The 142,252-nt window shown below is 44.1% G+C and overlaps 6 protein-coding genes across 8 annotated transcripts; 3 read left to right on the top strand and 3 right to left on the bottom strand.

Annotated features, from left to right (window-relative positions):
* Nucleotides 1-28,755: 28,755 nt before the first annotated feature.
* B3GALT6 (beta-1,3-galactosyltransferase 6) lies at nt 28,756-32,263 on the bottom strand. Its single transcript, XM_077837400.1, has 2 exons — nt 32,179-32,263; nt 28,756-31,140 (listed from the first exon to the last, which is right to left on the bottom strand). Exon 2 carries the CDS (start codon nt 30,639-30,641, stop codon nt 29,601-29,603), a length of 1,041 nt encoding a protein of 346 aa, XP_077693526.1. The 5' UTR covers nt 30,642-31,140; nt 32,179-32,263; the 3' UTR covers nt 28,756-29,600.
* A 1,603-nt stretch (nt 32,264-33,866) lies between these two features.
* Nucleotides 33,867-69,381, top strand: SDF4 (stromal cell derived factor 4). 2 transcript variants are annotated; one of them, XM_077837462.1, is made up of 8 exons: nt 33,872-34,019; nt 36,771-36,845; nt 37,990-38,358; nt 48,318-48,454; nt 49,962-50,075; nt 59,359-59,517; nt 63,708-63,883; nt 67,337-69,381. In XM_077837462.1, the coding sequence occupies exons 3-8, from the start codon at nt 38,051-38,053 to the stop codon at nt 67,511-67,513; spliced, it is 1,071 nt and encodes a 356-aa protein (XP_077693588.1). In that variant the 5' UTR covers nt 33,872-34,019; nt 36,771-36,845; nt 37,990-38,050; the 3' UTR covers nt 67,514-69,381. The 2 variants fall into 2 exon arrangements, with proteins under 2 accessions (XP_077693587.1, XP_077693588.1); XM_077837461.1 differs by lacking the exon at nt 36,771-36,845 and having other exon boundaries at nt 33,867-34,019.
* A 137-nt stretch (nt 69,382-69,518) lies between these two features.
* Nucleotides 69,519-85,512, top strand: TNFRSF4 (TNF receptor superfamily member 4). Of its 2 annotated transcripts, XM_077837463.1 has the most exons (7): nt 69,519-72,491; nt 77,040-77,162; nt 77,632-77,748; nt 78,166-78,232; nt 79,142-79,356; nt 80,380-80,505; nt 82,225-85,512. In XM_077837463.1, exons 1-7 carry the CDS (start codon nt 72,341-72,343, stop codon nt 82,293-82,295), a joined length of 870 nt encoding a protein of 289 aa, XP_077693589.1. In that variant the 5' UTR covers nt 69,519-72,340; the 3' UTR covers nt 82,296-85,512. The 2 variants fall into 2 exon arrangements, with proteins under 2 accessions (XP_077693589.1, XP_077693590.1); XM_077837464.1 differs by lacking the exon at nt 80,380-80,505.
* A 20,174-nt stretch (nt 85,513-105,686) lies between these two features.
* TNFRSF18 (TNF receptor superfamily member 18) lies at nt 105,687-118,713 on the top strand. Its single transcript, XM_077837210.1, has 6 exons — nt 105,687-105,908; nt 108,773-108,916; nt 112,415-112,502; nt 112,956-113,053; nt 114,116-114,241; nt 115,854-118,713. Exons 1-6 carry the CDS (start codon nt 105,743-105,745, stop codon nt 115,994-115,996), a joined length of 765 nt encoding a protein of 254 aa, XP_077693336.1. The 5' UTR covers nt 105,687-105,742; the 3' UTR covers nt 115,997-118,713.
* A 1,898-nt stretch (nt 118,714-120,611) lies between these two features.
* LOC144276981 (rho guanine nucleotide exchange factor 7-like) lies at nt 120,612-133,355 on the bottom strand. Its single transcript, XM_077837457.1, has 6 exons — nt 133,233-133,355; nt 131,141-131,287; nt 128,778-128,864; nt 127,749-127,824; nt 127,049-127,125; nt 120,612-126,394 (listed from the first exon to the last, which is right to left on the bottom strand). Exons 1-6 carry the CDS (start codon nt 133,281-133,283, stop codon nt 126,323-126,325), a joined length of 510 nt encoding a protein of 169 aa, XP_077693583.1. The 5' UTR covers nt 133,284-133,355; the 3' UTR covers nt 120,612-126,322.
* Nucleotides 133,356-133,950: 595 nt separating this feature from the next.
* LOC144277065 (rho guanine nucleotide exchange factor 6-like) lies at nt 133,951-138,685 on the bottom strand. Its single transcript, XM_077837588.1, has 6 exons — nt 138,437-138,685; nt 138,084-138,162; nt 137,764-137,823; nt 137,273-137,419; nt 134,907-134,993; nt 133,951-134,040 (listed from the first exon to the last, which is right to left on the bottom strand). The coding sequence occupies exons 1-6, from the start codon at nt 138,523-138,525 to the stop codon at nt 133,951-133,953; spliced, it is 552 nt and encodes a 183-aa protein (XP_077693714.1). The 5' UTR covers nt 138,526-138,685.
* Nucleotides 138,686-142,252: the final 3,567 nt, after the last annotated feature.

Raw genomic sequence — 142,252 nt, 5'->3', positions numbered from 1 at the left:
CCACACCAGAGGACTAAGCAGACCTTGGACAAGCAGGTTGTGTGTTTGCAGAGCTTAGGGGTTATCCCAGTGCCCCCCCTGCAGCATTGCTTCACCCCATGCCTCCCGGGGACAACGCAGCCCTCCGCTCCCGCTCCTGCATCCCCTCTCTCCTCCCCACAAGCTCACGGAGATTTGCTTTGGAATGGCCGGGTGGGTCTAATCCCATCCCCCTTTGAGTAAAGCCCTTGCAAAAAAAATCAAGAGAATCCATTTATTTTTTTGTGGGATCTTATCAGACTAATCCCTTGCGGCAGAGTTATTCCTTTCATTCGCTGGGAGCCTGTGTGTGTGCACAGAGCGTGCTACTGCAGAGCCTGGGACTCGAAACCACATATGAAAGTAGGAAATGAATGTATAAATCAGAGTATTACCATGGCGCCCGCGAGCACTGCCATACCAGAGAGACGCTGCATCTCGTTGTCTCTCCGGTAAACGCCCTACTTTTAGGGGTTTCGGATACAGCTATAGGAATCCATACTCTTTTCCTGTCCCACCCCCTCATTGCTGGGATCAGGTTGGCCAGGGCGAAGTTCCAGAATGTAAAAGGAAGGAAAGTTAGCGGTTTGGAGATTGAAGGGCCCTGGGTTGTTGTTTTTTAAAAACTCCTGTGACTGCGGAGAAAAACAAAATTCTATGGGTTTCATTTATTGCACTGGCAATAAATGCACTAGTCAGCCTGCAGAGTGAATCTACGGCATCTGCCGCTCAGCGGAGGAAAAACGAAATCAAATTTTGATTTATTCCCACGGCCCTGGAGCCCGCTTTGTTAACAGATTATTTCTCCATCAAGGATTTCCCAACCCCCATTCCCACCCCTAGGATTTTGCCTTAGTGGGTCAGTTCTGTGCTGTGTGTGTGGTAACAAAAAATCCTCTTGCTGTGGTCATCATTCCCAAATGAAGCCCTTTTCCAAGGGGATTGTGGCCAAATGCACTATAGCCCCACATGTAGGCTGCGGAGATCAGCATAGGAAACAGGAGCATAAAGAGAGAACTAGTATTTATTCAATCAAAAGCCCCGGGGGTGCCAATGGACTATGGAGCCTTCTGCCTCTAGGTTCAAATCCTGCCTAGGTTGGTCCTCTGACCGAATGTTGCTAGCATCTGATGGCCATTGGGCAGCCAGCATGAAAGGAGCTAGCTGTCCTAGTCAGCTGACAGATGTCCACATCAAAACAAACCATCGTCACAACTGGAACATCACTCCCTGGGCATTAGCAGCCTAAGCAGAGAGACCCACTATGGAATGGGCATTGAAGGGTAGACAGCCTGCCTTCTCGTCTTCACAGGGGTCCCATCCATGGGCGATGGGACTGGGAGGGCCTTTTGGCAGAGCAGAGCTTGTGGGAAGCTGGCAGACCTGCTGCCCAAGCTATACCTGTTCTGTGGGACCTTACACCAGCATTATGTTGACTCATAATTCTTGGATTCTAGGGGTAGGGAAAAGAGGCGGGAAATGGGAATTATCTCCTCTTCCCACACCAGGATAGGGGGGACTATAGGAACCTGCTCACACCCTTGTGAGTGGAGCTGTCCAGGATCTGAGTGGAGACATAAGAAGCCTCCTGTGTCCCTTACCCAGGCAAAGAACCTTTGAGAGCAAAGATGACAGGTGAACTTCTCAGTGCTCTTTGGCCCCTGCCAACCCATCCCACTGGGCCTAGCACGCAGGGGCATCTCTTGTATACCATGGACCCAACTCTGCCAAGTGCTGAGCACCACCTGTGAGCACCCTCAACTTCCACTGAAGTCCATGGGAGTTGGGATCACTCAGCCTCGCAGAATTAGACCCTGTAGGAACGGAACCATCTAGGCAGAAGAGGGCAGGTGAAGGATGGGATTCCAGTGCATCCCTGGCCTTTTGAGAGCTGCACTCAGACTCTGCGCATTGCTTTAATCTAGTATTTGTTGGTTTAATTTTCTAATAACGTATTCCACAGAGCAGTGCAGCCAGACAGGAGCCATAACCCAGAACAGCTGCTGGCATGAAAAACGCTACTGTATCTCTGACACTAGAGTCTTTTATAGCCAAGTTACGATGGTTTCAGCACTGGTGCACTCACAGCTGGTATTAAATATCTGAATTAGTGCACCCCGTCCACAGCTCGTCTTGACAGCCCCGGTTTCTTTCCAACATTCCCCAAGGAGAAGCAAATGGTCTGCAGGCAGCACCTTGAGCTGAAGGCTCAGGGCGGCCAATTGTCAAGGTGACACTGAGCTTTTTAACCTGTCGGTCTCTGGGTGAGCGTTGGAGCCGGTCAGTGGTAATATAGTGCTGGAATCTCATTAAGTGGCCAGGGAGGATGGTCTCAGCCCATTCCTAGCGAGCAAGGTGTCCACATCAACAGAACCATTCGAGCAACTGGCACTCATTGGCCCCCTGCCGGCAGGCAGCTGGAGCCAGTGGCTGAATGGGCCATGAAGCCTGAATTCGACTATGTTTCCCAGGCGGTACTTGCCCTATATTTATCTTAGACGCCTGTCTGTTCCTCCTGCTTATTCCCAAGCTTCCAAGGCAGGCCTTTACCTTAGGCCTATCCAAATCCCCCGGTCAATTCTACATGCTGGCAGCTCCCACTGACTTCAGGCATGCTCATCTCAGAAAACAGAGCTTCAAACAGTATGCCATAGTCTGCGTTTCCCATCTACTAAAACCCCACTGAGGAGAGCTGCTAAAAAAATTGTGCAAAATGGAAACTTTAACAGGAAAATTTCAGTCTCTTGCAACAATTTTTTTGGGGCGGGGGGGGGCGACCAAAAAGAAAACCTCCCAGCCTCCCTAAATTTTTCAGTTTCCAAAAATTGAAAAAATTCCCTGGGAAAACTTAGACAACAACCAAAGCAAAAAAAAAAAAAAAAAGGTTTTCTTTGAAAAATGTCACAAGAAATATATTTTCCCTGAGCAGCTCTGCCATCTGTGTGCAACTCCGCAGCTGTGTTCCCTCCTCCTGCATTGCAACGGTGGATGAAAATGACCCTTGTACTTACCCTCTGTGGTGCATGTCACTATGATGCTCGTTTGTCGGTTTGGTTCCTGAACTGTCCATTGATATGTCTAAGCAGCCCATCTCTCTGCAGAGGCACGGTGTCTGGCAATATACACTCTCACACTCATGGGCCCTGTAAATTCACTACCCAAATTTTGTTTAAAAAAGGGGAAAAAATCCCTAAAGGTGCCCTTTTACCCTCATCCATCATTGTTTATTTAGCTTCTCTAGGCGATAAGGTGCTGGTCTTGCAAACACTTGAGCAGGTGCTTAATTTTAAGCAAATGTAGCCCTGGTGAAGTTGAAGGCACATGCATTAGAGTTGGCAGGATCAAGACCTACATCAAAGTGGATTCTGAGTGACAGCCGCACCTTGATTTCACTTTCTTTTCCTTTTTCCTTCTCTCTTCCCCTCCTTCATTTTCTTTCAGCAGAAGCAGAGTAAGCAACAAATCTGAAAAAGATGCCGGCTTTCCAGAATCATGAATGATAGTTTAAAAAAAAAGCGCAAATCAGAACTTCTCTTCAAATAAACACGGACGTTTCTGATCTAGTTGTTTATGACTCTCTGTTACAGCCCATTTAGCTGACAAAAGCAAAGCGAAATCAGCATTTGATGGCTGTGAAGAAATGAAAAGCCATCGGCCCCACATGAAAGGGAAGGCAGTGGAATAAACAAACTCTGATTACATGGAAGGAGTTGTGTGTTTGCTTAGAAAGAGATCAGTGAATCACAACCGGTTGTTTGCCCTGGAGGAGGAGGAGAAGGGAAAGAGCACATCCTGAATAATTCGCGCAGTGGGAACATTTACACCAGGGGTAATCAGTTATTTTTTGTCAAGCTCCACATTTCTCGGTCAAGGTTCAGACTCCAGCGAAAACAATATAAAAATAATAACAATAAGGATGATCATAAGTCAATAAAAAGATGTTGGAAAGTGTCTGGCGGTCTGGATTTGGCCCGTGGTCCGCCTGCCCCTGATTTACACACATCACACGCATAATTCTTCTGCTCAGGGCTGTAAGATAGGAAGTCTGTCTCAGTGGTTAGTGCGCTAACCTGGGACTCGGGTGATCTCGGAGTCTGGCTGTGCCTTGGTTCCCCTCTAGAAAATGGGCGTAATGGCACTGCCCTACCTCACAGGGGTATTGGGAGGATACATACATTAAAGACGGTGAGGGACTCAGATGCTGTGGGAATGGGGGCCGTGTAAGTACCTAAGATCAATAAGTGTCTCCAAAGAGTTACTCACTGCCTCAGTGTGTCACCGGTTGGGGCTTTGCGATGGCATTGGGTGGCTTTGATATAGCTTAAATCTTAAAATCATTTAAAAAATATTATCAACACCGTTCTGTTCACTGTGGTCATCAACATCTTTTATTCTGGGTCTCTCACCCTGAGATTAGCTGGCTTCCATCCAGAGAGAAAGGCTGGTCTAGCCTGGACTCAGGAGGGCTGGGTTCAAACCCTGCCACTGCCATAGCCGCCCTGAATTACACCATTACTGTGGACTGCGTGTGACTGTTCTGGCTGCAAAATGTGGGTGGGAAAGCAGAACTATCAGCATTGTACAGCAAATTGAGACACAGGGACTGAGTGACTTGGCATGAGGTCACACAGCAGGTCAATGGCAGAGCCAGGGATAGAAGTGAGGTCTGGTGATGCCCTGCCCCAGGACTTAGTCACTGGACCAAGCTGCTTGTAGAAATGCTCTTACGAGCTCACTGTCCCCGATCATTTCATAGAGAGAAGGATGCTCCATTGCATCGGGCTCTAGCCTCGGGAGCAGCAGACATAGGGGCAGCTCCAGGCTCTGCCAAAGGCTTCTTGTATGGCCTTGGGCAAGTCACTCCACCTCTTTGTTCCCTAGCTGTAAAAAGAGGGTGTCTCTTTGGGGGCGCATGACCACCCAAAATGAAATGGTGCCCATGATCCCATGGTTTTCGTAGAAGAATTTTCCCACCACTACTAGTTCTAATGCCTCCAGAAAAGGGCCACAAGATCTTCTGCCCAGCAGACTCTGAGCCCATCATTTTAATTTGGTTTTGAACGGTCACACTCCCACATATTTCCCAAAGAATCCATGTAAACCTGCAGCCACGTCACCTGCGTGTACACCTTCCCCACTGCCGGCCACAGCGCCTCCCATGCCAGGACGCTGTTAATTATCTAGCTGGTTTTACTGGATGGATTTCCAGCACCCAGAGGAACCGCCCGGGTCTATGCAAAGGTTGACTGGAGGAAGGAAAATCAGTGGGTGGAAAGGAATATAAATCCAGGGTCTTTGATCTTTTACATCATCTGCAAGACATTCAAAAGCTAAATGCAACATAATAAACAAGCTGTCAGGGGTAGGGAGTGAAGGGATCCACATGCATTGGGTGGGGTGCTCTCCACACGGGGCAGAACGCAACGGGAGGTGAGACAAGTGACGGGATGCCGCCCAAATGTTCCGCCGCCCCTACTTATGCCATCTCCCATTTGTCATCGGCTTTGCTTGCTTCTGATCTTTCAGCACGAGCATGGTCTGCGGAGGCAGCCTCATGCTTCATGCCGCACCGCCACTTTCATTTGGGAAACGGCAGGTGGAGAAGTGCCCATCACGCTTCCTTCATGTTCTGTCAATTCTGTGTGTGTCTGTCTTCTGCAGATGGCTTGGGAGCCCTTCGGGGGCCCTGGATTCATTTAAAGAACAATGGCCAACATAAGGCAAATCCAAATGGAGTGCAAGGATCTAAAGCGATGAAGCTTGAAGCCAGCACAGCTGCTTGGATGAATCTCAAAAAAGTTGGAGGATTACTTTGGTTCCAGTAAAGCACCCAGAAATTTAGAGGCTTGTGTAATACAGTAGATGCGTGTCTGGTATCATGTCACCCTCTCGTGGCTGTCCTTAGTGACTATAACAGATTACTCCTTCCTTTCACCTAGAGGAGGTGCTCATTAAGCCCAGATGGTAAAGGTTTGCGTTTCTGCTGCTGAAATTCCCGAGTTTGACTTCTGTTGCTAACCGTGGTGTCTGTACATATGTGGCACAATTTTATTATGCTTTCTTAGATTTTCTGAACTTCTTGGGACTGCAGAGGTAAGCCTGATTTCTCAGAGGAATAGGTTTGCACATGGTATTTTGGATTTTCTGCTCTTCACTGTAAGGCCACAGTAAATATACCATACAAATATTTTAGATAGAGAGAATTTATATATATATATATATATATATATGCAGTCAATTTATATATATATATATATATATATATATAAAATTTACTGCACATATCTATATACATATATAAAACCTTTACTGCAGATATATACAAATTGTCTGTCATTAAGGATCATATCTGCAAAGGTCAGAAGCCTGGGGCCATAGGCACGACTGCACAATTAGTCCACATATTTTCTGCAATGGCCACAATGGGCTGGTGAGACTCCTCTGGGACCTTTGGCAGATGCAAATACCCTGGTTGCCTGCATTCATAAAAACTGCATTTGCCAGTTCATTGCACACGTTTAAGCACACAACGAAACAACCAATGACCTCCTCCCCACCACCCAAAAACCCTCTGGAAGTCACAGTGTGGGCACCTACCATCAGCCGGTTCACGCTGTTTGGATGTTGTATCCTTGCCTCTCCCCCCCCCTTCCCTCCCCCCCGCCGAATCCATTGGTTGTTTGGCCATGAGCATGTTTGGAAGACACCTACAGGAACACATTGTGGCTACTACCTCATCATAAACAGCAAGGGTTACTATTCACACAGCACTGTCCACTTGGAATATATGCCTTGGGCCAGCGCCTTAGCTGGTTGAAACCAACTTCACTGCCGTCAATGCCCCTTTGCACCAGCTGAGGATCTGGCCTTAAAGTGGGCTAAGCAATACTCTGATTCTTTTGCTCCTGTGCCAGGCTCTGTTCCTATCAGCAAACAGAGCTCCCAATTGCAGGAGAGCTCAGGCTCTATTGCATTGTTATGTGGATAAAGTCCCTTTTCTTACGGAAGAGACATGTTGGGAATAAAACAGAGGTCATTTCACCCTTTGCCTGTGTTCCGGATTCCCCCTGAGACTGGCGTCTCTCTGTCTTCTCCAGTGACCTCAGCATTCGGGATGGGAGCCTGCCTGGTAGCTGGTTCCACCCTGTTGCAATATTCATTTACTTCTTGCTCTTGTGCTCGCTCTCTGGGACCCTTCAGCTTCCTGACCACTGCACTTAATTTGTCTCAGGTTTTAGAATTTATTTCGGTGTCTCCAGTCCTAGTGTCTGGGACTAGCTGAAAATAGTAACCCAGGCTGATCTTATCTGCAGCTATTATAGACTTCAATTATATCCTCCCCGGACTATCTATTACTTCTAAGAAATTAGATCTTGGTTGTTGTTTTCTTACCCCTTTGCTTGTCCTCATAAACCTTGCAGGCTCGGGATCTGCCTTCAGTGCAGCGTTTCAGGAGCCAGACTGGGTTTTTATAACAATAATGTAATAACGCTTTGCACTTCCATAGCCCCTTCCATGGAAGACTTCCAACTGCCTTTTGTGAATTAAGCCTCGCCACAGCCTTGCACGAGGCATTGTCATCCTCATTCTACTGATGGGGAAACTGAGGCATGGAGGGGCTACGGCCTAATTTTGAGAGGTGCTTTCAGTGGCTTCTCTTGGAGTTGTGGGTGCTCAGCACCTCTGAACATCGGGTCCTCGGTGACTTGCTTGAGGCCACGTGGTGGGTCAGTGTCAAAGCCAGGAGTGGACCCCCAAGAGTCCTGATTCCCAGTCCCTTGCTATAACCTCTGGGCAGTGCCCTCCCTTGTTAAAGACCAGGCAGTTAGCCATGCAGCAAATGGCTGCCAGTGTAGGACACTGATGTTTTCCAGATGCAGCATTCGGGAGCAGCCTTGGCATGGGGAGGAGATCCTAGAATTAACCAAATATCCTGGAATCGTACTAAAAAAACTGGCTACAATGGGCTGTTAAGACTGAAGCCAGAGCAGGATGTTCCCCAGGCTCATGCCAAATTCCAGGGGCCCTCTCCTCTTTCCCCACCCCCAGCTCACATGTGCCCCGGCAGCCCTCTGCACTTCATTTCCCTCTCATAACTGCAGCGTGGGGCACCCACCTCTTTACCGCATCATCCCCATTAGAGTCCACCTCAATGGCTCCCCACTAACATGCTAGAAAAGCTGGCGAGAGACCCGTCGTTCCTTTCCTCAGAACTTTGCTGCTGGGGTTCCCATCAAATCAGGTAGGTGGCTTATTAGATTAAGGAACTTCTTGCTCCTAGAGCAAAGGCAGGTCAGAGGGAGATGCAGGAAGACCCTTTAGGTACCATAACTGTCCCTGCAGAAGGGAGTATAGCGGGAATGACAAGGAGCGCCAGATGGAGAGGTTGTTGCCCAACTAACTCACTGTAATCAGCACCACACTGCAGCCAAAATATCCCACTGCCAGCCAAGGTCTTACCCCTGCAATTCTCTCCATTCAAATGCAGAGGGATCATATTCATATTAAGAACACAGTGTAGCCTACATGGAATGGTTATTACTCCTGTGCTACCAGGCGTAGATACAGACAGCTGAGCGAGTTGTTCACCTGGACTCGCTGCCAGGTAAGGGCTCCTTGCTACTGAAGATAAAGAAATTGATCTACGCTTAGGATGAAATCCTGATCCCCTTGAAGTCAATGGCAAAACTCCCATCGCCATCGGTGGAGCTAGGACTTCACCCTGGAAGTTGAGCAAAGAGTGATTTTTTTAGCTGGTTTCCCGGAGCAAAGGACGTTCTTTGTCTTGGGGTCATAGGATGAAAGGAGGGCCAGAGTGACCAGGCAGACCGACAGACCAAAACCAAAACGACAGTTCTGCACGCCCCCAAACTTCGGTGAGTTTGGAATCTAGGTCTGATAGCTACAGCGGCAGTCCAATATTTTCAGCTTAGGGAAGGGACTGTCTTTTAATAAGTGTTTGTAAAGTGCCTAGCGCAGTGAGGTCTCAACCCCGATTGGAGCCCTTAAACACTCTGCCAAATAACCACATTCATAAATAATAATAATTCCTGTGCTTAAAATGGTTGGGTTATTTTTTTACTTCCACCTATCTCCCCTCTATTGTTTACATATGGTCCTGTCAGTTCTTGAAATGGTTTCTTGGCTTGTGCTATAATCAATCATTCTTGAATTTTATGCTGGAATGAATATGCTGCTTGAAAAATAAATAGATCCAGCAGGATATTTAGATAAATAAATAAATAGATAGATCCTGCATAATCCTCAGCTCTTGTGTGGCAAACAGAAGGAGGGAAACACACTGAGCTGCCACAAGGGGCCTGTGGCTTCATTAACCCTCCTGTGGTGACATCTCGGGTGCAATATGCTGTTCCATATCAGGAGATGGCGTTCAGGTGGTGGCTTGCAGAATTCAGGGCTGGAGTGATAAGCAAATAGGAGGCAGATGGGATAATTGTGGCCTTTTGAATTTTCATAAAACCTCTAAATATTTTCTAAGTTTCTCCATATTTTCCCCCAAAATCAACAGCAAGGAATGAGGAAGAGGGAGAGGGAGAGAGAACATAAAGAAAATGTGAATGAAAATGATAATATTTTAGCTGCTGTACATTTGCTCGTGCAGAGTCTATAATCCATCTGTAAATGTACACGGCTGCCAGAGATCATTAAGTCAGATAACAGGGCTGGACCTAAACCAGGACCAGATAATTGCATAGCCACTGGACAACATTTGCATCCTTATTATTATGAATAGCTGTGACCCCAGTCCTGCAATCTGAACTGCATGGGCAGAACACCACAGAGACTTTAACTGGATTCTCTGCTAACACATTAGTCCCAGCATGCTGGTCAGATGGCAGGACCGGGGCCCACTGACATAGTGGCATGAAGACATACCGCACATTTAGCGATAATGAGGAAGACTTTGTCCCTCCCTGGAGCACCTACACCAACACTGTGCAACCTGCTGTGATATAAGTGTAACCAACCCTGATTCTCCAGGCTGTAAACTAATCTTTGCAGTGTTCAGGAAGGAGTTTCTCCCCCATGTATTGTATTGCACAATTGGCCGGTGCACCTGATTCGATAAGCATCAGAGTCAAGGGGAATCAGGCCCTTTGCAATCCAGAACTTTTTCTTGTTTTCCTCTGAAACATCAGGTAGTCAGCAGGCCTGATTAAAAGGACCAATTGTCTGATCTCGTACAGGGTTCCCAGGCTTGGTAACTGACATGTGGAGACCTGATTTCACAAGAAAAATGCTTTGTGTTGGGCAAGAGTGAAGGATGCTCCTGTCAGCCCTGGGAATGTGCAGTGGCCAAAGGGAATTCCACCCACTGCTGAGCATTTTTGCCAGCTGACCTGTGGGTGTCTCAAGACTTAGGAGGAAAAGCACCAAAGAAACCCCTACCAGCTATTTACATGTGATCAGGTTCTCTGCTGTACCAGAATATATGGAAATATATTGCGGTCAATTCTGTCCTCAGATAAGTTGGTGCAACACCTGCTGCTTTCAGTGGGAGCTGGACCTGCAAACCTGAGGGTGGGGATTGAGCACATTGTGCCATGGCATCGTATGCTTTAGCACCAGGGCATTAACAGGGGCCTGTTTGGCCACGTTTTATACAATCTCACATCTCTTCTGACTCTCCAAGCGAAGGTGTAAGTACTTGTGCAGAGAAGGCCTGATTCGGTGAGCTTTCTCAGAGGGAGTGGTATTTACTCATGAGAGTGGCGTCATTGATCACGAAGGCCCAGTGCGTGGGAAAGGATTCCTCAAAATTAGTGAGGATCACACAGAATCGGGCTCAGCATAAATAGAAGTGTTGCCCTAACAACGGTAACGTCACCCCCACACACCCTGCTTTAAAAAAAAATCCTTCATTCCACCCCTCCCTCCCCGAATGCCAGCATTGCAATGCCAAATGGATTTTTTTCTTCCAGGTGACTGAGTTGAGTGCACAGTGATTATTTACTCTCTCTCAGAGAGACTCCTGGAGTAGCTCAGCACATCGATATTAATTTAAAAAATCCATCAGTCACGTTCCCGCTTGCTAATTAACTAAACAAAACCGGCAAAAAAGAGCCACACACACAACTGGTCAGGACATGTTTTTTTCCTTTGAAAATTTTGCAGGCTTTGTTGAAACACTTTTTTATTTTTACAAAAACCCAGAAAATTTTGACTGAAATGGAAAATATTTTTTGCAGAAATGTCCAGTTCTTTTAAAATGTTATTTCCTGTCAAAAAATACTTTGATGGAAATTTTCCCACCAGCTCTAACCACACACATATGCACTCACGCACGCACACGATCCTCCAAAGGCTTTGACCGGCACTGGGTTTCATTTCTCAAACAGGGCAAAACTCGATAGTCTCCTGTAACCTTTTAGCCCCGGTATGTCACTGGATTCTGTGAGTACTTCAATAGTGTAAAACCCAGGCACTTGGGCCTCAGATGGGGACCAGTCAAACATTGATCTCATTTCCAGCTTCGCCATGTGGCCTCCATGAAATATTCTTCATGCTGGACTTTGAGACATTAAGAGCATATTTTATGTTCTCTCTGTATATCTGGAAGCTCCATTGGTTTAAGCAGGGGGTTATCTGGATGGGGATGGAACCTGGCTGAGATGAGAGCAAGGTCCTATTATCTACCCTCAATTCCATGGAGGAATACACCTGGGAGTTAATAATGCTGGCTCAATCCCCATTGATTCCTGTGGGCTCCCTGCTGGCAACCCTCCCCCCCGCCTCCAGGAGTCTATCTTAAAAGGCAGCATTTATTAAGAAACATAACAATTCTAGCCACCAAACATGATTCCACGCAGCTTGGGTTTCAGCTTTGTTTCCTTTGCTAACCAGAGACCAAGTCCTGTCCGCAACTCTATAAACACACAGTGACATCTAGTGGCTGAATGATATACTGCAGGTAAATATATCATACAGCCGGTTGAAAAATCCAATTTGATTTCCATTAAAAATTTCGAATGAACCAATTTCATTCTTAAAGCGCTACAGAAAATTTTAGTTTTTCTAATGGCCGAAAAGAAAAATTTCATTTCATTTTGAAGTGAAATTTTTGTTTTGCTTTTCAAAAACCGACTGAAAATTTCAATTTGAAACTAAAGAGAAAGTTTCATTTTTGTTTCAAATTTTTTTCATCTACAAGTTTAAAAAATGTCATTGACATCAAAATGTTACACCAAATGTTCACAGTACTTCAACAAAAAAGGCATTTTTCAAAGAAAAAACCTTTCAGCTAGTCTTACACAGGCCAGAGAAAGCAGGTAGTCACAGGGCAGTTTCACAGGGTAGCTGGCCCATTACGGGAACTGAGTTTAGCCCCCATCTGTAATTCATCGGCTGCCTCCCAGCGGAGGAGGTGTGGCCAGTGATCATGTGATAGCTTGAAGATCACCTGGTCCTCATAAAAACCAGCAGAGGCAGGCAAGCAAACTTAGTTTACAGGTGACTTCTAGGCAAACGGCCTGCAGAGTGTTATCCTGCAGGGAGCAGGTTATGGAAGAGATGGGAGTTTGCTGGGACTCCCAAGCAGGTGGCCTGGGGAGTATAATTCTGTAGGGTGCAGATAGGTCCCTACAGACCCAAGGGGAAGAAGGAACTTGACTGAGGCATTTAGCTTGTGTTATTTTGAAGAAATAACAGGGAAGCCCTGAAGAAAAGGTGACTGGAATCCTGTAGCTGGAGCGTGCTCTTTGGTGCAGGGACCAGTGAGTTAGCCCCCTTGGCTTGCTTGAGGATATCTAGAACTACTCTCCCAGAGGAGATGGAGGGTCCCTGGCAGCAATGCAGAATGACCAGCCCTGACCAAGTCAGCTGGCACAGGCCAGCTATGGTTTTTAATTGCAGTTTAGACATACTGTAAGAATCATCAAGGCTTGGACATAGGAGTTGGCAATTTGGAGAGCGCCTCAGACCTTTTACTATTTTGCAAACTTGCAAAGCAAGTTCCCAGTTTGTACAACCATTTCCCCCACCTCCTAGCAGTGAAGGCTGGGTTTGGTTTCAAGGCAGATTCAATTAACAACGTATTTGCCTACCAAGGGAATCCTGTGCTATGTAGACAATGAAGAACCATGGAAGGCTATGCTTGCTCTCCTCGCCAGGCCAGAGAGAGAGTGCCCGTGCCCAGAGCAGTGACAGGTGCTCAGATACCAGGATGATATACAAGTAATACAAGGGTACAAGTAGTACAACAGAGAGATTGCAAACCCCACACTTTAAAATTCGACTAGTGATTTGTACCTAAACTGAGACACCTTAAAGGGACCTGATACTCAGAGGACGAGTGCTCAACACTTTCTGAAAATGAGACCCCCGAGCAGGTGTCTGAGTTGGAGCCCCTAAAATCACCAGCTACCTTTGAAAATGTATTGCCTTAAGTATAGGCTAGCTTCTGGCTTAACTTGATCTATTAGCTAATACAAACAAGACGTGGGGGTGTGTTTACAGATCAAACATGAACATTGGTGTTCTGTGATTTGTTTAGAAGTCCAATTGAAAGACCTTTCTATTCACATATCCTCCTACAATCTTGTGAAAGCAAAACACATTATAGCTGAGGTTTTGCATGAGAATTGGAAAGCAAAATTCACTATAAATAAAAATGAAACTGAACAGACTAGTCGCAAATGGTGAAATGCAAAATTTAAACAAATAGCAAAAATACTGGGGTTAAATGTTCTTGCCATTAATAGTAAGAGAGGTAAAGGACTTATTTTAAATCGTGATTTGTTATGTTGATAGTGTCTTAAAATCAGTCTCTCTGTCAGATAATGTCAGTCTTGCTCTTAATTTTGTTGCGAGGATGGTTTGGACTGGGACCACAGAGACTGGGTTCATCTGCTGGCTCTGCCACAGGCACCTAAAAATGGGGACAATAATATTTCCTTTGTACGTCTTGTCTATTTAGACTGTAAACTTCTGGGGGCAGAAACTGTCTCTTACTATGTGTACAGACAGTGCTTAGCACAAAGGGGCTCATTCTCAGTTTGGGGCTTTTACGTGCTACTCTAATACAAATAACTACATAATTATCTTTAGCTTGTAATAAGCCCACTGAAATATGCGCCAGTTGTTCATGGCCAGACCAGCCTGTTATGAATGAAAGTTTTGTTGTTGCTGTTGTTACTTGATTATCTCTATTCATTCTTCCCTCTTCTTACCCCTTTTTGCTTTGATATATCAACCTGCATTCATGTATGCCAGGAGGATAGCAAGGAACCTTTCCGAGTTTAGGCTCAGTGCTTTATGGCTGCGACTGCTTATTTCTATTTGATTGCATGGGCTTGGAATAATTTCTGAAGTGATCGAAACTCAGTCATCCAAGTCCATGGAAACCAGAGCCGATCCAGCAATGAAGACGTGGCGTGTCCCAAAGAGACAATAAATTAAAGATGTAACATAGCCAGGGCCTACATAAAGCATAACTCATGCATAATTCACAATGCCTCCCAGCAAACTATGCAAAAGCCATACACCATCCAAGCCCTTTGCTCTCAGTTTCCTCAGGAACCATTGAGATTAAAACGATGAAGATGTGAGAGTGTGCCTCTCATTCCCCCCACCCTTACTCTAACAACCATAAGGTTGCCTGGAGCGCTCAAGGAGAGAGGGGGAAAGCTGAGACCTTTAATCTGTAGCCAGATGCTGAGCAGGGGTGAAAGGCCGCACGTCTCCTGCGCCGGGTCTGGGATAATGAAGATGGGTTGCAGAAATGGTGGTGGTTTGAAGCTCTTATCCTGAGTGTTCTGGAGTCTGGTACATTTGCAACTCTGTGCAATGGCAAAGCAGGGCTCTCGGGGATGAGCTGGGCTATCGTTTATTGCCAGGGACTTTGCCTCTCCAGTGACTGGAAAAGCAATCTTGGGTTTAGAACTCACCCCTATGCGGAACCCCTCTTCGTCCCCTCAATACCCAAGTTTCCTCGCCTCCCCTGAGTACCGAAGCACCAACCAGCACAGAGGAGCCACTCAAGTTTCCTCTTCTTGGTAAGGATGCGTTAGCCTTCTCTCTCGCTATCAAGTAATCCAGGCTTTGCTGATCCTGCCCCTCTCTATGGTGTTTAGCTGTCAGCTAAGGAGCTCACAGGAATTCACACCCCTTTATACCCTGTTTGTCATTAGCCCCCTCTTAGTGATGGATAAGCCAAGGCACCAAAATCAGGCGCTGATCCACATTTGGGTGAAAAGCAATATAGACGTGACTGTACGTCTCATGGTGAGCTAGGGCAAGGAACAAGGATTCAGCTCTCTCTGTTTTGTACGCCATAGATGGAACTTGGACACAATGGTGGTGGGGCTTTAGAAATGCTATTGGCAGTGGGTTAGACTGGTATAGAAAAGGGCCCTCTCACTGCGTGGGCTAAAGAAGAGAGGGGGGCTGTAGCAGAGCACTGCTGTAATCCAGACCAGGGAGAGGAGGGGGAACTCTCCCGGACTGCGATTTTAGCAGAGGAGAGGGAGCAGGACTTGCCTTTACAGCCCCTTTTGAGTGAGCCAGATATCCAGTTCACTCTGTGACCAACACACCCACCTGGAATTCTACTCCAGTGACCTTGGCTGAATTTGAACATTGAAGGCCTCACAAAAATCTCTTGCCAGTCTCCTGAGCCACTTATGGCCAGATTTTTAAAGCTATTTAGGCACCGAGTAGGATTTTCAAAAGCGCCTAGGCACCTAACTCCTATTGGGCCCCTAAGCACTTTTGAAAAAAGAAAAGGAGTACTAGTGGCACCTTAGAGATTAACCAATTTATTTGAGCATAAGCTTTCGTGAGCTACAGCTCACTTCATCGGATGCATTATGCATCGAAAGCTTATGCTCAAATAAATTGGTTAGTCTCTAAGGTGCTACTAGTAATCCTTTTTCTTTTTGCGAATATATACTAACACAGCTGCTACTCTGAAACCTAAGCACTTTTGAAAATCTCACCAGGCACCTATCTACATCTTTAGGAGTATAAATACCTTTAAAAATCTGTCCCTCACTCTCAGTGCTTGCCTAGCAACTGTGATGCACAAAGAGGTACTCGGGAACTCTCCCCATGGAGCCGATAACCTGCCCAGTGTTCATTTTTGTTCCCAGGAATAAAATTTTTGAGATTGATTTAATCTTTTCAATTTAATTTTGGTGCTTTGCTTTTATTATTTGCTTTCATTCCAGGCAATAATCTATCTGCAAATGATGTCAAATTTTAAACCGCGGTCAGAGTGAACATTTGCTGAGGGAAAATTATTAGCAAGGCTCTCTGTCAGAAGAAGAGGTACAGGCAGTGTAAATAAGTTAAATTAATTAATCTTGCTAATTCAATTTGCCCTTAGAAATTAAAACTAACCCAGGAAATCCTATTTGTTTGTATATGTCCCCTTTGAAGAGCATTAATACCTCATGCCACTGAGGTCATATGTCAATTGTGAGACCATGAAGCAAATCTAGGGCAAAATTACTAGAAAAGAGTATAATTGTTTGTATTATTGTAATACCTAGAGGACCCAATGGAGCTATATGCATGGACAGTAAGACACACTCCCAGGCCTGAAGAGTTTACAATCTAGCAAGGCAAGACAGACAACGTGTAGGTGAATGGAAATACTGTCATCTCCATTGCACAGAAGGGGCTCAGAGATACAGAAAGATTAAATGACTTATCTGAGATCACAAAAGGAATCTCTGGCAGAGACATAAATTCAGCTCAATGAACCCACATAACTTCCAACGTGAAGCTGAATAATGGGAGTAAAGGCTGATGCCTGCATTGAGCGGAGAAGGTCAGTTGAGCAGGGAAATGTGTTTGGTTTGACAAATGCAACAGGAATTCCTTCCCTTCATTTGAGGCAAGATTTTATTGTGTGAACAACAAAAGGTTCTGAGGATTGAATTGGATGAACCCTCCAAAATCTGAGTATCAGTCTGGACTATGCAAACCTCTTGGGCCTGCATATTGAAATGCAACTTTTGCAAAACCAGCCTGTTTTCAAGACACTTCTACTTCTATTCCTGGTCAGAACTAGCAAACCCCTGATCCAACTCCCATTTAAGTCAAAGGACCATTTCCATTTCCAGGAATTAGAAAGGGTCCTAAAACAAAGACTCCAGGCTTCAAGATGAAAAATAACATGGAGAAAATTCACTGGGCTTTTGCAGATCTCAAAAACAGATTCAGTTCAGGGTTGCTTCTAATTTTAGGTGAGTTTGGGTCAATTCTTCTGCTGCAGTCAGGATCCCTGTCTATAATTTTCAAAGTTCATTAGAGTTCGGAACATGTTGCATTTTAGGTTCAAAATCATTTTTCCAAGCCATATAATATACAAATGCTTATGATCCTTGGACAAACTATTACTAACATTCTGCTCTTTTATGTCTTTGAACTTGCAACATGCCAAGCTACATGAAAGTAACCAATTGAAACGAATAATTGGAGAGTTTTCCAGCACATAATTGCTGCCCTGGATAAAAATAATAATGGATTTCTTGATTTATTTTTCTTCATTCCCCACTCTGCATAACATAATCTAGGGGTGTTAATGAGAATGGGTGAGCAATCAGGTTAAATGTGTTATTAAAGTTTAAATACTCCACTGTATTTATAGCTAACAAATGAGAGATTATTTGACTTCATGCTAGTGAAATAATAGATTGTGTTCATAATCTGATAATTGCAAAGTGCTTTACAAATATAAATTAAGCTCAACACTACTCCTCAGTGATAAGTTTTATGATACCCATTTTACAAAGAGAGAATCAAACACAGAAAGGTAAGGCCTAATTTTTGTAGAATGCCCACTAATTTTGAGTGCCCAAATTGACACTTTGGGCTTGATTTGCAGAGATTCTGAGCATCTGCAGCTCCTATTGACTTAAATTGGGGTCAGCAGCACCATGCAATGCCAGAGCCAGGGTGTCTCAAATTGGGCACTCAAAAAATGAGTCCCCCAAAATTGAAAATTTAAACCTAAATGATCTTCTCAAGGCCACAGAGCAAAGGCACATGCATAATCAAGAACAGGAGCCAGGAGTCATCTACACCTGTGCTCTAACTGTCCTCTCTGGCAGGATAGCTTTATTCTACCAAACATCCAATAACCCACAATGTTCCTTTGTGACTAGTTGACTATGTAGTATTGCTACTTGATATTAAACAGGTCAATTTATATACTGATAGAGTTGTTCCCTGGGAACCAGGGATTAATATTTTAACTGAGATTCTTATAAAAGGAGTATTTGTGGCACCTTAGAGACTAATTTTAAATTTGTTAGTCTCTTAGGTGCCACAAGTACTCCTTTTCTTTTTGCGGATACAGACTAACACGGCTGCTACTCTGAAACTTATAAAAGGAGATTACCTCCATGCTGTTTGACCATCTCTGTTCCAGGACTGGTTTGTATAGTGTAAATAAACAAGTTGAATTAAGAATATACCCAGACTCCCCATCACTAATTTCTCCTCTAATTGAAAGCCAGCCAGCAATGCCCCAACGTCTGCTACTGCTTTCATTCACCAAAGAATAATCTTTCCTCTTATTATGAAATGCATTTTGAATGCAAGGTCTTTTTAACTGCAGTACAGCCCTACAATCAATTGCTCCAGAGACATGAAGGGAAATCATTACCTAAGTGCACATCACTTGCATTATGGCTCTAAAGCTAGTATATATATTGCCACCTGCCACACTGTGGGTATGTTGCATGCCATAAAGAGAGAGTGCACCACAGGATACATCTTCCCATAACCACTTTCCTGTGCAATGCAACAGCAAGATGCATAAAAGCATACATCCCCTCCCCTCCACATTTTATTTTCTTGTTCAGGCTACTTTACACAACATTAGCAGTGATCTTCCATCACTTATAGCTGTTGTCTGTTGAGCAGAATTTTTCATGGAAGTTTACTTTCTTCCTGGCTTTGCAGCATTCCCTGTGGTCATTTGAGTTTTGCACAAATTGCAGTAGAGAACAACTCTTGCTTGTCTGTGATTTGTTGTGGACAGAGAACAAGGCATGGGCTGTAGAGATAGGGTGCCAAACATTTAGCCCTTGGGCCAGATCTGATGTATTGGCATGACCATGTGTTCCGCACTACAGTAGCCACAGAACAAAGCTATAGTTTTGAAAAGGGCTGGAAGCAATTAGGCACACAATTCCCACTGAAAGTCTATAGAAACCAGGTGTTCAGTTCCCACAGATAAGTATTTCTCAATGAACGGTCCACGGACCGGTGCTGGTCCCTGAGATCTCCCTGACACAGTTTAGGAAGGTAGCAAGCCGGTCCCTGGTATCAAAAAGATTGAGAAACAATGAGATAGATGCCTTTGAAAAGCCCAGCCCTAATTAATTTTCATGTACTCGCATTAACAATTCATCCAACACTTATAAGGCCAAATGCAAACAAACACCTCTTTGCCTATTCACAAATACAGGGCTCAATTCAGGCTGCAGGCAAGTCTCCCCTAAAGCAAATGCACATTAATGCAGTGAAAGCAGGTTTAGTGATGGCCTTTTACTAGATGCCCTCAGCTCCAAGCACAGCCAGTAGGCAAAACATACAGATTTATGTTATCAGTACAAAATTCAATAGCTTGTTGTAGGCGCCCATGGCATAATATAGTACAAATATTTAAACAGCTCCCTTATTACAACTCCGGCATTCCCATCCAACAGTTAACCAGCAAAGCCAGGCAATACAAACCGAAAGTCTCCCTGTCTCCCACCACAATCAAAGTTGTCCTCACTCTCTAAAAGCTGGAGAAAAGAGATGGGTTTTGCAGCATGTGCTTAAGGGCAACACATTCAAGCTACTTCAGTTCATGAAAACACAACGGACAGAGCGTTGGTTTATATGACAGTAAGGCCTGATCCAGCAACTCGCTCTCCATGGATGAGCCCTGGTTGTCAGAGTCTCAGTAGAGCCAATGGGGCTCCACTTTGGTGCAAGAGACCCAGCTTGACAGGATCAGATTGCAGGATTGGGGTCATAGTTATGATCACGTAATGCAGGGCCACCTTAAATTGGTGCAGGCTTTTTCGGTTCCTTTTACATGCCTAGCACACATATTGTGGGGTTCTGTATGGTCATGATGGCATTCAAGAGATCTGAAGGAGAAACTTTTTACAAGTGGGCAGCCTATCCTACTGGAAATGGGCATTTCCCAGAGGAATTATCATAAACGTTTGCCATTAATTATTTACTGGCACTATTGCTTTCAACCATTCTCTACAATGAGCTGCCACATTTGAGAGATTAAAGACAAACCAAGACCATTAAGCACATGGCTTGACTTTGTATTATCAGGATCCCAAAACTGCAATCCCACTTCACAGTTCAGTTTGGTGCCAGCTATTTTCCTTGATGTAATGCAGAATTGAATGTTTAATGGATTTCTTTCCCCTGAAGATTTTTTCCCCACTAGTTGGAGAAAGATAAATACAAGTGTGAATATGAGGTAAAAACTGGCAGGCATTCCAGACCAAAAAAATAAATAAAAATTGCATTTCAATTGTGACAAGTTAGTTATGGCCTGACTATCCGAATTCCTTAGCATCTGGAATTCCCATTAAAGGCAATGGCAGACCTCCCATTGACTAATGGTAGAGGATCAAACCCCCAAAGGTATTATATTTAATATACTACAAATTACAGGATAGATGCAGAGGGCCAGATGCTAATCACAGCCCCATGTGGTGTGCATCACTGCACATCGATAACTGCACTTTAATGAAGTGCACCACTGAAACACTATTGCCGTAGGTCAGGATGTACAACAACTGTGTTAACATGCCTTAGGGCATTACTAATACACCTGTTTTTTCTTGTATATTTATCCTAAAATAATCTAATCTAATTACCATCTTGACAGATCTGACATTTCCGAAATCAGAATTTAGAGCAGGAAAAAAAATTGCAAGCCAGCCCTGAGAATTTAACTGACTGGTAAGGCAACTGATGGAGTAGCTGAACTACAAGGACATGAGAACAAACATGTAGATTTGCTAAGTTAAGATGAACAAGCCAAAGATGCTCAAAACAAGTTATGGTAGGTGTCCTTAAGCAAAGTCTGCTTCCGCTTCTTCTGGTGTTTAAGAAAAAACCCCACCAAAATACAACTTAAGTGTTGAAAGTCTGCCCTGCTTTCCACTGCATTGAATGTAGCTCGCATGCTACATACAAGCAGGTGTGACAAGAGTGTTACTAGTATTTAAACTGGTCCTCAGTTTAAGACCACCCCAGAAAACTGAGCAGGTAGCAACCTTTAAATTCTTAAAGAACATCACAACACATCATTCAAAGAATCCTCCTTCCCAAGCAACAGAGCTACATCCTCCTCCTCAGGTCTGGAGAAGCCTCTGTTGACCTAGTGCCCCGATTCCATGGGATAGGGAGCCAGATGGCCAGTGAAACCTCTATTCCAGTCTAAATTTGCTCTTGCAGATATTTGTTAAACAAAATGTAAAGTCCTACATTAATATAATATTAAATCTGCAAATTTAGGCCCTGATCCAGCAAAGCACTTAAGCACCTGAGTAATCTCAATGAAGTCAAAGGGACTACTTATGTGTCTAAATTTAAACATGCTTAAATGCTTTTCTGGCTCAAAGCCTTAAGCACAAAAGTTACATAATGAACATGTTAAGGTTTGTATAGCAAGATTGATTGGCTCACATTGTGTCATCACACAATTTTGTCATTTTTTAACAACTTGCATAACCATTTTTCTTGCACTTTAGCCACAGAGGATATTGTCATTTTAGAGTTCAGTTGATTTCTTAACTTACATAAAAAGGGGCTGAAACTATATACTGAAATAAGGCATGAGTAACAGCAGTGTGTTATAAGGGATGTCACACTGCAATCTTAACTTTAGCTTTGGCTGTCATTAAAGTGGTAACACAGGTTTGTCAGATCCCAAGCACAGAAGTAATTATAAATGATTAATGTACGCATTTCAGAAGCAAGTATCAGAAGGGTAGCCGTGTTTGCCGCTTTTACAGATCCAGACTAAGAGTCCTGTGGCACCTTATAGACTAACAGACGTATTGGAGCATAAGCTTTCGTGGGGGAATACCCTGTATCCGACGACGTGGGCATTCACCCGCGAAAGCTTATGCTCGAATATGTCTGTTAGTCTGTAAGGTGCCACAGGACTCTTTGCCGCTATTTCAGAAGCACAGTCTTTATCTATCAAATCATTACTTCCCCAGGATTGTACATCAGCAAATGCAATAATATACTTAATACAGGTGTCACACTGTGCTGAGTATCTGAGTCATCTCTTCTAATTAGGTCAGAGCTATTCATAGTTAGGTCAGAGCTGTTCTTTTTATACCACACTAGAAATCAACCAATATGGCTAGTGATGCCTTAAATTTGCTAAACCTTTCCAAATGCTGTATACCAGGAATAACTGCATTGTTTTTATAGGAAGATTAAAATAGTAAAGAGGAGACATTAAGTATTGGTACTCCAGGTAGCATGTGTGAAAGTTTTTCCTTGACAGGAAAGAACAAACGGGTGACCACAGAGCTGCCAATGAAAACCAGTAGCCTTTCACAACCAAAATATAAAATTTGTATATAGTTGGAAGGAATAACCGGTTCTAACTCAAATTCGTTTTGGACCTGTAACTAATTCATTTGTAAAATGTCGAACACATAGGATTATTCTAATAAAGACAAGACTCTGTCAGTGCTAGTTTTCTGATCTGTTTCTTTCAATGCCAATTTAGCAGTAAGAGAGAAGATGGGTAAGAATAGACACTTTTCCAGTAGGAGCAGAACTCAGCAAACAGGAAAGATGTTTTGAAAATGTGCTTTCAGTTGAACAAATTATTCTACTGACATCTGAAAATCACCTGCAGATATTAAAGTGAAGTGTCTTATGTTTTGCCAGAATTTTTAAAACCCACTGTCTATAGGATTTGTATATCAGATTAGACATGGAATGGTTTTTGAGAAGTTAGGGTAGGACCCCAAGCCCATTTAAATCAATGGGAGTCGTTCTACTTACTTCATTGTACTGGGATCAAACCCTTTCATACCTGCTAACAATTAGAAATGAAGGTAAATATGTGCGGCATTTGCCCAAATACCAGTTTCTGTGTATTCTGTACATTATTTATTGTATAAATGTGTCCATATCATTGGACCTGATCTTGCAGAGCTAAGGCAGAAAAAAGAGACAACCTAGGAAGAATGTTGATGTAAGCGCTGAGCCATGTTTTGGAATTGTTTGCATTGTGTTTAATAAATGGAGCCTGCATGCTGATTTGGGATTCTGGGCATGATGGGAACATTACATAATTTATGGAAATGTTGCACATGCAAGGACTGCATGATTGGGCCAACTGCCTATACCGCTACTTCGCAACAGTATAGAAAAAAATTAAATGTAACCAAAGTTCATAGTGAAGTTGACTTTTTTCCATACTCTACAAGAAGTGACCATGACAGCAACAGTAATTTTAATAAAAGTTCTAGCACAGAGACATTTTTTGGCCAATAAAGGCATAAAACTAAGGAGATGGATAGCTATACCATGCAGTATACAAGATGCTTCTTATCACGAGTACTTTTAGTTTCTTACCATTCTTCTCTATACAAAGGCTGAAAGAATAGACAACTGTGACCTCCAACTGGCAATGCTGCATAGCTGAAAATGGGCGACTATACTGGGCACAAAACCTCAACTATTGTATTGTTTCTAAAGGCACACTTTATAACCAGCAACTTCCAGCTTCAAGAAGGTCCAGTAAGTAAATTAATACACTCCCACAGCTGACTAGATATTGGATAAAAATGGAGGGTGGTCTGTATTAGAAGATAAGAATTAACTAGCAAAGTAGCATACCAGGAATGAAATAGTTTTAAGATATTTCACAGAGGTATATGAAGGAACACCTGCCGGAATACTCTAGATAGCACATCCAAAATAACCATTTCTGTACATGCTCTATTGTCAGTTTATGTCAAGTATACAGCGACATTAAATTCTACTTCAGCTATGATTCTGGAGTTGATCAGAAATTCATAGAAGAGCAAAGCATAACCACCTTCCAATACCCCTAATGTTTTTCTTAATAATTTCTTTTTCCTGGCATTAAGGCTAACGCAGCTGTGGCATGAAATAGTTCCTACAGTAGTTCAAAGGCCAAAATTAACTGATGTAAGTATATAAAATGTAATATTGCCACAAATAGCACATTTTAATGCTGAACTTCTGCATTCTTTATATGGACAAGATTAGACAGCAGGGAAGTTTGTTTTTCCTGGTAGCGGTTTCTTGCAACTCCAAGAAGAGTATTTAGTTTAGGTAAATAGGTAACTGACTTCTAGATGCAGGCCCTTACTGAAAGGGCAATATGTTTTTTAAAATAGCAAAACTATTTTTAATTGATTTGTTAAATTTTTAATATAAGACTCAGCTAGCTCACTTTTACACATTAAACAAGATCACGAATCATTCTGCATGCCATTTTAAAAATCACCCAAAGGAAAGCAAAATTTCTGTTTTTCTATTTGAATTTACATCAGAGTGACCATTTTAAGAGGAATTCAATAGGTGCACCAAAATCTTTCGGTCTTGTACTTGAAACACTATCGTGGTAATAGGATTTTATAAAGGACCTAATTTAAGGCATGCAACTTCTAACATGGATGACAGACAATTCTATATGTACAATTTGAAAACTATTAAACTATTAAAGAAATCATCCAGTGAATAACAAAAAAAAAAAGTTAAAAATGCTTTTAATGTTCTGTCAATCAGCATAGTTTTACTATAGCCCTGCAAAGAACACAAGTGTAATATTAATATAATATTTCAAATAAACAGTGACTTGCAGCCCACATCAACTGATATTTAGAAAACTGTTTAGGTCAACTGAGGTGAGCCATCTTCCTCTTGTCTTCCAAGGAAGAGTCCTGTGGACGTTTTCTGCAACACCATAATAGTAACAAGTATAAATGGCTGACTTTTTTTTTTTTTTTTTAAAAATGAGGAATTCCCTTAGAAGTCAACTGAAATGCTATTTAATAAAAGTTTGATTCCATATAATTAATTTAACACAGACATGAAAAATTACAAATGAATATATTTTGGGCCTGATCTTGCTTCTACTGAAATCAGTGGCAAAACTCCCACTAACTTCAATACAAGGATCTTTAAGGAAAGGCCAAAATACTTTTTACTTGTTAGGAGCAGAAGTTAGGCACTCTGGGTGAAATCCTGGCCCCCATGAAGACAATGGACTTTCCCATTAGCTTCAACAGGGTCAGGTTTTCACTTTGTTTTTCAAACAGCAGTACAGGACGTCTAATCACCTAAACCATGAAATCCTTATACTGCATTAAATTTTTCTGATGTCAACATCCCTTGTAAAAGAAATACAGAACTCAGTCAGAAGGTCAGAAAAACGATTTTCAGCTCTTTGGTTTTAAAATATATTTGTCGTTTAACCCTATATTTTATATACGTGTGTGTGTGTGTGCGCACGCACATGCATGTGCTGTTCCGGATCTGGGATCTTAAATGCAATTTTTAAACTATAGGTTCATAATTAAATGCAAACAAAACATTTTAGTGCAACAGTTAGGGTTGAAATATCAAGCACTTGAAAGTCAAGCAATATAAAACATTGCCTGTGTAAAGGTTTCAGAGTAACAGCCGTGTTAGTCTGTATTCGCAAAAAGAAAAGGAGTCCTTGTGGCACCTTAGAGACTAACCAATTTATTTGAGCATGAGCTTTCGTGAGCTACAGCTCACTTCATCGGATGCATACCGTGGAAACTGCAGCAGACTTTATATATACACAGAGAATATGAAACAATACCTCCTCCCACCCCACTGTCCTGCTGGTAATAGCTTATCTAAAGTAATCGTCAGGTTAGGCCATTTCCAGCACAAATCCAGGTTTTCTCACCCTCCACCCCCCCCCACAAATTCACTCTCCTGCTGGTGATAGCCCATCCAAAGTGACAACTCTTTACACAATGTGCATGATAATCAAGTTAGGCCATTTCCTGCACAAATCCAGGTTCTCTCACTCCCTCACCCCCCTCCAAAAACCCACCCCCATACACACACAAACTCACTCTCCTGCTGGTAATAGCTCATCCAAACTGACCACTCTCCAAGTTTAAATCCAAGTTTAAATCCAAGCCTGTGTAAAGTTACTTGATATTTAACCTTAACACTGCATTAACAATAGGTTTTTTACATGTGACTTTCTAATTAAAGAAATACAACTCTTGAGTTATTTGGCTTGTGAAGCTGATAATGATCCTGGATTTATAATAATGACTTCTGGGTCACCAGTTCTCTTTGCTGATTAACTCAGCAGACTCTCTGCCCCACTGACTAACAGAACCAACCTTAAAAGACTTTTTAAACTCACTGAACTGCAATTTATTTGGCTTGCAAATCTTGCAAACTTTGCCAGTTCGACTGAGCATCCAACATGCAAAATAGCAGTCATTAAAAATTCAACTTTGGAATTTTTAAAGTGTCAATCAGATCTACGAAGTCAGACAGGTTTGAATTTCTTTTGTCTTGAGGCACTTGAGAGTTTTTCAAGCATAAATATTCTGATCAGAACATGTGGGAAAATGTTTTTTCTATATTCCAGAAACATAAAAAATGGATCAACTTACATAAGTCATACCTTCCAAAACAATTAATTTTTGAACTGAGAGGGAAAACATAGGTAATTCTAGACCAGAAGGACTTTGTTACTCAAATTTGTTGTTAGATTTCAAATAGAACTATATTTACCACAATAATTTATGGACTTAATTCTTCAAGGTGCTGGGCACTCTGGTCTTGATTTTAATTTAAGTATGGGAATAGTCCCAATGAAATCAAGAGGACTACTCATATGTTTAAGTAAGTACTTTGTAGGATGAAGCTCAATATTCTTGGAACTCAGGGGCACAGCAAGAACTCAGCATTCTACAAAAAATTTAACCATCAGTGTGTGTGTGCGCGCATTTGTATGTTTTCTTCCATCCAGATGCCACTTGGGATGTGACAAATAATTTTCCATTCTTCTGAACCTCAAATTCTCATCCTCACATGAAAGCTCTGAAAAGAGAACCTTTCAAAAAAAACAAAAACAAAAACAAAACAAAACGACAAAGAAGCGACAATGCCCGTGACTTACATAAATATTGATATTTAGATAAATGGGTGATTAGTACATTCTTACCAGGTTAAGAGAGTCATGCAGCAGATTTTTGGATCTACAACTCAGACCCTATTTAAATTAGGAACTGTACATCAATAAATTAAAGCATTTCACAAATAATACTTGTGAAACTTAACACACTTTCTTAAATAATTATAAAATAAGATGATACTTAGCTATCTTAAACTTTTAACAATACATAGTACATTTACAATATTTATAAATAAATTATCACAATTACAAACACTGAACTATGTGTGTACAATACTAATTTAGCCCAAAGACCAAAGAGACATACAGACTTTAAAAGGATTACTGAAACCAATTTAATGTCTTGCAACCGGGTGAAGTCTTAAACTTTTTGTTCTGCAGGAATATATTCCACTGAAGGGCACATCTGCAGTAAGCATCACTATGTCAAAGTACAAAAGACTGGATGCATCAGATTAAATAAGTTACTTTTTCGATGTCTTCATTAGCTAATTTTGTTTTTAGAAGGAAAGTTACAGAATGTATTGTTGAAATACTTAATGTAAATAAGGAGTTGTTTTCCTTTCCAAAAAGAGTTTTTTTCCACTTAATCCTCTCAAGAAATTGTTTAAAACTAGATAGAAGAAGTGGATTTTAATGACGAGAAAATAAATACACTTGATTCCTTTGGAATAAATTACTAAATTGGGTCTGAAAAGCAAAAATGTTATGATGTCAGCACCAAATCTTATTATTTGAAGTTGAAGTCTCCCTCCACAGGTAAGAGAAAGGTGTACCGTCCAGTGAGAGAAAGAAATAATAATAGTATGAAAGTGCACTGTGCAACAAACTGTAAGAAAGACTGAAGAATGTGAACATGCCCTTTAGGCATCAAATTTAAAGCTGATGTGTCTTTACTAGAAAAGAGATCTGTTACTGACAAGGGTTTTCAGAAGGGAGTCCCCCTGGACCAGTGTGGACAAAGGTGTAACTGTGTGCACAGATGGAACCATTTTCAACACCATTACAGGATATCAGGATTATTCAGTCACACAACTAAAAGTCTGCACAGAAAATGTGTTAGAATTATTTGAAAGTGTAATGCATTCTGTCACTGTGCTAAAAGTGGCCCATTTATACTCTCAGTTACACACCAAACATGCCCAACAATCCTTGTCAGCAATGGATTCATTTGTAGTGTAGACAGGACTACAGAGAAGTGAAAAAATAAACCCCAGTCATTTACATACCATATTAGCAACTAAAATAGCCAATTCTTCAGATTTATTTTTTTTAAACAGATCTATTGCTTTATTTTGAAAATCTAGTCCAGATAACTTGATAAAGTTTTGTACTTCCAATTTGAGACGTTATAGGTCTAATCCTGCTAACTCTTACTCACATAGGTTATCCTTACTGATGTAAGTAGTCCTATTGTTTGCATAATTAGATCATATACTTCTTAGTGGGATCATTTTTTGTAAAAATTAGGAAGTTAAGATTTCTTTGTACACAATGCACTTGGAGAATACAAGAGCAGTTTCTAATCCCAATAACCGAGTGCTAGGTTTGTAGCATAAATGTTTACTTCCAAATCAAGATAGTTGAGAACCTACCCTAATACTGCAATATGGCATAACACATACACTTTTCCAAATACAGACCTATTTAGTAGCTGCCAGATCATCCAGATTACACAGTACATCATAAACTATTTTAAAAAAAAGGATTGAAGATTTAAATTCAGGGATATTACCCAAGACCTATTATAATTAAATCAGAACTCTTTCCAAAGACTGGACACACCACCCTCCCCCTCATTGAGAGTATAAAGTAACCAGTGCAAATATCTCAACAACACTTCCCTTCATTTAGATGCCAGGCCAGTGGTTCTAGCCAGCCACCTGCTTCCACTGGCACTAGCAACTGATTTGCTATCTCTTTATTACAGTCTTAAAAACTTGCCAAAATGGTTGGCCAAAATGACATTTTTTCCCTGAAAAAATTAAACAGTAGACATTATTTTCACAATCTTGGGGATGGTGTGAAGGCATGACACGTTCTCAACAAACAAACTTTGGAATCTGGGACACATCTTCCAACCTGCTCTGCATCCAAGTTATTTAAAAAAAAGTTTTCTTTTTTCCCCCCTTTGCACTAAATTCCATCATATAACCTTTCCCTCACTTCCCCCTTTATTCCTGTATTTTGTGTATCTGTAGACAAATCACAGCACTTCAGTGGCTTTTATGAATTATGGTGCTATGTTGGTCCTGCACACAGTCTTGACGTATGAATCATGTAAAATCTCAGAATAATTTTTAAGCCTTACATACACGGGTGTCCCCATATGACACTGATCCAGCCCAGAGAGTTATCCTTTGACACTTTGCCCTTCCTTTTTCCAAAACTTTCAGGGGATGCCATCTTTCCTTTGGCAACACTGTGAAGGAGGCACTCCCCAGTCATACATGTAGGATAGCCTGAGCTTAACCTCCTCCTTGCAGAGCTTCCCTTCTTTGGCCAAAGTCTGATGCTTCTCTAACATGTCCTCAATGCTCTGCTTGTGAGTGACAATATACTTATTGTTGCAGCCCCGTGACTTGTACTCAGTGTCAAAACGTGGGTCATGCACCCTCTTCACATCAACAGGAGCCAGCCAAGCCCCCAGCGAGACATCTTCACTCTGCCACATGTTGAAATAGTCTTGGCTGAGTCGCAGGTAATGCACCAGGTCTGCAGACAGCACATAGCCACCACCCAGGGCGTAAGGCAGGTAGTAGTCGCATAGGAGCCAAGTGCTCTCTTTCCATTTGCCACCCGACTTCACTCGACCACGGCCAGAAAAGAAGCCCCAGTAGAGACGACGTGGCTCCTTGGCCCTCAGCTCTTCCACGAGTACGTCCAGGCGTACAAAGGTGTCATCATCAGCCTTGAGGACAAAGCGGAAGTCCAAGTGCAGATCAAGCCAGACATACATGGCCAGGACCTTGGTAGTCAGGTTCTCATAGGAATCACGAAGCTCAGGCAGCAACAGCAGGTCTCGGTGACGGCTCTGCTCCAACTCTAAGCTGTGAAGCTCCTCCCCAGCCAGGCTGCCTGTGCCAATCACGAAACGACACCAGATGTCGTCCTGAGGGGGCCGGCCAGCCATCGAGAGCCAGGTGCTGCGGATGATGCTGCGGCGCTCTGTATACTTGGGGCCGCTGGCGATGAGGACAGCCAGGAAAGCCGTCTCCTCAGGGGGCAGCGGGGCTGCCAGTAGGGGCGGCCCGGCTCCCACTCCACCGCGGGGCGGCTGCAGTGCCTGGTTGTGGGGCAGACCTCGACCTGGCAAGGGCCTGAGGCTCTCTGAGGTGCACTTGGCCAGGTAGAGCAGGACTACAGCGAAGAGCGCCAGGCCACCGAGGCCCAGTGCTGTCTTGTGACGACACAGGAGCCGCAGCAGCTTCATCGTGGCAGGGAGAGACACCGACGCCTCCTCGGAGGCCGAGGCGAGAACCAGGCCCAAGGCTGCTATGGGCACCCCCTTCTAGAGCAGCACCAGGCCAGGCCCAGCCCTCACACCTCCCTCCTCCCGAGCGAGCAGGGCAAACCTCGGCCCCCACAATGGCTTCTGCCCCTCAGCCACAGGCCCCACCCTCAGCACCTTGCACGGCCCTGAGGATTAGGCAGGAATCGCAGCAGTCCTGCCCCCTTCCCACAGAATGTCCTGGATGGAGTCTGGGACGGGTAGCAGGCTGGGAGACTCTTCCTCTCCAAGCACAGTGAGGGCGCCACAAGTCCCCTCAGCGGCGGCTTCATGCCCTGGTGCCTCCACCTCTTTCTCTTTGCTCACGAGCCGTGCCAGCAGCTCCGTCGCTGCCGAGTCAGCGTGAGCAGCACCCGCTGCGGGGCCGCCTGCCCCTGTGCCAGGGGAGAGACTCGGACGGGGGAGAGGCTGAGGCTCGCACCTAGGGTGACCAGATGCAAGAATTAAAATATCGGGACATATGGGGGGGGGGGAGAAGATGGGCAACACATGGACCCCCCACACTCCCCCCCCCCCGACTGGAACCCCCAAGCCCTCCCTCTCCCCCCCCAGACTGAAACCCCGAGCCCCCCCCCAGGCTGAAACCCCTCTCTATTCCCCCCCATCTGGAACCCCGAGCCCCCCTCCCCCCGCAGCTGGAACCCCGAGCTGCCCTCTCTCTCTCCCCCACCCCGTGGCTGGAACCCCGAGGCCCCCCCCCCTTGGCTGGAACACCTCTCTATTCCCCCCCCGAGCCCCCCTCTGTCTCTCCCCCCCACGGCTGGAACCCCAAGCCCCCCTCTCCTCCCCCAAGCTGAAACCCCTCTCTATTCCCCCCCCTGCGCCTAGAACCCCGAGCCCCCCTCCCCCCGCGGCTGGAACCCCGAGCCGCCCTCTCTCTCTCTCTCTGCCCCCCGCCCCGTGGCTGGAACCCCGAGGCCCCCCGGGCTGAAACACCTCTCTATTCCCCCCCGAACCCCAAGCCCCCCCTCTCTCTCTCCTCCCCCCCGCCCCGCGGCTGGAACCCTGAACCCCCTGTCTCTCTCCCCCCCCGCGGCTGGAACCCCGAGGCCCCCCAGGCTGAAACACCTCTCTATTCCCCCCCCCGAACCCCAAGCCCCCCCTCTCTCTCTCCTCCCCCCCGCCCCGCGGCTGGAACCCCGAGGCCCCCCAGGCTGAAACCCCCAAGCTCCCCCTCTCCTCCCCCAGGCTGAAACCCCTCTCTATTCCCCCCCGCGACTGGAACCCCGAGCCCCCGCCCCGCGACTAGAACCCCGAGCCCCCCTCTCTGTGTCTCTCTCCCCGCCGCCCCGCGGCTGGAACCCCGAGGCCCCCCTCTCCCCGCGCAGCCCCAGCACCACGGGTCGGGGGCGCACGGCCCCGGCTCCGGCCCCCGCTGCAAGGCCGGGGCTCCGGGCTGGGGTAAGGGGGGGTTGGGGCGCGGGAGGAAGCGCGGGCTCCGGGGCCGGGCGGCACTTACCTCGCGCGGCTCCCCCAGAAGCGGCGGGGGTCCCCCTCTGGGTCCTAGGCAGAGGACAGGCCAGGTGGCTCTGCGCGCCGCAGCGACTTCCGCCCGCAGGCCCCGCCCCCGCAGCTCCCATTGGCCGCAGTTCCCCACCAATGGGAGCTGCGGAGCCGGCGCGGGTGGCGGGGGCAGCGTGGGGAGATGTCCCCGCTTCTAGCCCTAGCCCGCCAGTGTAAAAACTCCGAGACTCGGGTGCCCGGGGTTCTCTTGTGAGAAGGCGGTGGAGGGTGGGCAGCTGGGGGCTGACATGGGGCCTTTGGACACCGGTTACTCTGAACGCCAAGGCCCAGAGCCTCAAACGTATTGAGGTGCCTAACTCCCCTTCCCATAGAAATCAGTGGGAATTAGGCACCTTAGTACCCATGTGAAGTAATTTAGAAAAGGTCAGCCGGGGCTTCCCAGTCAGGGGTTGCATTGGAATGCTTTCTGATGGAATAGCAGTTTATTTGGAGACTTCCATGTTGTACTTTGGAAACTAAACTTAAAAAAAAAGAAAAAGAAAAATTAACCCTCTTGCCCCTAGGCTGGCAAAGATAACCTGCACATTGTGAACTAAGCATGACACAGCGATGTCTGCCTGAGTCGGCAGACACCCTTCTACAATCACTCTGAGAGGTGAGGTGACCAAGGCCTGGAGAAGGGCGCTAAGGTACTGATTTGATAGAAAAGTTGCCACCCTCTTGCAAAACAAAAACTGGCTTATATTATATTTGTGTGATCTATTGAGATTCCCCATCTATTGAAAATTAGCATTAGTAGTAAACAATTATTTGCATTATGATAGCCCCCAAGTCCCCACTTGGGACTGAGGTCCAATTGCCTCTTATATATGTACAGTGCAATCAGGACTTACATCTGACAGAAACAGAGCAGACAAGAGGTAGAGGGTAGGGAAATGGCAGAGAAGTAAATGAATATGAGGATGAAATGGAAGGGTTTTGTAAATTACACTTTGCTGTTGTATTTGTTGTTACTTTGGGGTAGAGGAAGGATGAGGAGCAGTAGGAACTGGGAAGTTAGGAAGAAGAAGGGGAGCTGGTCAATTCCATTTCTTAATATTTCTATTTTATATTATCATGCATGAATGCATCCGATGAAGTGAGCTGTAGCTCACGAAAGCTTATGCTCAAATAAATTTGTTAGGTCTATAAGGTGCCACAAGTCCTCCTGTTCTTTCAGCTTGACCAGTGTCATCTGGTAGCTGCATAGAGGGTCCTCTGGCCCCAATCAAAGATGGTTGCCAAAGGTATTCAGATAACATTTGCTTCTCTGCCCCAAACAAAGATGGCCACCCACAGCCACGCAAAGGAATAGCGACTATAGGGCTCCCTGCCCCAAACAAAGATGGCCGCCCACAGCCACGCAAAGGAATAGCGACTATACGGCTCCCTGCCCTAAACAAAGATGGCCGCCCACTACGGGAGAGCCTTCCCTCCCCTAATCCAAGATGGTCGCTCACTCCGCGGGCCCTTTTTCAAAGGTGGCCTTGACGGTGCCTGCTTTGCACTCTCTCTTTCGTGGCATTGCTCGGGTGTCCGTTCCTCTCAGGAGCGCGACCTCTCCGTGTGTGTAGCCCCCGGACCGCGGCCCCGCGCTGTGGCTCCTTCCATCCATCCACTCAGGCGGGGTGGGACGCCCCGGGGTCCTTGCCTTAGTGTTGAGTGGCGCTTCCGGCTTCCTGTCCCCCTCTCAGCCATCGCTGCCTGAGGGGGTTTCGGAGGAGGGTCGCGCCGGGGAGCGGAACCGAGGGGCCCGGGCCGGGGTGGGCATGAGGAGCCTGGCCGCTTCCCGCACAGGTACCGGCGTTGGCGTGGGCTGCCTGTCGCGGAGCCCCCCCGCGCTTGCGACGGGTTGGGCGAAGGAGAGGGGCTGGGAGCTCCGAGGGGCTGGGGGGGAGGAAGGGAGCTGAGTGTCTCTGTACCCACCTGGGGTGGGGGAAGGGGCCTACACGGCGGGGGGGGGGGGCTGCGCTGGGATCTTGAGACAGAGGGTGGATGGAGACTTGGCGTCTGGAGATGGCCGTGTGGGTCAGGGGGGCAACGCTGGGACCTGGAGGTGTCAGGGGCTCCTTTCCCCCCCCTTGTCGCTCGACGACCCTCGTCCGTTCCCTTCAGCTCCCTTTCCCCCAGTGTCTCTTCTGCCCCTAGTTGTGTGTTCGTGCACGTGGCCCTTACTCCTGGGGGGGGGGGGGATTCTGCGCCCCCAAAATGGCACATTCTGTGCACAGTATTTTAAAATCTGTCTCTTTTATTTGTCAAAATGACCCTATAGAATCATGCCGGATTCAATTGTTTTGGTAATTTATTTCAAAATAGAGTAACAATACCGATGACAACATTCCCCTAGGAGTAGAGAGTTAAAGAAACCCCTGTGCCAGCCCAGTTCTTGTTGCTGTGCCCCCTCTCCCCCAGATCCCAGCTTGGGGGGGGGCAAACACCCACACCCCCTCCCCAGTGCTTCATTTGTAATGAAAGAGGTGCCGGGGCTCAAACAATTTTTTTTACTTTCATAACTGATACAGCAAGCCCGGAGGTGCCGGGGCTATGAACTGTGGAGCCTAGAGATGCCAGGACTCAGCCCTGGCACAAATTAAACACAACCCAGCTGAGAGGTTGCCCCTACCCCCAGAGCCCAGCTGCGTGCCCTGTCTCCACTCAGGGATACAGATGGAGAAACTGCCTGACTCTGGATCCGGGGCTTGAGTTTCCTGCACACGGCTTCCTTCCTTCAGGGAATGCCTGGATCACTCCAGCTTCCCCTTCCTCCAGCAATGTCGGCTGTTTGCCAGCTGGGATCTGCTGGGTCCAGCAGCCCCTAGTGGTGGCCAGTAGCTATGCAGTGCCAATTCTGCAGGTGAAGAAGGAAATTTTGCACAGAGCACTGATCTTTGTGCAAATTCTGCACTGTACAGTGCTGCAGAATTCCCTCAGGAGTAAGTGACTGTATACAGTGTGTACAGTCTGTGCATGCTGACAGCTTTTCCTCAAGTTGTTGCTGTATAATTGAGCTATTGGGTGGGATGGGGCAGGTGAAGGTTCAATAACAGAGTTTGGTAGAAAGTGGGGTTAGCCTGCAAAACGGGAAACTCGAAATGGACTTGTTCAATTCAACTTTGTAAAAATGGTCATGAAACTGTATCAGCCCTAACAGAATTTGCTTAAATTTACCATGATGATGGGACTCTGGTAGCTTGATTTTTATTTTTTTTTAATTGACTAAAAAAATAGAGTGCCATCTAAACAGCTTTCCCTTAGTTAAAAACAAAATCATTAAACCTTCTCTCACCCCCCCCCCCATGTTTAGAAAGATCTTTTGGCAGGGCCTGAGAGTAATAATAATAAATGTTATTGGACCCTTGTTCCTCTCCTTCTTGATGCATAGCTAGCTATTCGCTTTCAATTTCGGCTTCCTTGCATAATTAGTGTAAACACTCTTGCAGTGGCTGGATAATGGCATCCACTGTCAACAAGTAGTGACACTCACTACACACAAAGTTATGTCAAATGCACGAACAAATTAGAGAAAATATTTTCTTTTTTCAATCTCTTGCAGTTACAGTAATTTTAGGGATTATTGGTAACAATAGTAGATACAAAATTTTCAGATGGAAAAGTGATGCTTGAAATTGATATTATTGTCCTTGTATAATGGTGATGGTGGGGATTTTTTCACATGTCAAAATAATAGTTCTGTCCAGGTAGGTGTGCAAACAGAAATTTACAAGGTTGATTTTAATTGTGTAGTTCAGCGAGGAAGAAAAAATGTCCTCTTCTAATCTTAAATGTGATCGTATTAAGTTCTGAAACATTATGGTTGATATTCCTCAAACCTCTGAGCAAATGTCCTAAGCTTGTCTGTTGTAATTATTCAGGTAGATATCTATATTCTTCTTAAATCTTCCCTCAGTAGCGAATAGCGCAGGTTTAGTAGGTGCTGTATAGTGTTTCTCCACTGTTTATCCCTTAAAATTTTTTTTTAAATTATTACATCATATTTGCTAAAACTTGTAATACTTTTATGACTCTACCAGGATTCTGTCAGAAACTTACTTCTGTAATTGGCTATATCTCCTTTTACCAGGATGTTCTAGTAAATTCACTTTTGGTAATCACTTTATCTCTTGAGATTTAAAATGTTGTTTTAGTCTGAAAAATTATTTAAAAAACAAAAAAAGAAGCATTGTGATGTTCCATGTTCATTTCTCACTGATTCCACATCAGATTTGCTCAGTTCTAAGTAAAGATTCTTTCCTACCTGCCAGCCCTAGAAACATTTCTTGGGAACTTGGTCATGCGCTGCCCACAAAAAGTCTTGAAACAGTCTGTTGTTGGCACACACTCTAGGTTAGAATCAGCTCTCTCTCTTAGAGTTGAACTGGATTTGGAGTGCTCACTGAAATAAAGTTAGTAAAAGGAGTAAAAACTTAATTCAGGTCCTGATTTTACAAATACTTGTCCAGTGAAATACTTCTGATTGTCAGAAGCTGGGAGTGGATGACCGGGAATGGATCACTTGATGATTGCTTGTTCTGTTCATTCCCTCTGAAGTACCAGGCATCTGCCACTGTTGGAAGACTGGACACTGGACCCATTGGTCTGACCCAATGGTCAGACCCTTCTTATGTACGTATATGTGTGTTTGCAAGATTGGGGCCTTAGGTCCTAGTTCTTCAGTGAGTTTTATGACCACGCAATGCCATAATCAACCACAAGTGATACTCTGTGCAGGCACAAGCATCTGCCTACATCAGGGGTGGGCATACATTTTGGCCTGAGGGCCACATCTGGGAATAGAAATTGTATGGCAGGCTATGAATGCTCAAAAAAATTGGGTTTGGAGTGTGGGAGGGGGTGAGGTCTCTGGTTAGGGGTGCATGCTCCAGAGTGCGGACAGAAATGAGTTCAGGGTGCTGGAGGGGGCTCCGGGCGGAGGAGTGGAGTGGGGGGGTGAGGGCTCCGGCTGGGGGTGCAAGCTCTGGGGTGGGGCTGGGGATGAGGAGTTTGGGGTGTAGGAAGGTGCACCAGGCTGGGACTGAGTGCCTCGGAGGGCAGGAGGGGGATCAGGGCTGGGGCAGGGGTTGGGGTGCGGGAAGCCATAGGAGCTGGAGGGGGGCCATGGCGCTGCTCCCCAGCAGGAGCTCGAGGGCCGGATTAAAATGGCCGGATCCGACCCGTGGGCCGTAGTTTGCCCATTCCTGGCTTACATGGTGCCCAAAGCAGGATGGGGGGTCTTAGCAGCAAGCTGATGTGATTCTGACTCTATAAAGGGATGAGATCTATTAAATTAGACACTTCTCAGAGCAAAGCCCCATGTTAGAAAGAACTGTTTTCTCTGTTGGTTGTGGAATGTAGCTTCATATGTCTCAGACTTGCCTGATGTATGCCAGAATTATGCCGGTAATGTAACATTTTGCCTCAGCCTTTGTCATCTGATCTGTACATGTGCTCTTCTGAAACAGACATACACTGAACTTCTCGACATTCCCTATCATCAGATTTTACCCCCCTCCCTTTTTTTCTTTTGGTAGCTGGAACTGCTTTTGCAACTGCACTACACTTTTTTGCAAAACCTGTTTCTTACTCTAGTTACTTGTACAACATTCGTTTATTCTAATTGCAAAACAGGCTTCTGTCATTTAAGATAAGCTTTTAATGTTGACCAACAGAATATGCTGGATTTTTACTTTTAGATTTGGAGCTTAAAATAAAATTGTAGCTTTACAATTTTAGGTTCCTTATTTCTGCTTTTTTTTCCTCCTACTTTCAGGTCATTTAATCTCCTTTCACCATAAATTAATTTGTTAATATTTTGGACAAGAACAACAACAATGATGTCAAAACAAGCCTTCCTCTGCAGTTTGGGCTCTCTCTATTTGTCCCTCCTGTTTGTGTTCCTGCTGATGGATGTCTATGCCAGGCCTGCAAATAATTCTGTCTTAAAAGAGAAAGCGGTTGACAGCAAAGATGATAATGAGATCCTGCCCCCAGACCACCTGAATGGGGTCAAAATGGAGATGGATGGACATCTTAACAAGGAGTTTCATCAAGAGGTTTTTCTAGGAAAGGAGATGGAAGAGTTTGATGAAGATTCTGAACCAAGAAGGAACAGAAGGAAGCTTATGGCCATATTTTCAAAGTAAGTTATGTTATAGTGTATCAAGAAAAATATGCAACCAATCCCGCTGCATTTATATTTTTCTCTACTTCCTCTATGTTCAGTTAATTAAACTTCTTTGAAAAACAAGCTTGAAAGATTTTTTTGAAGGATGATTACAATGAGAGGAATGAGCAACCTTGCCTAAAGCATTACATTTATGTTAGTAAAGTATTCAACTAACTTAGGCCCTGACCCTTTAAACTAATCAGTGGGGCTTAATATGTGCGGTTCTCCCCACCTCCAGTGCCCATGCAGAACCACTTTAATCAGCTTTCAGGATTGGGGCCTTAGATTGTTGTTAAAATCCACCACAGAAAATGAAATTCCCACGTGAAAAAAATTAATGTTAAGTAACTTCTTGGATTACTAAAATTGAAAGATTTTAGGAGGTTTTTCCCCCCTCCCAGCTTGTTTACTTTTTGGATTTTGAGTGCTTTGGGTATAGTCAGGCTCATTTTCTAGTCTCTTGCATTAGTGTCGTAGAATTTTCCAAAGGATAGGGCACTGCACTGTGAATTGGAAAACATGGGTTCTATTCTATACTCTGCCACTGGACCTGCACTGTGACCTTGGGGAAGTCACTTCATTTCTCTGTTACTCCGTTTTAATCGATGTGTAAGTATATGTTGTTTAGAGGTGCTGTTGGGCCTGGGCTTACTTCCCTTCTGGTATGATCCACAGAAATACTATCAGGGGATGAGAAAATATTGTGGAGAGAATCAAGACTAAAGAAAAAAGACAAACTCAGCAAAAAGCTCACTTTCCCATAGCACGTATAGTCCCTTTTTGTTCAAAAGCCCCTTGAAGTTGATACTATGTCTGACTCTTTTTTTTTCCTTGTATTTTATATGTTTAAATGATTAAATAACTCTTGTAACCTTAGTATCTTGGTCCATCCCAAGTATTTATAAACTGAAATAATTTCTCTCCCTTTCTTCATTCTTCGTGAGTTCCTGAAGAGCTTACAAAATTCTGTTACTGCTGCAGTTAAACATATGTAGGCAACTCCCCAGAGCTTAGAAAGGGAAGTATAATGAAAGATAAGGTATAATTAAATTATGACACCATGCTAAACATCATTACTTGAAGGTCCTCAGACTAGATGGGCTTTTATTCTAATGTAACAAAAAAAAAAATTAATCCTATTTTAAGCATAAAAATGTGCCCACTTTTTGTATTTGTTTATAAAGCACCTTTTGTTCTATTAGGAGAGGCTTAAATCAATAACTAGATAAATTCCTATTTTAGCAGACATGGAAATCAGTGCAGTAAAGTGCACTTGTGTAAGTTTTAAGACTAGAACATATGAAGAATAAAACCACAGTGAATTGTCACTACCACTAGATGGCAGAGTTGCTTCTCTTTGTGTTTTGTGACCGTGGATTTATTTGTTATAACAGTGTGGACTGAGTTGGTACTTTTAATATTTGTAGGTAATTCTGGTGGCAGTAAAAAAAAAGATCTTGAATATGTGAAGTTTTTTCATTTTGTTTAATTGTGCTGGAATTGGCAGGGAGGCTTTGAAATCAATTTTTATTGGAACAGTTTGTAATTGAATATCTGGCAATGATGGAGGTGACTATGCATTTGCAATTTTGAAGACTGCTGATTTCCCCAGATATTTCTGTTTATCACCATGCAGCAGTTCTATTCTTTAGCCACTGCAACACTTGGAAAACAGGGTGTTGCTTCTTCAGTAGGTGCTGTCAATGCAACTCCATTGAGGGTGGTTGTTTTATTTTTTTTTAAGGTCCTCATTTAGCATTCAGTTCTCCCTGCCAAACAAAGCAATCTACTCCATGAAATGTCTGATTTGCAATTCCTGGGAGCAGGATAGTTCTGTGGTATGCTGTAATGACACCACCCCTCTCATTAGAGCTCTGCGCAGATACAAAATTTGTATCCACATCCAATCTGCAAAAATGGTCTGCGGATATCTGCCTCAAGGGATATAAAGCAAATATCCATGGATTTACAGGACTCTAATTATCATTACAAGGAATGCATTTTGTAATAGTTAATATTACACCTTTAAAATGCTGTATCACTAACTAAACTTTAGTTATCACAGCACTCCTATGAAATGGTCACTTATTGTTCTACTTTTAAACCTGGGACGAACTGCGGCACAGATGTTAAGAGGATTGCTCAAGGCTAAAGAGAGTTTGTGTCAGACTGGGGAGTTGCTGGCAACTAATGAAAAGGAGTACTCGTGGCACCTTAGAGACTAACAAATTTATTTGAGCATAAGCTTTTGTGAGCTACAGCTCACTTCATCAGATGGTTTGCTTGGATCATAGCTCTTTTTCATGGTAGACTGGAACCTTGCAAAACTTTTTGTCTCTTTAGCCAGTGCAACAAACCCAGCTCTGAAAACATAACTTACTAATGAAAAACACTGCTGTATTCTCAACAGCAGATGTCTGAAAGGGTTAACACAAAGCTTATTTTTCAAATGCTAACCAATTTGTATACTTATCCTGGCTTACCCTTCTACACTTAAACTAAAATCATTTATTGCTAATCTGCTGTTCAACCAATCACTCCACTGACAGTTTTACAAATTAAGGATTTATTGTTAAGCCTGTATCAAATAAACATCTGGCAATAACGAAACTGAAAGCTGATTAGCAGATTCAGATGTTGATTAGTGACTTTTGTAAATCACAAATTGCAGTCTCCCTTTGCTTTTATCTATTTGTTGCAATGGAGGCTGCCTTGGTAGGTCAAAAGCAGTTTGGCCACCTCTGTCCTGACCTTAGAAATGATTATCGACCTAATTCAAGTGCTTTTCCACATTGTGCTCCCTCGGTGAGATCAGATTAGAAGGTTTGCCAAATTCTTTAGGGAATTAAAGAAGCTTGTTTTCCAGATGTACTCCTAAAGATTGAGTTAGAAGATAAAAATGACCTTCCTTTCACCAGGGGTAAGGAGTCTTTGGGAAAAGGAAAATGCCTCTCTTAAAGACTTTTAAAAAAAAAATTACTTTTCTTTTTTAATGAGCAGCAGCTAAAGTTCCTGGATCTATTTATATGCCACTTGGAATGGTACCCTCAAAGTATGTAGCATGTTGTCTAATGGGGTGATTAAGGAACAAGGTGAGACACTATATACCCTTTCCAAAAAAGGAATAGTAACTCAGAGGTAGAGTTTTTATCCTATCCACATTCTTCTAGATAAATTAGTATCTGTTGGATCTTCTAGGCTCTTATCAAAACAGGCATGTTTTCAAATCTAAAGACTGAGACGGAAATTTGAAACTCTGAGACGAGTGGGTAAAAGCAGCAGTTGCTGTATGAGGGAGTAATCTTGTATAGGTCCAGTTTTACATGAAGATGGAGATTGAGATTGGAGATGAGACTGTTCCCGGCTCCCCTGCATCCTCCCATGTCTTGTACAATTGGGGAATGCTGTCTTTTTAAATGGATAACTTGACCCAATAGCTAGATATTTAACTGATGCGGTCTTTGAACCAACAATGGGGCTGCAGTGACTAAAGTTCAGGGGACTAGAATTTTTTTTCTCTAATTTTGAGCCTGGAATTTTTTATATTTAGCGAAGTACAACTAAAGCCCCTTTAATGGACTAGTGTTTAGAGTAAACTGTGCCCAAAGTAGATCTGTCAGCTGTGTTCTGCAGCTGACTCTTCTTTAAATATATTAAAATAAATGTGTTATTTTCATGTTCTACTTGACTTTTCCCATACCAGAAAATTTGGTTGGCCTTGTCTGTTATTCTCTGGTATCACTCTTATCAACCAAAGTGTGCTTTGATCAAGTTAATTAGGGACACAGCCATTCTTTCATACAAAATAGTAGCTGACATTTTTGTGGTCAGTAATTAATGTTTTTGATCAAATGCAGTTTGTCTTGTGGGGTAAGCCCAATGATGTAATTTGCTGAATATCTAAATGGAACTTAAAGTAACTTTCAGATCTGAAAAATACAAATTTTATAATATGATTAGATTTTGCACATCAACCATCTATAACAAACTAGACCTAAGAAGTAAGAATACATGCCTATGAAATGTCTCACTGTTGTAGCTGTTCCAACAGTCATACGTTATGTAATATTTAAAAATGATGGGGTGAGCTAGACAAAATGTGGTGATAAGTTCTGTGTTCAATGCAGCACAGACAGTTGCAGTCTCATTGCATTTTAACTAGTCCTCTTCTCATATTAGCCTGTACAGTTTTCTAAGGCTGTGTTCCTTGTGATACAGTTTAGGTTTCTTTGAATTATATTCATAAACTTTTTTTTTTCTTTTCAGAGATTTTCGAGAGCCTGGAATAGATAAGATTATGTAATTGAAGAGAGTAAGGTATTTGTCATAACAGTCTTGGCTTCTGTTTCTGAGGCTACTCTCACTTAGCGGAGATAAGATGTCCCGCTAGCACAAAGTCATTCTAAATGTAGTGACTAATATGTATTAAAAACAGACTGTTCCAGTACTTTTGGTGGCGTCACCAGGGGGCAGTGGTGTTTTCTGGGTTTTTTTGGGTGTATGGGGAAGTAAAAAAACCCTGTGAATCTGGTACTAAGGTATTAAAGGCTCTTCATTCTCTGTCCAATTACTGAGAAAGAAAGCAGGGAGAGGTACAGCAAACTTCAATTTCTCCCTGTGATAAGAGCAAATTTATTTCTAATTATCAGGTTCCACAGGGGAATTAACTGAGAGGGTATGATCTTCAAGATTCAGACATACCAATGGGCTAATTGATTTAAACAGTAACTTGCCTGTTGTAAAGACTTGAGATATTTTCATAAATTCTGAAACCTGGATGTTAAGTAAAGTCTTTTTTTTTTTTTTATTAAACAAACTACTTAATTTTTTTATTCTTGTTATGGAAAAAGCATGCTAAATTGAATTTCTGGGTCAATGCAAAAAACTCCATATTTATCTGTCTCTAAAACCAACGACAGCAAAAAAGTCCTCTGAATTGTTTCCTGGTGGAAGTACAGTGGGATAAGGGCTAATTTTGACAAGACATCTGTCATTGAAGTCTTGGCCAAAAATGATCACTTCATGCAGAAATTCCTGCTGCATATCATAAGAACATAAGATTATCATAACATATAAACATATCTGCTTATCTTTTTATCTTTCTGTAAGAAGGTGAGTATCTGGGCACTTGATGCGCCAAGAAGTGTGTTAAGATATTCAGTGTTCAATGTGTGGCCATACCATGAATTACCAGACTAGACTGGATGCCAGAATTCAAACCACAAATCTCCGTTGTAAAGGGTGGGCTTTCTTAGTTTAATTAAATTAAATCTGTTTTGTAGTTTGAATTTTGTAATTCCATTTCAGTAATGTAGTACATGTGGTTTCCTGTCAGGATGTCTTTGTGGTAATAACCTACCACTGTGCGTGTCTGGAAAGTGAGTATTCACCTTTGTAATTGCTCATATTTTGGTGATATCTCCTACCCCTTATAAGCACACACATTTGGCAATTGAATGCCAGTCCTTGACTAATCATTCATGGGGTCCCTAGCCAGAAAACTTACATCCTGTTTGCTTCCAGTATGTGTAGGGGTAAGGTTGTTTCCCTCTTTCTCCTGTGAAACTCCTGAGCTCACTCCTTCTTGAGGCTGAGCATGTGGGGTTCGTACAAGCACTGAAAGGGAAGAGGCTGAACTTTAGTGATGCTTGTAAGCTCTCATAGCATTTGAGGTCTATTATTCTTATCGCTCAGAATAGAAGTAGGGGAGTGGTTATGTTGGGGATTGCCAAAACCAATGGAGTGTTTTAATGTAGTAGTTAAAAAGGGCATAATTTGGGGATAATGTTGAAGTACATCTGGTATACCTAATCACAATTTTCATTTATAATGTCATTGCCTATCCTTTTGTGAGGGAAGGCAGATGATGAGATTATAGCCATAGCAGTGGTAGATTTGGACAACTATACTGAAAGTAGAATGAAGCTCAGGGGACATGTTAGCTTGCTTGTTGTTATGAAGTTAGACTTTTAGATTTAATGGGTTGTTTAGCTAAAAACCTTACCTACCTTGATAGTTGTCCTATTTGTCATGATCTGTGTATTTTTAAAGTATGCTGCATCTAGAGATTTAAAGAAGTTGTCTAGCAAACTCTTGTATATCACTTTAACTGTAAATAAATTACATTGTTCTCATTATTAAATATTACCTTTTTGAGTCTGGTTTTCATTATCTGTATGCAATGGGAATAGTCTTGTTCTTAAATAAACTGTATTTAGAGCTAATGGAAATTGCTAGTCTGACAATCTTAATATATACAGCAGGAGCAATGCAGTCTTCCCCAAATGGCTATGTCAATGTGCCTGGAAACCTGATGTGGGGAATGGACTCTAGTTATAAGAAGGGAGTTCAGTCATTGACCTGTCTGCTGAGATTGCCACAAAGGTCCAGTTGTGATGCTTTGTGATGTGGATTCCTGCTGGGCGGAAAATAGGCTGAGATCACCAAGCGCATTTCATGCAGGCCACTGGGTAACTCTCAGTTGGTGGCTGGTTTTTGTTACTTTGGTCAGGACTGTGCTTGATTCACTACAAATAAATTGGTTTTCTGTAATAAGCCTTCTCCTATGGAACACGTGTAGTAAGGCCACATTTGTTCCTTTTAACAGAAATACTGTGTTTATCTTTAAAGGCCCGATATAAACATTAATACTAATGTTTCTTAACTATTTTTGCTGTGCATGGACAATGAAATATGGTACATGTGTACTCCCTGACTCTCCCTTGTACCTAAACTTATTGCCACCAGTTAAGAGTGCTAACCTTGACTGGGTTTGTTTGTTTATTAAGTGTAATGGTATTTGTAACAGTTTTTGTGAATTATACTGGATGTCACTAAAGTGCATTCAGACCATGGCACAGTTATCACACATTGCAGCAGCTACCATCTATTTTTGGAAATCTGTAATTTTCTTGTGGAAAAAGCACACAGTTTAGTGAACTATAATGTAATATCATTTGTCTTGTATTTTATGTTGTTGAGAACTCAGGATTATTGTCAGAGGAAGGTGTTTCAGTCTGACTTCTTATTCTGGAATTTCTTGGAGAGATTTCTACAGAATTTATGAAATGCTACATTAATTTTTGCTGTAATATTAATGGTATTTCTTGAAGAACAAGAGGAACCAATGTATTTATCAGAGCTGATGCATGGCAAAGTGTCGAAAGATTATCATCCTGCATCAGGCATTTTCCACCCAGAGACAACTGAGGAATGTCTACGCTGGGTTATGTTTCTTCTGTATATTTTGTTCACTTTACATGGAAGCTTAAATTCTCTTAAGATCATGTAGGCTACAGTTCTGTGGAATATACATTATTTCTGAACTAAGATCTGGGTTTTTTCCCCTTTAGCTGAACACTTTGCTGTCGTCTTCTCAGAGCTCTTAGCAAAACTTTCTCTGTTACTTAAATATTCGTGAATTGTAGGCTGTACTAGTATCATTTGTCATCTTTGTTTGTACAGCTTTAGCCCCACGTTACCCAGTAGCTAACCTTTCATTACTATTACCGGGAATCGTTTTCAATAGTCCATTCTAAATAAGATATCTTCACGCACTATTATTTTGATGGTCCATTCTGCCTCTTAGATTATAAGCTCAGAGCAGGGACCATGTCTTGTTCTGTACAGTTGTAAGCGCACTGTTTGCCTAAAATATATGATGCTTTATAGATGTCAGAAGGAATATGGCCAGCCTTACCACTGGGTGTACCAATTCATTGAATCAGTATGTCTGGATGATTCTTGGGAACCACAGTGGTGAAGAAAAGCAATACCATATAGAGAACTGAGGAATGGGTTAATGGGCCACTAGATAGAGGCAAATGCAAGAATGCTGCCTTTTTACAATCACTAAATGGACAGTCTTATATGGGAGCCATTATTAAATTTCTATATTGAATAGAGGTCATGTGCAGTGACTGTAGGCTTCTGATCTGGTCTAATGCAATTGAGAGGTGTCAAAGTTAAGGATAAACCTTTCTGTTGCCATTTTGTTACTTATTCAGTACCAAAATATCACAAATATCATTACTCGGATAGCTTAACTATAATGTATGTACAAGTGTGATGAACATATTTTACTATTGTCAGCTCTAAATTACTGCTTGCCACAGTGAGTCTGATAGTCCGTGTGTGCATGTACTTACATTGTGAGAAAACAGTACAGTATTTAAAAACTTTAATGTTGCACTTTTTAATACAGATGAACATTTAAAAAAGATCAGATGTTTGGGTTGTTCTAACTGTAACATTTGAGTTGACATTTAAAGGTGGAGGAACGTATTAAATAACCGAAGTGTCAATGATAAAATTTATGAAGTCTTAAGATAGTGATGAAAACAGATAAAAAGATGAAGTAAAGCCTGTGTCTGTATACGCTTCTTAAAATTTTAACATGGGTGGTTTTGGTATACTTTAAATAGGTTCTTAAATGTCAACAAAATGTCTTCTCTGTTTTTGATGCTCACTTACATTTGGATTGTTGATATGTTCAGAAAAGGGACTCTAAAAATGACATTTGGGTGATCGTACTTATTCTCATTTCATGATATATTAAATTTGCGTAACTGAAATATGATTTATTTTAACTGCCAATGGTACAGTCTCATCTGTTCTCTAAAAACTGAGCAAACTTCTTGCTCTTTTATCCATCATTGCCAACAGACTTTACAATTAGCACATATCTTGCAATTTGGTCAATGAGTCTGAATGTAATATAGATTATGGTTCTGCACTTGACCAGTAGTGAACATAGAAATATCTTGTCTTTGTACTAAAAAAGGAAAGCAGATGTGACTGGTGAGACTCACAGGGAGCAGATGTCCATTACCTCAGTTTTAACTTTTGTAAGATCGCTTTTCAGTCAACCATCCTATAAACATGTAGAAACAATGGTCATCTTCATGGATCAAGGGTTAAAAAATAATCGTTAGAAGACCTTCTGGATATCTTTTAAGGTTACAGCAATAACAGTAAAGGAATTGAGAAACCTTTTTAGAGGCTCATGCACCAAGGTTTTTCACTTTATTTTCATTCTCTTAATGACTATAGCTTTTTCTAATAAATGGTTAAGCATAAGGGGCATCTCATCTTCCCAGTAAATGAGGGAGAGTTTATGAATTTAATAATAAAAAAGGAGGGGGAAAGAATGCTAAATCCTGAAAGTCAGCAGGAGACAAGCTTGGAAGTACACTGAATTGAGATATTGCAGTGAACTCGGAGGAAGAAAGGATCTAGAAGGAAGCAAGAAGTAAAAGATGCTGAGACATCTGCACTAGTGAGAGTCTACAATAGCAAGCAAGTTGAAAAATCAGAAACAATTACACTTTAAGTTTAGGAAAGGTAGAGTTAGCGTAGCATGGACCATGCAGTGTACTTCTGTCTGTGATTTCTTTATTAAAAAAAAAAAACAACTTTGCAGTTTTTAAAAGCTGGGTAGATGTTGCCAACTTACAGGATAATGAAAGATAATTAAGCACCTTACTTCACTGGGCAGTCCCACGAACATTGTTCTTCACTTGAGAAGGGCAAAAAGGCTGACTGCTGCAACTGAAGGAAAACAGCGTGGCGTACTTAGAACACGATGGCCGTCCTGAACAGTGAAAGAAATAATCTTAAAATGAAAATAACTGATCCTATTAAGGGAGTTTGTCTCATTCTGCCCACTCATCTATTCAGACTTTACATTTAGCCATTTTTAACTTCCCAGGTAACTTTATAGCTGTCTCTGAAATGTTTACTCTTCAGTCAATGGCTCAGTGTTAAATAATATGTTACTCAAGTGGTGAGTAATATTTTTTTCTGTAATTAAACTGAACCATCTCACTTCTGTTTTAACTGTCTTCTGTTCTTGTTAGTGGGCAGTGAAGTGACATGTCTAGTGTTTTGGGGTATTTTTGGACTCTTAACTGTTCTCATATCTTCCTCTGCAGGGTAGATATTAATAGGGACAAAAAAATAAGCGCTAAAGAGATGCAGCGTTGGATCATGGAGAAGACAGAAGAGCATTTCCAGGAAGCTGTGGAAGAGAACAAAATGCATTTCCGAGCTGTGGACCCTGATGGTGATGGTAGGAGAACAACATTTATCTTGTGAAATAGTCATTCTAGGGCATCTAAAAACATTATAGCTAGAGGTCAAACTGACTATGGGCTGCACATTTAATTGCTCTGAAGCACTCATCATAGGCCAAATCCTAATCCAGGGGTGGCCAACCTGTGGCTCCAGAGCCAATGTGGCTCTTCAGAGGTTAATATGCGGCTCCTTGTACAGGCACCGACTCCAAGGCTGGAGCTACAGGTGCCAACTTTCCAGTGTGCTTGGGGGTGCACACTGCAGAACCCCTGGCTCTGCCACAGGCCCTGCCCCCACTCCACCCCTTCCTACCCCCTCCCCTGAGCCTGGCGTGCCCTCGCTCTCCCTCCCCCAGCCTCCTGCATGCCATGAAACAGCTGATCGGGAGGGTGGGGGAGGCGCTGATCAGCGGGCTGCTGGTGGGTGGAAGGCTCAGGGCGCGGGATGTGGGAGCTGCTGATGTATTCTTGTGGCTCTTTGGAAATGTACATTGGTAAATTCTGGCTCCTTCTCAGGCTCAGGTTGGCCACCCCTGTCCTAGTCCCTTTGAAGTCCATGAGACCAGTTTCATCTTTACATTTGTATCATTCACTGGGGAGGACAATAGAGGATTTTTCTTCTCTGAAGACTTGACTGCACTAGGAGAAACTTTCTTAATATTTTCCATGATTGCTATCTCTGGTTCAGCTTTACCAACATTAGTAATATTGGGAGCTCTCATTTGCTCCCACAGTCACTTTTAACGTCATGTATATCATGTAACCTTGCTCAGGGCAGGTCTAATTGACTCTATTTAAAAACGCATATCAGTATTGGGGCTTCCAACATTACTAATGCTGGTTGAGATGTGCTGGTGTTGGCAACGGTCGGAAATTAAAAAAAAAAAAAAAATCCCCAGGGTTATCAGGGCCTTAGAGTTGGTGTTTTATTGACTTTGCTTTCTTTCAAGAGAGCAGATTCAATGATAACAAGGTAAGGCAAAAGCAGTATAGTTAACCAGATAAACGTAGCTATTAGATCTTTGATCATCTTTGGGAAGCTACTTAGTTTATAATAGAAAAGACTTAAAAGGAACTTAAAAGAAAATTAAAATGGTTGTCACTGAGTCAGATTGAATCCTTAGGCAGTCCTACCCATTAAAAATAACGTAGGGACCAAATTCTGCCCTTGGTGATGCGTTTGAGCTCTCGTTGACCTCCAAAGACATAATTTTGACCCTTAGAATGGACAACCATAGGAATATTTCAGGCCTTACCTTTGTGGAAAGGAACCCTAGTCCACTTTGAGGAGGATTGGTTGGGAGGTATTTTTGCCATATCACTGCTCCCAATGAAATTTACAAGTGTTGGGTGGTTATGAGTAAATGTGAATGGATGTGGTTCTTACAGATTGCAGATGCGTAAAGGGTTTTAATAGATGATTTCAAAAGAAACAAGACCAGAAGCTTGGATTTTAAAATGTTAGACTATTTTTGATGTCTGAGATATGTCTCTGTCTTACAGGCCATGTGTCTTGGGACGAGTATAAAATAAAGTTTTTGGCAAGCAAGGGCTTTAATGAAAAAGAGATTGCAGAGAAGATGAAAAACAATGAAGAGCTAAAAATTGATGAAGAAAGTAAGTATTTTCAGTTGCTGATACCAGCATATTTTGCTAAGAAAAGCATTGTACTGCTCCAGTTCTTCGACGAGCAGTAAATTGGCTGAACTGGTAGCTTAGAAATCAAGACTCAGTACAGGACTACTGTTCCAGCTGTAAGACTGCATCTGCTTTGGCTTTGAAAGGAGACAGAGGTGAAATGCCACAGAAGCTGCTACCAAGAATGAAGAGAGGAAAGGAGCTGAACATTAAACACCACTTTGCATGATCAGGTCCTTGAGAGCCCTCTAATCCTATAAAGATTGGGCCCTACATTTTTAGGATCACTAGATTTCAGTTTTGCAATTTTCACCTTTTTAGCTGTGATTTATAAACTGGGAAATTCACTTCTCAATAGAATGGCAAGATGGAGAGGTGGGGGGTGGGGTGGGGGGGAAGGCAGAATAAATTGGTTATTGTGCCCAATGTATTCTACAGCAAGTGCAGATTAGCCCAGGTCGTTGTTTACTTTGAGAAGTAGGAATGGTCGTGTGAAAAAAGAAATACAGCATAGCCCCATTTATCCAGTCTAATGGGGACTGGGACCAGATTGGGTAATCTGGAGAATGGGAACATGCAACACTGCAGCACCATCTAGCAGCCACAGGAGAGAGTGCCTGCTTCTGGACCTCTGCGAGAGCTGGATAATGGAGGGTTGGATAAATGGAGTTCTACTGTGAATTCTTTTTCTCTATCCTGGGCTGGGTTGTGTGCTGGGTTGGTACAATAGCTTTTTGTTTCTGAAGACTTAAGGTCAAATTCTTTGTCCAAAGTGAAGGTTGGTTAGGCAGTCTCAACTTTGTCCTCGTTCATCCAGTGTGCCCTGTGATGCTGGCAAACCAGGGGCCAGCTCTTACCAAGTCTATAGGTGTCAGCTGAGTACTGACAAATTCATAGCTGGAAACCAGACCAGATCATCTATATGTTTCTGCGTACCCACCTCCCTACCCCTTGACTCAACATATTCAGTAGCAATTTCTGCAGCCTCCATAATTGTGGAAGGTTGTAACTACCCATAACAACTGCTCCTGTACCATCAGATAAGTTTTTCATAGCCCCTGACCCTATTATCAATTTTTCATAAAATTACACATTTTATGCACATATTCAACATGAGTGATACTGTCAAACATTTTAAGATTCCTATACTTCAAATTGATAGGACTCAGATGTAATCTTAAACCTTTTCAATATATTTTCTTTAAATTTCTTATACATCTTAGCATCACCCTCCTCTGTATCATTAAAAACTCGTCTTGCCTCCCCAGTTATTCTGGTCAAGAGGATTGGTATCTACTTATCCTTTGGAATCTTGTGAATACCATACAGTCGCTCAGAGATGGACAGGAACTCCTCTGTACAGTCAGTCTCTTGATAAATTGGGCAGGCTTTCTCCCTGTGTGGAGGTATACTCACTCGTTGGGGATGCTGCTTTTGCTGCTCCAGTTCTTTGAGCTGCAGCGTGTGAGCTTCCATCTGTTTCAGGTGTGCTCTCTCCTCAGCTTCTAGTTCCATGCATCTTTCGTGAGCTTCCTCCTCCACCTCCTGGGTTTCCGTCTTCTCCTTGATCTGCAATTCCACCATCAGTCTCTGGTGCTCACGTTCTTCCTGGGTTGCCCGGAGCTTCAGCCATACCAGTCAGTGGCTCTGGCATCTGGGGCAGAAGGTACTCGTGCCCCACCTCTATTCCTTTCCCTGCTGCCTAGTCAAAACGTATGCACAAAGCTCTCAGTTGCTGATTTGAAGCTATCCTTTCAGGACTTTTCAAGGGGGGTAGGGGCAAATCCCAAGGGAAGGGAAATCCCCCTGTCCCCCAGGTTAAGAGGGGGGAGGAGGAGTCTAGAAATAAACCTAACCCCAACTTTAATTAAAAAAAAAAAAACAAAAAAAAAACCTCAAGGGAGGCCAGATTTTAAAGCCCCTTAGCCAAAGGCAAGGCAGGTAGTCTGCTACACTGCTTGGCTCCCAATGTGATGAAGTTAGGCTGGACAGTTATAAAGAGAGTGGTGGTTTTTTTTTTTTTGTCCCAGCCAAACCAGGTTTTTATTGTATACCTGCCACATTCAACTACAAAGACCAGAACCAGTCCAGAACGTCAAAGCTCAGGGCTACCACCCATACAGATGAGACCTTCATTCTTAAGACAGAAAACTCTTGGAGATGGCTAGGAAAGCACTCCTATCACCAACACACTCCATGGAAGGCAGGTATACTAGTTCTAGATTGATAAAAGCCCTTTTCCCTATAAGCTGAAAAGGGGTTACCTCTGGTCAACTAGGGACATATGAGTCCAGTTAAGGGCTGCCTGAGACCTTTTAAAAACCACTTCTCTTGTGAGAGAGCAGGAGAGGCAAGCTGCTGAAGGGCTAGTGGGAGTAGGGAGAAAGACTTCTCTAGGGTAGGAGGCTGCACTCCTTCCTGCATGGAAAGCTACCTAACTGCCTGTTTAGGGGAAGGACTGGCACCTTGGGGCCAATAACAAGGCTACCCCACCCCCAGAGAGGGGGTAATAAAATGTATTCCCCTTTGTTTTGTGTTATGAATTTGTTTCTTTTGTTTGGTGGAGGAGTACTTGGGCCTGCCCCGAGACCTACCTCAAAAATAATGAGAAATAAACCCCAAGTGGAAAAATAAACATCATCCAGAGTGGGGCTGATTTACTCCAGGCCACTCCCACTATCAGAGAGGGAAGCTCTGAGCCTGGCAAAGTGGATGAGGTGCCTTGCGACTCCGGCCATATAAAATCAAGTTACCCAAAGCTTAGATTCCCCCACAATTTACACTCCCAACCCTTGGTGTAAGTGCCACGACCGTTGCCCCAGGCTCAGCAGTAGAGGAGGAGGAAGAGCCAGTGAACTATTTGAAGACTGAGTCTTGGGAAGGTAATGAAAAATGTATTAAGGATGCTAAGTTAAATGTCATAGATTGTAAGGACTGGAGGGACACAGCATCCCCAAGTCACTTTGGTTAAGGAGAGTTTGGTGAGAGGAAGACAAAACTCCCTGTAAGAGTTTAAGTGTAATGCTTTGACTGAGTTCTCTGTGACTGTGCCTCTGGCTAAGATCCACCCTGAGCAGGGGAATTTTAAGGCTGAGGTCATGGTAGCATCAGGAATTTGTTTCCTGCTGATATTTTAATAGGTAGTAACATTTTAGCCATGTCTAAGCAGGTTAATGTTATAACTCGCAGCCAGAAAGAGGGCTCCTCTGTCCACAGACAAAGCAGGGAGGACTGGAAAGGGGCTGGGGAATACCCTCAGTTCTTTGCTGAGTGTAATAACTTGTCTTCAGAGGAGGAATTTGAAAATGCCATTGCTGTGGCCAGAATCTGCTCTGAACTTAAGTGAGGCTCAAGAGGAGTTTGTGAAGGCTGAACAAGCCGACCCTTCTCTGGACCAAGAGAGGGTTGCGGCTCAGAATAATACCCCTGCTGGGGAAGAAAAAGGTAGTTTTTTTGTTTTTGTTTTTTGGTAGAAGGAGACATACTGGTGAGGTTTGCAAGCAGGTAGTTGTGCCTGAGAAATACAGAGGAGAGTTGCTGCAGGTAACTCATGATTGTCCATTCACAGGACACTTAAGAGTGGAAAGAACCTGTGACAGGCGTAAACGGAATTTGTATTGCCCTCACATGTTTGAGACAATACAAAATTACTGTAAGAGTTCTGACTTATGGTCAGAAGTGTAAGAGATTAAAGGGACCCTGCAAGGCTCCTATACAGCCATTGCCTATAATCAAAGAGGTGTTTACCAGAATGTCTGCAGATATTGTAGTATCCCTCACTAAGCCTTCCAGGACTGGAAAGAAATATATACCTGGTGTGGTGGATTCTGCCACCAGGTATCCTGAAGCCGCAGTTTTATCTAATATCAAAGCTCCGATGGTAGCCACGGCCCTATTCACCATTTTTAGCAAGTCGGTTTTCCCAGGGAAATTGTCATAGAATCCAAGAAAAGTAGGACTGAAAGGGACTTCACTAGGTCATCTAGTTGAGTCCTCTGCACTCAAGGCAAGACTAAGTAATAACTTAGACCATTGCTGACAGGTGTTTGTCTAACGTGTTCTTTTAAAGTTCCAATGATGGAGACTCCACAACCTCCCTAGGTAACTTGTTCCAGTGCTTAATTACCCTGACAGGAAGTTTTTTCCTAATGTCCAAACTAAACCTCCCTTGCTGCAATTTAAGCTCATTGCTTCTTGTCTTATCCTCAGAGGTTAAGGAGAACAATATTTCATCTTCCTCCTTGTAACAACCTTTTACGTGCTTGAAAACTGTTATGTCCTCCCTCAGTCTTTTCTTCTCCAGAATACACAAACCCAGTTTTTTCAATCTTTCCTCCTAGGTCATGTTTTCTAGACCTTTTAATAATTTTTGTTGCTTTCCTCTGGACTTCTTTCAATTTGTCCACATCTTCCCTGAAGTGTGGCACCCAGAACTGGACACACTACTGCAGTTGAGCCTTAGCGCAGAATAGAATGGAAGAATTACTTCTTGTGTCTTGCTTAGAACAATCCCAGAATGATCTTTTTTTCTTTTTTTTTTTCTTTTTTGCAATAGTATTACACTGACTTTTATTTAGCTTGTGATCCGCTATAATCCTTCCGCAGTACTCCTTCCTAGGCAGTCATTTCCCATTTTGTATGTATGCAATTGATTCTTCCTTCCTAAGTGGAGTACTTTGCATTTGTCCTTATTGAATTTCATCTTGTCAGACCATGGTGCAAACTTCATGTCTGTTGTCTTTAAAAAGTTGTGGGAGTTGTTTGAAGTGAAGCATTTAAAGGCTGCCCCCTATCATCCAGAAACTAATGGTCTGGTGGAGAGATTTAATGGAACTTTGAAAGCTGTACTGAAAATGTATGGCACCAGGTGAGAGAAGGAGTGGGATGCGTTACTCCCTTATTTGCTATTTGCATGCAGAAGTGTCCCCCTAAAGTCTTTTGGCTTTGCCCCCTTTGATCTCCTGTATGGGAGACAGGTTAGGGGACCCCTAGATTTAATTCGAGGCTTTGGGGAGGGTAGTACTGAGGAGACAAGACAACCTATAGGGGAGTATGTCACTTGTTTTAAAGAGAATTTACAAGCTGTGATGGATCTGTTGCAACAGAACCTGGAAAGAAGTCAGGAATCGCAGAAGGCTTGGTATGATAGGCGTCCTGAAGAAAGATCATGTGATATTGCTGATTTGGTGTTAGTGCAGATTCTAGTGAGGAAAAACAAAATGCACAATTGTTGGGAAGCATTGTCAAGAAGCCCCATGGCAAGGGAGCTGTACAAACTGTACGTGTCAATAGATGGAAAGCTTACCACAAAACGGAGATGGGAGTGACTATGATTTGTTGTGCTGATAAGGGAACATTTACTGACCCTTTAATTAATTTGGTCAGGGACAGTAAGGAAGAGACTCCTCTGGAGAGCACCGAGATGTGGGAGAGTCTGAAAAGCCCCAAAGCAAGAAATGTTAGCCCCTTTTAAGCATCGCAGACAGGTATTTTCCGACTAGCCAAGTTTAACTGACAGGTTGGCACTCTCAGTCAACCACTCCAGACAGTGTGACATGCCCCTCCTCCACTGCAGTTTTTGCATAGTGGGTGGTCTTTTCTTAGGAGATACTTAAGACTTGGTAACAGAAGATCTGTCAAAGCTGTTAGGATAACAGTGGGTTTGAACTAACACTGTCCCTGTTACTAGCCAGGGTTTTGGGTCTCTTTCTCTTATGAGGACCAAATCCGGAAAACATTCTCCATTTCGGTGCTGAATGCTTCCATTGCTCTTCTGTTCTTGTGGACAAATATATAGCATAGCAAGCTGATTAGTTAGTAAAACAGTGTACAATTTCAGTCCTATTGCAATATTTTTGTTGATTTTGTTTATTAAAATGATGAGAAGGTGGGATTTGCAATTTGCAGAACATTATCATTTATATATAAACACAATATATGCAAGAAACTATATGAAGTGTATACTGTCTGCCTAGCACTCAACGAATACTACAAATATAGCAGCAAAATCAGATCAATTCAAAGCCTTCTCATTTCCATATTATGCAAAAAGAGATTCTTCAGGTTAGTGAGATTGAACATTGCTCTGTGCCATTCTGCAGTTTTGTATTGAACCCCACCTGTTGCTGTTCTAAACATGGTTACTATTTAAGGAGTAATTTCTTTTCCTGTCTCAAAAGTATTAAATTTACTGTTAGTCTTTCCTTGCAGGAATTAGTCATTTGAAAGTGGGTTATGTTTCCACTCATCAAAAGGCAACTAAAATGCAAATAGGCCTTTGAATTTTATGCAATACAGGTGTTTTCCCTGCCATATCTTATGGCATTGTGGTTAACTACAGTTTACAGGAATGCTGATCAGATAAAAATGTTTTAAGATTTGCTGAATAAGGAAATTGTGTGTACAGTTAATTTTAGTACCTGGGCAACAGACAACTGAGCTTTGTTTGAGAAAATTAAGCTAATTGTCTACCACTTCCTGAGGATGAGGACAGGCAGAATTACTTTTCATTTAGTCTCTCCGTACAATATCTTATTTTGATTAGATAATCTAGATAAAATATTCATCATGTTGCTCTCAAGGTCCAGTCTATGTGTAACGATGGCACTCTCACTCACTAATTGTGTAAATGCAACATAGGGCTGACCTGCAACATCCCTGCCATTCGGATACTGGGACATCCAAAGTGTAAGGGCACTGGGTGGTAGTTTGGTGCGGCAGACTAGGTTGAAACTATAATTTCACTTCACCTGTGACAAAATTGCCCTTTTCCTATGTGGATTTTAGAGGGAGCCCGACTCGTGGTTTTTAAATATTTAGGGTTGTCAATGTTGAGACTGTGTAAGCAAACCTTGCAACTAATATATGCTCAGTGATGCTTATGAGCAGCCATGTGCACATCAGAATCTATTTTAGGGGCCTGATCCACAGTTCATTTAAGTCAGTGGGTAGTCTTTTCATTAACTTCAATAGTCATTGGATCAGGCACTTACTGAGAGCAAGAAAGTTGCCCAGGAAACTTGGATTTTCTAGTTCTCCTTTTCAAAATTATGCATTGGTTATTTTAACTCCTTTCTGGCTGGCTCCTGGTATTACTCTGACTAGCATGTTCTAAAGCTGGAAGGAGAACTTGTTGTAAGAAATGGACAGAGGGAACCTCAGTTTAAAAAATAAACAGTGTAAACTGTAGTTTGTGCTTGTTTCCAAACTTGCCCCATAGTTGGAGTACATACTAAGACCATTTGAAGGATTCCTCCCGCCCTCTGTGATAAACCCTGTTCTAAATTCTGGGGAAAGATCATTAATTGTGAAATGGCTCTAGAACTATAGAGGCAAGTGATACTTTCTTCCTTATTTATAATTTAACAGCACCCAAAAGCGTGTTAGACAGTTCCCAAAACAGATAAAACATGATCCCTGTCACAAGGAATTTACACATTAATTTTGGACTTGCATCACAGGATTATGTAGAATGTTGTTGGGTCTTGCTAAATGTTTGTTGGCATAGCGCGTGGGTGGGTGGGTGTGAGAGAGAGGCTGGACTTCTAGTGTTTCTGTCCTTAAAAATGCCCAAAATAGGAGAAGAGAAACGTTATGTATTTAATCCCTTCAAGTTCAGTTTCAGTCCCAGACTGTCAAGATGTGTATTGTAAATTATATTGTAGATTAAAAAACAACTCTGTAGTGTACTTGCAGTGGAAACTATTGTTCGGATAGTAATTTTTTTCAGTCAGTCAAATTCAGGAAAACATCCGCGTTTAAAAAAAAAAATGCTTGTCAGCCATATGACACGTGCAAAAAAATGAAAGGAACAGAAGCGTAAGCTGGCCTTTTTTGTTCCGATGTAACTCTGTGCATGTGTGGTTAAATTTGCATCCGCTCCTTACAGCAAAAACGTTCCACTTACTAGATTCTAACCATAACTGAAGAATTTGCAAGGTTTGGCTCTATAATACAACCAATTTTTTAAATAAAACATTCTCAGATACTCCAATTCTCATATAGAACACTTGGATTACTGAGAGGAGTTCCAAACTCATTGAAATGTAAATTTAGTTTTTACTGTGCAGCTGGAGTGATGACTATGGTTAAGGTTGCCACAGCATTTCCATTTTAAGCTGTTTAAGTCTTTTATAAGTTTCTAAAACTTTCATCTATTGGGCTGAAATTTCACAGGTTTAGTCTTTGACCAAGGTCTTTGGAGTGTTCTTGTTTTTGTTTTTGAAGGCTGAGTCAAAGATGATTCAGACATAAGGTACATTTGTGGTACATGGTACATATGGGGGGGTGGAGTGGAACCATCCCCCCCCCCCCCTTTTTTTTTTAATCAAACTTTAAGTATGGCTCTAGCTGTTTGAAATTGATAGAATTTAGAAACTTGGAAGGAACAGATCCTTGAGAGTGCCTATGACTTTCTTCATAAACTCATAGATTTTAAGATCAGAAAGGACCATCATGATCATCTAGCCTGACCTCCTGCATGTCGCAGGCCACAGAATCTTACCTACCCACTCTTGTAATAGGCACATAGCCTCTTTCTGAGTTACTGGAGTCCTCAAATCTTGATGTAAGGATTGCACAGAATACCAGCAGAGTACCAATACCAATAACTTAACTTGGTAGATACGCTGAAAAATCTATAAGAGCAAATCAGGTTCAGAGAAGTCTGTTTGGATTGGGGACATTCAATGAACACTTAAGCGGTGTAGTGTTTTTGTGATTTAGTAGGTGACAGTCTTTTGTCTTTTCTGAACCAGTTACCAGCATGGTGGTAGGGGTTATTGTGCTGCTAAAGATGATCTTTTAGATAAGCCATAAAACCAAAATACTGAGTCTGACAACTTGTTGCCATTAAAGATACCATGGCACTCTTTTTCAAACAAAGAAGTGTTAACTCCATTGTTTTGGCTCTCTCAATACTCTCCATGTCCTGTACTAAATTGTTTTGTAGTATTAGTGTTTGCTAAAGTTATTTTTGTCCCAAAGGTAGCTATATTTCAGTGGCATAGGAAATGATTTCTTTGTATAGTTTGGGATATTTTGGAGTGAAACATTCCATCATTGTAAGAGATTATTACTTATTTAGTACCCTGAAGTATTAAACCAGGTTCCAGCTAACAGGTCAGTCTATCTTACGTAAATTCATTCATGAAAAATTGTGTTGTATTTTAACAACTGTAAATAAAATCTATATTATCCAAATACAGAATATTATACTACTATTAAGTTTACAGGGCTGATTATTACACTTTTTTTTTTTTAGCACAGGAAGTTTTAGATAACCTGAAAGACCGTTGGTACCAAGCTGACAATCCACCTGCTGACTTGTTACTGAATGAGGAAGAGTTCTTGTCTTTTCTTCATCCGGAGCATAGTAGGGGGATGCTGAAGTTTATGGTCAAAGAAATCATCCGTGATCTAGGTATGTCAGTTATTTGGGACCTGTGTACCCTACAAAACTTACTGTTTGGGGACATGTTACATCATGGTAGTGTTACGAATTACACCTGGTAGGACACGCACACCAATGCTGCGAATTACACCTGGTAGGACACGCACACCAATGCTGCGAATTACACCTGGTAGGACACGCACAGTTCGAATCTAGGCTGAGGCACAGAAACAAAGTCCACAACTGCAGAGTTCCCAAAAAACACTAAGTTTATTACGCTCGAGCGTGGTGCCCCCCTGCTAGCCAGGGGGGACCACGAATGTAGATTATACAAAGATTATATACTTTTTAGCAAAGCATGTTGCCCTCGTGCATCGGAAACCTTAGCCAATAAACAAACCCTTGTCTTATCTACCACCTATCCCTGCTTGGCGCATTCCTCGTGCTATACCAGTATGTTCATTACACAGCATGGTCCTAAAGCCATGCATCAGTAACTTTTATTATCAGAATGGGAGGCCTCACATCAAGGCCAAGAGACAGGGAGTTAGAGACTGACAAAAACCAGATACTGGGAGTCAAGGCAGGCTGGAAACAAGGAGGAGAATTTTCACAGGAATTCAGTATCTAAGGATCACTCCTCCTGGTATATGATGTGCTGGCATTTAAACAATGGTGGGCTCCAAACCAAAATGGAGTCACATGTGCTAACTTTTCCTTAACAGTAGCATCCTGGAACAAACTGAAACATGATTTGATCTTGTATGTGTGGATGGGACCAAACTGCTATCATCAGGGTACAGCTCTGGAGGCAACTCGATGGAGTTGCTCCTGTTTATATCAGTGGTGAACTCTGCCTGTAACACAATACTAACTCTAAGGGTGTTATAGATTTTGGTTCATTGTATACGGGCAAGACCCAACCATACTACAGTATGTTTGGGTACTGCTGTGTTACTACAAGGTCACTCAATCTGGTAGATTGTAGCATAGATGGATTTGATGCGTGTTCTCGTCATTTTATGATTCAATGGCATGAAGGACTCTCACAGGGTGACACTGGCCCTATAAGAGGGAAGGTGCTTGTGCACCCATGATTGGTCAGCTGACTCCAGTTAGTCTTAAAAGAGGGCACTGGGCACTAAAGGGGGAGATATCAGCAAGTGAGAGCAGCCTGAGATCAGGACACTGGAGGAGTTCCCCGAAAGAAGCTGTGGTGGCTCCTGGGGGAAGGCTGAAAGCAAGAGAGCAGCAGAGGGAGTTGTTTGCTGACTTTTAAACCTAAGAATCAAAACTGAGGGCCAGAGAGGGTTGAAGCAGGGGTGCAGTAGACAAGCTTATCCACTGATGACTCCACGCTAGAGAGCTGGAGCCAGAGGAACAGTGGAAGGGCCTCTCTCTTGGCCTGTCTTAGACAAAACAGTTAACAGAATAGAGGGCATGACAGATGCTCCCATGAGGAGGATTAACTCCCATAAGAGAAGCTGGGGTGGGGGATGCTCTGCTAGGAAGAGCGGGGTCGCACTCGAGCTGAAGGGCTGGGGTGGCGGTCCTGGTTCAAGGACAGGAGAGGACTGACAAAGAGCCTGGGTGTGGTGGAAGACACTAGAACATAGTATGTGCTGTGTCTGAACTTGAGGATCTGAGACTGAGGATGGTATGCGCTGGGTGTGAGAAATGAACTACGTTTCGGACTTTCGTTATGGATTATTTGAACTATGTTTTAGTAATAAACCAGCCCCAAAGAGGGTATTAGTGAGTCAAGAAAGTTCACATGGAGTTACTGGAGAGTCTGAAGGAGGAAAACTGAGGTGTTCTGAGCTCGGTTGCCCTTTGACAAGGACGCTGTGGAAACTAACTACTTTGTCCTTTCCAGGTACCACTAGTAGATTATCCAAAATCATACCTTTTACGCATGTTAAAGTAGGAAATAGTCGATATTTCTAAGAACTTAATACCTCAACAAGTGTTCATTGCCACAAAATCATTGCTGTGTTTTTTAACTTGTTAATAGTTCAGCAAAATAACTTCTCTGCTTGTTGGAATGTAAAAACTGTTTAAATGCAAGAGTCTGTGTCGGTTCTGGAATATATCTTAAAAGCATGATGGATGTTCCTGTTTATCTAGGATAGGCATGCCCAGATTTGATGGTTGTCAATGCTTCTTTACAGTTATATCAAAACAAATGAGCTTTAAATGTTATCACTTATACCTAAGGCTCTGTGTATGTCACGGAGGTCACGGATTCTGTGACTTCTGCAGCAGCCTGTGCAGCTGATCCCCGGGAGCCACCTGAGCAGCTCGGGCACTCCTGGCCAGTTGCACTGGCTGCTGCTAGGGCAGTCTCGGGCCTCCCCATTCCCCAGCAGCAGGAATTTGGGTGTGGGGGGCTCAGAGCTGGGGTTTGGGGTTCAGGGCGGTGTTTACCTGGGGGGGGCTCCCCAGAAGGGTGACAGGAACTTCCCTCCTTCACCTCCTAGTTTCACATGCTGCCTCCATCCACAGACACCGCCTTCGCAGCTCCCATTGGCCGTGGTTCCCAGCCAATGGGAGCTGTAGAACTGGGGCTTGGGGTGGAGCTAGAAGCTGGAGGTTGTGGTTTCTCAGGAGCTGGGTTGGGAACCCGTCCCAGGCCTACCCACTTCTCCAAGTACCCATGGTGCCGCCCAGGGCTGCCCCCCCTCCCCCCCCACAGGTTTAGTCAGGGGTATATAGTAAAAGTCATGGACAGGTCACAGGCCATGAATTTTTGTTTGCAGCCTGTCACCTGTCCATGACTTTTACTAAAAATACCCATGACTAAAACGTAACCTTCATTATACCATTCACAGGCAAACATCAAATACATAAAATAAAATTGTGATACCTCTCATTGGACTACTAATAGAGTCTGGTTCATATATTTAACTTTCCTCTGTCACCATTTTAATTAGAATGATTGATGTATTTTTATAATAGTGCTAGAACAATTCATTATTTCAAAAACAAATTCACAATCATCAGTAGTAAGTCTTAAAAAATATTACTGGAAATCCTTCTGTAGGTTTCTTCTAATGCACATCGCACACTTCAAAGATTACAATATCAAGAAAAGATCATTTCAAACATCGACAAGGAAACACTTGTCACATATATTAAGAATCCCTACTGCATTAAATCAATGTTGTTAAAATGTCACAAGTCCAGGGCTCTGGAGACACCCAGAGTTCTCGTTTTTCCAAATTGCATGTCAAGAAGAAATTCAACTTGTATGTCTTTCAGTAAGGGACTTACTGGAATAATTTTCAAATAAGTACAAGTAAAGCCTTAAGATATGCATGGGAATTTATACTATAAACCTTTACAAACTATGGAAAAGTGTACATTGTGAAGACTATTTTAAAAACAGGTTAAAACACTGTAGCCAATTTGTGTTCATGCTGGCGAGGATTAAAAACATGCTGTCATCATTCATAAACCAGAAACTGGTTTGAAAGGACACATATGGTTTATGAAAGTGGCGGTGAAGCGGAGGGAACAATTGTGTTCTACATATAGCCAGACTGACTGACCAGCTGGTGCACAAAGCCCTCTACTGTCCATGCAATAGTGAGCTGTTAATCTGACAGTACATTGCATGACTCTTTTTTTTTTTTTTTTTTTTTTTTTTAAACTTCGGTTGGAAAAATGAAATAACTTGCAAGTCAAGATTTCTCAGTTGAATCATTCTTAAAGCATGTTAGTTTTTTGGCCTAATATCCTTTGAGTGTCCTTTCAAAAAGAACTGGTTCCTGTTTGTCACTTTATTTGCAGGTGAGGTGTAGTGTAAGCAGTATATGGTTCATTTTTCTCTGCTGCTCTGCTTCAGATCAGAGATGGCATGGATCACCCCTAGGCATAAGCAGTTTGAGCAGTATGAACTACAGAACTTCTTGCACCTAGGGAGTTGGGTTTGTGCCTATAACCAGAAGGTGAACACTGAAACACAGGGTTTATCTCACTTAGCCAGCCATTTTCTTGACTGATCGTTTTCTACTTTAACTGGAAACATAACTTAGACCGGATAAAATTGTTATAAGGAACAAATGGAATCAGTTTTATAATTTCCTCACTTACATTTGTGCTGGAACCACAGGGTACCACCAAGAGCCTTGAACTCTAGGAATTGTTCATGTCTTACTTCTCAATGGACACTTGTAAGTAGACTCCTCACTCCAGTTGTTTTTTGGCTTGCATTACAGATCAAGATGGAGATAAGAAACTCACCCTTTCAGAGTTCATTTCCTTGCCTGTTGGTACAGTAGAGAACCAGCAAGCTCAGGATATTGATGATGATTGGGTGAAAGATAGAAAGAAGGAATTTGAGGAAGTGATTGATGCCAACCACGATGGCATTGTCACCATGGAAGAGCTGGAGGTGGGTGACTCTGAAATCATTATTTTATTTATGTATATCGTTGAAAATATGACAGCACTTTCCAAACCCAGAGGAAGCCAAAACCTGGCCTCAAATGAAGGGTGATGGAAAAGATGCAGTTCTGATGCTTACATTTTGGACCATAATATAGCCAGGTACAAACATAGAAGGATGCTAGAGTAACTTTAGCTTACATGCCAGGTTTTTTTTTTGTTTTTGGGGGGTTTTTTTGTTTTGCTTTTTCATATTGCCTTGCATAGGAATTTTTAAATGTGTAGTGCACAAAACCAAATCATTGATAGGAGTAGAAGCACACTTCTGATCTGAATGTGAGTAACTGACAACCTGTGTATTCAAATTCATTTAAAAAAAAAAAAGTGAGAACCATGATTTGTGAATATACTTTTTTCAAAAGTCACTTACCTGTAAAAGTTGCCAAGTAGGTGCGCCATCGACTTCACCACATGCATTTGTTGTTTGTTAAGAGATTTTGATTCTGAAAAGACTGGATTGTTAAAAACATGAAAACTAGAGATGAATCAGATTAGGCAGACTATGCTCTGTCTTGCTATGTGAAGGAGTCCTAGAGTTAATGAGTCTTTTCTCACTGGTTCTCCCGTCTAAGGGAGGTCACTTGTGTGTGGGTGCGGGGACTGGGGGGAGGAATAAGATTAGTGAGCAATAAGAGAACAAAATTCCAGAAGGTAGATGCTCTGTTTAGATGCTTATTAAAGGAGTAATCAGTAACATGTGCAAAAAGTTCTGAGTTCCAAAATCTAAATTTGGAATAGTAGGGAGGAAAGTGAACTCCTCATTTCTGGCCCCACCGCAGAGCCCGCACCCCCCAACCAGAGACCTCACCCCCTCCCAAACCCCAACCCCAATTTTTTTCAGCATTCATGGCCTGCCCTACAATTTCTATTCCCAGATGTGGCCCTCGGGCAAAAATTTTGCCCACCGTTGCCTTATAACATGGGATACAGATGTTGTATGTGAGATTAATGCATGCAGCAATTTACAAGCATTCAATAAAGTCTAAACGCTAAAGATGTTTTTATAACTTGGGTACCTGTTTTACCAGTACTAACACACAGGTGATCCAGACCGATTCCAGCTATGTATTTGTCAGTATCCAAGTGAGCATGGGGACCTTGGTGTAAGTTGGAATCTGGTTTGCTAGTGTCACAGTATTGCATGTCAGATTTTTGACACTGGGTTTGGAGGAGGCTATCTAGATCAAAAGTTTCCTTCAGAAATCCTGGTTATTTGATAGTTACAAATACATCTCAAATTTTAAATATTGTGATTTGTTCGCTTCACCTGTCCCAGGTCCTCAGTGCATGTAAAGCAATGCTTCCTCCTAAAAGTGACCACCAGTGCCCACACCCATAAATCGTGCAAGAAAAGAAACCTCTTACAACTTTAATCTATATTTTTTTCATTTACTCAAAGCCTGATGTCGTGGAAACTTCTGTAATTTGTTTCCGTTTTAATGTTCAATAGAGCCAAAGTTTAATAGTGTCAATTCTTGTGTGAAACTAAGTCATCACAGAAAATGGGACATTCTTAGCAATCTTATCAAAACAGGTGATCACATTTGGTTGATGTGTTTTTTGTTTCTGGGTTAGTCATTGTGAGAGATTTTAATTTGTATCTTTCTAGTTTCCATTTTACAAAAATCTGCCAGGCAGAGAGTAAGTCTTAGAAACCATTGGCACCTTGAAATTACTCTGGTAGAACTTGTTGCTGCTTTATCTGACTTGAAGAGCTTTACCTATATCATGAATGGAATCCTTTTTTTCTCTCCATAGTGGAATATTTTGAGTTCAGAATGGGGGAGAGTCCTTACAAATGCCTTGTGTTTTTACTTTCCACATGTGTGGTGTCTGACTGATAAATTCTATTCAATAATAACTTAAACTGAAAAAAATCGGGTTTTGTCTTTTGAAAGAAAAACCTTCCTTTATCATGAAAATCTACATTGTTTAAGAGTAGCAGCCGTGTTAGTCTGTATTCGCAAAAAGAAAAGGAGTACTTATGGCACGTTAGAGACTAACCAATATATTTGAGCATAAGCTTTCGTGAGCTACAGCTCACTTCATCAGATGTATAAAAGTGGAAAACGCAGTGAGGATGTTTTTATACATACAGACCGTGAAAAAATGGGTGTTTATCACTTCAAGGAGAGTGATCACTTTAGATAAGCTATTACCAGCAGGAGAGTGGAGTGGAGTGGGGTGGGGAGAGAAAACCTTTTGAAGTGATAAACACCCATTTTTCCACGGTCTGTATGTATAAAAGCATCCTCACTGCATTCTCCACTTTTATACATCTGATGAAGTGAGCTGTAGCTCACGAAAGCTTATGCTCAAATATATTGGTTAGTCTCTAAGGTGCCACAAGTACTCCTTTTCTTTTTACATTGTTTAAGAAAGTCTAAATGAAGAGGCAATGGGTGTCTTTTATCTGAGGTTTGGTCGTTTTGTCAGAGCACAGATTCCTTAAACCAGTATCAACAGAATACTTATTGTGTCTGTGTGTCTCATGCACATGCTCATAGAATTTGTTAGAGTTGGGAAGTGAAGTGACTTTAAAATGGATCCAGGGCTTCCATCAGAGACTTCCTGATCACATTTGCTCAGGTTAGAAGATCAAAGATATTGCTTGTTACCAGCACTGCAGGCTAAACTTGCTTTCTAAAAATCAAGCTGTATTCTTAATGTCTCCTACAGTTCATGAACAACTAGATAGCAGGCATCTGCATCTCCTGGCAATTTTGTGAACAAAGCATGATGCAGAGTGGGTTTCAGATAATTTCTCTCATCAGTCATATGAGCTTTACTTGTAAAAGAGGTCTTGTAATAAACGCCTATGCAGAAAAGTGTTAATCCAAAAGATTGAGGGTTAGCCTATCAAAGAGACCTTAACTCAGCCTCTCTACTTGCAGGTGTAATTTTCCTCGGAAAAAGAAATTGGGAGGAAACAAAAATAAAAAAGATCCCCAAAGTTGTCTAGTGGGGCCTGAGCAACCACTACTTTTATTTTGTGTGGGATCTTTCCTTGCCTGATTCTAGGTCTAATCTGGTGTCTGGAAACTTGCAGACGTCTCTTACTTTCTGTCACTGACTAAGACTGCTGGAGGCCAAATTCCACATCAAACAAATTGTAGAAATACCAGTTGCAGTCAGCCACCAGCTAACATCAGAGAAGTTTTGGACTTTTGGTAGAACCAAGGAGGGGATGTTTGGAAGAACCTTTGAGAGGAAAGTTATTGACCGGGCAGACTGACGTATTTTGGTACTTTCTATCATTTATATTCATTTTTGGGTCAAATAATGGAGGCCTCAGAATTTTCTCAAACAGTCAAAGGCTGAGGGTTCCAAATTTTGGCTTCGAGGCATGTGCTGTACTGCACCCAATGGCAGAAATTGAATCCTTTCTTATCTGTTGTAGAAATACATGGATCCTATGAATGAGTACAATGCCTTAAATGAAGCCAAGCAGATGATAGCTGTGGCAGATGAGAATCAGAACCATCACTTGGAGCTGGAGGAGATCCTGAAATACAGCGAATACTTCACTGGCAGCAAGCTTATGGACTACGCACGTAATGTTCATGAGGAGTTCTGATCATGCTCATCTCTGCAGAGCTCTGAAGCACCTTCTTGCTTTCCAAAAACAAAAAGAAAGTTACCTTGCTGCTATATGTGTTGTGTGTGTATGATGTGTTGTCCTAGACTTAAAAAAAAACCCCGTCCATATAAAAGAACTGCAGTTCTCCTTTAACCTTCAGTATAAAGAAGGAAAGGGCTGTAAGTAACAAGGCAAGATCTGGACTAACCAGTTCATACTACCTTGTGCAGTTATTATAGCTGAAAATTCGGCTTAGGCCTTGTGAAGGCATCTTTAAATATCTAACTTCTCTTGCCTACGAAGCTGCTGATCTATGAAAATCATCATTAACATTGGAGGATCTTAGTTTTTTTTAAAGGGGATCGTTTCAGATATTTCTTTTCTGACAGCATTCTAGGAGAATCCAGCAATTAGTTGCTTAAAAGCTGCATTGGTTTTGCTCAGCACAGGATCCTTTATATTTAGGGGTGTGGATATGTACTTTTCAGCTCATGAATGTCAGCTGTAAATTGCATCAGAGGTGCACGCTGTCTTAATGCAGGTGGGCTGATTAGGTTGTGTTTTCAGCTGCCTTTAATATATATTCACCTCACTCACTTCTAAATGTACTAGAGCAGCCACTAGCCGGGTGAAGAAAAGAAAAATTTGAACACTCTTAAAATATTCGCTCTAAGTGAAAGGCTCCATCAGTTGAACTCTGACTGCTGAGGAGCTTATTGATATTCACCATTGCTTTTGGCTGGACAGGCATGGCTTTCGTTGCATTCCATTATACGAATGAGAAGCCTGCTGCATCTGAGTCAAAGTTTTTGAACAGAGTAAGTATTTTCTTTTAGCACTCTGCTGACAGGAACCATATGGCTGGAAAGAACAGACAGCCATGAGAAAGGAAATGGCAACCACGTTGATTTAAAGGCTGTCCAACCCGATCTGTACTTTTTTGGTTCATCCTCCTCCTCTTCTTGCGTTTTTCACAATACGTTTTAGTCTGGATATTGGGTGTGCAGTGTTGGAGACTATTAAATAACTGCTTTTCCAACACTGCTTTCACAATCTGAAAAATTACTTTCCTTTTTAAACAGGAGTGTTTGAAATTTTACAAGTGAAATCCTTTTTTCGATTTAAAGCAGAATGGAAACTGATCTACAGTGTCACAGAAGTCCCACTCTTGTGCTGTTCTGCAGCTGTGGGAACGAGAAGCTCATTTTAATCACTTTCATTTCAAAACTGTTCACATATCTAAATACAGAGAGGGGAATGTCTTAACCTGTGAATGTTCAGGGAGCTGCAGGGAGAAAAAATGGATTCAGCTTTTAGAATCATGAGCTGTGTTGCAACTAATTAGAATTCACTCTGTCTGTCTGGTTAAATTTGTTAAAACTAGTTAAATGAGTGGAGCTATTTGGTTAGGTCTCACAAGCTAATCCCTACAAGTAGGATTGGTCTCAACCTCCACTGGTTTAATGTATGTCCCACTCTTCTCTAGCTGTACTGTGCTCTAGCAGAGGCAGTTCAGAACTTCTTAAGGGTCCTTGAGCTTTTTGGTTTAATCTGTTTTGGCGGTAATCTCTATGGAGAATCGTGTAACACCAGGGTCATAGCCACTCATGTTTAAAATAAAAAATGCTTCACTTTATTCTAGCCTTACCCTTGCTGTAAAAAACCCCATCTTTTGGGGGATTGCTTGAAATTTCAATTAAGGTGTGTTCTATCTGATCAAGTTTATTCTCTTAATATAATGTAAATACAGAGATTGCTGTTTGTTTTGATTTAAAATGTCCCCTTTTGTTAAATGGCTTGTATCAAAGTATTTTTATATACATTGATCTTTTTTGCATTAAATATTTTTCTCTGTGCTTTGGAAATGCTCCAGCATTGAGATTCTTCGTTAAGACAAACTATTTAAGACCTCAGATTAAAGAAATTGAATCATGAAGTGAAAATAAGTCAAATAAAAGGGGGGAAAGAGTGGGGAAATTGTGAAAGTCTACTCATGTTCTACTCATAATCAAAAGTAGCTGGATGTTCCTTTTAAAATGAGTCTCCAGAGACTGACTTAGACCCCAACTACTCTAGGACTTTGCAACCAACTTCGGGTTTTGTTTAAACATGGTTGGTTTGTAGTGTAGACAGGGCCTGAAACAATACCTCTGATGTGATTTTTTTTTTTATGTCACACCTGATGTTACCCTGGCATCACTGTTACCTTTTTCATTGTGGATTAATCTGTTCAGTTGCCATCATGAGGATTAGAAACTGAGACTTGATCTACACAATCTACTGCCTGTCTCCTCCCCCTCTTCAAGAACTAGTACCCCTTTTGGTGGTGGAGAGGGGGCAACTGGGCTTTGTGGAGAGACTCAGATTCTTCTCTCCACATTTTACAAAGAAGGAAACTAAGTTCAGATACCATTCTGTTTAATCATCCTATGGTTCTTTAGTGTTCTACTTCCAATCTTGCCTTTCCCAATTTCTGCATCTGTCAGATTTTTATCCACAGGACAGTTTTCATCTGCCAGTAATCTACTATTGATCCAGTTCTTCCATTTAGCACTACTTACAGTAGTTGATTTTTTAGCTTTTATCCATGGTCATTTACCACTGTTCATAACATAAAAGCAGTCTGCCTACTGCTATAAAGTGCTTGGTAGCCAAGCTATCACCGGCACATGGCAGGTGGGAGGGTTTGTGTTTTGGGGAAAGGTGGGGGGAATTAAATGAAACCTATTTGGTCTTTAGTAGACTAACGTTGAGTTATTCATTGTGTGATATAACTTAGGGTGTGTGCATATAGTTACAACTTCCTGAAACTGCAATGTAAAGTGTGTACATTAACAGTATTTACCAACTGAATGATACTTTACCGGCATTCAATTGTAATGAAGTAGCATCTGAATACATAGTCATCAGCGTTTACATTGTTTTTGCTTTAAATGAGTTTAGCACATTTCCAACCTTATGTTGTTTGTAAATTTCATCCACATCAAAGTCTTTTGTTCTGATTCCCTTCCAAATGAATAAACAGATCCTGCTACTTGCTATGAAAGGAGGAGGAAGACCGTTGAATTTGATCAAAAGTTGCAAAGGGAAGAAATAAGTCAGTAAAATATAAAATTATATTTACCTGATTTTTTTTTTTATAGTGATGTTACCTAGCAAGACTGAGGCCCCTGTATTTCCTATGTACAGACCAGCGTGGGTCATGTTCTTTTTTCATTGCAGGTAGAGCAAAAGATGATTTGGAATGAAAAAAAAAAAAATCTGCAGCTCTGGTTTCTTTTGAAAGGAACGGCTTTACTAATGCTGTAACGTTCCAATTATTTGGAGAGGACTGTAGACTGGAAAAAAATTGGGGTATGTCTTTAAAAATTCAGAGACATTGGGGGAACAGCATAAATAAAATACAGCAATAGAATTGCTCTGCAGTCCTCTCAACTGTATCAGATTATAAGGGACGTCGTTCATTTCAGGTCCAAATTTACTTCCCTCCAATAGAGACCTGGTGGTGGTTTCTTGCAAGTGAACTGTAAATTGACATCCGAAATGCCAAGGCTTAGAAGTCTGGTTCTAAAACACTTGACAAATTTTAAATAAAAATCAAATAAAATTCCTTTTTGACTATTGTCTTCTAATTTGGGCCTTGGCTTGAACACCTTTAGAGGCCATTATCACTAGGGTAGCTAAGCAGATTCTGGGAGCCCTGAAACCTGTGTACCTAACTCCTGTTGATAAAACTTGAATGATGAATGTAGGTGAAACCTTTCTGCTTCTGTCATCGGTCTCATTCTCCCTTTCTGTGCTGTACTAACTTGTGCATGAAGGAGAACAAGCTGATGCCCTCTCCCACACTTCTCACTACTGCTGGCTTCCCCCTCCCACGTCCCAGGCACACCTTCTTTCAGGTCCTCCTCCTCAGTCATGGAAGGGAACAGAACTGGTGTGATTTTGCTGTACAGGAGGACACCGAACAACGCTAAGGGACATCCATGTGGGTTCCTCATCTCCTGTGCCCTAAGGGAAACAGTTCTGCAGGGTGCTTCATTTCCCATAGAGCACAGGAAGGCTTTGAGAGAAGGGTCAGAATAGCTGGTTCGTGTATAGGCCAAACTCCCCTGGCTAGAGCAATGCAGCTGATGTGGAAGCTACTGTGTCTCTAATGCAGTAGCCCCACTCTTGTACTAAGGGCAAAGGGGCTGATTCCATGTGCACCTAGCCCCTGTGGAATTAGCATGTACACAGTCCATATTTCACTTCCACTGTACCCTGATGTACCACACTCTTAGTTTTAGTACTTAAGAGTTAATTTTGTCCTAATAATGGTGGACACTGTCTCCTATTTCCCCCTCCATTAAAGCCCTGCCCATTTACACTAGCTGGAGTGATACTTGCAAAGCATGAGGCTAATATGTGACGTTTAACCACTATCCCTAAAAGCTGCTCACCAGAATTCTTGTAAAACTATTGTTCCTCCTTCTGGCTTTCAAAATGAGTGACAGCACTTCAGCTCACATAACGGGAGGCTAAGGCTGGGGTTTCTCACGAAGGACGTGGTTCGTCCCTAATAAAAGCTTAAGCTAAGAAATGGCATGTGGCCCTTTTTTTAGGGCCTAAAATAATTCTTTCATAGAATTGATTTAGAAAACTTTATTTTCCCTGCTTCCTTGAAGGAACCCGAAAGCTGAAAGAGGAGGAGCTGAAAAGAGGTGGTACATGGCTGGGAATTTCCCCATTGTAGGCATATGAATTGCCTTCCTGTTCTTCCGCAGTCTAGGTTCAACCTGTCCTAGAGTTTACTTTTTTTTGCAGGGGAAGTGGAGAGTCAGCATGGCTGGACGAGGATTAGCCAAATTTGTCTTCTCTTCTTTTACTGCTGTTCTGTTCTTCCTGTTGCTCTCTGCTATGCAGTGTTCAGGGCTGATATGTGGAAAATTTGAATATCCCTTACATAAAAGATGCTGCAGGGATTGTGCTCCTGGTAAGTCCTCATCATCAACTCAATATTGACAGTCCTTGTTAGATGTAAAGTCCAGCACTTTATGAGGTGGGGGTGGGGGAAATAATCTTGTGAACCCAAAATGTTACTGATATGTAGGAAACAAAGTCTGAACTGTAAAATAGTGTTTTATAAGATGTCTAGAATTCTGTCTAGTTTGCAATAAACTCTTTCTGTAACTTAAGTGGGTAACTGTGAGAAACTCTATGCGTCACTCTACGGAATGAAATCTTCAAAGGCTCGTCTACGCTGGCTTCTTTTTCGTAAAATTTCCCACTGGTGCAGGTCCGTGATGCTAGACAGACTGGCTGCCAACACCTTAACTAACCTATTGTCTAGCCTGGCTCTGATTAGGAGGAAATGCCATGTTGGTTAAAATGCTGGTGGACATAGAAGCCTTGTTGGCACTAATACTTACGTTGTAGCTGCAATGGTGGGTCATCTTAAGAAAATAGGTCTAGTAAAGTTAAGGGTAAGACTGTGCAAGATGTCTTTAAAGCTGCTTCCGTTGAAACAGCGTTTACTGTAGCTAAAACTTATATGTTTTTGTTTAAAAAAAAAAAAGTGTCGATTGACCATATGTTGTCCTATTGAAGAGAACAGGGCGTGCCAAATATCCCTGGAAAAATAAAGATTTATGGATGGCCGGCATCCTTGGATTTTTAAATTGCTCTGCAGGCATGATCCACATGCCATGTGGACTTCTCCCTGTGAAGAGAGCTAGTTCTCATTGCTTCACGTAATTCATGAGCACGATTTGGCAAGACCATAGGTGGCAGCAAATGGAGTACTTGTTTCCTCCCACTTTCTCCTTTTTGGTAGAAACTGAATGAATTTTGCTCTGTCTGTTTTTTCTTTGTCACAGCTGCTGTTAGAGCAGAATGACAGTTCTGCAGACAGAGCTGAGGAAGTGGAAAAGTGCAAAAAAAAAAATACACAGGCACTGTTAGTTGGATATGATTATAGAAATTACTTGACAACCGAGAGTAACCACAACTGGCATGTGACACCACACTGGGCAGTCTGTTAATAGAAAGTTGCATGGAGAGTTCAGGGCTGACAGGAAGGGAAGGTACATTCTCACCTGTGCAGGATGATTAGATTGCGTGCCTGCACCTTTTTGCAAGAGGTTTCCGTTTAAAAAAAAATCCTGTACAGAGTTGTCTCTGCATCTCCAAATGAGAGCTCTTTCTTTCTTCACGGTTCCGTCCACCTGTCCATGGAAAACTTGTACTGCATGCGCTATTGCAGCGAAAACTGAAACCAGTGTTTTTCCAAAGATCCTGCTTGTAACAGATCCCCATTCTTGAGACTTGGCTTCTGCGTGAGCCCTCTCAGGGTATTCACAAAGCTACTGAATTATGAGGGTTTTTGAGTTCCTCATTCTGGGATACATCCCACCCCTGGAAAGTGGGTACAGCCAATCCCTCATGGGTCACATGCTACTTCTTTTCTCCTTAATGTGGTGAGGGAGTTTCCACTGGCTGTCGCTTAGTTAGAAGCTACTGAGTCAGTTCTAGACGGGGGGAGGGGAGGATGAACCTGTCTCTCTCCTGTCTCCACAGGCAAATATATTCCTATGTCTTGCAATTAATTACTGAGGTAAAACAGTGGAGATATATATTCTTTGGTAATTGCCATATGAAAATGCAGCAGTCAAGATAGTTGATCTAGACAGTATCTTCTGTGGTACAAAGTCATTTGATTGTGGGTGTTGTGGTTTTGTTCAAATGAATTCTCTCCCAGCTACTCAGAAAATGCCCTGAATTTTGCCTGCCAGTTCTTGGAACATTCTGCATTCAGGAGAGTAGTCTGTTTCCTGAGAGTGTAGGATGAGCAAAAGATAATGAGTTAATGGGTTTTAGTGCTGTGAGAATAATGAGTTATCCTTTCTCAGAACTGCTTGCTGTTAGCACCCAGTGAAACTTAGAGAAAATGAATGAGTGGGGTGGAAAAAAGTACAGTGTGATCCTCATTTTCCAAGAGCAAGGGTGAGAATAAAAAATTAATTACAGCTGGACTTCAAAAGTACTGAGCATAAAAATGTTTGCTCCTTATTTTCAAGTAGCCTATACCGGGTTCTCAAACTGGGGGTCGTGACCCCTCAGGGGGTTGCAAGGTGGTTACATGGGAGTTGCCAGCTGTCAGATCCATGAGGCTGACAGTCCCAAGCCCCCATTAAATTAACCCCCCCCATTTTTAATTTATAAGGGAGAGGTCACACTCAGAGATGTGCTGCGCGAAAGGGGTCACCAATACAAAAAGTTTGAAAACCACTGGCCTATACTGTATGTTAGGCCATTAGCAAGATACAGGAAATGTGCCTCGATACCTAGAGCATAAGATGGGGACTCAGAACCTCTTGATACTATTCCTGGTTCTGCCACTGACTTGCTGTTAGCCCTTGGACAAGTCATTTAATCCCTGCACCTCATTATCTGGCTACAAAACAAACTAGATTGAATTGTTACCTACTTCAAAAGTGTTGTGAAACTTAATGTTTGAAAAGCATTCTGAACTCAGCTGAAAGTACAAAGTACAGTATTGTTGCACTATCTGTTGCAGCAACATGAGTGTGCCTCATTTCTTGCAAAAAACCTACCCATTATATGCAAGTTCTCTGGGGCGTATATGCAAGTTTCAAGGCACAACTGACCAACAATTAACAGGGGGCACTTCCTGTCCATTCAGGCATTCCTTTAGTATAATGCCGTGTGTATCTAAAACAAGTACTCCTCAAAGGGGGAATTCTAATTCTGAGAGAGACACATGAGATCTTTTACCTAGCTGCCTGTAACAGCCGTGAGTAAAGCAGATAGCAGCAATCTCTAGAATAGAAGGAGAGACGTGCTGTAGTGTTTTATGTCACTTTACAAATGTGATTTGATTATTTCCTGACATACCTGTGAGTGGGCTAAATAACAGTGGGATAGTGCAGATGGGGAAACAGAACATTTAAGCCCAATGCCAGAAGAAATGAGCATCAGAGCCAGAATTAGAACTCGGGACCAATGCTCGAAACGCTGAAGCACTCCACTCCTCTGATCTCAGTTGTGGGAAATGATGCCATCTCCTGTCACTCCTGAATTAGTGGTTTGAATCCAGACTACTCTGACAGCTGTTTTGGTGAAAGTGAAATGATTTTGGTGACATTAATCAAGTTCTTAGTGGACAGACGCCATGCTAATTGAGCATGTTAGAAATGAATTGGTGTTCACTGCTGTCATAGTTGGCACCTGTGTCTAAGGAGAGAGGCTGAATCAATTTCCAACTCCTAGAGGTGGTCCACCTTTGGATGACGCTAGGAAAGACTTCAGTGCTATCAAACCACAAATCTGAAAGGCAGAGCTAATACTGATTTGGGTACAAAACAAAACTGAAACATTTGTGTGAAGAGTTAATTTCCCACATCTTCCGTGCCCCCCCGTTCTATGGATATGTCAATGTATTTTCAGTTTGGGCCAGGGGGAAGTGCTCTGAAGAGAAGACTGAGAAAAGTATGTCCAGATCCTCAAAGTTATATAGACTCATATGGTCTACTGATTTCAATGGAAGTCAGATGCGTAAATAACTTTGAGGATCTGGGCTATAGGGGCTGATCCTACAAGCTCAGGAGTCAAGGGAAATATGCAGGATTGGGTTTAAAACATTTTCTTTTGCACAATGTTGCTCAACTGAAGGTGCTTATCCATTTACTGAAACTTCTTTTACAATTTTGTAGCAACCTCCCTGTTTCAAATAGGAGCCCTGTATTGACTCAAGATCATGAGTCATGTGTCAGTGTAAATATGAGTCAGTGTAAATATTCCTTGCGTTGTGAATTCCTGCCTGGAGAATCTGTACTTTCATCCACCTGCTGCAAGTCTCTATTAAAGAGCGGCAGTATTCCTGGGTTCGAGTTTTGGCTCTGCCACGGACTTACTGTGTGACCTTGTCACTTGCTCTCTGTGGGTCTATTTTCCTGTTTAAAAAAAGGGGACGACAATATCTGCTACCATGATGAGTGCCAATAGAAGAGCTTGGATGGATGCATCAATACCTCAGAGGGGAGGCTGTCAGGCTTAATACATTAATGTTTAATGTGCTTTGAGATCCCCCTGGAGAAAGATGCTATAGACATTCATATTAACTATTTAATTGCTGCATGTCATAATAGGTCTATCAACCTACCTGCTTTAGCATCCAGTGCATCTGTTTGCCCCTTGGTCCCTACTAAGGCAGTTCAAATGACTTTTTATCTTGGTGGAGGTACTGTGGGAAAGCCACGGTATTGTACAGATATCAGCCTCTTGTATCACAACTGTAGTGGCAAATTGACCCTTGTCAGCGACCTCAGCTGCATACCCTGACATTCAAATAATTCAAAAAGTTCCACTGTAGAAAAATGCTGTTTGAGATGCATTGGTGAAGGGGATGGATGTTCCTGTCTGTTTTCAGAAGGCTAATCGGTGTCTAGAAGTGGGTCATGGCTGTTAATGCCTGGACAGTGACACAAAGGGATTCCTCTCCCATACGTGCTCTTTGTCCTAGGTGAGGAAATGAAAAACCGCTGCTCGCCAACATCAGAAACGGAGTGTGTCCCCTGCCAACGTGGATACTATAACTCAGAGCATAACTACTATTCGTGCAAAAGCTGCACCGTCTGTGACACAGGTAAGTCAGCTATGCAGTGGCCACTTCTTTACAAGGGGTCCCCAGACTATCCCCCTAAAGCCCTTAGGTGCTCTTCTCAGGCCCCCCTTCTCTTTCCTACTCCCCAAAGGGCTGGGAGATAAAGTTCTTGCACACACACAAATTGCTCATTTTTTCAAGCCATTATAAGAGCTGGTGGATTTTTTTTTTTTTAATTTTGACTGGGGAAAAAATGGTTTTGTTTAATTTTGCATTTTTTTTTCATATTTCAAGTCAAAGACTCTAACTTGAACCCATTCATTTGCTCTTTAATTACCTTGTTAAATGGCACAAAGGAATCCATTGCATGCAAACAGAGTTTCAAGAGACTAGAACTGACCTCCATGTCTCTCGTTTGCCAGTGCAGAACAATGAGCACTAGGCCAGTTTCATTTGTGCTTTTAATTAATTTCCTTTCTTCCCTACCACCTCCCCAACTCTTTGCTCCTAGATAGGGGAAGCATGGAGGTGAAGAAGTGTGATAAGATATCCGATACAGTTTGCATGTGCATGAAGGGTTACACCCCATACGACAGCAGATCGTCAGAGGAATCCCCGTCAGGAAAAGGTCAGTAATTAGCTTTTTTAAAAAATTATGACAGTATTCCTCCTAGTGAAAAGCACCTGCTGGCTGTTTTGTAAATTATCTCCGTCTCCAAGACAACCACTGCTAACAGGGGGATGTGCAAAATGCTGCAGGAAACGCAAGGTACCTCACCAGGAAACAGAATAAAAAGGGTGTTGTACTTGTTCAGTATGCTACTTTCCCTTTGTACATATCCAAATGTTGACTGCAATTTCAGTGGTGCTGTTGTATGTACTCTGGTTTTGCATGACACTCTGGAATGGAAGCTGTTTTATACATGTAAGGTATCGTCATAATGGTCATGTATCGTTCTTGCTCCTGGCTTATCCAAAGGATGTTCGCAGCTACTCCAAATCTGTATCAAACAACCATAGTTTTAAAATATTGTCTATTTTTCAGAATGCTTCCCTTGTCCTGATGGGCATTTTTCCAATGGAAACAATGACAGATGTCGGCCCTGGGTCAAGTACGTATCCCTCACCCAAACAAACTGAGCTTAAACTTTTGTTTCTTGCATAGTAGTTAAGAGTTGCTCACAGCAGTCCCTTCTATCTCCTTCCCTAAAGTCAGTATATGGAATTCCCGAAGATAAGCCAGGAACAAACGCAGTAAGACTTGTATTCATGATGACTCTTAGGATGCCTGCAAGTGGGCTATGTGCCAGTTCATGGGATGCATTGGTATCCTGCATTTTCCCTTTTCCACCATGATGGTTTCAGTAGAAAGATGGCCAAGTGGAAATGTCACATAACTGGAAAGGGCTCCACCACCTCACACAGGGAAGCTATTTGTGATTGTAGCAGACCACATGGAAGCTGAAGGGAGGACCACAGCTTGCAAGAGGGAAGAGTTTGGAGGAGGCTCCAGGAAATTGGTCTGTGTGCACATGACTAGAGAATGCTAGCTGATGTCCCGACATCCATGTAAACAGTCTTCTTTGTAAAGAGCCAGTTTAGTTTTACAAGCACGGAGTCTTTTCATGTTAACCCAGCATGCATTGCCTGAAACAATGATGTTTTCTTCCCTGGGAGCAATTCTTCACCCCTCTTCTTTTTTGTCTCATCCCATGGTGTTCTCTCTAGTTGAGCAGAAGTTGGGAATACAGCTGAAACTCATGCTCCACTTTGGGAGGGTTCATCTGAATTTCCAATGTTCAAGTAAGCAGGAAAAGATTTGTTGTGTTTTTTTTTTAAATTAAAAAAATGAAATAAAAATCCAGGCCTTCATTATACAACATAAAGAAGTCGTTGTCCCCTCATACACACACACCCTCCCAAAAATGTGCATATGCTCCATCTTTTTTCCTGTGCAGGTCACCTTTATATTTGGCACTGAAGCTGTTTAAGTAATTCCATTTATTTATTTACACTGGCAGCTGCATCGCTTATGGTAAAAAGACTCTGAAACCTGGGACAAAAACAGAAGATGCTATCTGCGATGACCAGGACAAACAGGCCACCGCACTCCAAACATCCACCTTGTACCTCTCTCTCATCAGCCACAGAAGCAATGGATCTACTACAGCATCCACCCCCTTCACATCCAAAGACACCATTTCCACCACTCCCGTTAAAAAGGAGATTAACTGGGGTAAGGGAAGGCTGAGTCTTGTCTTCTAGTAGTTACCTCCTTTTGCCTGCTCTTCTGAACAACTCTTTTGTTCCCCTGCAGTCTATCCAAAATGCCATTGCCAAACTCATCTTCCTCCAACTATATCAGCCCCCTTTGTAACCAGTCACTTCAGATTCCACATCACCTTCCTTAGCGGTTTCAAACTCCCCACACAGTTCTGTTGGTGCCAACATCTTATCACTTGTTGCCTGCCAGCCTCCTCTTTTCCTCTGCATGCCCCCTTTGTTACCTTTTTCCACAAGCTCCTCTGTCCCTTCCCCAAGCTTTTGGATGCCTTCTCCTAACCCTATATGCCATGCAGCCCCCCTCTCCTCCTCAGACCTGTTTTCCCACAGCCTCTCAATGAGCATTCCTCTCATCCTGTATATACACATAAATAATTCTATCTTTAAAAAAATAAATCAAGGCATTAACAAGGTGATTGTACCACCCAGGCATCCCATAACCTCCCATGTGTATTCCCTCCTCAGGCAGGAAGAATGAGCTCATTTCCACTTCCCCAGTTGATTTGGTTCCTGATCTTCCTTAGCTTCATGTACGTGCTAGATTTGAATTTGGCAGCTCACGTGAACTGTCAACTCAGTGAAACGATTTAATCTCTTACCATCGTAGCCACCTACCCACTCGCAGTCATGTTTAGCTTTTAAAAACTATGGAAAGCGTGGACACTCTGACTCCTGTGACATGAATGTAGCCTTAATTGTAGGGCGATATGTTCCCTTCATGGTTGTGAGGTTGCCACAGGTATGTCATTATCCTTATTGGAATCATCACTTTCTCATGCATTCAGTCTCCCAGATTCCATGCTCCTCATCTTATGTGATTCAACAAGTTTTTATGTAATGCTCATCATCATGGCATCAGAGTGCCTATGTTTGCGTAACTTGGGACGGTAATAACGCAGGGGCTCAGCAGTGCGTGCGTTCTCTCTCTCTCTCTCTCTCGTGCGTATGTAGTGTTCTTCCTTTCTTTTTCTCCTAGGGTCCTTATCGCTCATTCTGATTTGCTTAACGTTGCTCATGGTATCTGGAATGTCCATCCTCCTCTTGACTATCCAGACGACCAAAAAGGATAAGACAAAGAGGCCTCCTGTGAATGGACAACTCGGTGAGTCTCTGTTAAAAGCTTGCTGTTCTACACTATTAATTTGGAGAGAATGGGTGGATAACCTGGGTCTCTCAGGGTATGGCTACACTGCAGTGTAGGCCCAAGGTTGAAACTCAGGCTCAATTCCTAATCCCCCTTCCAACTAAACACACATTGTGCTAACCCAGGGCTCAGATCCTAGGACTCTATGGGGTAGAGTGTCCGAGCCTGAGTCAAGCCGGGACCCAGGGTTCCAACCCTATTGCTTAGCAGTGTAGACACAGCCCCATTGGAGTCTGCCAAAAATATTTCACAATCCCACTGATCAACTTTGCTTGTCCTCTGGACAGTCAAGTTTGGTGAACACTAAAGTTTTCTCTCGCTGCATGACTCTCTAATTTAAATGATCTGTGGTGGGCCTTGAACAAAGATTGGCATACATCCCTGGCCCTTAGCCAATGGGAGAGTGCCTTGAAAAACATTTAAAAACTCTGCTTGTGGTCTGTGTTTTAAGGCTGATCCAGCAGAAAATGATTTTTCTTTTATATTGGTCCCTGCATAAGTTATAGTGCATGGGTCTGGCCAGTGCAGTCAGTTGCTGGAGGTGCGGGTCTGCCAGAGCCAAGATCTGTTTTGGGGGATGTATCTGATCACCCTGGAAACTCTCCAGCTCACAGAAAGCTTGGCTTTCTAGAGCAGTGCCTGTAGCTGAATGGCTTGCTTAGATGGAAGAGAAATTTGCCTCCAGGGGTAAAAGCTTGACTTAGTGATCGGGATGACCTGGTAGCTAAAGGACAGACAGTATTTCAGAGAGGAGGGACTTCAGACAAATCTGAAGAGATTTGGTTTAACTTTTTAGAAGGCTTTAATAAACCCCTAGTGGATAGGAACTGAGATGTTCTCCTTTCCCCTCTCTGCTCCCTTCCTTCTCTTCCCAGTCCTTTATCTTTTCTTCCTCCTGCCTTGCTTGCCGTTCCCCCTTCCTTCCTTTTTCTCTTTACTTCGTTATTCTCTTTTCTGTATGGCTTTATAGCTACCAAAATATTTGACACATACCCGCACCACGGAGATCAGCTCGCGGAGGAGGAGGATTGGATTGATACAGCATGCTGAAAAAAATAACATAGCTTCATATACTCATTGAGTGAATCTGTGACACCGGACCAGCCTGGCTGAAATATACTGTGTCTGCGTACGCCATCAGCACGTGTGTTTCCCCCTCTATGTGCAATTTTGTACTCTTCTTCCTTTTTTCTTTATCTCTTTTCTACTTTCCCCCTTACTTGGGGAGAGGGGAATCAATAATACATAAATAATAAAAAATTGCCACTCTGCCGGGCAACCTTATAAGATGCCTGCTGAAGGTGTGACCCTTTTCTGTCCATGTACAAATGAGCTGCTGCAGGGTCTTTCATTCACCTCTTCCAAATGACTGAATTGTTTGACTGGCCAGGGGGCGGGCACTCAATTCAAAGCCAATTATACGCATGGTTCTGGTTCAGCCCTCTGCTGCCTGCTCGTCTCGTTACACAGCCCCAATAAAATAGGTTCCCATTGTTCCCTTAACCCATCCCACTTCTATTAGATACCCCATATCGGCTAGACCAGCAAGCAGTAATCTAGACGTCGCTCCCTGCCGGAGTAATTCTGTGCGCCCGTGTGTGTGTGGAACCAGAAGAGCCATTTGCTTCTCTTTCCCCTCCTGCTCTGTACAAAGTTTCTGTACTCTGTGTTTTTCAGATGGAAAGAGCTTTCGAATTCCTATCCAGGAAGAGCAAGTCGACTCCAATTCCAGCCTCATCAAAAACTGATTCCCTGTTATACTACAGTGTACTGTCATCTGTGCCAGACAGTAGGAACCTAGCAATGCAACAAATACTCCCCATGTAAAGGAATATTCTGTATGTGCTGGTGCTCGTTCCAGGGCTGACTGCACCTCTGTCTCCTTTCTGGTCTCTCTGAGTGCACCCATTCAGGTCTTAGGCCTCATGCCTGTTCCTCTCTCGGGGTGGAATCATGTGATTCTCCCACTCTTAGACTGAGACGTGGGCTATAGTACCATGGGTATCAACTGAGCTTACCGAGCAGGTCCAACTGAGTTTGGGCACCTACCGTTCTTCCCTTTGGGAGTTTGTGACCAATGGTATAAGGTAAGCAGACCTTTTAGAACCCAAAATACTGTATTTAGCAATAGTAGAATGCATTCGAGAGAGGATTTCAAAACAACAGTCTACCCCTACCATCCTTTGGTGACCTAGGCAGGCCTAGCTTCTCCAGACCCCCAAGTGGCTCCTCTGTCCGAGTCTCATTCCAGTCTGGTTTCCCTTTTGGCTCTCCCTCCCCCTGAGAGAGTGGCCCCCTTTAAACCTTGCTAGTATCCTTTTTTTGTCTTGTGTTTTGTGGGCCTTGGCCTTTCCTGGTCAAAACCATTTCGTAGGTCGTCTGGAGACATGGAAACAGAATCATGGAAGGTAATAACTCCAGCAATGCCTCTTAACCGTTTTTAAGCATTTGTTGAGAGGTGTTGATCTGGAGCCATTCTGCTCCTCTCTCCCTGTCAGACACCTGTTAAGCTAAACCAGTGTGTTCATACCATCCCAATAGCCCTTATTAGAGGGTAGTCCAAATCTGTGTGTCTATGTATAAGGGCAGAGTTTTTATATTCACAGCCTGGAGAGAAAGCAAATTCAGATACGTGAGGAGAAGATTAAGAGACGGCCGCTCAAAGAGAACAAGCATGCAACTTGTCTCAATTTCAGACTTTAGCACTCTGCATTTGCACCGCTACTTTACCTGCAAACCCTGCATGCCCAGTGCACACCCACTCTTGTGCTTCCTATTTATGTTCATGTGCATCACAATGAACATCCTGTCAAGATGAGTGTTTGCAGATGGGAAAAAGTAGGTGAAAGGTGGGAACAGACGGCATGAAAAGCAAATGCAGAGACTATGAAAAAAGGGAGGGGAGCGGAAGGAATAGAGAACTTCCAATGAAAGCATAGATAGTATTTATTGGGCCAGATCCTAACCCACTGACTTCAGTGGAACTACGTGTGTGCCACTGGGGATCTGGCCTACTACCTATATCTACACTGTGTGTTTGGCCCCCATGGGTACGAGCGTAGCTTTCGAGGCCCTCCTGGCCCTGACATCACAATTAAACTGAATCAGCACGTGGAACGAAATTACAATCAAACTCCAGCTAACTATTCAAAGCTCCAAATAGTTGGAGGTTGACAAACCATCAGGCTCCCCTGTCACTGGTTCTTGCCCCTTTCCGCTGTTGCTTTTGAACCCCTTTCTGGGCCCACAGGATTATCGTTATTCGCTAAGTAACCTCCGCAAACCCCACTCGGAATGCAGGTGTTGTCTTGCTAGCGTGGCGGAACATGACAATGTAAACAATGCAGAAAACCCAAGGCCCCCTAGATATAATATTTCTTCTTCTTGAAATGTGGCGTTGGCTGGGAAGAGCCAATGGATTGATATTCCAGTAGTGACACCCAGGGCTTTCTGCAGGTAGCATTACAGTACAACTATGCAGAATCCTGCCGGTAATGGATAGACAATCCAGACACAGGCTGCCATCCTGTATCTGAACACTTTGCGGGAGTTCACACTCAAGAACTGACCAAGCACTGGACCTGATCCTGCTCCCGGTTGAAATAAATAGGAGTTTGGCAATTAAATTCAGTTGGAGCAGGAACAAATGGTACACTGGTTGCCAAGTGTATCTGTAATGGAGATGCTGCGCGTCTTCTCGTTGGCTCATCATATTTTCAAGGGGGTGAATGGGTTTTAAAGTTAATGGGAAGTGCCCTGTTAAATACAAGCTGTGAAACTGGTCTTGGCAAATCACTGAATCCCTCTGTTCCTCAGTCTGTCCATCTGTAAAACGGGAGTGGTGATATTTACCTCCGTCCTGGCCGTGTGGGTGAGGGTTCATGTTTGAAGTACTCTGAAAAATCTTTCAGAGCTCTTTGAAAACTGAGGAGTGACAAGTTTTGTTATTGGCATTCAACAGCGTCAAAAGCAAAGGATCTGCCCTTGCACTGTACAAATGAATAAGTTAATTATGCCCTACATATTTTGGTTTGTCTAATATAAATGGGTATAGTTTATTACATACCCTATGGTCCCAGCTCTGCAAACATATACAAACTAGACTGCAGAGAGACTACTTCTGTGCTTAAAGCTAAGCATGTGCATAAGTGTTTGCAGGATCAGGGCTTTACTGTGTGTGTACGTACTTTTGTGTATATATTATAATATATTTTACATGTATACTCACAATCATGTAAAACGTGATTTTTAGATATATGATCACAATATTTAACATGCCTGTAAGGGGTGTGTGTCCACACTGCAGTTAGACACTTGCAGCTGAACCGTGCCAGCCGACACCGGCTAAGGAGCTGTTTAATTGTGGTGTAGATGCTCAGGCTCAAGCTGCAGCCTGGGCTCTGAGACCTTCCCACTGCACAGGGTCCTAGAGCCCCGGCTCCAGCCAGAGGCTGAACGTCTACACCACAGTTAAACAGCCCCTTAGCCCAAGCCCAAGACAGCTGGCACAGGCCAGCCATGGATTTTTAATTGCAGTGTGGACGTACCTGGAGTGAGTTTGGCCTACCCATAATGTGTTACACGATTTTGCAATATATTTTCCTGTAAATAGCTTCGGATGTAATTTCATATGCCTGAGTGTATAAAATAGATGAAGGGAAAAAATCCAAATGCTATAGCAAAGCTGAGAAGTCTTTCATTTTAAATGCCTCTTCAATATATAGTTAAAAAGAAATATTTATTTTGTATACAAAATAGTCACCACATGTGCCAAAATGTGGCAAATGTATTCCAGAACACAACAGCTGCCTGAAAACATGTTTTTTAAAAAATATGTATTGTTATATGTTATACATATAGTGTAATTAATATTTCCTACAGTGAAATAGACACGTTGTATACAAACTTTTGTATTATAGTCTAAGTATCGTAAATGGAGGAATTTTTTTTAAAATAAAACGTTTGTCTAAAGTGTGTGTGTGTGTGTAATCTGTATAATTGGCTAGACAAAACAGGGGAATTAGGGTGTTTCAACATGCCTGGTGTAGCCTGGTGCAAGTCATCACGATGAAGGTCAAGGGAGGGATTTTCAAAGAAGCCCTGGTCCAGGTCCTCAAAGGTATTTAGACACCTAACTCCAGTGGGAGCTAGGCATGTAGTTACCTTTGAGGACCTGGGCCCTAGAGAGTATTGAGCATTGACTTTGGGATTTGTGCTCCAAAGTCACATAGGATAACATTTTTCGAAACTTCCTACATGACTTGGGAGCCTACGTCTCATTGAAAGTCATGCATTTTCGTTTCACTGGGGATAACAGCACTTCTTTACCAGACAGGGATGTTGTGAGGATAAATGCAATGATGATCGTGAGGTGCTCAGCTATCATGATATTTGGGGGCCATGTAAGTACCTAAGAGAGATAATCAGCAATTGGTTTGAGATGTCACTTTTCTGTCCTTGCACCCAAGAGCAGAGATTGGGATCTGTGAATGTACCGGGTATTATTGATTTGGTCTGAGGAAGGATGACCCGGTGGTTGGTGTGTGTGCCTGGATGTCACCAAATGAAAATAATAGGCAGTAGGTTTAAAACAAATAAAAGGAAGTATTTCTTCACACACCACACAGTCAACCTGTGGAACTCCTTGCCAGAGGATGTTGTGAAGGCCAAAACCATAACAGGGTTCAAAAAAGAACTAAATAAGTTCATGGAGGATAGGTTCATCAATGGCTATTAGCCAGGATGGACAGGAATGGTGTCCCTAGCCTCTGTTTACCAGAAGCTGGGAATGAGCGACAGGGGATGGATCATTTGATGATTACCTGTTCTGTTCATTCTCTCTGGAGCACCTGGCACTGGCCACTGTCGGAAGACAGGACACTGGGCTAGATGGACCTTTAGTCTGACCAACTAGGGCCATTCTTATGTTCTAGGATGTGGGAGACCTGGGCTTGATTTCCTGCTTTGCCGCAGCCTGCCTGTGTGACCTTGTGCAAGTTACTTAGCCTCTCGGGGCCTCAGTTCCCCATAATAAGGGGTCCTGGAGAGGAGATGGGCATTGCCCATTAAAACATCATGAAATGATGCCCTTGGTCAGTCCTGCAGCCCACAGAGCTGCAACAACACAGCTGGCAAATACCATCCTCATTTTAATAGCGCAGTGAATACAAAAGAACTGATCATAGAAGGTTAGGATTGGAAGGGACCTCAAGAGGTCATCTAGTCCAACCCCCTGCTTGGAGCAGGACCAATCCCCAATTTTTGCCTCAGATCCCTAAATGGCCCCCTCAAGGATCAGACTCACAACCCTGGGTTTAGCAGGCCAATGCTCAAACCACTGAGCTATCCCTCCCCCCCAGGATGATGAACAGGTGCATCACTCTCCCTCGAATGGCTTTATCAAAGGAAGCAGGACTCTCTGGGAGCTGGGAAGGATTGTCTCTGGGCCATGGAGTTTGGGGAAAGAGTGGTTAACTCCATAGGGTGCCATACCTCTCTGGGCTGATGGCCTCTTGTTAACCCACATTCTACATTTTAATCATTATGTCCTCTAGAGACTACAGCCCTGAAATGCTGGTAAATGTATACAACTGCCCAGGACTAACCACCTTGCCAGCAGCGAATAAGGAACAGATTTAACCATTTTAAAAAAATATAAAAGAGCAATTTCTTCATGCTCTGATATAAGTCAAGGCTTCTGTGGTTGATTTTTTGAGCTTTCCTGTTTCTTTTAGGGAATTTAGAAGGGACAGTTAAAAATTAGATGAAAAAGAGGATTCAAGCAACTTAGGGTATAACAGCCGCGACATTTATTTTCATCCCTCTTCCTGGGCAGTCATAAAATCGTGAAAGAGAAAAGGAATCGAATACCCTCTTTGGAGACGGATTCACATGCGGGCCAGACCCTCGGCTGACGTAACTTGTGGTAGTTCCATTGAGGGCAACGTGTTTTCTATAAGATCTTGCACTTCTGAGCACTCTTTTTCTGAGCATCACAATGAGAGCCTTGCGTAGCCTTTCAGTTCTGTTCTAAAGAGAGCTGGGTTTACATTCAACTGGTCCTGCAAGAGAAGTGTTCTCCTGGTGCTCAACCGTAGTTGTGCATAAGTATGTTGCAGGCAAGGGGACGGGGTGTGTGTGTGCCTTAGACTGCATCTCATCCTTTGCTGTCCTGGTCCAGCTTCCCTGTGGATCAGGACTCGAATTACACAGGGGTGCTGGAATGAGGTGCATCAGCAGAGCTGTGTGAACAGGTCTATAAAGCCATGATTTGAGGGATGTTGGCAAAACGGTGGGGAACTGGTGCAGCAATGACTTACTTGGATTGCAGCTGGTTCTACCAAAAGCAACCACATCAGAATGACTCTCAGCCTCTCCAGATGACTGTACCCCTTGCAGAAGTCTGATTTGTCTTGCGTACCCCCAAGTTTCACCTCACTTAAAAACTACTTGCTTACAAAATCAGACATAAAAATACAAAAGTATCTAGTACTGAAAAATTGTTCACTTTCTCATTTTTACCATAGAATTATAAAATAAATTGATTGGAATATAAATGAACTTGCATTTCAGTGTATAGTCTTTAGAGCAGTATAAAGAAGTCATTGTATGACATTTTAGTTTGTGCTGACTTCACTAGTGCTTTTTATGTTGCCTGTTGTAAAACTAGGCAAATACCTAGCTGAACTGATGTACCCCCTGGAAGACCTCTGTGTACCCCTAGCCCCAGGTACATGTACCCCGCTTGAGAACCACTGATCTAACCAACTGAATTAAAGCAGGAGGAGCACAAAGCTCCTGTTAGGGTGAAAGAAAGAGAGAGAGAGCAGACTGGAGACAGAATCTCATAGCTTTGTCTCTGGTTTCCCTAGTCAACTAGGAGAATTCCCACCAAATTCCCATGTACTTAATCAAATAACACATACAGGTCCTGATCTGATCCAAAACCCACTGAAATCAAGGGAAAGATTCCCATTAATTTCAAGGGGCTTTGGATCCGCCTCAAATGATGTAAAATAGAACTGAATCTAGACCTTTTGGGCTTCATTTTCTGAGGTGGGCTGAGCATTGATTTTACTGAGAATGACATAGCTGAAAATCGGGCCCTTACAGTCTATAGAATTTGACAAATGTATTGATTTGATATTGAAGGTTGGCGCCGGTAAAGCTCAGCTTTCTGCTTTTCATTTTTTTTAGGTTTAACCTTAAAAAAAGAGATGGCCCAGTTGAACTTTAACCCCTTCCTCTTCACCGGGTAGAAAATTGCAGAGCCTGCATGTGGTAAAACCCCAACTCTACCCAAAACGCTGATAGGCAATTACGTGGAGGGGAGCATAGAGTCTGAAAATAACCAAGTGCTCCGTGCTTTTGTACCCACACTGCTCTTACCGAGCCTGCCCACGTGACAGTGAGAAACTTTCCCTTCTCTGAGGTGGGTACCTGCATGACAAAGCCAGTTCCTGTTTTTAAACCTTTTTAGATTTCCCCGTTTTTGAGATGGCTTCTGGCAAGAAGACCCAGAGATGCTTTCTAGCTCATGCAACTTTGTCTCAGCCCGTGATGCTAGGTCTATACTAGAAACATTTGCTAGTACAATGATGTCAGGGGTCTGATTCTTTATACTGGCAAAAGCCCAAGAGTAGACACTGGTATCCCAGCAGAAAAAGTCCTTTTGCTACAGCTTGTTTTATTGGGGAACTGGTATAAGCTGTACCAGTAAAAGAACTCTCTGCTGGTATGAGTTATAGATCTAGTTATACTGTACTGGCTAATCCTCTCTAGACATCAGACATTGCAGCCACAGGCCCATCTTTTCTGTCTTGTAGAGAGAATATTTGTAACGAATATGTTTGGGGACAATTTTCATTTTTTCGCAATAAATGACAAAAAAAGGTGAAAAGCAAAAAACCTCCAAGAGTTTGGATTTTCAAAACTGACAATCAAAATTGTTTGGGATTTTTGATTCATTTCCCATTTTTCTTTTTTTACCTCTTCCCCCACCTTTTTTCCCCCCTTTTCTCATTTATTCCTGAGAGGGGGAGGGGCTGGAAGGAAAGCGGGGGGCAAAAAACTCATGAAAAACAGGAATCTTTTCCTTTTTTGCATAAAACACTCACCAGCTTGGCCTGTTGACTTCTTGCATTTCAGGGCTGAGTTGGAAGGGCTTCAGACACAAAGCTCCCTGCCCCAAAAAGTTTATAATCTAAGTAATGAGATGTATACTGCTGGAAGCCAGGCCTTTGATTCACAAGTAAAACAAAGTCAAGTCAGGCCCCTTCCAACAAAGTATTTAAGTATGCTTAACTTTCCGCGCAAGCACTCCCTTTGAAACTTCCCAGTTGTCTCGCATTTCAAAGGCTGTCACCAGCACTGATCAACAAAATTCAAATTTTTTTGATGAAAAACAGGGTCAAATTTTCCCCCAAAAAATGTTCTTGTTTTTCAACCAGCTCTAGACACTGCTAATAATTCCCAAAGTTATCTATGTTCTATGAAAATCTGGCATCCCCTCACTTTAATTGTTGGCCATTACTTACATCAGAAAGGCAGAATCTTGTAACTAAGGTTCTCAAAGAACTTTTTAGGTTAAAGGAGAGAAATCTGCAGCACTCTGTTTCCTGCCTGAAGTTTTGTGTTTGTTTTTTTTTTTAATTTTGGCCCTCATTTTGCCATACCTGGCAGGTTGAGTGGTCTCAACAGGACACCTCATATGCTTATAGTTAAGCCCATGATTAGTTCTTTGCTGTGTTCAGACCTTGAAAAAGATCTGCTCAGGCTTGCATGCTATCTCTTTAAAATATTTGAATGACCAGCGTTAGCCATGCGCACCTGGGGTAGCTGTCCCTTAGAGCTAATTTCAGACTGCATATTTGACTGTAATATTCAACATGCATACTGCATTCGTTAGTTACGCTTTTGAAAAAATTGGCCAATCACATTATTCTCTTTTCTCACTAGCTCCTCTGGCTTTGCTCCATGGATATGTGACAACAAGAACCTGACGTTATGGCTGCTCCCAGATCCTTTCATCTGCTGCATTTTCTCTCCCATCAAATGGCCAAGACAGACTTGGCAGTTGTTCACTTCTGAGGTATGTCGGGGATGTGGCGAGACAAACAGGAAAGGGATGGCTTGAAGGCTGTTCTCCTCCCCCCTACTCTTTTCATTTTTTTTCTCCTTTAAAGGAGTTTTTCCAGTGTAAAAGGTGCTCTGCGTGGTGATTCACACCTTGGTTGCTGGAACATGCAAATGAGCAATGAAAGAGACTCCAGGTTTAGGGGCTAAGGCAGAACTCTGGTGATGAGAGCATGCTGGAGGTTCGTTAGCACTCCCAACAGGAGAGGAACCATGTCTTTGCAAAGCCTCCAGCTTAAATTGTTTTAAAGGGAGGAAGGTCTTAAACTGCCAAGAAATCCATAGTGCAAGCAAAGCAAGTGTTCTGCATGCTTCCCATGCACTGCTCTGCCAAATTTCCTTATTCAAGACCTGCAGTATCACTTCTATTTCAGTTCAGGGCCCTTACATGGTTCTGACTATGCACTCGATTCTGATCTGCAGCTACCCCACTTATATGCCTTGCCTGAGTCACCCTGCACTGTTCTGCCAGTCCCACCTGGCATATTTCCCCCAATGTACTGTAAACCAATAATTCCCATGCTGGGCGAACCGAGGGCAGACTCTGACCAGGTTGTAAGTCTGACTCGCTTAGCCAGGGCATCCTGCAGTTTAGCAAATGCACCCAATGAAGTGCAAGGGAGCTAAGAAATGTTCAGCATAGCCAACCCAAAACATTCAAAAATTATGAGATTGGCTTAAAAGTAATGAGATTTTAAAATAATAACAATTTTAAAAAAATTGTCTTCTGGTTTCTGAGCTTTTCGGTTTACATTCAAGTCCCTTTTTCAAGATTTTCTCCAAAACCAAGAGGGCTAAAAAGTGGAGATCTGCACATAATCCCAGGACTCTAGGAATTGGGGATTTAACTAGCATTAACTAGCGTGCGACTCAATAAAATCACAGGAGTTGGCAACACTGCAATATTTACATTAAAAATCCCTCTTAGCACACTCAACTATCAGTGGAAATCTTGGTATTTTTTAAACATTCTACACATGTTTTATGATTAGCATTCAAGCAGGGAGAAAGGGTTATTAGCTCACAAACTTATGTATTATAGCATTGGATCATTGGTTTTTTTTAAATGTTCAGGTTTATATTAAAAAGAAAAGGAGGACTAGTGGCCCCTTAGAGACTAACCAATTTATTTGATCATAAACTTTCGTGAGCTACAGCTCACTTCATCCTCACGAAAGCTTATGCTCAAATAAATGTGTTAGTCTCTAAGGGGCCACAAGTCCTCCTTTTCTTTTTGCAAATACAGACTAACACGGCTGCTACTCTGAAACTAGGTTTATATTATAGATAGTTCCCAATAGCACCAGTAGAGGGACCCCTCTATCCTTCTGTTAAACTTCAGCAAGTTAAGTTTTCTCCCTTCAAGTCAGTAAGTGACAGGACATAGCAGCAGTGTGGAGTCTGGGCAAAATTAGTAACTCAGAAGACCGGGCTTATTCCTGGAGCAGATGTAAGCCAAGTAAGCAGGACAGAATCCTATGGGGGATGTAGGAAAACTCTGGAAACTAGTGGCAAGAGGGAGGAAGGTTCAATGGTTTGAGTGCTAGCCTGGGGATTGCGACACCATAGTTCAGTTTCTGGCTCTGCTACAGATTTTCTGCATGCCCTTTGGCAAGTCACTTAGTCTCTCTCATCTTTAGTTCCTCATCCGTAAAATGGAGATAATAGTACAAGGGGGTTGCAAAGATCAATGCGTTGAGATTGTGAGATGCTGTGGTGCTGGGGCTCATATAAATACTGTAGATAAAGAGTGCGTGGGTAAATCATTAAACTAGTAGATTTCAAGGCCAAAAGTGAGATTTTCTGCTTGACACAGGCTTGAGATTTTCACCCAGTTATCCCTGTGTTGAGCCCAATACCGTGTCTGGCTAATGCAGCTTCCAGAAAGGCATCTGGTCTTCATCTGACAACTTCAAAATATGAAGATTCCACCATTTGCCTTGGGAGTTTGTTCCATTGGTTCTCCACCCTGACTGCTAAAAAAGTGTGTCTCATTTCTAATTTGAATTTGTGGGGCTTTAACCTCCATCACTGGCAAGTCTTACGCCTTTTCCTGCTAAATTAAAGCCCTTTAGTATCTGGTATTTCTCTCCCTGAAGGTACTTACACACTGGAATCAAGTCAACTCTCCATCTTTTTGATAAGCTAAATGTATTGAGCTGAATTCCGTCTCTTATGGAATTCATTTTTTCCCAGCCTTTGAATAATTTGTATGGCTCTTTTCTGTATCGTCTCCAATTTTTCAGTATCCTTTTTAGTGTGGGGGGGCCACAACTGGATGCAGTATTCCACTGTTGGTTTCACTGGTGCCAGATTGGTAAGATCCAGAGGCCTTTCTCTTTTATTGTTTTGTTGGTTTTTCTCTTGTATCAGTTTAGCACCCCAGAAACCAACAGACATGAGGACATACAACTTACTCTCCCAGACTGGTCAATGGCCCTTCCAATTTAATATCCTGCTCCCGTTGATAAATACATCTGCTGGAGAGATACCTTAATTGCAGCCAACCCTCTTCTTGTTGGCTGGTCCAGTTAACTTGGATTTCCTAGCTTCTTCTCACCCTGTGAAAGAAAGTAGGGTTGAAATCCTGGCTTCATTGAAGTTAAAGGGATTTTGGCCATTCACGTTAACAGAACCAGGATTTTACCCTAGCTCTCTAATGCAACAGCTCTTTACTAGTGGAGACCTGGGTTTGAATAAAATTGCTATACACAATTCATCTGCTCCGGTAGCATCGTCTATGTGGGAGAGGCCTAGGATAGGAATAGCATGTGTTGCAGGTTGGAACAGAGGTGCAGTGGAAGAGCTGTGTGAGGCCCAGGATTGGCAGAGCAGATCAGGGATGAGGTGCATTGATAGAGTTGTGGCTGAGGGAACTGGGCTTGTTTAGTCTGCAGAAGAGAAGAGTGAGGGGGGATTTGATAGCAACCTTCAACTACCTGAAGGGGGTTCCAAAGAGGATGGAGCTCAGCTGTTCTCAGTGGTGGCAGATGACAGAACAAGGAGCAATGGTCTCAAGTTGCAGTGGGGGAGCTTGGATATTAGGAAACACTAATAGTGGAATCTCCTTCCTTAGAAGTTTTTAAGGTCAGGCTTGACAAAGCCCTGGCTGGGATGATTTAATTGGGGATGGGTCCTGCTTTTGAGCAGGGGGTTGGACTAGATGACCTCCTGAGGTCCCTTCCAACCCTGATATTCTATGATTCTATGATTCTATGACTACTTCACTAGGAGGGTGGTGAAGCACAGCATTTCTGAGCTCACTAGTGATTTAACACACCCCTTGACTACCTCTAGGAAATGTACCGAGGCTGCTTCTTTGATCGTACACTGTCAGCAATCAGAACACATCTCCACATCCAGCAAGTTTGAACAGATGCTTCTCTCTTGTGTTATCATTAGTCGTCATCATCATCATCACAATTTTTACCATGATGGTCACACTTTGTATTCATTTCTAGCCTAGCGTTACTTTGTGTAACCACACCAGGTGTAAGATGTGCAATTTGCAGGAACTAATTATGCTGAAGCTTATTTCCGGTACACACAAAAATATTTCAACACCTCAGCAGTTCTGGTGACCCCAGGTGAGAAGATTTCTGTGAAGTCTGCGTCTGGTGATGTGAATGCAAATGAATAAGAGAGAAGAGCTAGAGAAAGAGATAGGAAAGCTGTTCCCACTGCACCAAAGACTACTCGCCCAATCTGTTTATTTAAGCTAACTATTTTATCTTGGATTCTGTACCACATCCATCCCAATGCTAGGAGCACGTCACAGGTCCCAGCACCGCTCTGAGGGAGGATGGAGAAGATGCCCTAATAATGTGTGTTCTTCTATAGTGCATTTCCAACCACACAGCCCAATGCATTGTTTCAACCATAGGTCAGCCCCACTTCTTGAGCCTGTAGATATGCGGCTATAAGAAGCATGAGCAAGGATGGCTGGGAAGGATATCACCCTCGGAGAATTGCGTGGGCTGGGGGAAGACTTCAAAAGGATAATCTGTCCTGTGAGTGGGTACCCAGGGGATTACATCACCACCCCGTTCTGCATGAAAAGAAATGGAAGGAACCACATCATCCCTGGAGTTACTGACATGCAGTGGCCAGAGGGCTTCATTTCCAGGAGATGGGGAGCCCTCTGGCCACTGCCTGTCAGGGCAAAACAACATCAAACAGGACAGAGAGGTAGAAACGGAGAGCCAGGTGCGTTAGCAACAGAGCCATGTGCATGGTATAGTGACTGAACCAGCACAATAGACCATGCTCATGGCTCTGCAGTTAAGGTTCCATTAGAAGCCCTGGTTGAAAGCTCATGCTCAAATAAATTCGTTAGTCTCCAAGGTGCCACAAGTACTCCTTTTCTTTTTGCGAATACAGTCTAACACGGCTGTTACTCTGAGAGCTGATTAAGGGATTTGGGTGCCCGACACCCATTCATTTTAATAGGAGCTGGGCATTCAAATCCCATAGGCATCTTTTTAAGAACTCAGCTCCTATTGCTTTCTTTGGCTTAGTCTGGCAATTGTTGGCAAAGGAGAAGTCTCTGGGAACGGCAAGTGTTCGAGTGCCTCTGAAAATCAGGCCACGGTGCCTGATGCGAGTCTCCTGCCTTTGAAAATGGTCCGACATGGCTTACTGAAAGGAGACCAGCAGAGCCAGCATTCGAACCCAGGTATTCCTCTCTTCCTTGTTGTTGCTTTATAATTTCTTGATGAAGGAAGGCTAGATTTTATTTTGAAGATCCTTAGCGTGCAATGGCTAATTATGAGGGCCTATTTAACCCCTTGACTGCTGCCAAATGTATCAGCATATTACTCCTGACAGTCCAGCCTAGGTAGTGATGAACACACGGTACTGTCTGACAATGGCACTTTGGGGGTTAATGGGATTTGAGGGCGCTTGGCAGCACCATGCGGGGTCAGAAGCAGCCTCGCTGGCACGCGGTGACACTGTCAGCTGTCCCAGGCTGGCGTGAGCGAGGCAAGAGGCCAAAGCAGGATGCTGAAGTGTGAAATGACATTAGTTCTGAGATCAATCAGAACACTTTGAAAAAAGCCCCATTGATCTCACACCCAGATACCAGCATTAAAAGGTCACTGCTGATTATTGTGGTTTAGGCCCAGAGATACTGCTGTTTTCATTGGTCTTTTCTTGTAAGTGCTCCATTCTCGGAGGGTATCGGTGCATGAGTGCGTCACTTGAAGCAAAACCTGCCACGATGACGAAGAGACTAAATTAGAAGGAAACGAAGTTGACAATAATGGCGTGCAGCAGGGAAATAGTTAATTGCAGGGTCCGATTGCACCTGTTCAGCAACACCTGTGACCCTCTAGCTGCTGCTCTCCATCGCATACCTGTCCCATAGGTATTGTCACTGCCAAGTCTCCCCTCTGCCCTGAAGCACCACCTGAGCAGCCCAACTTCCCCATTTTCCCTGTGCTCCACTCCCCAGCTCAGCCCTTCCTTTGGGCATTGCAGGAGCTTTCTCCCCTCAATGCCCCCTCCCACACCCGCCCAGTCTCTGTTTCCTGGCTCAGACCTAGACTGCAACTCCCACTGCTCTCTCCTCTTCTTCCTCTCCTCTATGCATCCCCTGCTCTGCCTTCCACATCTCTTTCTTCTCTGGCATCAGCAGCGCTCAGCCACGCTCCACTCTTCAGCCCAGTTCACCCAGGAGCCGCCTGTTATTCCCGCCCATCTGTGCTCCGCTCGCAGGTTCAGAGTTATGCGGCATCATTCCAAGAGTTTCTTTCTGCTGGGAGTGCTGTCTCCGCTTTCCTGGCACAATGGCACGCTGTTTGTGTGTGCCCCTTGGGGCTGCGCTTTCTCACAGCGGGGCTGCCGGCTTCTATAAGTGCTAATTAGGAGCAAGGAATTTGGAGACGCGCAGGAGCTGCAAAATCTGGATGAGCTAAAGTTCCCCAGTGTTAAGTGTATATATGAGTGTGAGAGAGAGAGATTGGGTCAATGGGTTTGGTCTGCATTTGATATAAATGCAGGGTTGCCAACCTCAAGTGTGCAAAAATCATGAGGGTTTTTTTTTTTAAAATGACACATTTGGGGTTCTTTTTATTTAATATCTGCCTGGAGGGCTAGAACACTCCCTCCTTTGTTTGACTGAAAGCTGCAATTCTCATGTAAGCACATGGCGACTGGAGCCGAGGCGTTAAAAACATGCCAAGTATCATGAGACATGGGATAAAATGGCGAGTTGGCAACCCTGCATAACGTGTGTTTGCAACATGGAAAGAGCAGGACCATGTTTTTCTTTAGGAAGCTGTCAGTGTACAACACTGCGAAATCCTCTCCGTTTTCGCAGCATTAGGGCCCAGTCTTGCAAACCCTTTGTGTACGTGGGCCATGATCCAAAGCCTCTTGGAGTCAGAGGAAAGACTCCTGTTGATTTCCCTGGGCTTTGGCTCAGACCCATAATTCCCACTGACCTCTGCAGATGTTGTGTATGTTGTGAACCTGTGTGGCAGGCATGAAGGCGGTTCTGGTTTACTGCATTATGAGAGATACCATGAATTGATAATACAGCAGGTAAACTTCCATGTTGAATGTAAGAGGCCATAAAGCCCAGGGATTAACACAACCTTGGGGTAGGTCTGCCACATCCAGTGCATCACACGTAGCTACTTGTCATCTTTCTCACCTCTCTCGTGTGAGACCTTTTCTCCTCAGACCCGTCAGGTCCCTCAGTGGCTCTGTGTATGACATTAAGATTCTAGGGTGCGCTGCAGTGAGAGGTTAGATTCATGGGCCAGCCTCCAAAGACCGAACTTGACTTGTTAGATGGGAGAAGTAGTCCTGAGGCTTGTTTCTGTGGTGACATGGGATTGGTATGTCGATGGCTGAGAGCCGCTGGACTGGCTTCTTTGGACTTTAAAATCTATGCACCTATACTGGACTGAACTGTAACCCCAGAGGCAAGCACCTCTTGAACACTGGGGCTTGGGGCCAACTCCAGTCATTAGCCAGCATGCGCTGCAGCAGTATCATTGCTGGGCCTAGCCTAGCTGTCTCCCATCTGTAGCGTTCAGTACTAGCCTGCTTTCGCAAGTCCATTGCTGTTCTGCCGGGTCAGGTCACAGCCTGAGCTGGTAGTTCTAGGGCTAGCAGGAAAACACAGCTCCAACACTCATGGGTCTGTTCCATGTCCTGCATGCTCAGCTTGGGGGGATGAAGAATCCTTAGTGCACTGAGGAGAAGAAGGAGACAGGGTGCTGCTCACGCCTCAGGGAAGAAGAGTGGTTACGGTTCCTGTAAGAAACGGGCAAACTAGACATGGTTCAAGGGTCCATCTTTGGTTTGAGTTTTGAGTGAAAGTTCTGGTCTGTCCTAATTTAACTGGAAACCTTTAACCCCTCCCTAGCTCCTGTCTGTTTGGGTTCTCCTGGAGACTGGCTAGAATTATTATTATCATCCCCCTTTATACACATGGGGAAACTGAGGCACAGAGCGATACAGTGCCTTGCCTAAGTGTCAGAACTTGGAATAGAGCCCGTGTCTCCTGACTCCTAGTTCTGTGGCTTAGCCACGAGAGCATCTGTCCTAGCTTGCTGCCCCTCCGGCAGATTATAAAGCCGCTTTGGAGGGAGTCCCGCCTAGTCCAGAAGGATAGTGGCCTTGTTGTGTGGCTTCCAGGGTCTGCTGCTGAGAGGTGTCGAGCCCTTGCAACTCCAGTGGACTTCCCCTTGGCTCAGCAGTCAGGGCTCCTCTAGGGCCTGTTAAGCAGCGTGTCTGCGTGGGCAGAGTGCTGTGGGGATGCAGAGCAAAGCCACAGCGGCAGGGCTGGGGGTTGGCAACAAAGCCACTCGTCCCGGCTCTCAGGAAAGGGTCTCTCCGCGCTGTGGCTTTTCCCCAGGCACCAACCCACCCACACGTGACTCCCCAGCGTGGAGCCCATCTCTGACATCAGCCCACAGTGCTGCCGGTGACGTGGCTTGTTGCTTTGAACTCACCCCCAGCCCACAGGCCGCCTCTTGAGGGCTGCTGCTCTCCGTTTCACTTCCCAGAGGCGCCGCACTGCAGAGATGGATGCGGGCATCTGGTTTGCATGTAAACATTTTACTTTCTGGTTTCAGAGTAGCAGCCGTGTTAGTCTGTATCCGCAAAAAGAAAAGGACTCCTTGTGGCAGCTTAGACGCCTTCTGAGCGGCGGGCAAAGAGGAAGCCCAGGGACGCAGGCCGAGACCCAGCTCATGCTGCAAGGGAAGGGGAAGGCAGGACCTCTGCCAGGGGTCGGCCCCTGCTCCCTCCCACACCCCACAGCCACAGAGCCGAGTCAAAGAGGTGACGGGGCGGCTGCTCCCAGTGCCAACGTGGCATCGACTGGGGAGGGTTTGTTTGGGAGCACCCGGCCCGGCGCGCGTTGTTAGAGCAGGTGGGTGCTTCTCTGCCACGGACGCAGAGCTACATAATGGGTTATGTAGCCCAGCCCAAGGGGAGAGTGGAGGGGGGGGAGTGCTGACGTGAGGCCCGGGAGTCAACATGCCTTCTTCTGGAGCAGCACTTACTGAGCCCGTCAGTGCCCTGCTCTGATCCCCACGACGCTCCTGACCAGGACATTGGAACAACCCAAGAGGAGACTCCCCCTCCTCAACCCTCTCCAGAGTGAGCGCCACGTACAGTGGGCGAGGAGTTTGGGCAGGGTTCTGTGGAGACCCCTGAGGGAGCAGGGAAGCGGCGATGTTTACACAGCTCCTGGCTGTGGTGTCCCTGGGCCTTCGCTGAAGGGATCTTGCAGGGCGGCAGACATGGACAGACCCGCTGCCCCCAGCCGCGGCATCCTAGAGATGCCATGGAGAGGTTTTGGCCGCACACCCAATGCCCCGTGCCCGCTGGAGTGGAGTGCCCGACTCGGCTCTAGCTGTCCTTACACTCATGTAGCGCAAGCATTGTGGCTGACTCTGTTTGATGTAATAGGGGACAAAGGAAATCCCCACACTCTCCCCTACACCCAGGGCAGCTGAGCAAGCCAGCTACACTCCAGCCTCCCATCTAGACTCATAGATTCATGGATTATAGGGCCAGAAGGGACCACTAATCTGTATGACAGGCCATTGGACTTCCCTGAATATTGTTTAGATTGTAGGCTCCCTAGAGCAGGGACTGTTTCTGTTCTGTGTTCGTGCAGCGCTGAGCACAATGGGGTCCTGCGGCTACTAGGTGCTCTGGTGCTAATAGGAATAATAAATGATGTTGTTCACTTAGGGCAATGGCCCAGCTTACTCCCTCTCTGTAATGACAGCAGAGAGGCAAAAGATTGCCTCTATCAGTGATGACCCCCCCCCAGAAGATGGGGAGAGCACACTGGGGTGTATTAACCCATGCATTTGCCCCATGTTACCTGTGGTTTGTCTGCTCTCTAGTGAAGACTACGTCAGTCTCGAGGGCTGTCAACCTGGCACCGTTCGCTAGCACCAAACTCCCACTGTGGGCCCTGACGCTGGTGTGGTCACTGTTGGAAACTGGTGTGGTCACCCGTGGAAAAACTGCCTCAGAATTCTCCTCTCCCTTGTCTGGAGAAAGCATTTTAAAGCCACCTTGCCCGCAGTTTGCACCTATAACGTGACCACACAAAGTGCAAGGCAGAGGACCCTCAAGCACAAGAAAGAAGCTGTAATGGGAAGAGAAAGGCAGGGGGAGAGAAAGGAAGCAGATGACAAAAGCAGCGCATGCTTATGCTTCCCGATAACATTTGGAATCGAAACTGTGTGGGCTGGTGGTTAGCCGTCACATTCTGCATGACTTCCCTGTGCTGGTGCTGCAAAACTGTGGTTCTGCAAGAGACAGCTAAGTTTAATGCTCTTAGCAGAGGATGGATGAGCCAGTGGTTGAGGCTTGACCCAGGTTCAATTCCCTGCTCTGCCACAGACTTTCTGCGAAATTCTGAGCAAGTCTCTCTTTTCCTTAGTCTCTCTGGACCTCAGCTCCCCATCTGTAAAATGGGGATATTAGCACTTCCCTACCTCACAGTGGGGTTGTAAGGATAAATACAGGAAAGACACTGAGGTGCTGAGATAACGGGGCTCTATAAGTATCCTAGGGAGACACTTTGTTCCATTGTATCTATGTTTTCATGCTGTGTCCATCACCATCTGAGTAGAACATAGAATCATAGAAATGGAGGGCTGGAAAGGACCTCAAGAAGTCATCAAGTCCAGTCCCTGTGCTAAGGCAGGACCTAATAAACCTAGACCATCCCTAACAGGTGTTTGTTCAGCCTGTTCTTAAAAACTTCCAATGATGGCGGTTCTTCAATCTCCCTTGGAAGCTGATGCCAGAGTTTAACTACCCTGAGGGTTGGAAAGCTTTTCCTCATATCTAATCTAAATCTTCCTTGCTGCAGATTACTGCAGCCCATTGCTTCTTGTCCTACCTTCAGTGGACATGGGGAACAATTGATCACCATCCTGAGTTGCTCCCTCACCCTTTTCTCAAGACTAACCGTGCCCAGTTTTTTAACCTTTCCTCATAGGTCAGGTTTCCTAAGCCTTTTATCATCTGTGTTGTTCTTCTGTGGACTCTCTCCAATTTATCCACATCTTTCCGAAGGTGTGGCACCGAAAATTGGACACTGTACTCCAGCTGAGGCCTCACTAGTGCTGAGTAGAATGGGACAATGAGATCCCATGTCTTACATATGGCCACCTGTTAATACACCCCAGAATGATACTAGCCTTTTTCCCAGCTGCATGCAATTGTTGACTCATATTCAGCCTGTGATCCATTATAACCCTCAGATCCTTTTCAGCAGTGCTACGGTCTAGACAGTTATTCCCCATTTTTTAGTGGTGCATTTGATCTTTCCTTCCTAAGTGACATACTTTGCCCATGTCTTTATTGAATTTAACCTTCTTGATTTCAGCCCAATTCTCTAATTGGTCACGGTCATTATGAATTTTAATCCTGTCCTCCAAAGTACTTGCAATCCTGTAACATTATACCCTCCCAGTTTGACAGAGAACCATTGATAACTAGTCTTTGAGTACGGTCTTTCAACCAATTGTGCACCAACCTTACAGTCATTTCATCTAGACCACACTTCCCAAGTTTGTTTGTGAGAATGTTATGTGGGACTGTGTCAAAAGCCTTACTAAAATCAAGATACATCATGTCCATTGCTTCGCATCTATCCACTAGGCCAGTAACCCTGTCAAAGATGGAAATTAGGTTGGTTTGGCATGATTTGTTCTTGACAGACCCATGCTGGCTATTCCTTATAACCCTATTATCTTCTGGTGCTTACAAATGGATTGTTTAATAATTTATTCCAGTATCTTTCCAGATATCAAAGTTAGGCTGACTGGTCTATAATCCCCTGGGGCCTCTTTGTTCCCCTTTTAAAGATAAGTACTATGTTTGTTCTGTAATCCTCACCCATGCCTCCAGGATTCCTTGAAGATAATTGCTAATAGTTCTGAGATTGCTTCAGCTAGTTCCTTAAATACCTTAGGATGAATTTCACCAGGCCCTGCTGACGTAAATATGTCTGACTAATCTCAATAGCCTTTAACCTGTTCTTTCCCTATTTTGTCTTGTGTTCCTCCCCCTTTGTTAATATTAATTGTGTTGAGTATCTGGGCACCATTCACCTTTTTAGTGAGGATTGAAGCAAAATAGTCATGAAACACTTCAGCCTGCTTGATGTTATCAGCTATTAGTTCTCCTTTCCTGCTAAATAGAATGCCTACACTTTCCTTCTTCTTTCTCTTGGCCCTAAAGAACCTCTTCTTATTGTCTTTTATGTCCCTTACTAGGTATAACTCATTTTGTGACTTAGCCTTCCTGATTTTGTTCCTACATGCTTGTGCTGTTCTTTTGCATTTCTCCTTTGCAATTTCTCTATGTTTCCACTTTTTTTAAAATTCCTTTTTGATATTCAGGTCCTTAAAGAGCTCCTGTTGGAGCCATATTGGGTTCTTACTATTCTTCCTGTGCTTCGCTTTCTAATGGGATAGTTTGTAGGTAAGTCTTTAATATTATCTCTTTGAGAAACTGCCAGCTCTCCTGAACTCCTTTTTCCCTTAGATTTTCTTCCCATGGGCCCTTACCTGCCAGTAGTCTGTTAGCTAAAATCTGCTTTTTTGAAGACCATTGTCCGTATTCTGCTGTTCTCACTCCTTTCCTTAGAATGAACTAGAATTGAATAGCTTTTATAATCACTTACCCCCAAATTGCCTTCCACCTTCAGATTCACAACCAATTTCCTCCCTGCTGGTCAGAATCAAGTCTCAATTGGCTGTCCCCCTGGTAACTTCCACCACCTTTGAAACAGAAAAGGTTGTTTCGTGCTTCTCTGGAGCACTCCATATAGCATATAGTGCAGCACTTTTAAAGAGAGAGAGCATCTCACAGACACTTCCCTGAGCAGCTGCTGGGTTGAAAATTACCACTTTGGGGCCAGATCCTCAGCAATTGTAAATGGACTCAACTTCCTCGAGTTCACTGGAGCTACGCTGATTTGCACCAGCTCAGGACCTGGCCTGTGGTGGTTAAGGAAGTGGACAGTAATTTAAGACTTTTCTAGTCCAGAGTTCGGAGACGGCTGTAACGCTAAGTACAAACTGAATCAGAAATGCTGTATTATTGAGGTTGGTCTGCAATGATTAGGAATGCAATGGTTAGAAAGTCTCTGAAGGCTTTTATGTGAGCTTAGAAGCAGGTACAATAATGAATTAGAGATTGTGTGAAACAGAAGGGAATTCCTACAACGAGAATGTTTTGGTATAACTTTACTCAATTCATTTACATTTATTTATCAAACGTGGGGATTTGTAGCCTGTGACTCTTTGCAATAAATAAATAGATTCCCAAGTTAGAGCTACTTGACTAGTCTAAAAGCATGTTAGTCAAATGAGTGATTCAATACATCCTCCATCCCTCTTTATTCTATGAATATAGAACTTCACAGACTCAGGGAGCCTGGTCCACAGACCGGTGGGATCTACTGATTAGCCACTGCCTGAAGAAAGGGATGGGGCAGTGGTGACAGCCTGGGCCCAGAGAACGCTGGCCCCAAACTGCCCTGGGGCCCCAGGGAGGACTCTGTTGCCACAGAAAGTGTCTGACTCTGAGCAGCTGGAAATTCTCTCTCTGGATAACACAGAAGGATTCACATATGAATGATTCCCTTGTGGAGATGGACAGGGGAGGGAGAGCCCAAAGTTTGTGTTACCTTCCCCAAGAGAAATCCATGTTGTGGTTCAGAGACACATCAAGCTCTCCTGGAATTAAATGATGGAACACAAAATATGATGGGCCAGATCAGACCTAGGAGTCCGTCTAGCCCAGTATCATCCCTCACCCTAGATCAGACCAATGGGCCCATCTGTCCTGATATGTTGCCTCCTCCCTGCTAACCTGGTGTGATGGTCAGGGTCCAGACACACCAAGAGGAGAACAGGGGGTCTGCACCCCAGAGAGTAAACAATTGAACCAACTGGTTGAATACAATATTATATATAAAACAATGTCAAGTAAGGCCTTTTAGGAAAGGACGTAATATTCTGAATGTGATGGTCCTTTGAGATGCGTAGACAGACTGAGGTTGTGAATTGATGTATTTGTGTAGGGATAAAACTGTGCTCATAATTCATGCTGCAACCTGCAGCTCCACCTCACAACAAGGGAGATGGTCAGCAAGGCAGGAAGGTGGTCAGCCTGCGTCCCCAGCTAGAGAAGACTCGTTCCAAGCACCTAGCATTGTACAACCTAGAAAAAGACAAGTGAAGGACCATTCCGATTATTGGGAAAACACTGAAAAAACTTGAAACTGAACAGAAAATCCCAGTCTTGGAAAACTAAGAACGGGGGGAACTTCTCCCTCTTTCTTTCTTTCTTTCTTTCTTTCTTTCTTTCTTTCTTTCTTTCTTTCTTTCTTTCTTTCTTTCTTTCAGAAAAATCTGCAAACTCAGTTAAAAGGAAAGGGGTTTGACATGAAGGATATCTAGAACCGAGGGACCGTCTTGAAGGTGGGGAGCTGTCTGTGAAGACTGGATCCACACTTAGGGCTAAGGGGCATGCTGGGAAACTGAGCAAAGGCAATAGGTAATTTGCACTAGAAGAGGCATTTTTATCTAATCTATAATTGTAAAACTTGAGGTTGTGTCTTTACATTGCTTTTCTGTGTAACTTGGATGTGGTTGCTTCGCCTTACTTGTTCCTCTTTGGATCGGTGGTTTTTCTATTAAAATAAACCTTTGGTATAATTTTAGCCCAGACAAGTCTCTGTTGTGCTGCATGGTGTGTGTGTCCCAAAGTGAACAGATAACTGGGGAGCAGATTTCACTCCTTCGGGGGTGACAAACCAGAGGAGTAAAATCCCAGTGTCTGGTAGTGAAGAACTCCGGAAAACGGATTTGGGGAGACTCAGGACTGGAAGGGCTTTTGAGGTCACCATGCAAGGAGTAACTGGGCTGCTGGAAGCTAGGGTGAGACCTTTAGGCTTGTAGGCTGGCTACTGGGATCAAGGCTCTGAGTCATACATAGCACAGCAATACAGCACTAAGGCACCAAAAGTTACCAGGCAAGTGGTGACAGAACCTTTTACTGGTCTGAATGATCCACAAAACATCAACCACTGAATGCAATGGAGGTTGAAAACCTGGACTCCCCAGGGTTATCTACCCAAGGAGGGATTCTGGAATAGCTGAACATTCAAACCCTTCTTTAATCCAAGTTAACTTGCAAGTGTAGACAAGCCCCTTTGAAAATGTCCTCCTGCTGCTTCCAGGATGCTCCATCCTTACTGCTGTCCTTTGTGAGTGGCCCCTTAACCCTGTCCTTAGTAGCAATTCCAGCTAGTTTGTACTGCGTCAAAATACAAAGCTTTGATGATGCGTCAATTTTCTCCCTGCCCCCTCCCCTTCGAAACAGAAACTGTGCGTAGAGGAAGAAAACCACATGTAGGCGGTAGCCATACATTAAAAAAAGTGCTCTGCCAGTTCAGAAAGCATCAGAGAGACAGGAGGCGCTTGGCAGGGGCAGAGCTGAAATAAGCCCAGCCAAGGTACCTGAGCTGTAGCAACTCACAGGGAGAGCAGCTTGAGATATGGCCAAGCAAAGAAGACTCTGTCTCCCCAGGCAGGGGATCTGCTTAGTTTTGTTGATGGACCTGTGGCTGCGGGTGGAGCTGGCTCTGGCGACCGAGTGCTCCAATGATGAATTCAAAGTGGTGACCAAGGAGGGTATTACAAAATGCATCACGTGCAGCTCAGGTAAGGGGGTGAGGGAAGGTTCCTCTGTCTTGTCCACATTGCATGTTGACCACAGAATCAATAAACATAGGGAAGGCAAATTTCAGTGTGACAGGAGCAGCAGTGTGTGCAAAGGAAAGAAGAAGCAGGGGCTTCCCCCTTCTTGTTATCAGAGAGGGGCCTGAGCTGCAAAATTCAGACTAGATTTGTGTTCTTGTTTTTGAACCTGCTGGCACCCAAAGGTTGCCAGTGTGGGGCTCTCTGGATTTGGGTTGTCTCTTTGCAGGGATAGGAAAGAGCAGGCTGCAAAATTTGGATCTGGCTTTGGATGCAGGACCATCCCAAAGCTGAGGGGTGGTTTGTTTCGAGCATGCTGGCCACGCCCAGCTCTCATTAGGATTCGCTGCCAGATCTCTCAGCCAGCAGGGTAGTTGCATCCTCTGCATTTGAGCTAGAAATGCTCTAATTTGTGGGACCAAAAGTTGGAGAGCTGGATTCTCCCCCAGCCTTGCCCCTGGTGTTGCTATTCACGCCTTTGCAAAGTGGGTGTCAAATGCCACTAAATCATAATGCTTTGCACAGGCCTAAATGACAACCAAAGGTGCAAGGTAATAGGGACCCAGGCCCAGAGGCTCAGGGTCATTCCAAACTGTATACAGGTCTTAGGATGTTCATGGAAGAATGAAATTGGGATGTAGTGGAATCTCCATCACTTGTAGTCTTGAAGTCAAGATGGGATGTCTTTCTAAAAGATATGCTGCAGCTCACTCAGAAGTTATGGGCTTGATGCAGGAATTACTGGGTGAGGTTCTATGGCCTGTCTTATAAAGGTCAGACCAGGTGATCTCAATGGTCCCTTCTATCTTTAATATCTATAAATTGCCACACCACATCTAAGGTTCTTCTGGTCTGGTATCATGTCTATAACAGTGGCCAATGTTGTATGCTTCAGAGCAGTTAATTGCGCAATACACACAACTGCTGATCAACTGATGCTTGGAAGCACAAGGGTTGGAAGCCATTGTAAATTTTACCCTAGATGGTGTAACAGCAAATGCTGTTCTCATACAGAAATGGCAACATTATCAGCTGTGGTGTTCCATTTTTCTCGCAGGCAATTTTGCTGCCTAGACAAGGGTTTTGTTACATTATGTGACTGTGAGGTCAGATTCCGGACAAGTGTAAAGGTGTGATGCTCGCACACAGTGAAGTACCCCTGTCCCACCCCATCCTAGCCTTTAAGTGAGTCACTGAGTCTCAGCACACTTTCCCAGTCTCACACATCCACCGCAGCCAGTCACACCTTTGAGCTGGCTGTCTCAGCAGAGAGGTCACAAAATGAGTGGGCCATGGAGACTAAATTCCCCGTCAGCCCCAGGGCAGCGCTGAGACACACTGGTGGGGCAGCGTGTGGGGAGATTGCTTTGCAGTTGCTGTCCATGCTGCCCCTGTTCTGTGCATGGAGGGTTTCAGGTCCCCAGGGCAGTTTGCCAATCCAGCCTCGTTCACCAAAAGTAAAATTCAGACGAAAGAGGTGGGTAACCTCAGGCCAGCCAATGGCAGCTCAGCCCACCCCAGGGCCTTTATCCTACAAGGTGCTGAGTGACTTGAGTTGGCTGCAAATTGAGGGTGGTCAGGAGTGGTTCATTAGTAGCCCGTAATTCACAGGCTTTTTATGTACAGAACAAAGTATTCTAATCTCTCTTTGTTCCTGCAGCTCATTTTCTTTACATGCTGAAGTAATTCCATTAGTTTTGCTCCAAACCATCCAAGAATGGAAGAAATAAAAGGGGCCAATGAGTGACAGGTGAATTGAGGAGTATCAGGTGAATCCTCCTGTACATTCCAGCATCAGCTCAGGAAATCGCTGATGCCTGACCGCTGCCACACACCTTTTTGTTTGACGTCCTGTTGCACTAATCTGTACTTTCCCTGTTTCGCCCTTGATGTTACCCAACTGCTGGGCAAACATGCAATTCTCTTTCCTCTAAATAGCCCCTTTGGGCCTGGTGTGACAAGCCCTGGCCCTAGCTTATGTGATCAGTCTTTCATTTTGATGACCTCTGGAGTCTCTCATCATTCATTTTTCTGTTCCGTTTTATTTTAAAGGGTGTCAAAAATTAGAGATGGGAACGAGTTGTGGAGTTCAGATCTAGATTTGGAGCTGAGCTTCTCCCAATTTGGAAGGCAGAGGGGGTTGGCTCTCTGGTTTGACTCTGTGTGAATTTATTTTGGAAGCAAATGTCTGAATGCCAGGGAGGGGCAGGGAATGAGAACTATGGCACTGGTGGTCTGGAATCCTGTGGGCAGCCCTCTGACACAGGGCTTTGCCCGACTATGCAGGGCTTCGCCAACAGACTGGAAGCCCAAGGGCTGAACGCAGAGCCCGTTCCTGTGCGGTGTTCCCTTTGGTCATGCAGCACCCATCACCTCACAGTACTGAGGCCTGAAATTTGCAGTAAGTACCAGTGGACTGCAACTGCCTGCATTTGTAATATGATGCATTGCATGCTGGGACTCACTGGCTGTATTTTCCATTAAAGGTGGGGACAGCCAGGGACTTCTGGGGGTTACCTTTGGCCCCAGGGTTCACCTACCCTAACAACATACTTGGCTCTAGGAATCCCAGTGTGCTGGAGGAGTCACAGTGGGTCAGATTCTCCACAGTTTACCTCAGTGCCACCCCACTGACTGAAACAGAGTCCTTCTGGATTTTCACCCGCGTAACTGAGAGAGTGTTTGGCCCCATGTCTATATATCCTTCCCAGAGGCACCCTCCTGCCTAGAAGGAGGTTCTCCAGCATCACCCAGTAATGCCCATGGTTAAATAACAAGAGCCAGTTTCTGGTCTCTGTCATACCAAGTCTAACTCTTTGCTTTCCTAGTGACACTCGGCCTTTCGGATCCATGCCCTGACATCCTGAAACCGACCTGTAAGTGTAGTCCTGGGTACCAGTGTAGTAATCTTCCATGTACGACCTGCAGGCCACTCCCTCAGTGCAAGGCGGGGACGGAGCTGAACAAATCAGGTAACTATAGGAATGCAAATGAGTCTGTCAAGTTGAGCTCCATGAAGGTGGGGAGGGGCGTCAGTCAGCAGACATTGTACATACGTCCTCTACAGGGGTGCATTCTGGAAGCTGCCCGGTGGTAAGGAGGAGATGGTTCAGCAAGCCAACCATCAGCTGTGAAGTGGCTGAAGTCCATGAAGAAAACAGTTCAGATCCTGAAAAAAAAAAAAAGAAAAAAATTATTTGCTAGCTCTTTCTGGGCTACTTTGCAGTTCTAAAATGATGGTGATGGCAGGGCAGGAGGGGAGTTGTGAAAATTTTACCTCAAAAGATGTGTTTTTTGCAGCCAAACAGGCAAAATGTCAAAATTCTTCACATTTCACTGCAAAAACTCGTCTCTAGTATTTTACTCTATAATAAGATCATCTTTGTGTGTTCAGCAATTACACTGAGGAGCGTAATATAAAAATGATGGATGGACAGAGTGAAAATTTGGCCGGATTTCACTCCAAAAGAGTCCTCTTTCTGATTGTAAACCAACCAAATGCATAGGGTTGGAGGGGAGGGGTCATTACATGGATCCAATTTCATGACATACCAGGTTTCAAATCTAATTGCTAATATTTTGCACAGCTCTGGCGCATAACAGCGAGTATGCAAAGAAGGGAAATGAAAAGGGAACTAAAAAACCAGAATAGATGAAAAAAAGGTGGAATAGCAGGTTTTAATTTAGCAGCCAATCATAGTTTAACAATGGGGAGATAGGGCGGTGTTGTGGTTGAGGCATTGGCCTGAGACCTAGAAGATGTGGACTCGAGTCCCAGCTCAGCGACATGCAGGCTTCTTGGGCAGGGCCAGCTGGCTCTACCGTTTTCGCTGCCCCAAGCTATGAAAAAACCTGTCGCCACCGAATTGCCGCCGTAGATGGTGGAACGGATAAGCTGCCGCCGAATTGCCGCCACTGCGGAAACTCTGCCGCCCCTTTCTGACGGCCGCCCTAAGCACCTGCTTGGAACGCTGGTGCCTGGAGCCGGTCCTGTTCTCGGGAGACCTTGGCGGGAAAAACATTTAATCTCTCACTGCCTTATTTTTTATGGATAAAAGAAAGATAATGATACTTCCCTATCTTGCAGGGTGGGTTGACCTGATGGCTCTGTAAATATGCAAGATGTGCTCAGAAATTATAGTGATGGGGCCCAAACAAACAGGTGGATTTTAGGAGGGGGCTGATTCAAATCCCATTAAAGTCAAGTGTAAGATATGCATTGATTTCATTTTGAAATTTTCAAAATGTCCCATTTTGGTTTCTTAAGTCTAAACATTTAGACTAAAAAAGGGGTGGGAGGGAAGGTCAAAATTGGAATGGAACATTTTGAAATGATGGAAACGAAACATTACATTTGACCCGAAATGAAGTGTTATTTCATTTTCTCTCTACAACATCCCAAACAATAGCGCTCCCACTACCTCATCTTAGGGGACTAGTCTACAATCTAATGGATCTCCCTCCTCAGGGGTTTCTCCTAATGTCCATCTTAAAGTGCTCCTTTCTTACATTCATCCCATTCCCCCAAGTCGTAGAAATGCAGAGCTGGAAGAAACCTGAGAGGTCATCAAGTCCAGCCCCCTGCACTGTGGTAGGACTAAGTAAACCTAGACCATCCCTGACAGGTGTTTGTCCAACCAATTATTACAAATCTCCAGTGATGGGGATTCCACAAGCACCCTCGGAAGCCTAGTCCAGCGCTTAACTACCCTTAGAGTTAGAAAGTTTTCCCTACCATCTAACCTAAATCTCCCTTGCTGCATATTAAGCCCATTACTTCAATTGACATGGAGAACAATAGTTCACCATCCTCTTTATAACAGCCCTTAACATATTGGAAGACCCTCTCCCCCCCGTCCTCTTTTCTCAAGACTAAATATGCCCTGTTTTGTTAACCTTTCCTCATAGATCAGGTTTTCTAAACCTTTTCTCATGTCTGTTGCTCTCCTCTGGACTCTTTCCAATTTGTCCACATCTTTCCTAATGTGGACAATTTCCTCCTGTGTCTTACATACCACACTCCCCTTAATACACTCCAGAATATTGGCCTTTCTCACAGTTGCATCACGTTGTTGACTCATATTCAGTTTGTGACTCTTACAATCCCCAGATCCTTTTCTGCAGAGCTAACACGTAGCCAGTTATTGCCCATTTTGTATTTGTGCATTTGATTTTTCCTTCCTAAGTGAAGTACTTTGCCCTTGTCTTTATTGAATTTAATCTTGTTGATTTCAGATCAATTCTCCAATTTGTCAAAGTCATTTTGAATTCTAATCCTGTCCTTCAAAGTACTCGCAACCTCTCCAAGTTTGGTGTCATCTGCATATCTTATAAGCATGCTATCCACTCTATTATCTGATCCATTAATGAAAATATTGAATAGTACTAGACCTAGGATTGATCTCTGTAGGACTCCCTTCCAATTTAGCAGTGAACCATTGATAACTACTCTTTGAGTACCGTCTTTCAACCAGTTGTGCACCAACCTTATAGTCATTTCATCTAGACCACACTTCCCAAGTTTGCTTATGAGAATGTTATGTGGGTCTGTGTCAAAAGCCTTACTAAAATTAAGGTATAGTATGTCTATTGCTTCCCACCTGTCCACTAGCCCAGTAACCCTGTCAAAGAAGAAAATTAAATTGATTTGGCATGATTTGTTCTTGACAAATCTATGCTGGCAATTTCTTCTAACCATACTGTCCTCCAGGTACTTGCAGATTGATTGTTTATTAATTTGTTCCAGTGTCTTTCCAGATATTAAGTATCGGGGGTAGCCATGTTAGCCTGTATCCGCAAAAACAACAAGGAGTCCGGTGACACCTTAAAGACTAACAGATTTATTTGGGCATAAGCTTTAGTGGGTAAAGAACCACTTCTTCAGATCCATGCATTTTTTACCCATGAAAGCTTATGCCCAAATAAATCTGTTAGTCTTTAAGGTGCCACTGGACTCCTTGTTGTTTTTCAAGGTATTGAAGTTAGGATGACCAACCTATAATTTCCGAGGTCCTCTTTGTTCCCCTTTTTAAAGACAGGCACTGTGTTTGCCCTTTTCCAGTCTTCTGGGACCTCACCTGTCCTCCATGACTTCTCAAAGATAATGGCTAATGATTCTGAGACTGCTTCAGCTAGTTCTTTAAATAACCTAGAAAAAATTTCATCAGGTCCTGCCAACTTGAATACATCTAACTTATGTAAATATTCTACTGGTTCTTCCCTATTTTGACTTACATTCCTTCTCCTTTGTTGTTAATATTAATTGTGCTGAGTATCTGATCTCCAATAACCTTTTTAGTGAAGACTGAAACAAATAGGCATTAAACCCCTCTCTTTCTTGATATCATCAGTTATTAGCACTCCTCTCCATTCTCCATATTTACTCTGAAATGTTTGAAGATGGACCATACTTGTCTTCCTATGTAGCAATGCTGCCTCCCAGAAGTAATCCCCTTTCTTTTCTCTCCTAGGCACTGATCACTTCAAATTCGCCTGTGAACCCTGTAAAAATGGAACCTATTCTGACACTCTGAACAGCTGTTGTAGGCCTTGGACTAAGTACGTATTTATGTGGTTAATTTTAAATTTTTTAAAAAAATTAAAGCCACAGTAATTAATTATCCAAGAGTCTGCTGGGTTACTATTACAGGTGTTTTTGCTTGGCAGGATATCACATAAATCTTTTCTTTGGTTTTGTACCCAACCAATCTTAAAGTGAAACTTGGGGAAATCAAAAAAAACCCACATTTTTCACCTACTTTCAGGTCAAAGCCACAAATTGACCCAAGCGTGGATACAGTTTGAAACTGGGTCTGGGTGGGATTGAATCTTAACAAGCTTCTCAGCAGAACTGGTCCAGTGTATCCAGCCAGAGCAGCCATAATTTGGCCAGCTGTGCTCTAAAGAAATAAAAAATACAGGAAAGAGAGACAGGTGGAGTGGGAGAGAAGGCGGAAGCCGGGGACAGAAACAGAGAGAGACGTTCTTAACAATGCTTTGCCTTTTTCTTAGCTGTGAGAGTTCTGGATTACGAACAATCAGGCCAGGAAATCATACCCATAATGTGGAATGTGGCATTTTCGGAGCTGTGACCCCAGTTCAGCAGCAAGGTACATCCTGGATGGCAGATCATTTACTTCAGACTCTTCCTTTCCTCAAGGCATTTAAGATCATGATCCCCAGACAAAGGCCCGATCCTGGGTTTGTGCCATCATGGTTGCTTGGCATGGAAGAAATAACCCTTGAGTTCCCTGTGGTATTTATGAAGCAGCATGAATTGCTGAGAAGCCCAGATTTAAACATCATGAAACATTGCTAACAATAATAACCATCAAAGGGTCAGGAGGAGAAATGTAGGGGTGGTAATAGAACTGTTCCTTAGCAAACAGCTTATCAGAGTTTTCCATCCGGCATCTGCTGCTCTTTAATAGGGCGCTCTCAAGAGACACAACTTAGCAGTTCATCACCCACATTCAAATTTCTGTCTGTCTCTGACTCCCCCACCATGTGCCAGTTGTCGGTCCCACTCACCCAGATGTCAATTAGCAGCAGACCCCGGAAACTCAAGTTACTAATGGGGAAAAATATTGAGCCCCATCCTGACAGGTACCAAGCATCTCTGATGGGGTCTTGAATGCCCTCAGCTCTCAGAGATCATTGGAGTTGAGGGGCCTCAGCAGCACTAGGCCCTTTGTATGCAGATATCTTAATTTCTACTGGGCCAGGTCACTGGAGCTGCAGGAAGGGTAAACATTTGGTCCACTGTGTGTTGTGTTCCTTCAGGGAAACCCTAGGCTGGGTTTGACTTGCACCCTGTGACACTCCATTGAAGCCAAAAGTAAATGGATGAAAAGATAGTGCCAGAGACATACTAGGTCCTCATTACAACACAGAGAGAGGAGGACGCTCGTGTTTAAGCAATGTAGAGATCATGCATGCTACCCACAAACAATGATCTCCTGCACACATGATCCCAGGCCAGTTCTGACCTTTGTGATTAATAACCCATACTATGGTTTTCCCTTTCCTAGTTCCCCGTCTGACTCAGACGTAGATTAACACACTGCTCCCTCATTTCCTTGGAAGCGTTGGCTTCCCTGTAGCACAGGGCTGGGCTGTGGGTCATGTGATCCATGGCCATGTATTTCATTTCATCCCCCCCTGCTCATCAGATTCCAAGTACACCACCATCCTGGCGATATTGACTGCACTGGGTGTATTCATTCTCATCCTGATGACTTTCTTCCTGCACCTTTGCTTATGGACGCTGAAGAAAGAGAAACTCCACATCATTGAAGGTCAGTGCATCTGTATGGACTATTTCATGGTAGCTGAAGGGAAGAAGGCATGGGTCAGTGGCTAAGGCCCTGTGGACTTGGTAGATCTGGGTCAGTTCCCTGCTCCACCATTGACTTCTTATGTGACCTTGGGTAAACCACTTCAGTTTATGTCTACACTGCAATCAGAGGTGTGATTGCAACTTAGGTTGGCACACTCACGGGATCCTTAATCTAGCTAGCAAGGCTTAAAAAAGCTGTCAAGAGGTGTGCAAACCCTTCAGCGCAGGCTGTGCAAACCCACTTGGAACAGTGGCTATGTACTCACATTGCTAGCTCATGCTGTCGAGTCTTCGTTGCTATTTTCAGCTATGCTGGCTAGATTAAAGCTAGCGTGAGTAGCCAACCTGAGCGGAAAATCACACCTCTGAGTGCAGTGTAGACATGCCCTAAACCTGTCTGTGCATTTATCTCCCCATCCCTTCCTCAGAGGGATATTGCAAAGGTAAATATGCTTAGGGCGGAGAGCTGCATGGGGACCAGGTAGATATAGATGTGATGTGTGTCCTGAAGCAGACACTTTGGATGCATAGGCATTGTTTCCTGGTTTGCTTACACAGCAGCAACCAGCAGGGAGAGGGGCTGGTTTTGTGCGTTTATGCTGTGTGCACAAGTATTTGTGGCCTGCAGGGTGTGTGACTGAGCGAGGAATGAACAAGCAAAGATTATACTGCCCGCTCTTCTAAAAGTATAATGTAGTTCAGAATCTTGAGCTGGATTTGGGCTTAACCTATAACAGACCCCACCCAACACCGAGGGTCAGATTTTCGTTTGCATGAAGGCACTAGATAGTGCCGTAGCAGTGCAATGGGGCTCTTAAGTGGAGGTAAATACATTCACACACAGTCCAAGGCCCCCTTACCCAGTCTGAGCAATACAAAGGGGCCTTAAGTGTCTACACTGCGAAAAAAGCCCTCTTGCAGTGAGTCTCAGAGCCCAGGTCAACTGACTCGGGCTCATGGGAGTCACTCTGCGGGTCTAACCGTAACAGTGTGGAGTTTGGGCTTGGGCTGGATCCTGGGCTCTGAAACCTGGTGTTTGGGGGAGCAAGTCAGAGCCCGAACATACACCCTGCTATATTTTGCCCAGGTTCTGAGACTCACTTCCATGAAGGGTTTTTCTGCAGTGTAGACACACTCTTAGTGTCAGTCAGAATCTGTCCCAGTATTATGGACAACGATCCAATCGTGTCCTTTCAAGGCTCATGATCCATCCACTTGAGGGCAGAAATGAGGCAATCCCTGGCTGAGGGCCTATCATGGGGGTCCCCTAAGCATCCTACTTTCCGGCAGACATTCCAAAACAGGAGGTACTAGCCATTGTGTTGAGGTGTATAGCGCATAGTATAGATTTTCCATGTGGGTTGCAGCACTTGAGATCTTTGCGGGCCTCACCTGGACTCATTCCAAGTTCTGAGGCGATACGATACCTTAACATCTCCGGGTGGACAGCAAGAGTAGGCTCATTCATCGCTGAATGTGGTGCACCTGTCAGACACCTGTGAAATGCTGCTTCCCATTCCTTACAACCGCAACCCTAATGTCTGCTCCTTCCCTGGGGGTGCTCCCTACAGAGCCTGACCATCCCAGCATTCTGCTGCCACCGACGTGCCGCCTGGTCGAAGATACTTACAGCTGCCAGTTCCCAGAGGAAGAACATGGAGGCAAAATCGCTGAAGGAAAACTCTCTTATTGCCCTAGTGTGGGGCCACACTGAAGTTGCAGATGGAGTGAGAGTTGCTGCCAGAGGAGCAGAGCTGGGCTTGTCAAACGTAGAGCAGAGAGGGACAAAGGGGCAATTTTAAACATAGCAGCAAGAAGTGGGCTTTTGTAACAGATTTTGTGTTAGAAATTGAGGAACCACTAACTCAAGCTGACATTTAGTGCAGCCAGAATCCCAGCTCTATGTTCCTCCTTTTCTGAGCCCAAGTCCTCCTGAACTCAGTCCGGGACTAGAATATCCGGCTCTGATTTTCCCCTGGGCATCCTCTGCTCATGACCCTCCCTTACTGTGTTGCATTTCCGTGGTGTGTCAGGGTCTCTCCATGAGGCCCTACAGTTGCCTCTCTCCTGGCCATGTGAGTATGTCCCTGGGGAACTTAACTGAAGTTTTCATCAGGTGTTTTACCAAGGTGGCACATGTGTCTGTAGGACATATATGAAGGGAGTGAGGGGGGCAAAGTGTGGCTAAAGGAGCATTTTTAGTCTGCAATACTGCAGTCAACCATATTGTATTCCACTCGCCCCGTATTGCCTTCCATTGGTAGGTGAAAAGGGGAGCTCTCTCTGAATCTGTGAAACGTTTTGCTCTCGGGTGGAAACAGGATTTCCTTGATGCTTTTGCTGATGGCGCAAATCTCAGTGCACAGCTCTTGTCCCTGTATAGTTTCCAGTCTGAGGCTACGTCACTTAACATGTCTGTGGGCCCTGCTCTGGAGACAATCAAAGGCCCTTGTGTTTGTTTGCAGAGATTCTTGCAGCAGAGCAAGAGCCTTGGCTTAGCGATAGGAGAACATGGGGGTGTTTTGGGTTCCATGACACCTCAGGGAACATTTGTTTTTTGCCATGGGAGCCATTTTTGTTTCAGGAATAGTCAATTAAAAATACAATCAAAAACCCAACCTGAGGCCTATTTACAAACCATAAAGAATCTGCTTTGTAAATAATTCTCACCCAGCTTCTAAACAAAACAAAGGCCAGGACTTGCACTTTTGGGCAGGGCCAAGGGAAAACTGTGCCTCCAAGATCTAGCTCCTCGGCTGGTATAGACCGGAGAAGTGCAATGGACGAGACCAGCAATTTCAGTGGGGCTACGCTGATGTACGCCAGCTGCGGATCCAGCCCCAGAAGTTTTGAATTATGTTAAACTAGAACCCCAGATTTTCACAGAGTACCACCACTGGTAGAATGAATCCCTTCTGCCTTAATTTTAAAGGCCAAATCCTCATCTTTGTGGTCAATCTCCTTCACCGGAGCTACTTTGCATCAGCAAAGGATGTGATCTTTTGGCTAAGACTCAGTGTCTTTCTTTGACACCATCCGAGTGCTATGTAGTTTCCTAGCCCTGCTCTCCTCCCCCTGCCCCCTTCCAGGAAAGACCGATAACTTTGGAGACAAATCTCTTGATGACTAAAAGCTCCCTGAGCCAGGATGAGGTTTTGAGTCAGAGTTCATACAAAGAAAATGCAAATACCACCTACCTCAAACCAGGACGTCAATTTCCTCCTCTGATTTTTGGCAAGATAATGAAGTTAGGCCTATAAGTTAAGGCAAGCACTGGAAATATTAATGCATGGTGAATAGAAATTTGCATTTTTCTGTTAAATGATAATAAACTGTGTTATCCTTAGCTGTACAGACATGTAAAAAGAATGTAATGCAGTCCCATAGATAAGGCCTGCTCAACAGAGGAATCTCATATTTTGAAAGCAATTCTGTACGTCTCTACAATTCCTGATCACACATTCTGTAATCATTTGGGCGGATCATTGGATTCCTCACACTGACACGTTTCCATAATTTCAGTGTGTCACCTTCATACTGCCAAAGCAGAGTTCTATGGGGATTTATTGTTCTAACATTATTTTGCTTGCTTCCTTTTGTGTGAACTATCGAATGTTGTGATTTGGTGCAGTAACTGTAAGAGTGAAATCAGGTGGGAATGATTGTGAGTTATAGCACAGGATGAGAAGTCTGGACTCCTAATGCTGCCACTGGCTTGGTATCTAGCCTTGGGCAAGTCACTTAACCTGTTTGTGTCTTGGTTTCCATATCTATAGTAGAGGCATTGTGTGACATAACTGGTGTTTGTAAAGCATTTGATGTTTCTCTAACGCCTTTTGAAGTATCATTCTTACTCAGGAAAAGCACTATTTACCCTTGCACCCTCCACCCACCACCTTGTGAAATTTGACCAGTTCCTCATTAATTCTCCAACATTTACCATGACGCTCATGGGTGCGGCTAAATCACATCAGCAAAATTATAAAAACGAGGACGAGAACGGGGTTTTGTTCTGCTCCAGCTGTGGAATGTACAGACCCACAGCTGGGGTGGGAGGTGAGGTGAGTGGGAGGAGCCAGAGGGAACGGACCCCAAAGGGTGACTTTGCCTTTGTCAAGGAGTTTATATTCTGGTGCACTTCATGGCTTTGAGCTATCACTACCCTTGCTACTGTTAAAGTGAATGTCCTCCTTGTTCCAACTTGCCAGCTAAGCAAAGGCTGTTGCTGCTGCCCCAGGTGTGAGTGTTTGGAAGCTGTCATTCTGTGCATTGCCTTTCCTTTAGACAGCCATTTTGTTTATTATGTATGTTTTTTTAAAAAAAAAAATCTTCTTGTGACCTTTTGTAAAGGCAAAATAAACATTAGCTCTGACTAATAAATCAATGGAGCTGATCTGAATTGAGCCAAGATTCAGAACAATTGTGGGGGTTTTGGTGGCTGTTTTCTGTTCATTTTTAAATTCTCTTCTTTTGGTGGATTTATCTCCGTGCTCTTGATAGGACTGAATAAGTTTTCTCCACACAGCTCTTCCATATACACCTGGCTTCTACCCTTGCACACCCCCTGCTATTGCACTCCTGTGTCCAGGGCCAGATTCACCATTAGGCTAAAAAGGCTATAGCCTTAGGCCCTCTTACGTTTACTCTTACTGGTCAGGCGGGGGCACGGCCAGGGCCGGGTAACGGTGAGCAAGCTTGCTCACGCAGCCCTGCTGGAGAGTTCCTGCCAGCAGGAAAGGCAAAGCAGCCCCCTGCGGCTTGGCAGGAGCTCAGCCAGCACCGCTCTGCAGGAACACACCGCCAGGGATCCGGTTAACACTGGTGACCGGACACTAAAAATCCGGTTACCACAGGAACCCGTGCCAGCCGTGGCATTGCCCCCTCCCCACCCCACTCCCAGACCCTCCGACTTCCGATTTCTCCTGATCTTTGCTTAGCTGTCAGGAAGGGAAGAAGCTCCCTCTGTCCCTCTCCTCTGCTGAGGCTGGCACTGGGGCCTAGTGCTCGTCACCGTCATCTTCTGTGTGTGCTGGGTCCCGTTCCTGGACAACTGGTGAGTGGCGCGGGGAAGCAGCAGTACCAGAGCGGTCATGCGGGGAAGTTTGCACAGAACCTGCACACACACTATCCAGCTCCAGCCAGAACGATTGCCCCTCCCATGTATAAGGAATGAATTCCCCCACACTGTGTAGGAAAAACAAAACCAAACATCCCATTCTGGATACCAGTCCTTTAACTTTTACAGAACCTTCCACTGAAGGGCTTCAGAGTTATGATGCCCTGTGTAATGTTCAACACTGTATTGAACTGTACTAAAAATCAAAGACATTCAATTTTTTTCTTTGATGTATTTTTCTGTACTGGGATGTACAGGCCACCAAGTTATTCCCTCATGTTCAGCCTAGTTCCACAGGCCAACACATCATTGTACTTTTAACGGGTTGCAAAAGCCCTGGAGGAAGCTGAACACACAATGTTGTAGGTTTCTCCCTCCCCTCTCCCGCAAGGATTTTAAATCCACTTCTTAGCAGACTATGATAGAAAGACTGGCGGAATAGGCTAAAGGCAGGTTCTGTCCATTTGCTGGTTCTCTAGCAGTTCAATCCATCATAAAGTTACCTCACATTTGATTTCTTTTGAGTTTCATTCCAAAAACTTACAGGTAAATAACCCTGAAGTTAGTCCTCATTTTTCTGCCCCAACTCAAACGAACTTCTTCCCCAAGTGGAAAACACTGGGTAAGCATGGGCTGTGATTCGAGAAGGGAAGGAGAACACAGGCCAGTTCCTGCTGACCGTTACACCTGTGTAGCCTTATTGACTTCATGGAGAACAGATTTTTGCACAAGAATAGATTTTGGTCCCTTCTGCCTTTTCACACCTGGTATAAACAGAATCTCATTCACTGTCCTCCCCTAAACTCTGAGCACTTTAAGGGAAAAAAATAAGCAAGGTCTGCTTGATTTACACAGGCAAAGGAAACAGGAAGCTCACCCTTCATTCTACACCAGACTTCAACAAAAACCACATCTGATATAGCAAGGGTGTAACTACAGCAGTCTTGGTTGGACTGTTCTTTTGAAAGATCCTTAATGGTACTTTTAAGATGCTGATTTTCAGTGAAGTCTTTTTGTTCAGGTGGGCAGAGAACACAACAGGGAATAGCTCTGTTTTGTCAACTCCTAGTCATTCGAAAGCTGAAACTCTTAAGATTAAGTTTGTTTAATATTTGTACAGTGATTCTGAAGAGCTAACATAGTACAGAAGTGCTAAATATTATGACCGGCCAACCATCTAAAGATCTGTGTCACTCCTAGCTGTTACCTTTTTCTTACAGAAAGTTTAAAACAAACAAATGCAAACCATAGGGGGCTGGTGCACACAGAACTCATGCTTAAAAAACCTCGTGTCAGAGCTGCTGATCACACATTCCAGAATAGATAATACTTAGTCCTGCCATGAGTGCAGGGGACCGGACTAGATGACCTCTCGAGGTCCCTTTCAGTCCTATGATTCTATTATATGATTCTAATTGTGGAAGAGCTTGGTGACAGAATGGCCTGATGTGGTGAATCACTGGAGATTAACTACACAAACTGGGTATGATCCACAAATAGTATTTGGGTTTAATGTGAAAACAGTAATTCATTGTCCTCAGCCACTGCAACACTGGGATGCAGCTTTCAGAGCAGGACAGCCTAAAATACAATGCCACTCAATGTCATTTTCCCACTACTACTTCCTCTACTTCAGTGGATTTTACTCCTGAGTGGTTTTCTTTTACACAACAAAAAACCTCCCAGAGTGCAGTCAGAGTGAGATGGGGTATGTGGTGTAAAGATCATAGCTTGGGGGAAAGGGCTTGGCTTTGCACTGTGCAGAAGGAGAGCTGAGGGTAGAAGCGCAAACCTGAAAGAGGTGAGCAGGATGGGGGACGGTGCAGTGTCCACCCTCATACAGAGGAGCACCCCACTAGCTCGGAGGAAGGAGGCCCAGGAGAAGGATAGCGTCGCATCCCTCGTGCTACCTCTTACTCAGAAGTATCTATTTGAAGAATTGAGCGTTGTGAGAGTAGAATAAACTTGTTAATTTTACATAAATAAAGAATATGTAAATATGTCTGTAGAGAAATGTTTGATGACATCATCATTTTTTTTGCAATATGTCATTCTTAGGCCCTTTCCTCCCATTAGCCTTAGGCCCCCTCATAACATTAATCTGGCCCTGTCTGTGCCCTCCAACAGCTCTGCCAACAGTCCAACCCAGCAGTATCATCTACTATTCTAACAAGCCCTCCCTCCCACCACCCCCTCTGCTTTAGGAAATGGGGATTTCCAGGCAGCTGGGAAAGCCAGCTTTCCAGCTACTTAGTACCATCAGAGCTGGAGAACAGTGCTTAGATAATGCTAACGTGGTCAAGACGGAGAAGCAAAACTGTTTGATAGGCTGGGGACTAGGAGAACAGTCTCAACTTTTGATGGACTAGCAGGTGGCGCTGTCTGTTCGTACTGATGCATTGAACACAGCTACAGTACCTGGGGGCAGTTTGCAGAGTGGCCCATCCACTTTATGCCTGGCTCAAGAAACATTTCTACTTCCTACCTATCTAACTGCTTGCCCAAGGACTTATTACTGATGAAAAAATCAGTTCATTTCTTGGCGTCTCATGGTTCTGATTCCGGCGGGGAAACCCCTAACTGTGTGTGATTGTAACTCCTGGGGCATTTCAGCAACAGATGATTGAGATGTGGTTCAAAGAAAACAAAGGTTACCCATTCAGAGTCCCTAGGCAAAGAATCTTCATACATTACGGTTTCCGTTCAGAGAGCTCTCTCTCTACAATACACAATGACACCTATACAAAAGTATATGTATAGTATTTTCAAGTACATAAAAGGTTGTTACAAGGAGGAGGGAGAAAAATTGTTGTTCTTAACCTCTCAGGATAGGACAAGAAGCAATGGGCTTAAATTGCAGCAAGGGAGGTTTAGGTTGGACATTAGGAAAAACCTAACTGTCAGAGTGGTTAAGCACTGGAATAAATTGCCCAGGGAGGCTGTGGAATCTCCATCACTGGGGATATTTAAGAGCAGGTTTGACAAACACCTGTCAGGGATGGTCAAGATAATACTTAGTCCTGCCTTGAGTGCAGGGGACGGACTAGATGACTTCTCAAGATCCCTTCCAGTTCTATGATTCTATACAAGACTCTACCCTCCCTGGAAACTATCTTGACCCTAAGAGAGTGACCCCTAGAATGTCTCAAGCATATTGCGTTCAGTAGTTCTTCTCTTTTTATCAGAAGTGCCATCTCCGTCCAGCACCTGTTATTTGTCAATCCCTCAAGCCTCTCTCAAGGCAGCTTTTACTGTTTATGGAAAATACACAAAATGTCATTAACAGACTAGAAGTCTGATTAAGCTATGACCCAAAGGCAAATTTCTTAGAAACGGACACCATTTCCTGAGTTACCCGAAGCTCTCTTGGTTGTTTATGATAGGAAACAAAACGGTGGGCGGTCAGTTAACATTATAAATGACAGCCTGGACCAGTGGCTTATGGATGGAGAATTCACGCTGAGTTCTGGAAACACTGTGAGTAGCTCTTGAAACAAAAATTAAGGGCCCAATCCTTCAGCTCTTACATGAGTAATGTGAGTTGTCCCATGGTAGCCAATAGGAGCTGTGGGTACTCAGCACCTTTAAAAATCAGGTCATTGCTTTAGGCTCCTAAATATGGATGTAATATGGAAAGGGAGGTGCTGACCTCGCTTGGTTAGGTTTAAAAGCCAGTCACTAGCGAACTTGACTGCAAACAGCTAGCAGCTAACAGCGGAGATCAGCATTTCTGTGGCAGTTTGGGTTGTCCCCCATTTCTTTTTTTCTAGGAATAAGATCTAGGAAAGGAAGGCGATGGCTACTGAGGCAGCACTAGAAGTGACCTGAGGAGGGGAGAAGACAAAGAAGATGGTCAGATACAGAAGCTGCAGGATGTATTTCATCCTTGAGTGGATATCTGCGGGAAGCTACTTATGCATGAAATTCGCTTGACAGAGCTCATGGCAGAGAAGATCCAAGGATTAGAGGTGCCCCTGGAGATGATGGAATTCAGACAAGGATTCCTATAATGCAGGAGAGGAGAGAGCAGGTGACACAGACAACTTGAGACGTGCGGACACCTGCTGAACAAAAGGACCTGGAGTGTGAAATGCCAGAAGAGGAGGGTGATCCATGGAAGGACATGACTATGAGAACAAGGCAGAGGAAGAGAACCCTAGTGGTGCTTGAGTAACAGGTTTGCTGCACTGGGGTGTGAGAAGGAGAAACAGGCAGACAATGCGGTGGTGAGGAAGGAAAGAAGGGAAGCCAGTCCCTGCGGAAGAAAGTAAGAGATGATAGAGATAGCCAAGGACCAGAGCCTAAGGAAAAATGAGAATAATGTACAGGGAACTGCAAGAATGGACATAAAACAGATTCACACCAACACCAGGAAGAGACAGATCTATGTTCATGGCAGATAAATTCAAACTAGAAGAGATTCAGAGAAAAGCTACTAGGATGATCAGAGGAATGGAGGGCCTATCTTATGAGAGACAACTGGACGAGCTTGGCCTAGCCAAAAGAAGGAGATATGATTACTGTGACTCAAGGATGCTCTTGATGCCAACTGGCACAGGGCACGGGCACACAGGGGCACAGGGATCCCATGGGTTCATCAAAAGGGATGGTGTAGTTCTCTACTGGAAGCCTCTGTTGCACTGGTCATCCTAATCATCGTGAGATGTATGGACAGAGAATATGTGAGGAAGTGTGTATATATACTAAAAATATGTTTGCTAGGGCTGTAGGTAAAAGCAGGTCAGTGAAAGGTAGCGTGTCTTGAGACAAACTTCTCCCTGGTGGACCACAGGGTAGCGCGTGTCACACAATACAACGTATTACCACGCTGAGTCAAATGCTGTTGAAGTGCTGGCGGAGGCTTCAGAAGGAAAGTAGCAGGAAGAGGTAAACAGGGTGGGTGGGAGTACCCTATTTTAAGGTGACCATCAAAGGTTTGTTCTAGTATAGTTGGGGGAGCAGAAAGAAACCCTGGGCTCCTTCCAGAAAGACAAGCTGCCAGCAGGCTTGATTTTGTGAAAAGGGGATCTCGATCCATCTGGTGAAAATACTGGGGAAAGGACTCGGGATAAGCTATTTTGTAGGGGACAGGGGAATGCCTTGTTATTGTTAGTTAAGTTTAGGCTCTAGGAAGTATGGTATGATTTTGTTTTTGTGTAACCATTTGTGGCCAATATTCTTACTCACGATCACTTGAATCTCTGTTTTTAATAATAAATGTATTCTTGTTTTCTCTCTCTCTCTCTCTCTCTCTCCATATCTAAGTGTATTGTGCTCAGTAAAGTGGGGCTCCTGACTTGAATTTTGCAAGCTAGGTTACACTGTTCCTTTGGGAATAATGGATCTGAGAGTTCTGGGAGTCTTCAGTGGACCAGAGGCTGCTTGCTCCAGAGGAATGCTCGGAGGACTGAGGTCGGTGTGTGCTTATTGCTAACCTGCAGAGAGTGAGCGTGAGGCCAGTGGAAGCCTGGAAGGGAGTGCTTGTGTTGCGAGAGGCTGGTGGTTTCAGGGAGCCAATCCACAGCTAGGACGGGGGACCCCTGGGAAGTGACCCAATTACTCTCTTTAAACACATCAAGGAGGAGAGGGGAAGGGTAAACACCAGGGAGGGAGAAGAGCTATTTAAGCTAAAGGACAATGTTAGGACAGGAACAAATGGTGATAAACTGGCCCTGAACCAGGTCAGGCTGGGAATTAGAAGGTTTCTAACCATCCGAGGAGTGAGGTCCTGGGACAGCCTCCCAATAGGAGCTGTGAGGCAAACAACTTAATTAGTTTTGAGAGAGATCTGGACAAATTTTTGAGTGGGATTGTGTGATGGGGTTCCTTGTGAGGGTGTGGGGCAGGGCTGGGCAGCCCTTGGGGTCGCTTCTGATTTACATCTAAAAGCTCATGCATAGGACTTCAGCCAGCCACCTGCAGGGGTCAGGAAGGGATTCCCTCAGCTCCCCAATGTATCCCGGTTTTCTTTTTATCAATCTCCTTCCTTGGAAGCATACAGGATGGCCATGGCCGGAGAGGGGACATTGGCTGGGGAGGGCTAGGCCTCTGACATGACACCGAGGACTCTCTCTCTCTCAGACTCTTGGCTGGCTGGTTGTCACTCACATGCTCAGGGTCTAGCTGATCACCATATGTAGGGCCGGGAAGGAATTTGCCCCCAACTCAGATTGGCAGTGACCGTGTGGGGCGGGGGGGGTTTCAGCTTCCTCTGCAGCATGTGGGTGTGGGTCACTAGTCAGGATTATCCAGGTATATCACACCTGATTATTTCCAGGCTACTTCAGGGGCCTCAGGTACTGGTGCACCTCCATCTCTCCTAATCTCTGCCTGTGGAACATACTGGTCTAGTCTGCTCTGGGCTCTGATACTTTGTTCTCATTCTGGGTGCTGGGTTTCATGTGCAGGTGTTGGAAGCCCGTGCTATACGGGAGGTCAGCCTAGGTAACTGAGTGGTTCCATCTGGCCTTAAACGATATGACTCTATAACATGAATGCTCCCTTCTGCACAAGGCTTGGGCTGATGGGTTTTAGTCATCCTATTTACACAATACCTTAGGTTATTTCTCTCTCCAAGAAGCAGCAGCCAATAAATAAAGTGATCAAACCAGGAAGGATTTCTCCCCCAGGAGTCTGATCAACTGGGATTATATCCAGGAGGTTCCAACAGGCCATCGGGAACAGCAGCTAATCTGTGCACAAATGAATGAGTCCAGCCAGGGACCATACCCCACAGGGTAGGTTCAGATCGAGGACTCACAATTCAATCTTCTCAGTCTGAAGGGGTTTGGATTCAAGTTGTTTCTGGTCCATCTCTAGTTTTGCCAATGGTGGGCTCCTTCCTCCAGCATCCTTAGCCATCAGTTTGGCCCCTGTAGTCAGCGCTGTCACTGGGCGCTAGCCTTTTCCATAGGCTCCGTAGTTCTAAGGGTGCAGCGATTTCTTTGGTACCATTGGTGGTGGCTGGACAGTCACAGTGTCGAGGTTTTGCTCAGGCTGGAACAGATTGATGTCAGCAGATTAATGCCCTAACACAGCAATGCTGCTGGAAAGACTTTAAGCGCTTTTAAGATTTTAAGCATTCAGAAAAGGTGCAGCCTGTCTCAGTTCAAGTTCTCAAGGGGCTCAGAGCTTTTCTACTGTTAAAATCTTGCAGCCCAGTTCACCATCACCCTTTTGTGAACCCCAAGTATTGTGCAGAGGCAGCCGAATGTTCAGTATGTGCCATGTGTCTCCCTTTGTGCATGATCCACAGAGCATATGACTCTACGAACAGTGACTAACTAGCGGTCTCTGCCCTTTAGGTCAAGCTGTAGCGGCTTATGCTTTCTGCAGGGGAGGTGGGGAGTTCAAACCCCCAGGATTATTATATGTGATACACACTTACATTCTGATTAGGAAAAAGTATTGAGGTCCCCCATGATGAACCCTTTAGGTGGGAGGATGAGTTCCAAGGGAACTGAATGGTCACTCTGAGTGCTAACTGGTTTTGAATCATGGAGGACCCTTATTGGGGGTGGGGAGAGAAGAAGGAGTAGGAGGCAGATAAGCAGTTGTGCATAAGGTTGGGAAAGTCCCAGGGTTTGAAAAGCAGCAGCCACACCAGCCACAGAGCAAAGAAGGTGTATGGGGGTCATGTCTGACGAGGACCTTTTGTAGGTAGAAGAGGCATTTTTCGTAATCTTCAGCGGTGGAGCAGGCGACCAGGATCGGTTCCATCAGGCTTCCTGCCAAGAGAACAGTGAGGCATGTGAGAACGTTGTGGTGCAGGAATAGTCCACGTGTCCTTCTTCGTGGCCCATGTGTTATCAGCATACACTGGGAGAGGGCACAGGTATTCTAGCTGTGTGTCAGCAGGCAAAGAGTTAACCCCCCCCCAACCTGCTCAGACCTCTCACAGGTGTACGGGGTGGAGTAATGAGGCAGGGCCAGAGCAGATGGGCCAATCAGGGAACACAGAAGACCATAAAAGCCTGATAGCCAGCAGCAAGGGAAGTGCATTGGGGTGGGGGAGTGCTCCGGCCTGGGTTGGGTGAAGCCTGAGCCGAGGGGTGTGGACAGGAAAGGAGGCTAATTTTATGTAGCTAGAGTCTCTTGTAGTAGAGAAGAGGCAAGGCTCAGCTAATGACTAGGAAGAGGATTCTTCAGTGAGGCTGCTGGACCCAGACGGATCCTGTAGCCCCATTAGCTAAACAGCCTGTCCAGCCTAGTGTCCTCACCTGGGGCCACCTTACCACAGGCCTGGACTAAACAGTTACGGACGGGACAGCTGACTCCATGGCAATGCAAAAATCCTCACGGCACAATCAGTTCTCAGACCCCTCACCACGATCGTCAATCCCTGGCGTACCTGTGATTTCAAATTCCAGTCTCCCCAGGACAGCAGATTTCTCCTTTGCCTGGATCCCAGCGAGTGGGAGTTTTCCCTTCAAAGAGAAAAGGAAAGAGGAAATGCCGGCAGCGTATAGGCACAGGGTAGCATCCCTCTACATGAGCCCTCTAACGATGTTCATGCTGTACTATGTTAGAGAAGCTGCTAGTATCCAGTAGGAGCGGCAGGCTATATCTAGCTAGGCTTCGCATGTTTGTGTCCATTTAGCAAATATGGATATTTAGGACCCAGCCCTGGCCCTGTGGTTTCTTCTTGTTATTTTTGTTGCATCCAGAGCAGAAGCTGCAGCAATGTTCTTATGATTGCAGCTCCTTGGAAAGCAACTGCCTCTGTTTCTGCAGCGCTGTTGCTGCGGTGTCGGTCCCAGGGTATTCGACAAGGTGGGTGAGAAGTTGGTCCAATAAAAGATATTGGCTCACCTACCTTGTCCTGCTCTGTTTCTGTTACTCAGCAGTACAGATGCCAACCCATGTGGCGACTGCTTTGAAGTTTAGGAGCTGAAGTTCCCTTTTGCCTCCTGGGGGTTAGCTCTGAGCTAGGGCAGAAATGGAGATCAGAGGCCATTTGATACACCACCACGCTGATTTTTAAGGATTCTAACAGAGGCTTACTAGGAATTGCCAAGTCCTGGAGTCAGAGAAGAGGTGGGGGAAACGAGAAGGCGTGTGAAGTCACCGCGTGCATCTCCTCAGACTAGGATTGCCCAGTCTAGTATTAAATATCCCAAGCATGGTGGTTTCCACATCTGGGAGAAGATTCCCTCATTGTTAGGACATGTTTCCTGATATTCACTTCAAGTTTTCCTTAGCTCAGCTTCATCCCATAACTCCTCGTTATTCCTCCCTGGGCCACCCTAATCAACCCCTCTGCTTCCAACACCTGTAGGGTGGTTCTTGGATTCCCCCCTTAGCTCTCATTTAGCAATGCACTACAGGCTCAGTAAAATTCTTCCGAAGTCAATCCTCCCCCCACCCTTTCATTATTTACCTTATACGCAATGCCGGTTCTCTCTCTGTCTACGGAGAGGAAAACCAGATCTTCTGGAAACAGTACCAGCAGCCTCTCTTCAAAGTCCTGCAGAGAGAGGTACGTAGCACAGCTTGGAGACAGTGAAGTCACTAATTTGTGCTTAATAGGGCAGTCTTAGCTTGAAGGCAGAATGTGTAGTGATGTAAAATGGGTGTGGAGAGAGACCCTTGGGCCTGGTCTACGCTATGAGTTTATGTCGTAGTGTAGACATGGCCTAAATCACAGGGTCACTTTCAAGCATTCATTCATCCTAATCACACACCCCACAGCAGGTATTTTCCTTTTGTTTGCCATAGCTACAAAATATAAAATATTGGCAGGTCATCTGTCATGGAATGGTAGGCTGCATTTATTGCACTGGATAGCTCAGTGGTTTGAGCATTGGCCTGCTAAACCCAGGGTTGTGAGTTCAATCTTTGAGGGCGCCATTTAAGGATTTGGGGCAAAAATTGGGGATTGGTCCTGCTTTGAGCAGGGGGTTGAACTAGATGACCTCCTGAGGTCTCTTCTAACCCTGATATTCTATGATTATACTGTTCAGCCACTAGGTGGCATGATGTGCAAAATACCTTATTAAAGCTAGCCTTAGCCATACCTGGCAGAGCACTAAAGGATTTTATGATGAACACATCTGGTGCGTATCCGCAAGCTCTGTAGCCAGTCCATATCTGGGACAGAAATACATGACAACATCCTCTACAGTATATATGATAGAGAATACACAAGTGTCATAACCATACAGCTAAGGGTAGCCTAGAATTCCTCCTTACCAGTAAGGGGTTAAGAAGCTCAAATAACCTGGTTGGCACCTGACCAAAAGGACCAATGGGGAAAGAAGATACTTTCAAATCTTGCGGAGGGGGGAGGCTCTGTTTTGTGTGTTCTCTTGGGAAGCAGAGAAGCATCAGGTCAGAAAACTCCTTCTCCTATAAACCATCCTAAAAGTCTCTCATATTACAAAAATTGTAAGTAAAAGCCAGGCAAGGCATGTTAGATCATCTTTTGTTCTGCTTGTGAATTTTTCCTTTGCCGGAGGGAGGTTTACTCCTGTTTTTTGTAACTTTGAAACTAAGCCTAGAGGAAGTTCTGCTGTTTTTTTGAATCTTTTGTTACCCTGTAAAGTTATTTTCCATCCTGATTTTACAGAGGTGATTTTTACCTTTTTTTAAATAAAATCCTTCTTTTAAGAATCTGACTGATTTCTCTATTGTCCTAAGACCCAGGGGTTTGGGTCTGTGATCACTTTGTAACCAATTGGTTAGGATATTATTCTCAAGCCTCCCTAGGAAAGGGGGTGTAAGGGCTTGGGGGGATATTTTGAGAGAATAGGAACTCCAAGTGGTCCTTTCCCTGATCCTTTGTTAAATCACTTGGTGGTGGCAGAGTACCCTCCAAGGGCAAAGAATTTGTGCCTTGGGAAAGTTTTAACCTAAGCTGGTAGAAATAAGCTTAGGGGGTCTTTCATCCGGGTCCCCACATCTGTACCCTAGAGTTCAGAGGGGGGAGGGAATCCTAACAACAAGGCATTTAAATGCTTATGAAACTGACCAGTTTAGAATCTGTGTTGTCATTTCCTCCGTCACAGATAGCTGCATGTAAATGCAGTGTGTCTGTGTGTTTGTGTAGGTATGTACCTAACACTACATCACAGTTACAGAGGTATTTGGTACCTTACGAGGGATATTTTACATATACATAAATCATCTATGCTTGTCTCTTTGGTACTGTGGGATCCTTTTTCACTAGCCTATTTGGCTGACATTTGCTTTCCTTTAGATTGCTTATGGAATAATGTTGCACAAGCCAAAGTCATTGATGATTCATTTAGGGTTTCCCAGCCCATGAGAATTCTTGAGATTTAGAAAAGTTCTGCCATTTTAAATTGGGAAGAAACATTGTAATCTCAAAATTTCTTGTGAACCAACAAACAGTGACAAAATTCCAGTTTGGGTTAATTTTGTTTTGACCATTTTGAAGTGTTTTATTTTATTTTTCACATTTCCACCCTTCTAAATTTTGTTTTACTCTAAATTTACTAAAATTTTGAAATGAAAAAGTCATCTAGCCTCAAAAACCCCCAACACTTCTCATTTCAGAAATGTATGTTTCTCAAACAGTTTTGGTTTTGAGGTATCGGCATTTTATGATGAAAAACTGGTAGGCTGAAAAATTCCTGACCAGCTGTAGTTTCCATATGCACTCATCTAGCTAGGACCCCAGGCTATCTTAGTCCAGTGACTCCATGTGAACCCAAGCTCCAGTTGCTTCCAGTCCTTCTAAGGTGATCCACATGTTCTAGAGCAATAGATGCTGTACATTACCCCCATGCTGGCATAAGCCACCTGCACCATGGCCAGGTAGTGTATCCGTCCTAGGTGCTGGATGGGTTTCCCCTCCCACTTCAGAATGGTGGTGTAAACCAGATGCTTCATCAGCTTCCGTTTCTTCCACTGCTCATCACATGGAACCTTTCCGAGACAGATCAGAATGCAACACAGAAGGGAATAAAAATAGAAGTGTTAGCAGCTTGAAGGTGTTAGATGAATGTTGCACTTGTTATGGTATTAGCATAGGACTTAAGAGAGCTGAGCTCGAGTCCCTTCTCTGCCCCAGACTTCCTGTGTGACCTTGGGCAAGTCACGCAGCCACTCTGTGTCTCAGTTTCCCATCTGTGAAACGGGGATATTAGCACTGCTTTGCCTCACGGGGATGTTGTGAGGCTAAAGATATTACAGATTGTGAAGTGCTTAGATACTACAGGAATGGGGTCCATATGGATAAATTTGCATCTGAAGCTAAACTTCCCCCAGGTTTGGGAGGGAACATTTCGTGTGATGTGAGGTTCTGTTTTGGGCCAGTTATAGAAATGGGCCTGATCCAAATGAGAATTTTCCCAAAAATTCAAAGCGCTTTGGGCCCGGAGTTCTGATGCAGGCCTGTCTCTAAATGGCATAAGAATAAGCCTGAACACCCCTCCCTCGTTGGGAGATTCGAGAAAAAGATTTAGTCAAAACCTTTCCCACCAACCAACCACCCTGGCCCAGTCTTTCCCCATCCCTGAGATTTTTACACACTCCAGGTTGTTCAGTCCCCCGTGTAGTCTGTAAGCCCTACTGCACAGCTACGTTTTAGCACATAGGAGCAGTGGGGACAATCAAGTGGTGCCTTGGTCTTGCTGCACTGGTGTGGAAAGGGAGACTTAGTGATGGACAGGTTGGGTTGCTGGAAGGGGGATGAGCTGGTAAGGGAGTTACACATTGGTTAGGTGGGCTTACCCCATATCACACAATAAAGGTCTAATCTATATCTAGTGGATCATTGATTAGCAAAGAATTTTAAGATCTGAACACCCTGTTGTTGTATTTTGGGGGTGTTTAGGGAAAATAAGGAAAGTCCCTGTCACCGTAATAGGACTGCTAGGTTTGTTATTGCTTAAAAAGGGGAATAAGATCTAAGAACTCGGAGTGAGCAGTGGGTTTGTCGGCTTTCCTTGGGTTTGTGAGGTAACCTGTGGGCCTGGTTGAACAGGTCCTGAAACATCCTCACACTAAGTGGGTGCTTGGAAGAAGAGGACCCTTATTTGAACGTTCAGGTGATCAGGCTTGAGAGAGGAGTGAGGGACTAGGCTGGGTCTGGGCTTACCTGAACTTTTCCTAATTAGAAACATGAAGACAGAATTTGAAGGGGAGGACTGGATGAAAAGCCTTAAGAATATTCACTGCGTTAAAATATGTCACCCCGCAGTAGCATCCAAATGCATGACTCTTCTCAACTTCAGTGTACGCCTGTCCTCTGGTAGCACTTCATGGCATTGTGTTGTGTCTTATGAGACTCTGTATGGTACAGGCCAGTAGACACTTCAGACCAAATCTTCCTTTTTGGGACAGTAACTAATGGGAAGGTTAAATGTCTGGGCTGACTAACTATTTCCCTGTGGTCAGTCAGTCACAGCCCCCTTCTGTGCCTCAGAAAACCAGTCGTTCTGCTGAATGTGTCTCAGCCAGTTAGAAAAACTAAATGCCAGCGGTATGAAAGTTCATAGTGTGTTTAGCAAGACTTGCTCTCCACAGCCTATGATGGATGTGTGGTATCCTCAGGGTGTACACTGGCTTTGAGGAAGGGGTCACATCTCCCTCTAGAGTCTGCCCCCAGCCACTAAAACAGGTTGTTAATTGTCAGTTCAGATAGCACAGGGTTGTGCTTGGGGTGGCAGGGCTCGCTGCAGCTGATGGGCCTGGGGTCTATCGCTCTGATATTTTGTTTCTGGCCTCGGTGAGTCATACCCCCACCTGGGAGTGCACAGAGGACTTCAGTCTCTCCGCACTCAGGAGCCACTAACATTTCTTGCCCCCATCCCATTCACTCCGCATCTACTCTGGGCTCTACCCACCACCTCTAGCAGGGCAGCCTCACCAGGAAAGGAATGATATTGCTGGGGTGGGCTGGATAGTGAGCATTTGACATCTTGATGTGCCTCTGGATGCTGAGAACCCAGATGTGGAATTCAGCTGGACTCAGGCATGAGATGATCCTGGATTCTATCATGGGCCCTATGGAAGGAAACACACAGCTCTGGCATGCCAGGAAGAAGACAGAACTGCCTCTGAGTCTGATGGGTGAATTCCTCCCAACACCCCAAGACTTCACAAGCTGGTAGCCAGCCTTGCAGACACCTCCTTTGGGACCAGTTCTATTCCGGATGCTGAGACAAGCTCATCCCCGTCTTGTGGTCCATGATGGTGGGTTCTGGGCTAGTCCCCATCAGAACTAGACAATTGTCCTGCTCAGCTTGAAAAGACACTGGCCTCTAACAGGTGGGCTCAGCACTTTGAGGGAGCAGATTCAGGAGGATCTATCATTTAGGGTGACTTTAGCACAAGGGTCACAGTTAACAGTGAAGCTTTGCTGGCTTGAGAATCAGTGGCTGCTGCATTTACATGTGAAGACTGGGAATTTCAATGCCCCTAGCCCTGCCTGGGCCTTAGCCCCATTGCATGTGGTCAGCATGGGCTCCCCTGTTCACAGGAATAGGGATGAGGTGGTGCCTGGAATGAACACAGAGGAACAAGGGGCCCTCTTTCCCTGGTCATCACAAGAGGATCTTCCATCTGTTTAAGCCTTTCACGGGCGTCTAGAGAGAAGGCTTACCAGTCATTTCAAACATGCAGCCAGTGTCACTCGGCACATCCCTCACACTCATCCCCGCGAGCGGAAGCAGGCCCTGCAGCAATGGGGAATTACTGTTAGAAAGCAATCATTGTGACTCCCTCCTCTCTGCCCTCTCTCAGTCACACACTCTCCCATAACACTAGACTCTACTTCCCCCACATCCAGTGTTTCCCTGCCTCCTGAAAGCTGGTCCCTCACTTCAGAAAAATTAAATGCCACGTGGGCCCAGCTCTTTCAAGGGAGGCAGCATCACCTAGCTGCTAGAGCACTGGACTGGAACTCAGGAGACATGGGTTCGATTTCTGGCTCTGCCGGTGGCCTTGGGCAAGTCATTGCTCTGCTCTGTGCCTCAGTTTCCCCATCTGTAAAATGGAGATAATGATACTGATGTCCTTTGTAAAGGATCTGTGGATGAACTCTAGCTCTGCTTTGAGATCTAGGGATGGAAAGTGACTCGAAGAGTGGGTATTGCTATTATTCAACACTACCATGTGGTGTTAAAGGGCTCCCCATGCTAATTCATATGCCTACTGTGCGCCTCCCCCCCATCACCCTGCCAGGGTGGCACACCCCAAGCTTTGGGCCATATGCCCTACTCTTTGATTTGGCTGCTGTAACTCATAATTCTATACATCTGTGATTCCTTCTCTCCCTTCTGTTGTCTGTTCCCTCATCATCATGACCTGATGATGGTCAGGCCTGGACTCCCTCTGATTTCCTCTGCTTTGAAGTCCCACAGATTGGGACACTCCTTTTGTAGCTAGAGAGTTTTCTAGTTGAGCCCCTGTTCTGATATTTAGTTACTGTATTTGTGCCACAGACGTTCAGCAAAGGGATAGCTTGGTGCCTTGATGGATGAAGCCCAGTGCTCCAACGAACAGGGGCTCTACACTGTACAAAGGGAACCCGGTGTTTTACCTGGTAGATAAACATCTTCTTCATGTGATCCACTGATAGAATCAACAGCTGGAAGGGGAACAGCACAATGTACTGTTCAGACATCTCCTGTGGAAATAAGGTTTTATTATCATCATTGTCCTAAAATGTTAAGACAAATTTAAAATAAAATATGATCGAGATTAAATTTCCCCAAGCTCCTTGCTTTACCCGTTCTGCATCACTGCAGTATTTCATATATCTATACGTGCTCCCAGTTCCAATAGGTCAGATTGTTTAAGGGCCGTAGAAGGGAGCTATGAGTTGTGCTGTGTAATGTAGCAGATGGCCCAGGGTGAGCCAAAAGTCAAGCAACTTGCTCCTATGAATACATTGCCATTCTATAGCACCTTTCCTCTGAGGATCTCAAACACGAATGAATTAAGCACAACGCTGCTGTGAGACAAGGAGTTTAGATATTATTTATCCCCTTTTTAGCTGCCTCTGTCCGCCTTAACTTCCCTGAGAGCTCCCGGGTAGACATGACCTGAGATATCAGGCTGGCTTTTTTCAGCTGGAATTCATTCAGTTGTGATCCCATGCAGATCTTACAGAGAGACAATTTATTTGTCATGTTATTGGAGACAATAACAAGGGGGAAACCCTACGGTTGGTCTGGAAATGTTTTTTTATTCCTGAAACAATGAAATCCAAAGTCTTTTTTTTTTTTTTGTGCCAGAAAACTAGATAAAAAACATATATATTTTTTGATTTTTCATTAAAACATCTCAAAATTCTTTGAACATGGATATTTCCATTTAAACAAACAAAATGTCATCAACACAACATTTTGAATGAAAAATGTCAACCAGTTCTAAGAAGCTTATGTGAGACCTGTCCACCTTTAGCTGACCTTGGTGGAAAAAGCTGAATTTTTTACCTTTTGCTAGCGGTCCCAAATTCCCTCCTAGCAAAGTATGGCTCCAATTCTGCAGTGGGGTTTATAGATTCCAAAACCAGAAGGGACTATGGTGATCATGTAGTCTGACCTCATGTATGAAACAGGACAGAGAACTTCCTCAAAATAAGTCCCAGAGTGTATCCTTTAGAAAAACATCCAATCTTGATTTAAAGATGGTCAGTGATGGAGAATCCACCATGACCATTGGTAAATTATTCCAGTGGTTAATAACCCTCGCTGTTAAAAATGTACCTTATTTTCTGTCAGAATTTGTCTAGCTACAACTTCCAGACATTGGATTGTGTTATAACTTTGTCTGCTAGATTGAAGAGCTCGTGATTAAATATTTGTTCCCCATGTAGGTACTTATAGATTGTCATCAAGTCACCCCTTAACCTTCTCTTTTTTAAGATAAATAGATTGAGCTCTTTGAGTTTGTCACTATAAGGCAAGTTTTCTAGTCCTTTACTCATTCTCATGGCTCTTCTCTGAACCCTCTCCTATTTATCATCATCCTTCTTGAATTGTAGTCACCAAAACGGGACACAGGATTCCAGCAACAGTCGCACCAGTGCCAAATATAGAGGTGAAATAACCTCTTTTCTCTTACTTGAGATTCCCCTGCTTAGGCATCCCAGGATCCCATTAGCTCTTTTGGCCACAGCATTGCATTGGAAGTTCATGTTCAGTTGACTATCCACCATGACACCTAAATCTTTTTCAGAGTCACTGCTGCTCAGGATAGAGTCCCCCATTCTGTAAGTATGGCCGACATTCTTTGTTTCCAGATATATACATTTATATTTAGCCATATTAAAATGCATATTATTTGCTGGCCCCACTTTACCATGTGATCTGGATCACTCTAAATCAGTGACCTGTGCTCTTCATTTTTTACCACTTCCCCAATTTTTGTGTCATCTGCATACTATATCAGTGTTAATTTTATGTTTTATTCCAGGTCACTGATAAATAATGATAAATAGCGTAGGGCCAAGAACCTAGCCCTGTGGGTCCCCACTAAAAACAGACCTGCACAATGACAATTCCCCATTTATAATTACATTTTCAGATCTATCAGTTAGTCAGTTTTTAATCCATTTAATGTGGGCCATGTTAATTTTATATGGTTCTAGATTTTTCATCACAAGGTCTTGCAGTACAAGGTCAAATGCCTTGCAGGAGTCTAAGTATATTACATCAACATAATACTTTCATCAACCAAACTTGTAAGCTTATAAAAAAAAAAAATATCAAGTTAATTTGACAGGATCTGTTTTCCACAATAACATGATAGCAGATCCTGTTGTGGGCCCGAGGACCAAATTACCCCAGTCTTTCTCCTCCTACCATTTAAAAATACATTGCTTTCCCCTCCCTTCCCCCTGTGCATTTGGGAAATCCCTTGCTAAAGAGACAGAAGGTGCAGATAGGATGAGATGGTTACCTCCATGTGACAGCTGCGCATAAGAACCAGCGAGGACCATACTATTTCCCCAAGAGAGTGGATGCTCTTCCCTTCCCAGCCAGTGATGGGCTGTGTGAATAGGAAGTTCCTTAGTTCCTCCTGTGTTCTCCCCCACAACACTTCTGCCTGGAAGCAAAAACAATATCTCTTTATTAGCCTGGTGGGAAGTATCCTGAAACACATATGGAAACAGCAGGTGGAACCCATGGAATCTAGGTGCAAACTCTTTGACATTGCTCAGGTGTTTGGATGTAAGGTTCAGAGCAGAAGGGATGGTCTTGGATTGAACTGAGACTCAGGAGACCTGGATTCAGCTCCCAGCGCTTGCCATTCATCTACTGTGAGATGTCTCTGTGTACAATGGGGTGAAGAGCATTGTGAGGTGCTCCTGGGGACAGCGCCCAGCATCTGACCCTGTCTGTGGCCTCTAGGAGCTACCCTGACACAAATCATAATGGCGTTAGACTCACCTCTGGGTTCAGCTCTCTGATCCTCCCCTGAAAATCTTCCTCTTCAGCTAGCCTCAGGTTCTATAAGAAACAATGTGTGGATTCGTATGACTGTGTAAAACTGGAGGGGAAAAGTCCTCCCCACACCCTGAGATAGTGAGAACCGTTCATCGCTGTTTGGGGCTCAGGGCTTATCCATGTAATGGTGTCAGGCACCTTACTGGAGTGGAAAAGCCTAAGTGGTGATGATGACACCATGCCCCCTTGAAATAAACAGGCCCGGACTCTCCTACCTGACTCTAGGTGTGACTCTTGGCTTGTGAGGTTCTGCTTATACTCACACCTCCTGTCTCTGTCGTGGTCACGGGGTCCCTGAGATGGAGGGAGCCTTCACTCTGAGGTTCTGAAATGGACCATTTTCTGTCGTGGGAGAGGAAGGGATGGGAAACGGAAGATGAATAGGAGAGGTTCCTTTATTCACTTATCCTATGGGGTTTCGCTAGGTTGTGACACGGACAGAACCATTAATGTCATGTTCAGGCAGGAGACTCAGTTCTGACATGGGCATTTCAGCTTTTAACTGCTTGATTGCTAGGAGTATTCCAGCGGGCTCTAGCTGGAAGGTAACCTCTGTGTATCCAGCAAGGCCACCTGGCCCCTTCCGAACGCCCAGATTCAAAGACACACTGCCTACCTGCTGCCACCTATTTCCAGCAGCTCCATCTCATCCTGGCATGCCCCTGCCGACGCAGCTCGCCGGGCGCTCATGCTACAGCACCCCATCTCTTCTCACCAGCTCCCCCAGGCCAGCCACCTGCCCTCAGCCGCTTCAGCCCCCGGGGTCAAGTCCGAAATCGCAGGCTGACGTGCCGACCTTGTCCCTAACAAACGGTCCGTAAGCATGAGGAGACAGCGCAGATGGCGGGAGGAGAGAGGGCTGTGCCCATCCGCTTACTTGCTCATTAAGAATATGCTTGGGGTAGAGGCAGCAGCATCTGAGATGTAAAAGTGTTTCCTGTTGGTCTGAAAACCTTTCCTCTCCCATCCCCCAGCGTCACAGCTTCCGGCTAAAGAAATTGAGGGGGGAGATAAGCAAATGTGACAGTTTGACTGTAAAACCCAACCAAAATAAAGGATGAAAGCGACCTTTAATACACAGCCGGAGGATGCCGAGCACAGCAGCCCCAGCAGCGTGGCAAGCCTGGGGGTACAACTAGGAATCACGTGATGAAAGGGAGGATCTGGGGACAATTTCCAACTAGCGAGGCTGTGGCAGGGTGCTAGGAACCAACAACTGAGCCAACTGCTCATGTAAACACCAATTATTCCCCGACCACCACCCGCCCGCCCAGGTGGCCCTGACTATGCCTAATTAGTGCATCAGAATGGGCTGGGGGAGGACTAAAGAACTAATTAGCCCACTAGCGCAGAGGGTAGAAGAAGGCATGGGAAGGAGGTGCTGGCAAACAGAGGCAGAACCAAGATGGATCTCTGGGTGGAGAGATCTCTTCCCTCTCCTCTCCTCAGCAAAGGGCTGAAAAGCAACTGGTACAGTTGATGTATGGATGAGTAAGGTGGTGGGACAAGCCATGTAAGTAAATTCTAGGGCGGGTGTTTAGCCATGGAAGGGCTCTGAACAGTCTGTGTAGACAGCGCAGACGATGGGAATGGGACATTGCTCTGCCACAGGGCTTGGTATGGAAGCGTCTCCCTAGAGGAGTGTGGGAGACTATTTAAAACTGGACTGAGAATGGGGCTGTGCAGGGCCAGGGTGGGTGGGGAAGATGGGCCTGAATATTGGCCCTTTTCCTCTTTGTATTTCTGGGATTCTATACAACGAAGGGTTTGGTTTTATTTGAATGCTGGCCAGTCAGATAGTGACTCTCCTAGTACCTGAGGGATTGGTGGGCAATGCAAGAGGGGGCTCTTTCAAGACAGTGAAGGGAGAGGAAGAGGAAAGGGAAAGAGGAGCTGCTGAAGGAAGGGGGAAAAGGAGAGAGAATCATAGAAGATTTGGGTTGGACAAAACCTCAGGAGGTTATCTAGTCCAACCCCCTGCTCAAAGCAGGACCAGCCCCAACTAAATCATCCCAGCCAGGGCTTTGTCAATCCGGGCCTTAATAACCTCGAAGGATGGAGATTCCACCACCTCCCTAGGTAGAGATGGGAACTGAACTGACTTGATCCTTGTCCTCCCTCTTGGGATACTGAGGATGAACCATTGGGCTCAGGGTTCTAAGCAGGGTTCTAAGCAGAGCTGTGAAGTTCTTACCCAAATCTGAACATCCTCAATGCTCAGGAGTGCGAGGATCTGGGATTTGGTTTGGCCCATTTTAGAGGCAGAGAGTCAGCTGTAAAATTTGGACCTGGATCTGAACGTCCCCAAAGTTTGGGGGATCTTAGGAGAGGAGCTGGGTTTTGGTCAGGGTTCACTGGCAGCCGGAGCAGTAATCTACTTTGTTAGATGTACCTCATGTCCTGCATCTCATGGACATGAAAGGGTTAACACATATGGGGGGTGGTTTTGGTTTTTTTTAATGCACAGGCACAAACAGAACTGAAAGGGCTGGAAGCAGCTGTGGAGGGCTGTCTAGTGATGCTCTGAGGTGGGGTGTCACCATCCCACAGAGCAGCAAACTGTATGTCTGACTCCTCCCCACTCTCTGAAAACAGCACCCGGTGCTCGCTGCTGAGTTTCACAACACTTCCTGCATGAGAAATGTTCCCCTGCGGCTGACTGGAGCGTCAAGCGTCGCTGGGTGGGCCAAGGGTGCACACAGTCCCTTTATAACAGCCTTATGCCAGAGAAACTGAAGAACCCTGCAGTGTACAGTGACATTGCTGCAGTATGTGGAATCAGGACTGCTCTGATTTGCATTAATTAGTCCAGTGGTATTCACTGGGGAAGATCAGTCTATACTCAGCCCTCACCGCCAGCAAAACTGAGAGTTTGGTTCCAGATCAAGGCTGGGGTGAAGGTTGGGAACTGAAGGAGGTGAAATCTCATGAGCTGAAGCCATGTGAGCTGGTTGGTTTTAGCAAGATTTCTGCCATCTTGGGCCAAAATCTCATGGGAAAAGCCTCTTCTTCCAAGAGTTTGGCTTCATCCAAATCAGAACCAGAAGGCAGGTTGCTTCTGGTTTAGGATCCAACCTTGGATGGGGATCTCCAAATCCAATAGCCCTCAGTCTCTACATTCAAAGGAGCTCAGGTCCCCAGTTTTAGGTGTTTTGCCTACCTCTATCCCCCAGTGTAAGTGATCTGCGGCCATAACCCATCAGGGATTTTCAAGCAATAAAACCATCAGCAACCAAAGTGACACATTCCTCCATGATGTAACTCCATTGAGTTCTATGGAAACACACCAGAGAGGAATTTAGCTCAAGATATTTGATTTGGGCCAGGCCAGTTATCAGCAGAAAAAAAATCCTTGGTCCAGGGGAAATGAATGTTTGCATTAGCCCTGGCCCCCACTGCAAGGCCCTTGCTACTCAGGGGGGCCATACGAGCCTTTCTTTAGGTCCACCAGTGGGTCCGGTACTGTAGACCAGCTGTGGGTGTTTTAATCACAGTGGCTCAAAGCAGGCCCAGGCAAGAAGGTCACTGCTGGCACCTTGTCCACACTAGTGATTTAAGCACCGCTGGAGAGGCAGGCTGGCTCTGGAATAGCCAGGGAAGCTCATGCCGCAACCTCTGAGATGTCTGATGGTTCTAAAGACAGACGGCTGCCTCAGCTCAGCTGGAGCTAGCAGAGCACTGGCTTTCCGTGTCTGGCTTCACCATGCTCAGAAAAGAATGAGGGCTGCAAACAGTGGTTGGTTTGTATGGGGCGGGAGAAGCCAAGGAAATTCCCTCCCTCTGCGCGAGCACCTTGTGCAGAGACGCTTTGCAAGACTCACTGCCACCAGATCGGAGAGGAGAACACAAAGGGTGGGTCCTGTGCCCTCTGCCAATGACACGAGGGGCTTACCTGTGATTTACTGGGGATGTGCTGGGATTGGAGGGAGCCACACATGGCGGTTGGGAAAGTGCAGGGTCTGGTAATGGGATCACTTTATGCTCACACAGATCCGGGGATATGCCCTGGAAGGGAAATTATTGAGTGCTGAGAGCCAGGGAAGAGGAGGCTCACGAGCCCTGAATGACACGCTATGGTAGGATGAGATGATCAGGAACAACCTGGGACATTAGGTCTCCTTTGCCCTCCAGCCTCGCACATCATTTGGAACGATTCCTGCTCTGGCCAGGGTTGTGCGGGATGGGATGGGGAAGGTGTTTTTTACACAGTGATAGGGAGGCATCACATCTCTATAAAATGGGGGCTTACTGCACGCGAAGCACGTGTGGGGGGAAGGGGCGTTGTGCGGCTCTGTTCAGGTTCATACGATGCTATTTAAGTAGGATTATTAAATGCATACAGGCAGGATTTTACACACTAGCCCACTCATGTTTCAATGCAAACAGGAATGCTGTTCGGAAGTCCTGCCTTCGAGCTGCTATGGTTCCAAGC

This window comes from Eretmochelys imbricata, chromosome 18 (assembly GCF_965152235.1).
Source record: "Eretmochelys imbricata isolate rEreImb1 chromosome 18, rEreImb1.hap1, whole genome shotgun sequence".
Lineage (NCBI taxonomy): Eukaryota > Metazoa > Chordata > Testudines > Cheloniidae > Eretmochelys > Eretmochelys imbricata.
Note: the sequence above shows the minus strand (reverse complement) of the source record. Positions and strands in the feature narration are given on the sequence as shown.

Excerpts from the sequence above, each read along its gene's own strand:
- B3GALT6 (XM_077837400.1), bottom strand. The coding sequence starts at position 30,641 with ATGAAGCTGCTGCGGCTCCTGTGTCGTCACAAGACAGCACTGGGCCTC.
- SDF4 (XM_077837461.1), top strand. The coding sequence starts at position 38,051 with ATGATGTCAAAACAAGCCTTCCTCTGCAGTTTGGGCTCTCTCTATTTG. Across the intron at positions 48,455-49,961 it reads TGTGGACCCTGATGGTGATG|GCCATGTGTCTTGGGACGAG; the intron begins GTAGGAGAACAA and ends TCTGTCTTACAG. Across the intron at positions 50,076-59,358 it reads GCTAAAAATTGATGAAGAAA|CACAGGAAGTTTTAGATAAC; the intron begins GTAAGTATTTTC and ends TTTTTTTTTTAG.
- TNFRSF4 (XM_077837463.1), top strand. The coding sequence starts at position 72,341 with ATGGCTGGACGAGGATTAGCCAAATTTGTCTTCTCTTCTTTTACTGCT. Across the intron at positions 72,492-77,039 it reads CTGCAGGGATTGTGCTCCTG|GTGAGGAAATGAAAAACCGC; the intron begins GTAAGTCCTCAT and ends TCTTTGTCCTAG. Across the intron at positions 77,163-77,631 it reads CTGCACCGTCTGTGACACAG|ATAGGGGAAGCATGGAGGTG; the intron begins GTAAGTCAGCTA and ends CTTTGCTCCTAG.
- TNFRSF18 (XM_077837210.1), top strand. The coding sequence starts at position 105,743 with ATGGCCAAGCAAAGAAGACTCTGTCTCCCCAGGCAGGGGATCTGCTTA. Across the intron at positions 108,917-112,414 it reads GACGGAGCTGAACAAATCAG|GCACTGATCACTTCAAATTC; the intron begins GTAACTATAGGA and ends TTTCTCTCCTAG. Across the intron at positions 113,054-114,115 it reads GACCCCAGTTCAGCAGCAAG|ATTCCAAGTACACCACCATC; the intron begins GTACATCCTGGA and ends CCTGCTCATCAG.
- LOC144276981 (XM_077837457.1), bottom strand. The coding sequence starts at position 133,283 with ATGTCAAATGCTCACTATCCAGCCCACCCCAGCAATATCATTCCTTTC. Across the intron at positions 128,865-131,140 it reads TGGCTTATGCCAGCATGGGG|GACTTTGAAGAGAGGCTGCT; the intron begins GTAATGTACAGC and ends CTCTCTCTGCAG. Across the intron at positions 127,825-128,777 it reads GAACCGGCATTGCGTATAAG|GGAAAACTCCCACTCGCTGG; the intron begins GTAAATAATGAA and ends TTCTCTTTGAAG.
- LOC144277065 (XM_077837588.1), bottom strand. The coding sequence starts at position 138,525 with ATGGGGTGCTGTAGCATGAGCGCCCGGCGAGCTGCGTCGGCAGGGGCA. Across the intron at positions 138,163-138,436 it reads CTGGAAATAGGTGGCAGCAG|AAAATGGTCCATTTCAGAAC; the intron begins GTAGGCAGTGTG and ends CTCCCACGACAG. Across the intron at positions 134,994-137,272 it reads TGCGCAGCTGTCACATGGAG|GAGATGTCTGAACAGTACAT; the intron begins GTAACCATCTCA and ends TTATTTCCACAG.